The sequence below is a fragment of the Epinephelus fuscoguttatus genome, linkage group LG24 (assembly GCF_011397635.1).
Source record: "Epinephelus fuscoguttatus linkage group LG24, E.fuscoguttatus.final_Chr_v1".
Classification (NCBI taxonomy): domain Eukaryota; kingdom Metazoa; phylum Chordata; class Actinopteri; order Perciformes; family Serranidae; genus Epinephelus; species Epinephelus fuscoguttatus.
In genome coordinates, this window is record NC_064775.1 from 6,481,025 (window position 1) to 6,605,486 (window position 124,462).

Below are 124,462 nucleotides of genomic sequence, written 5' to 3' on the forward strand. Positions count from 1 at the left end.
ATTACTTCAACATGCAGACCGGAGTCATGGATCGAACCTACGATCTTCCAATTACTGGACAATCTGCTCTACCACATGGGCATCCGGCACCCCGCTGCTGCAACCGAGGACATCTGCATCTGATGCCGCCCCCAACCCCCACACTTGTTTACATGTGCCTGACATTCTATACATAGGTCACAAGATGACAACTGAACCATCTCCATGACAACTGACCGAACTCCATCTGCTGAGGAAAGCCACACAATAATACAGCTGAAGAGTCCTGAACATTTCCAAGAAGTGGAACTTTTCTAAGAAAAATCTACGAAGAAAGAAATGCATTGAGGTCAACAGAGGACGGTATCACTCAGCGATGCTTGTGTCTGAACATTACTGTCTGAAATAAAAATGTAAATGTTGCCCGTAGAAGCCTTAACCTATTTAGGTGTGTGTTGCCACAGCAATGAAACACAATGTGATGCTGATTTCTTGCAGTTCTTTGAGCGGCTGCTTGTGGACAGTTGTTCCCAGGAAAACATCTCTGATTAGCTCTGTCAGGGTCTGATTCTGCTGTTGGATGATCAAAGAAGTACTGCGGGGAGCAGTCATAATCTGTGAATCACAGAATTGAAGACTAAAGTCAGAGTAGCCTCAGTGATGGGGAGGACTGCGGGCAAACGCGGCCTCGTCACATCCCATCTTCAGCTCTTCCCATTAACTTTTAATCTGGAGTGGTGTGAAAATTCATCACGCTGTAATGCTGCATGTTCTGTGCTCTGCTTCTCGCACTGTGATTACAGCACGTAGTCCGTCAGGAATAATTCAGCACAATACAAGCTTTCTGTGCTGCATTTACCTCTGATGAATCATATTTTCAACGAGCTGCATGGTCCTTTATACACAATCCATCAGCACTCAGATGACTGAGGCGGTCTAAGGGGACCGGTGCTTACAGACCAGTCCTGTGGGCAAATAACAGTCCGCATAAAGGTGATGTCAGTGATTTTGAGGAAAGATTGTATTTGAATTTGAACAGCTGAACAAATACACCCCTCCCATCAGTGCTAATCAGAAGCTTGGATTTCTCTTTTGTTATTAACTTTTCATAGTGTTGTGTAGCTCAGTCCCAGCAGCTTTGTTGGTTTCCCATTTACGGAGCCATAGCTCACAAGATGTTTTTTCAGCACATACGTACACTAGCTTTGGGTACGTATGAGGGCAGTGGCATTTACAACTTTTGAAATGGACGTATTTTTGTTATTTTTGTACCAAAAGGGAGTATAAAGCCTGGATTTTGTTTTTCAAATTTGGCACAAACATCCACTTACAGATGAACTGATTAGAATCTGGTGGTCCATGAGTAAAGGTCAAGGCCACTATGACCTTGCACCTGCCTCATTCTTGTGAACCCAATACCTCAAGAACACTTTGAGTGAGTTTCTTCAAATTTGGCACAAACCTCCACTTTTGGATGAACTCATTAGAATTTGGTGGTCAAAGGTTAAGATCAAGGTTACTGTGATCTTTCACCTCTCATTCATGTGAACCCAATATCTCAAAAAACAACTTGAGGGAATTTCTTCAAATTTGGCACAATCGTCCACTTATGGATGAACTGATTAGAATTTGGTGGTCCATGAGTAAAGGTCAAGGCCACTATGACCTTGCACCTGTCTCATTCTTGTGAACCCAATACCTCAAGAACACCTTGAGGGAGTTCTTCAAATTTGGCACCAACGTCCACTTATGGATGAACTCATTAAAATTTTGTGGTCCACGAGTAAAGGTCAAGGCCACTATGACCTTGCACCTGTCTAATTTCTGTGAACCCAATATCTCAAGAACACCTTGAGGGAGTTTCTTCATATTTGGCACAAATGTCTAATTATGGATGAACTGATTAGAATCTGGTGGTCCATGAGTAATGGTCAAGGCCACTGTGACCTTGCACCTATCTCATTCTTGTGAACCAAATATCTCAAAAACACCTTGAGGGAATTTCTTCAAATTTGGCACCAACGTCCACTTATGGATGAACTCATTAGAATTTGGTGGTCCATGAGTAAAGGTCAAGGCCACTATGACCTTGCACCTGTCTAATTTCTGTGAACCCAATATCTCAAGAACACCTTGAGGGAGTTTCTTCATATTTGGCACAAATGTCTAATTATAGATGAACTGATTAGAATCTGGTGGTCCATGAGTAATGGTCAAGGCCACTGTGACCTTGCACCTATCTCATTCTTGTGAACCAAATATCTCAAAAACACCTTGAGGGAATTTCTTCAAATTTGGCACCAACGTCCACTTATGGATGAACTGATTAGAATTTGGTGGTCCATGAGTAAAGGTCAAGGCCACTATGACCTTGCACCTGTCTCATTCTTGTGAACCTAATACCTCAAGAACACCTTGAGTGAGTTTCTTCAAATTTGGCACAAACTTCCACTTTTGGATGAACCCATTAGAATTTGGTGGTCAAAAGTTAAGATCAAGGTTACTGTGACCTTTCACCTGTCTTATTCATGTGAACCCAATATGTCAAAAAACAACTTGAGGGAATTTCTTTAAACTTGGCACAAACGTCCACTTATGGATGAACTCATTAGAATCTGGTGGTCAGTGGTTAAAGGTCAAGGCCACTATGACCTTGCACCTGTCTCATTCTTGTGAACCCAATATCTCAAAAACACCTTGAGGGAATTTCTTCAAATTTGGCACAAACATCCACTTATGGATGAACTGATTAGAATTTGGTGGTCCATGAGTAAAGGTCAAGGTCACTGTGACCTTGTACCTGTCTCATTCTTGTGAACCCAATATCTCAAGAACACCTTGAGGGAGTTTCTTCAAATTTGGCACCAACCTCCACTCATGGATGAACTCATTAGAATTTGGTGGTCAAAGGTTAAGGTTATTGTGACCTTTCACCTGTCTCAATCATGTGAACCCAATATGTCAAGAACAACTTGAGGAAATTTCTTTAAATTTGACACAAACGTCCACTTATGGATGAACTGATTAGAAGCTGGTGGTCAAAGGGTAAAGGTCAAGGTCACTGTGGCTTTGCATCTGTCTCATTCGTTCATGTGATATCTCCAGAACAACTTTCTTCAGATTTGGCACAAATATCTACTCGGATTCGAGGATGAAGTGATAAGAATTTAGTGGTCAAAGGTCAAGGTCACTGTGACCTTGCACCTGTCTAATTTTTGTGAATGTGATATCTCCAGAATAACTTTCTTCAGATTTGGCACAAATATCCACTTGAAATCAAGGATGAAGTGATAAGAATTTGGTGGTCAAAGGTCAAGGTCAAGATCACTGTGACCCCTGCTGAATTTGACACAAAGTGTATTGGATTAGAGCACTGTCCGTACAATGACCTGTGATTATGGCAGGGCACTAAAATTTGGAAAGGCTTTGCTGACATGTTGAAGATCTGAGATATGACGTGTAATACCACTGCAGAAGGCAACATTCTTCCTCTATTAAAACCACTCTGCTGCCAAAGACGTAACTTAAAATATTCACATCTAGATGTAGACCACTTGAAAAAAGCAAGCAATCAAGCACTCATTAACCTCTCAACACTTCCTGCAGGTACACCTTGCCGCCAGCGGAGCACTTTTGATGCAGTTTACTTTGTATTAACAGCAAATAAAAGAAAAAAACCACTTCATTACAAACTCAATAGCATGAAAAAGAGAGCAGACACAGAAAGGCTGAGACCAGAACACTGGGTTTTTATTTTGTATTCAGTTAACTGTTAAATTGCATCTTCTGAAAATTGACCCAATGTTGTACTCCACAAACACTCACTCACTATTAGTAATGTCATGACTTCAGCTGCATATATTGTGATTATCGCCATAATGTGATAAATTAGATCCACAAGTCCAGTTAAAAGCACGACGAACGTCACTGCAGCCCGTCAGTCTGAGCCCACTCCTGCTTTAGATAACAGCGGCGAAGGCGAGTGCGTGTTGTGACTCAGTGTCTTTGATGATGACAGCTGTCTAATTCCTCGTCAGATAGACTGGCAGCTCAGGGTTAAACACTGGAAAGTGAAAAATTAGGGCAGAATCTTCTCGCTGTTCCCCTGCAAACTCTGAATATACAAGCCGGTCGGAGCTTATCGCGCGCTCCCTCTAAATATTTCTGCAGGCTCTCCCAGACACTCGGGCGTTTTTATCAGAAATCCTCTTCCTTTTATGTAATATATGTGATTTTAAGGCCATGCAGCAGAAACTTTAAAGTGCTTTGTTCAACGCCTGAATTGCACCTTAAGTAAGGGAAAGCATTTCTTTAAAACAACCTCACTACAGTGGCGAAACTCATTTAGACATTTTATATTTAATGAGCCATATTTACTGTACGCCATTGTGCTTCCAAATACATTAATAAATAGACTCCCCGTGCTCCTGGCACAGATTATGAGGACTGTTCCTCCTGCTTTCTGTTTCTAAACGCCCCGTGAAAATTAGAATTCCGGAGATATGGAATCCATAATTCAGCTCCAGCTGCTAATTACAATCTGTGTAATGACTTCCTGCAGCCTCTCTCACTTCAGCGCTGCCATTTCCACAGAGCTGCAGTGTCCAAGGAAGCTTTGTCCTAGATTCTCCAAATCAAAGTCAGTGGCAGCAGCAGTGTGATGACAGTGAGAACACTGTGGGGGGAAGCCTCAGAACCATTAGAGGCCGGACCGGTCTAAACACTGTTAAATATAAAGGCAGGTGAATTATGACCTGTAGAGTCTTCACAGAAACCTTTGTCACAAATATAATGCATTCATGTAACTCTACATTTTGGAGTGCAAATATCATTTAAAGCCTTGTCACCGCCCATCGCGCCATCTACTGGTGGCCAGCTGGTGCACAACTTTTTTGAGCTCCTCCTGTTTTTGGCAAGGTGGATATAAATGTGTGGTTTTAACCATTTGGTCTCTGGTGCTTCGTTGGGGTGATTGCTCGTCATTCAACGCATTTCATCGCCTTTCGTCTGACTGGGCAACTTGAACAACGTCTTTTCTTCCAAAGCAGTCAAGGACCCTCCACTGCAAGCAAGCAGGGTACTGTAGGCTAGGTACTCGTGTGGGTATAGGTAACGTGAATGATGATACATGGAGCGAATATTTGTCTGTAAAAGACTGTACACTGTTTTGTTCTGGCGTCTGCTTGCACCTTGATCAGCCTAGTGTTCCTGACACCTTATGTGTCCAAGTGGATCAGTGCCAAAGGTATTGACATATATCGTACTGAGGAGGATCTTTTATTAGACCATCAAATGATTTTATTTTTCTTAGTGTTTGTAAAGATAGGGAAAATGTAGCCCCTTTTACACTGCCAGATTTGCCGCGAATGTTGGGCTGATTTGCCGCCAAGCTGCGAGCGTTTAGACACACAGAGCCGGATTGGCCAGTTGATCCGAGGTGCCCAATTTTCCGCCTCGTAGGGTAGACATATTGGTGGAACCCTTTCAGTTTAAACAGACCGAGGTGCCCTTCCGCAACAGGAGGGGCTGTTGATGACTTGTGGGAGGAGCTGTTGATGACGCCGCACGTGCGAGCCACTGGCGGTGGATAAACAGGAAACAGCTTATAGCAGGAATTAGCGAGCAGCTAGTAGCAAGAGGGAAACACAAACCTGACAGACACTGTAAAGATGAGCAACTGGGGAGGCAAGGAATTGTGCGCCCTCCTTGTCCTCGCAAACGAAGAGGCCATTAACCGTCAGATGACGGGGACGGTGAAGAACCGGCCAACTTATGAGAGAATCACCGAAGGACTGACCAGCCGCAGCTTCCCTCCCATGTCACTGTTTACGTCACACGCTGAGCTACACGTTTTGTTACTTGCTCACGCCCCCCATTGCCCCGAAAAAGGCGCATTCTGTATAACAAAAGTAGGTAGGCGGCATTTTGCCGCACTCCCCGATTTTGTTTTTATACTGCCAATGCTGAAAGAAGACTGATTGGGCTTTCCTGCAAATTTGCACAACTCCTATCTAAAAAGGGCTAGTGATAGCAGCCAGAGGTCATGAAGAATGGAGTTCACGCCTGTACCCTCTCACTCGAAGTCAAGAATATGACTCATGGTTTGAAAGGATTTTCTTCATCCAGTGGTGCGACTGGCGGTCTCTGCAAAATATGTTTAGCGAATTTGACGATGCTATCAAAAGAGACAGAAAGAGTGTTAGAACACGTCTTGTTTTCGTCGAGACATTGTCCGGTCTGCAAACTGGCCCGTGTCCTTCCCTGAAAATCATCAGGCATGTCAATTTCTAATAACAAATTGTGGGCAGAATAACTGTTTATCATATCCTATGAATAAATTATAATGCATGACTTGACAACTGGTCTTTAGGTCCAATGGGACATTTTTTGGACTACTAGGGCTTTGGGATTATGACCCATTGGACAGATTGTCATGTACTGTTCATATGTTTTCCCACAAAAAGTAAAGCAACAAATTCAAACATTGCCGATGCAATCAAGACTTATTAGCAGTAATTTGTGTATAACCTGTGTATTTTGGAATGTTGCGATCATGTGACCAAAGTGCTGACAGTAGGGGTTAGAAGGTATATCAAGGCAGTGGATGGGTCACAACACACAGGACTTTCACCAGGAAACATGGAACCATATGAACTTTGGATGAACTTCGAGTCATTTTAAGGTACATCCTCACCATGTTTCTTTTCCTAAACCTAACCTCAGTAACTTAAATTAATTATATGACAGGGTCAGTGTTATGGGAGTTGTTCTGCATGCGTTATCATCCTTTGATGCATGCTTTATATATTTTTGTCTGCTTGTTTTTGGAGTGTTTTATTGTGACTTACCATTTAAGTGTTTTTATTTGGATTGCTTTTACTCATACAGCAGCACACAGTGACAACTCTCAGGCTGCAATCAACGAACAAACAACAGGTGTGAGACAATAACAGTGTAGGTGGGTGAAAAGGACGATATCAGACAATGGCAACAGTCATCGCACGGCAGCAAAATACAGCAGTGAAACCTCAGAGCCAGAACGTTCCAGAGACGAGTCACCAGAGCCTGAAGCACAGCAGCCAGGATCAGTTAGGTTTGAATAGTCCAGCCTGGGTGAGTAGCAGCAGTCTGCTCACCCCTGGTTTCATGAGAACCGAGTCCTAGGGCTCCTTTAACTCTAGGTGAAGCATCTTTCATGTTTATATTTTGGTTCTGTAATCCAAGCTACTGACTTTTATTGGGCCGGCCTCAATCACGTAACTTTACATTAAAGATGTAACGTCATTCCGAGGGTGGTAATTTGTTGGATACTGGACGAACCGTTGTATGCAGATACGTTGTCAAACAATGGCATGGCGGTGATGTCATTTGAGTCAGTGTTGGATCAGGCTGAAGACTCAAAGTTTGAAAGTAGTTTGCAAAAATTATTTGAGCGAATCCAAGGATGCAGCTGATGCAGAAGACGAGATGTGCAAGGCCACATTTGGTACTACTGGCATCAAGAGATAATAAAACTGGATGGTGCTACACAACTAATAGGCCACTGTTTTGAATAGCCTGTTTGTGTGTTTGATTTTCAAATAACTCTTCAAACAAGCTCATCTGTGATTAAAACAGCTTCTTATAAAAATTTTCACGTCAACAAGAACGCAACTGAGCATCCAGATATAACGACAGACTTTAGATAGAGATCATCAACAGTGAGGGGAAAGACCAATGAGTGAGTCTCTGAATGGCATGTCATAGCTGAGGTGAGCAGTACTTTGCCAACAGTGGAGGACCACTTACCTCTGGTGTACACATCGTTAACAGCTGCCCTGGAATAGTTTGGTCAGTGTTGAACATCACGAAGCCGCGGCAGCTAATTTCCAGAGCTGCAGCAGAGATTGCTGTGGTTGAGACAGGTCATTCCATCTGCAGTACTTTATCATTCAAAGTGGTTCAATGGAGAGAGAGGCATTTTAGAAAAGACCCAGGCTGCTCAAATGAAACGAGAACCCGGTGTCAAGTTTAAGTGGGCCAGTTTAAAGTTAAGGTTGATGCAGCACATTGCAAAATTACCTTCTCTCTCCACAGACAGCACACACTGCTATGTCACTCACAAGTTAGTGAGAGGAGAAGCTGCTCCAAGATCTCCCTCGGTCTGGGTAATAACGGGTCGTGACATTCAGCACTTCCAAGGCCAGGAGCGCATGAGAGCTCTTTCACTAAAGTGGAAGACAGATTGAATGCCTGGACAGCCAAAGAGAGAGAGAGTCAAGTCAGTCATGGAGGACTACTGGGAGAGAAGATTGTATTGATTTTATCTTCCTTCCCACATGACTGAAACAAACCACAAAAAAACGCAGCTGTATGTCAGTGTCAGTTCAGTACTTAAAGAACTGTACGTATTATCATCAGGACGAGGTCAGCTGGCGCCCCTTTGAATGTCATTACTGGAAATAATGGGCATTATTAGTGGTAATTAGCCTCATAGACATGGGTTGGAAGGGGCATGCTACGCCTACTAATAGGTTTAGAGGGCCGTTATCAGCCAACTTTGTGAAACAGAAAAGATTCTTTTGGTTTCACTTTCAGCTTCGTGAGGTGTAGGCGCCAAAACCATGTGGTTAGGTTAAGGAAAGGTTGTTGTTTGGGTTCTAAAAAGTATTGTGGCGTGTCATGACCAACTTACGTACGTCAGTTAAAATAATTCAGCGTTGAGGTTTGGTTTTGCAGGGAACACAAACAGCAATCTTGGCAGTGAAAGTCCAATGTTTGTTTGACCCATCCACCATCTGGACTCCCTATGCAACACATCCTCACTCTGACCCCATCACATATCTGTGTTTGGTCATGGACTTTCCATGTCCACATACGATGTGTAAGGTACCCTGGGTGCATTGGGTATTGAAGTTACGGGACGCCGCGTGAAGTTCTGCCTATTACGGCGTTGTCTTTTTCAAAATACACTTCCATTTTCATAGGAAATGTACAATTTGCACATAGGCTCTTTCAAAATAAATGCACTATGTTGGTACAACACTGCCAATTGAGGTTTTTAGTTTTCCTTCAAAAACATATTTCCCCCGATGCCACGTATCATGCCGATGTCAACGACAGCTTTTTTCATTGGTGCCGTAAGTCACTGCTCAAGTGCGAGATTTAGACGGAAGTTTATAGGTTCATAGGTTTTCCTACACAGAGTTTGTGGCACCTAATACTAGCGATGTCCAAATGAAGCTTCATGAACCACCAGCTGTATTTGCTGAACCCAATAGATGGCGCTCTTTGTTCAACAAAGTGTTGAAACCAAACTGCATTGCCATCCCTTGAACCTTTTTCATTACACCAAGAGCGCCATCTAGAGGGTTCAGCAAATGCAACTGGTGCTTCATGAAGCTTCATTTGGCCATCACTACCTAATACTACGCCCCCTGACTTCCATCTTTGCTCCTGTCATAATTACTACAGCCACTAGAGGGTGCTGCTGAACAATGAAAGGGCCATACTATCTCGAATCTATGCTCTCAATGACAACTGATAATTAGTGATGTCCAAATGAAGCTTCATGAACCACCAGTTGTATTTGCTGAACCCACTAGATGGCGCTCTTGGTGTAATGAAAAAGGCTCAAGGGATGGCAATGCAGTTTGGTTTGGGTTCTGCAAATACAACTGATGGTTCATGAAGCTTCATTTGGACATCACTACTGATAACCACTGATAACAACCATTAAATTGAGTGATAGCATTTAAAACTGGTGGCTATATGCTCTTTTATTATGGGACTATGAGGTGGGGACCTTAATGCACTATTTACCTTTAAACATTTCTGAAAAGCAATGGTACAAGGAAGAAGACATTTTCGGAAATCACCAGTATGCAAGATTTGTCTTCAAAACCTTCATTCTTCGGTCTTGTCACAATCCGATTTCACTAGAGAAACTTGACATTTTGCACTAACCTGGGGGAAGTTTCTTTTCCATTTGTTTTCGTTCAATATACACTTGTGGCAACTAAAGCAAGTCTCAAACATACCAAAACATGGATTTTCGAGTAAATGCCTCAGCTATTGTATTGTGAATTCTCATGTGCATGGAAATACATTCAGAAATTCAACAACTGCTTCCACTTTCCAGAAAACAAAGGACTGATACTACACACACAAAAAAAAATAAACAAAATATTGAAAGTGCATGTTGAATTAGGCCGGAATTTAGTTTAAATATAGGCAATAGAATTATCAAGGGGTTTCTGCCTTCGCTAATACATTTACTAAAGGCAGATATGTTTCTAAAAGTTTGCTTGAAAATGTTGTCATGAGATATTCATGAGAAAATGGAAAAACCTTAAGGGACGAAACTGCAGTTTGAACAAAAAATGTATTGTGAGATTGATTTGTCTTTGTTATGTAAAGAAAAGCTTTTGGTGAAAATGGAATTATCTAAAATTGACGATGATAGTGTTGACACTCCTTGAGGATTAAGATCTACTCTGGTTGTAGATTGTGTCAGATGTCTTCAGTTCATGCATGAATATACTGTGTATTGAGTGTGCACACATGTAGTATGTTCATTTCTGGTTGAAAGCTCCACAAAACAAACACGACTAATGCAGTTGCTCTGTTGTAAATTGGTGGCCTTATAAACAGCGTTTGTATGGACCTAGTTTCTCACTAAATAAAACAACAGACCAGTAGCAGACTGAACTACTGGACTGATGCCAGTTAGAAGCAGTGCTGTAACAGCACCACTGTTGTGCATGATGCAGCATCTCTCTATCCATGGGGTCCATCCCAATACTTACACTTCCCCTCAAAATTGGCCCTAGCCCTTGTTTTTGCACATTCCCACGAAGGGCTAGGGTGTCCTGAACTTTAGGGAAGTGCTTCTCAGCCCTTAAAATCCCCACTTAATTTGAAGGGCTGTGCGATGCACACTTCCGAACCCATCTCAACTGAGGGGAAGATTGGATTTCCTGGGATGCATTGCGAAACTATCCAGCCAGGCGAGTTTTCCAGGAAGATGGCAGCCTCCATGAGAAAGCCATTGCACAATTGTAAGTACTGTTTTCACAAATAAGCAGGCAAAAATTCCAATATAAACGCTTGAAAATCCCTAATTCACGATGTAGCCGACATGAATATCTACAGAGTTCTCCGTGCAAGAAGCCTACGTCAATGATACACGTGACATAGGTGAACACGTCTGTTACGCTAATTTGCATGAAGTGGCGTCCCAGTTCGTAGGTAAAATTCCCTACCCCTCAACACTACCCCTTCGTCATTGAGGGGAATCAACTATCTGGCGAGTGCACTTGAAACCAAGGGGGAAGGTAAAGGGAAGAGACCGGCCACTTGCTCCGCTGCCGTTCAGCAGCTAACAAGTGGAGCGAGCTGCTAACAGCCACCGCTGCAACAAGCAAACTCAGTTACAGAACTGTCACCAGCATCATTCGGTGATTTACCAGCATTAATTAGTGACTTACGACACTGACAGTGAATACTCAACAATCTTATGTGCCTCAAATCTCAGTGTGAAAGCTTTGGTTAAGCCACTATGCAACAGCTTTTCAGCATTTTCCTGTTTATTGCCTTATGTGACAGCGTGTTTCTTCCCCCCAAAAGGTCTGAGCAATTGTTATGAACATATTTTAAACAACAGCCAAAAAAAAAATGGATATTTAAAACCTTTTCAAAACCGTGACTGTGGGAACCCTGGCAACAACGGTATTCTGACAACAAAAGCTCATGGTCAAGACCATAAGATCCAGTTTGAAAGCTAAAAGGAGGACCTTGATTTTTTTTTTTCTTTGTCAAACTACAAAGTGACCAAATCTTTGAACTAGACTGAGTAAAACTATTTGAACCTCTCATGTCAGCGCAATATCCAGAGTGATATATGCCAGCCACCATGTGAGATTGTGGCAGTGGTGCTGAAACTGTCACAGTATGAGCCCTACGTAAAAGCATCAAGCCTAAAGTCAGCCTGCTTTCTTTTGCTGCCAGTCTACAGCAAACATCAGTAAAAATACGGAGAGAAATCCATTAGAGACCGAGAGCTATGACCTCAATCAACAGGAATGCAACACAGTTTGAGTTATAACTTGGGTGTCAGAATCATTCTGAACAACAACAGCGAGAGACGAAGCCGTTCGGGAGAAAGTCGGTTAACGACATCACATCATCACAAAACCTTGAATGCACTGAACATCACAAATTGATGTTATGTAACAGCGAGAAGTATCTGAAGGTGGATTTTTCCTTTAATATCTACTTATGTTCCGAGGCTTTTTACTGTGTCTGACGTGTTCTTTTGTGCCGTGTCCCAGTAGTGCCTTTAAAAGGCCTTTCAGAGCTGTTTCATTTCAGATCAGTGCCAGGAGAGACGATGTCTGAATTATAAAAACTGAAATTTGTCATGGTCAGGCTTAACTATTGAATTAACAAATAGATTTGTTTAAAGGTCCAGTGTGTAGGATTTGGGGGCATCTCTAGGCAGAAATGTGATATAATATTCAGAGTTATGTTTTCATTAGTGTGTAATTAAATAAAATTATGAGGCACAAAACGACACAAAATAATTAAAAAAGAAATTGGCAAAATAACCAAAAAGAGGAACAGCATGACTACAGAGACACAAAATAATTTTAAGAAATTGGCAAAATAACCAAAAAGAGGAACAACATGACTACAGAGACACAAAATAATTTAAAAAAATTGGCAAAATGACCACAGAGAGACACAACACAGCCACAAGGATTCATAAAATGACTACTAAAGACCAGAAAAATGAACAAAAATCACTGAAAGAGATGTTAAATTACTGTAGTAAGACACCAAATTATTATTAAAAATATTTAAAGAGACATAATAGGACAAAAAAAAGACGAAATAACCACAAAGCGACACAAAACTACAAAAAGATCCTAAACGACTACACAGAGATACAAAGCAACCACAAAGTCTTTCTGTCTTGCTCCTATGGAGGAAAAATCCGGTGGGGTGCTTTTCATTTCTGTGCCCAGGGACCTATCATCTCATAATGCACAGTATCTGCTGTTGCAGTACAATATCAGCTTAGATATCATTTTGGCACCTGCAAGATCTTTTCTAACAGTTCTGAACTTGCTGTACATTTGACACTGTGCTATATTTACAGCAAGTATCTAAGATAAGCTGCTGTGTGTGCCAACAGGAAATGTACTCTGATGTACTCAGATTTCAGAACACTACCATCAGTTGTTAGGTTTGAAACTTCACTTGACTTTAACAATCTGGCAACTATTTCCAAGAATGTGTTACTTATTGTTTTACCAGTTATCCCAGGAGCCATTCACCTACCAATTAGTTTTACTGTCTGTCAGTATTATGCCATTTCATCATATATCCACTGTGAAGGTGATGTATTCAATTCTCAAGGCAGCATTACTCACACCTGATCACCCCACTCCTCTCACCTGCCTCCACAGCTGCAGCTCGCCAGCCAATCAGCCTGGTATAAAAGCCTCTCCAGCACACACTCTTTGCCAGATCATTCTTCACCCACATGCAAGACTTTCCAGCACTCCTTACCTGCCTGATATTGTCATCAGCTCAAGTTCCTGTTTATTCTGTGTATAAATAAAGGTAATGACCAATCAGTCATTGGTGAAGTTAGTGTGCTGCATCATTTCAAACTCCCTCACCCGTCCGCTGAACACCCCACATACGCTGCTTCATGTTGGCTGTTGGCTGTTTTCAGTGTGTTCTTTCTTTTGTTCAGTTCCTCTAAAAGTATGAATTTTCCTTCCTTCATCCACTTTGGTTTCGTGTCTTTGTATCTTCTGCCATTTTTAATTCTATCCGGCCAACTTTGTGAGAGGATACTTAGGTGCAACAACAGGTAGCCTGGACTATCGCAAGCGCACATTCAAGCAAACAAATGGTCTCCATGGAAACAGTATACTTTTACTGCTGTAAAATCTTGTTCAGTGCAGTAAATGCCTTAATATCTTCCCTTGACTAAGGAAACCTTTTAAGAGTAATTTCCTTAGCCAAAGACAAACTAAATCTTAAGTGTCGTACTTAAGGAGCAAACTTTTGGTGTTTTGCACAACCGGCCCCAAAGTCGTCAGCCATCAGAATCTTCTTCTGTGGCGCCATCTTCTGATTACAATCTGGGAGGCAGACACCATCTCCTCCTTTAGGAGTCAGCTTGAGACGTTCATCTTTGATAGAGCTTATAGTCAGGGCTGGCTCAGGCTTGCCTTGAACCAGCCCCTAGTCAGACTGATTTAAGTCTACAATGAGACCTCCTATGGTACACTGAGCTCCATCTCTACTTCTCTTTCTCTGCATTTGCAAATATTCAAGGCCAGTTAATGCATGTCGCTAACTCAGCGTCTCTCCGGAAGCTTTTGTGCTTTCTCGTCTTGCAGGTTTGCACAGATCGGGGTTGCGCCTGGATCGTGGGTCGTGGTTGAGTCAGATCTCCAAGGACAGAGGGATGATGTTGTAAATGTGATGTTGTAAAGCCCTCTGATGCAAACTGTGATTTCTGTGAATTGTATCATAACAAAGCATAACCGTAAACAGGCTGGATTAAGAAAATCTTCTGGCGAGACAGAAGTGATGGAGACAGTAGGGGGTTGAACACTGGGCCCCATGTCTGTGGGTTCTTTAGCTGCCAGCACAGAGGCATCTGATCCCCATGACTAGTTGACTCTGCCTGCTCTGTTTCACCTTGTTTACTGCACAAGAAAAGCATTTTGTCTGCCAAGCCCAGACTGATGCCATCATATTTACACAATCTCTGTTTTCCTATTTCAGCGCAGCATGTCACATGCCAGCTCTGGCTTTCAGTGTCAGTAGAGTGACATGGAGGGAAAAAGCGCCAGTGGTTATAGAATTTCCTATTGAGGACGAGACAGCAAGTGTTCTGGGTGGGACGAATAAACCCAATCAAAAGCCAGTATATGCATAAAAGATGATGGCGATTTGTGTATTTATGTTTGTGCAAAGAGCTTAAATTTCTGTTGTCGCACATGAAGGCAAATGCTGTTGTTGCAGTACACTGATGGAGGGGACAGTGAATCTGCCTCGGTCCGTCTGTCCATCCCTCTGTCACATGTAAAATCTCTCATGCTGCTTGGGAACTTCAGGGGATGGTGGTAGTCTCTGACTGCTCAGCTCCACCAAAATCAAATGTGAATTAACTTTGTTCACACTTCATGATTTAATCATTTCTGCACACAAACACACACATACATATACAAGTACTTAAATATTTTACTTTAGGAAAAGTAGCAAAACCACAGTGTGGAAATACTTAACAGGTATAACACCTTCATTCAAAATTTTAATCAAAAGTACAAAAGTATTTGCCTCAAATTATACCAAAACTGCCAAAAATAAAAATACTAATTTTGCAAAATGGCCCATTTCAGAAAAATTATAAAAATCGCTGTCTGACATAAAGATAAAACACTCTCAATATAATATACACTTAAACTGATACTGACATTTTTAGGTGGTAAACATTTTGTTGCTGGCCCCCATCCACAGCAGTACATTGCTGACCTTTCTTGTTGGACTCCAGCCTGCTTCTCCAAACTGGGGTTGTGCTGACTGACATCTGCTGTGTGTAATATATTGACAGTGGATAAGTACTCCATAAAACCCCTCTTCAAAACATCCAAACTGTCCCTTGTGGAAACTTGTGGAATTTTTTTTCTGTTTTACTTGTGGTGACCTTGTTGTGACACGGTGGTGCAGTGGTTAGCATTGTCACCTCACAGCAAGAGGGTTCCTGGTTCGAAGCCCCACTGTGTGGAGTTTGCATGTTCTTCCCATGTCAGCGTGGGTTTTCTCTGGGTACTCCAGCTTCCTCCCACAGTCCAAAGACATGCAGGTTAATTGGTGACTCTAAATTGAATTGAATGTGAGTGTGAATGGTTGTCTGTCTCTATAGGCCCGTTTCCACTGAAGAAGTTCCTGGTACTATTTGGGGGGCAGGAACTACTACAGGAACGTCCTCTCGCTCGGCCCTCTCAACCGCCGTGTCTCCACTGAGAGAGCGGAGTAGAAGGAAGGCCATTAGCGGTGTCTGTTATAACTCCGGTCACAGTCCATGAATTTATTTATTTATTTTTTTTTTTCAGCGGATGTCTTAGTTACAACATGATTGAGCTAACTGGAGTAGTTTCATGTCGTATCCGACAACGGGAGGCTTTTAACAGATGACGTCCTGATGTTAGCTTTGCTGCTGCTGTTAGCTGATGCTTTCTAGACATTTCCCAAAACTGAATAAATACCACACATAGCAACACGAAACTGCTTTGCTAGCTCAATCATGTTGTAACTAAGATATCCGCTGGAAAAAATATTTTTTCACGGACCCTTTATTGAGTTATTACAGACACCGCTAACAGCTAACGATTAGCCCAGCTAGTCTATGATAACCATGTTATTAATTACAGTCACATCCCGCCTTGAGTATATCCAATCAGCACCAAGTAATCCCCAAGCCCCAGCCAGGAGTTTCTCGGGGCCATTCTGAGTACCTACTCCGAGGCAGGGACTAGTTTAGCCCCTGTAAAAGTTCCAAAACTCTGTCCTTCGGGGTGGTTCCTGCGGTGGAGACACGCACCAACGGTCCCAGCCCCGTAAAATTACCCTGAAGTTCCTGCGGTAGAAATGGGCCTAGTGTGTCAGCCCTGTGATAGTCTGGCGACCTGTCCAGGGTGCACCCTGCCTCATCAGCCCCCCCTCATGTCAGAATTATCTTGTGAATACACTTGTGTGTGACACCAGAACTCTCTGACCAAGCGTCGGTATTCATCGACTTTGGAGTGAGACCTGGTTGCGACAACCAGGTTCCACAAAAAAAAAAATGGATTTCCTGGATCCAGTAACCAACAAAAGTTATCAGTCATAAATGCATTAGCTAATCTGGTATGACATTGTTAGTGTGTATGTAATCAGTGCTAAGGCATCACATTTCTAAACGCTGCTTACTCATGTATTCGTGAGCTCCTGATAGGAAAGCTACAATGCATAAAGTCATGTTGTGTCATATGTTTATTACACATCATGTGATGTGATGTGTTTGATTTCAGTAAATCTCTACATATACTGTGGATAGGAAACAAAACAGAGAAGCATATCAGCCAGAAGAACAATGCAACTTCCACAGGAAACAGAGAGACAAATTCCCTTCAAGCATGCTTCCCTTCGTCTATAATCCTGAACATACCATAAAAATCCTCATCCTACATATTGGGTTTTTTTTGTGTGTGTTCCAGCTTTTGTCAAATGCCATGTGGCGAGAGAAACATAGTGGATTGTAAGCCCTGGTATCCCATGTGAATCCTGAGGCATCATGCAAGCCACGCAGAGGGTACCGGCATCCATGCATCCCCACCCCTGAACGAATCCCTCTGAGACGGAGCCCGAACATGTGAGAGCTGAGGCTCATTCCTCATTATTGATATGTATAAGGCCCTGCAGGCCTCTGTGCACACCGCCCTGTGATTCCTCTCTGTCTGTTTTAGTTTATGTCTGCTATTTGCGCGATACTCCGGGGATATTAGCCCAGGAGGGGGAAAACACGAGCGTCGTACTCGTCTTCTGCTGCTGGAGTAACACGCTCCGTGTCTGTGCACACATTAGTGTTAGCGTAACAATGAGCACAAAATGATAACACGGCAAATAGAAGCACGCTGACTGTTGATATTAGGGTAATTAAGAAAGGCCATTTGCCTAGTTTGCATAAATTAGCGCTTCAGTCATTGCTCATTGGGACTTGCTGGCGTTCGACGGCAGGGAAGAAAAAACTTCCTCGCCAGCGTTTTTTGACAAAGCTCAAAATCAAAGCACAGCAGTGATTACTAAAACATCAATAATAGTTTAAAGAGCACATTCCCGTCCCTAATTAGCATGCCGGTGTCACCTTTTCTCCGACTCAATAATGTGACTGTGTGCATACAGATCATGTGTGGGTATGAAGCTCTCTCTGCTAATGAGAGCATTCGGCACTGCAATTAGAAGCTCCAGATCTGTTCAGAGGCCCAGTCCATACATATTTGTATATCATAATAACCCACGGCTGATTAAAACTGTGACTGTGGTACTTAATGTGTCTTTATGGAGCACACAGTTGAACCGTATAGTGCTGACTGTGACCTTGCTGACCAGTCAAGCACCATGTGAAGATAATGTGAAGCTAATTGAATAAGGTTAATAGGTAAAGTGTCCGTAGGTGTTGGAAGTGAGGTGCTGACGGTGCCCCCTGCTGGCTCACAGACCAGCAACTCCCTAATTATTGCAGCAACCTTTTAATATCTAAAGATTCATTTTGAAAAATCTGTCTGGAGCTGCAATACATATCTGTTCCTTATAATAAATGTAAAACAGGGTGTTTCTCAAAGTCAAGAAAGGATCCTCAAACGGCCGAATTTGAAGAACGCTACGTCATCGACCTCCGCCGAAGGACTGTTCCAGTGTCAAGGATCCTTCCAGATTTCACCGAGGATTGAGTCCTTCATCCAGTACTCCACTTACTCTTAAATACGATCCAGAAGTGGATTTGTATTTTGAATCCGTAGCTAGCCTTGCAAGGAAGAATCAAAACTAGCCATCGCTATTGAGGTGCCAGGAAAAGATGCCAGGCTGCTGACGTATAAAACACATTTTAGTGACGACATGTTAAAACATAGAACAAGAAAGTCATGACAGGTGTCTCTATTCCAGCACAGGAAAAAAAATGCAAGAACTTTTCAATTTTCAACACACTTTGTGGCCATTCAATTATATATTTAAGCATTTAAGCACCCCAAAGTACCTGTCAGTGCCCACATGCTTCACTGTACCAAGCGATGTCGACACGCAATCAGTTTTTACATGGCAATGGCTTGACCACGGCTCTCTGAAGCGTAGGTGGACTGACCCCAGAACTAAACACAGATTGTATAAAATAACTGTATGTAGCCAGCCTGACCAGTCACGTCTAAGTCATTACTGGTGCTGATGGTAATACAGTGGTTCTCAGCAGTCTGTTAAGGAGGCAGGTTGGGGTGGTGGATGGGTCACAAAACACTGGACTTTCCCCAGGAGACCTCACCATTTCCTCACCATTTCCTCTTAGTAAGTTCACTTGCTACAATATAACAAAAGTATGTGACACTTTATGATCCCCAAATTGGTGGTATGACACAATTATGTGACACTTTCTGATTGTTATATTGATGATAAGACAAAACTATGTGGCACTGTTTTTTTTCTTTCTCTCCATACTGGTGATAAAATAAAACTTTGACACTTGTAATTCTCCAAATTGGGATATAACAAAGCTATGTGGCACAATCTTTTTGTTCTTCATTTTGTGACGATATTACCTAACTAAAAGACACTTTTCCCTCTCCATATTGATGATATAATCAACTATGTGACACTTTTTGTTCTTCATATTAATGATATAACAAAACTATGTGGCGCTATCTTTTTGTTCTCCATACTGATGACAAAACAAACTATGTGACACTTTTTGTTCTCCATATCGGCAATAGAACAAAACTATGTGACACTTTTTGTTCTTCATATGTGACGATATAACGGACTTTATGACACTTTTTGTTCTTCATTTAGACAATATAACAAACTATATGACACTTTTTGTTCTTCATATTGGCAATAAAACAAACTACGTGACACTTTTTGTTCTTCATATGGACGATATAACAAACTATATGACACTTTTTGTTCTCCACACTGGCAATATAACAAAACTATGTGACACTTTTTGTTCTCCATATTGGCCATAAAACAAACTATGTGACACTTTTTGTTCTCCATAGACAATGTAACAAACTATGAGACACCTTTTGTTCTCCATATCGGCAATATAACAAACTATGTGACACTTTTTGTTCTCCATACTGGCAATAAACAAACTATGTGACACTTTTTGTTCTCCTTACCGGCAATAAACAAACTATGTGACACTTTTTGTTCTCCTTACCGGCAATATAACAAAACTGTGTGACACTTTTTGTTCTCCTTACTGGCAATAGAACAAACTATGTGACACTTTTTGTTCTCTATACCGGTAATAAACAAACTATGTGACACTTTTTGTTCTCCATATTGGCCATAAAACAAACTATGTGACACTTTTTGTTCTCTATACCGGTAATAAACAAACTATGTGACACTTTTTGTTCTCCATATTGGCCATAAAACAAACTATGTGACACTTTTTGTTCTCTATACTGGTAATAAACAAACTATGTGACACTTTTTGTTCTCCATATTGGCCATAAAACAAACTATGTGACACTTTTTGTTCTCTATACTGGTAATAAAGAAACTATGTGACACTTTTTGTTCTCCTTACTGGCAATAGAACAAACTATGTGACACTTTTTGTTCTCCATATTGGCCATAAAACAAACTATGTGACACTTTTTGTTCTCCTTACTGGCAATAGAACAAACTATGTGACACTTTTTGTTCTCCATATTGGCCATAAAACAAACTATGTGACACTTTTTGTTCTCCATACTGGCAATAAACAAACTATGTGAAACTTTTTGTTCTCCATATTGGCCATAAAACAAACTATGTGAAACTTTTTGTTCTCCATACTGGCAATAAACAAACTATGTGACACTTTTTGTTCTCCATGTATAACTGTAACTGTTGGGGGAATGACTGTGATGTCAGTTAAATGTCAAGGCCACAATCTTTCTCCAACCCTAACCAAGTGTTGTGAGTGCCTAAACATGACCTGACACACACATTTTCCAACTTGAAAAATTTTTACCAAAGACCCTCTCCAGACTTGTTTAAAGACACATAAAAATACTCTGCATGGAATGTTAACTGTCTGAGCCACCTAGAATTTAAAGGTGCCCTGCAGAGTTTTCTTGTAAACATCCAACGTTTGCTTTTTTACATTTAGTGTTTCTCACTAAAACACATTGTGTGTATCCTTGAGGTCTGAGAAATGTGGAATGCAGACCTCAAAAAAAACATTTGCAGAGCAAGTTTGACACCTGCATTGTTTACATCCATGTTGGCAGCTTGCGGTCTGGCTCTGCTCTATTTCCTGGCACACCTGTATGTATGTATGTATGTATGTATGTATGTATGTATATATATATATATATATATTTGCATCCTTCTGAGACATTGCTCAGCAGCATCACTAATGGTCACAACTTAGGGTACCTTTTTTTTTTTAGAAATTACGCACACACAAACACACACACACCTTCCAATCAGAGAGCCTCGGGCTTTATCTTGCTTTATCTTGCATCTGAGATCGACAGCTCAACACCTCTCCTCCTCGAAGAGATAGAAATCTAAAACTCTCCTCGTCCGTATGTTTTATCTGCTGCCGCGTTTAATGTGCCTCATTACTCCCACGGACTGGCTTTTAGCCGGGGGTAGAAAGATGGAGGACACCTTCACATCCTCCCCACCTCACACTAGCCTGCAGCGCGCATCTCCGCTTCCCCATTTGGAGAATGTCAGCAGAGGTGTGTGTTTGCAGTGCTGAGCTTGCTGCTGTTTTCCAGCTATTTCCTGCTCTCTCACACACACTCCTGCACATCAACACCTGGGAGCTGACTTTAAGGGCATCACTCAAGAGCTCACGGATGGGAAGTGCTGACGGAAGCAGCAGCGTTACTCATCACCTTCTCCACCCACGCGTTTCTCAAGCCGCTGCTGCGATGCACATCTCCGATGTTTGTAATCAACCCTGTGTACGAAATATTACCTTTGAATATGACTAAACTGTTTTCATAATATCAGTAGGCTGTAGTGTGAACGTAACTGCTGCCTTGATTATATTCAGAGACATCTGTGAGATGATTAAACACTACATTGATACCACGTTGGATTCTCAGGGAGGCGGTTGGGATGGATGGGGGACATTCAGAGTGCAGGACACATCCATACTCCTGTCTGTGGGTACGTAATAATAAAAAATTATCCATCAAAAACATGTCTGCTGTTTCAAATTTGTTATATATAAATGAATGAAAAAACTAATTTCTGGGAGACAGGGCTGTTCTAATTGGTCTTCTACCGGTCTCGTTCTGAAGTCGTCAAATACCAGTGTTTAGTCAGGGACTTCCGGCGACACCAACAAAAGAGGCCAGTCTTCACTTCCTGTAAGACTGTAATGCCAATTCCTGAACCCAACCGTGTGTTTGCGTTGGCTAAACGTAACCATATGCATTTGTTGTTAAAGGAAAAAAACGCTCATTTCAGGTGTTGCCAAAGTTGACACGGCGTCCCAGAATGCCAACAACCAACGCACCCAGGGTACCTTGCGAGTTATATGTTCACGTGGAAAGTCCATGACCAAACATCGATGTGTGATGAGGTCGGAGTGAGAATGTGTTGAGTTGGCCTGCAGCAGAAACAAAGCAAAGGTTAACAAAGACAAGGAAAAAGAACACTGCAATGTTTAATACGAAGTTTAATTATTGTCGGTAATGAGCATTTTATCTCTGAAGTTTTGTTCATAAAATGTCAGAGATTATTGGGGAAGTAAATCCAAATTTGCCAGAGTCCAAGATGACTCTTCCAGTGTCTCATTTCGCCAACAGCAAACTGTCTCTGTGAGGTAATTTTGTGTCTTTTCTTTTTTGGGGAGCCAATTTTTTTGCAGTTCCCTTTCATTGCTTTGTGATATTTTTGTGTCTCTTTCTGGTTTTCCGTCTCTTCCTCACTGGTACATGTAAATTTGAGAGATGTTTTGTGGTGATGGCCAAATGAAGCTTCATGAAGCACCAGTTGTATTTGTTGAACCCACTAGATGGTGCTCTTGGTGACCAACCCTTTGTTGAACAAAGAGTGCCAGAGTGGACCCAAAGAATAAAGAGAATGGTTCTTGAAGCTTCATTTGGCCATCACTAAAGTTTTGCAGATGAAAGCCGTTGGGCCCCCTAACAATTTGGGCCCCTGAGCCTGTGCCTGGTCGGCTCATTCAGTAATAAATAGTGGGAAGAGGTGGGGTTCACACACCTTGTGACCATACATGGCTGTTATGTCAGGTGATGTTTTTCATCACTGTTGAACTGCACATTTTAGGATATATTTTTTAGGAAATTAAGAGTTTCAAATGTCAGAAAAACCAAAGCGATTTGTCATTTTACCAGTTGGTTCAATTATTTTTTATTTTATTTTTGTTTTTTTTTGCATTTGATCAATTAAATAATTTGATGCTGAAAACATTTTTTTATCTTTATTTTCTTAATTAATTAATTTGTTTTATTTCATTTAATTTAGTTATATTTTTTAACTCTTGTTTATTTATCAGTTTTTATTTTATGTTTTTGATGGAATTAAAATCCATTGAAGGATTACTTCTGTTAACAGGATATAAGTCATATGTCCTGGTACATTAGCAAAATTCTTGCAGTAACAGATTCCTTGTCAATGAAACCACATGTTCTCTACAGACACTCATGTGCTCCCACATCATTCAGGTGGTGTTTTTGCCACAGTATGAACTGACAGGACAAAAACCCTCAAATGGTTTCATTCACCAAATGCTTGAAAAGTAATTGAAAAAGTGGCAAAATGACAAAAATGCTTTGGTCTAAGAGAGATTCTAAAAGAGAGTCTGACAGTAAATAAAATATGTCAACATCAGCAAAGCGTTTGAGAGATGGATACAAAACGTTGCTAATAGTTTAGCTTGATTTCTGTTTCATCTAACCACACTATGTTCTCCCAGTACTCAACAAGCTTTTCCCAATCTTGTGTAGCAAACTTCTTAGTGTGATTCAGAGGGAGAAACATCATGGCATGGGGCTGTTTCTCTTCACTTGGCACCAGCAGGATCCATATTATTAAAGGGAAGATGAATGGAGCCATGTACCTTTTTTCGTTCTTGAGGAGAATCTGTTGTCGTCCACCTGGATGATGAGGATGAGATGAGGGGCGACAACAATCTAAAACATGCTGCAAAGGAGACTGTCTGTTGGTTCCAGAGGAAGAAAATACAAGTTTTAGAATGACCCAGTCAGTCATCAGACTTAAAGAACATTTGTGGAAGAAGCTGAAGATCAAGATTCACCGGCTTCAAAATTTAAAGACTGTCTGTGTGGAAGAATGGGCAAAAAAAACCAATATAAAGTCTTCAGGCTGCTGTGAAATGGCGGCTACTTGGGGCAACAAAGTAGCAACAAACCAAACTGCATTGCCATCCCTTGAGGCTTTTTCATTACACCAAGAGCGCCATCTAGTGGGTTCAAATACAACTGGTGGCTCATGAAGCTTCATTTGGCCGTCACTAGCCCACAGTGCGCCACAGAAAACACTTTTCTCTGACATGTCAAGCCAAGTATTTGAATCTTCCAACTCTCGTCTGTATTTTTGTGCCCTGTTTTGACTCTGATGGTCTTATGTTGTGTTCACGAGTGATGTCCAAATGAAGCTTCATGAACCACCAGTTGTATTTGCTGAACCCACTAGATGGCGCTCTTGGTGTAATGAAAAAGCCTCAAGGGATGGCGATGCAGTTTGGTTTTGCATGTGAGTCGTGCGAGTTTAAAGGCAAGAATATTTTGTCTTGACTCGCTTCATGCATGTGAATCACCGGAGACATACTGTACGCACATGAAATCGTTGAATTAACAAGTGAACTTCTGCTGGTACATCGTCGGTGTCATACGTCCCCGGCGGATCTCAATGCTGATTGGCTATCGCAGCAAAAATTAGTGGCTGAAGTTCAGATTTCTCAACTCTCACGAATAAGTCAATGATGCGAAATCGCGCCACTCGCTTCTTTCGTGCTGCCTAATTGGCATATTTTACGTGTCATGTCATTCGTGTTGTATACATCACATCCATGGCATCCGCCGTGCCGCCCATCATGCCGCCCGCCATAGACCCCTCCCCCCTTCCCCCACCCACTCCTTATGCCTAAAACTAACCAACCAAACCAACGATGGCAATGACATCAGGGGCAGAGTAGGACGAGTCTTCACAAAATGCACGTGGGATGATGCTGCATTCAAGGCAACTTGGAAATACAGGACAAACCCCATCCCATATTGATTCAAAACAGGACGCACCATTAAGTTCTTAAATACGGGACTATTCTGTATTTTAAGCGTAGCATCAATATATCTCTCAGAAATACATGCCCTGATAAATCAGTCGTCTTTGAGCACCCCACTCTCCCTCCTGCGGCCTGAGGTTCCTTCCATCTCCCGTACATTTCCAGGGGGACATTTAAAATGGAGAAGGGCATTACTCCTGAAGGTGTAAAAGCTTGTTTCACACCACAGTGCACAACAAATAGGCACTCTGGCAGTGGTGAGTTGTACGCCTGAAGTGATTGCTAACCAGAAAGCGCTCGCCACTCCAGCCCAGCAGCAAACGGCTGGAATTCAATTTTTATCACGACGTGCTGAGCTTCCCACCTTTACACTTTACAATACATTATGCTTCATCACTCATAATGGAGACCTCTGGGAATATAAACACCCTAAAATAAGGAATTGGTTGCTTTACCCCGGGAGGAAGTGTTATTACTTTTGCTGAGTCATGAATAATGGATAAAGTTGCTGTATAATCCCTGGGTGATAACTACCCCGATCAGTGTGGAGGGGAAGGCTGAAAATAGAGGCAGAAAACAAAAAAGAAAGATGACCTCCTTTACAGGATCATAAGCACGATGCAGCAGCAGCCTTTCTCTCCTGATAACCCCCAACCTTCCCTCCACTCACTGTGACATAACCGCCTTTTTACGCTCTCAACAGCCTTTTTTTCCTTGTTGTTGTTTGCAAATCCATCCACCTTGACAAAGTATGCTTTGGCAGCAAGCAGGGGTCCGGCTAGAGATGTGGACAATCGCTATAGCAACAGCGACTAAGGGTTGTTTTATGTCGTTTGCAAAATCCGCCCCCTATCCACTGCATAGATGGATATCGGTAACATCTCTTGGGTAAGTGATTGTATTACAGCGGCTGACGGGACTAAAGCACATCTTTTTCAGAGCAAGGTTCTTTGGATTGTGTTAGAGAGCTGAATAAAAAGCAGATCCAGGAGCAGCACACAGCGGCAGCTGCAGAGCGACTGCTCCCCCACATGACGGCAGGCGGTACTGCATACCTACTGCCTCCCAGCTCCCCCCCTGAAGAACTGCTCGGCTGTCTCAGAGGACACACCTACGCATCAGATGTAATTCGGCGTGCTCACACACTCTGCACTGCGTGCCCCCACAGAGACACACTCAGAGACACAGCTAACCTGCTCATACACAAACACTCCCCCACACAGACAAATGTATGCATCTTACTCATGGCCACATCAATACTAAAAAAAAAAAGACAAAACTGCCTATTGTCTGGCTCCCCTGAAGGATGGAGCCTTTCTCAGTAAACTGCGGCTGGTTGAAAGATGTTAATAGCATGGCTTTTAGCTGTGTTCAAATCTTCTTTTCAAGCTTAAATAAATGTTGAGACAATATCCTCAGAGCTGCTGCACTGAAGGAAATATCCACATAGATAAGTGAGGTTGCCTTTAATGGTGTCCTGCAGTTAGATTTATTTAGAATCAGCCAATGTCCCTCACTTATATGCCTTAAAGGGATAGTTTGGACAGCCCCAGTTTGGAGGAAAAGGTTGGAGTCTGCAGTGTGGATGGGGGCCGGCAACAAAACATATTTAAGCCCACCTCAAGAATCAATATCAGTTTAAATTCACACTACAAACAGAGTCATTTTGCTGCTTTATCTTTCCCCCAGGCAGCGATTTCTTTAACACTGCTGAACACAGGAGCTGCTGGTTTACCGCAACCTTGATCTTTTCTTTTTGTGCGTGTCTGTGTGTGTGTCACTTTGGCATTTAAAAGTGTTAGTTCAGATTCACTGAAGTCACACAGCAACTCAAACAAACCAACTGATTGAAGCAGCAGTAGACCAGCAGCTCCTGTGTTCACCAAGCTAAAATAACTGCTTTTGTCAATGGAGTCTGGTGGCTTTGATGAGAGCGTAAGGCAGGGACAATACTCTTAATAGCTGTTATAGATTTTTCAACACATTCTCATTCCAACCTCATCACGTATTGACGTTTGGACATGGACGTTCCATGTCGAAATATGATGTGCAAGGTACCCTGGGTGTGTTGGCTGTTGACATTCTGGGGTGCCATATCAGTTTTCTAGCTCCACGTTTTAGTACCAGATGTGTGTTCTAGGTTCTCCAACAGAGAGGTGATCAAAAATGGGGACGCTAAGGAACGGTTCCATCGGTACCATCCACAACTTTTCACAGTGGAAAAGGAAAAAAGGCGTACCGTACTGTACTGCTCGGTGGAATCGGGGCTTAAATCAGCACACCTGGGTTAAGCCTTATGATCTTAAGTACGAACGCATACTGTTGGTCTTAGGGTGCCCATAAAACCAGAATAGAATAGAAAACACCACTGTTAGTGTGTTTAGTCTGCTTTTATTCTAAGGACATTAGAAGTTTATTTGTGCTTCTGAAAGTGTGCTTTTTTTTTTTTTTTTAGAGGAAAGAACAAGTTGAAAGAGTGTGTACCTCCCTCCACATCTGCTATACCATCCATGAGTGAAGATGCTGCCACCACCTTTCTGCAGAGAACAAAAAAAGATGACCATGCATGAAAAGTTAGCCAGAGAATATATTCAGTATTTATTGCATAAAATGAAATATCTGAAGGAAGAACGTGAAATGAAAACAAGTTCTACTATACAGGTTGAATTGGATATAAAGTAGGAGGAGAGTTACGATCCAAAAAAGATGCAGTGATGAGACAATTGTGTATATGTGATGGTGAAAAGGCCTGGAAATATTTGACCCTTACGGTATGGTAGAAGTCAAAGAGCAGAGCGACCTGGCAAACATTGTGATGGTGAAACATTGTGATGGGGACATAGATGTCGTTAAAATGACCTGCAAAGGCTCATTTTTCAACAAATACCAGCTACAATGAACATGATTTGTCACAAATAAAAGTTTTGTCCTATTGATATTGACGAGTGTGAGTATTTTAATCACCAGACATGGTTTAGTCACTAATACAATTTGCTGCACGCTATCTAAACTTTGCCCTGCTTTAACAGAACCAAAGCAAAAATAAGCCGTAATGAATATATTCCATCTAAATGCATCTCATCTATTTGAAGTGCTGCGATGTGAAAGCATCATCATCACAGTAATTCCATGGATTAGCCCTATCGACAAGTGCTCATCTGACTGGCCTCTCTATTGCATGCTGGTCTTTATTTAGATATTCTAAGTAGTCTATGCTCTGTCACAAACAATTTAAGCAGAAGTTAAACCTGCCTCTTTGTAGGATCACTTAAATTTCAATTTAGTCCAAGAGTAGCTCTGATCTTCCCTCTCTACAATCTACAACAATTCTAAGATGTTAAGTGAGCACTTTAGTCTGGCATTAGGCTTAAGCCTTGTCTGTAAAAGCAGCCCTTATGTTCTAAATCTCTTAAGATGTCCAAAATGTACTTGGTAACAGGGCAACATACACCGATCAGCCAAAACATTAAACCCACTGACAGGTGAAGTGATTAACATTGATCATCTTGTTACCGTGTAACGTTCTGCTGGGAAACTTTTGGCTCCTGGCTTTCATGTGGATACCACCCATCCAAACACCGCAGTGGACCTAGTACACCTCCCCCAATGGCAACATTCACCTTGATGGCAGTGGCCCCCCAAGCAGAGCAATGCGCCATGCCTCACAGCAAAAACTGTTCAGGAGTGGCCCTAAGAACGTGACAGAAAGCTCAATGCCTCCGAATTCCCCAGATCCCAATCTTATTGAGTGTTCTTGGGATGTGCCAATACGGCAGAGGTACCCCCAATCACAGTGGGGCCTTTTTGGATCGGACTTGGCTCTGACATGTCAAGGCATGGGCATGTGACCTCTGGGGGTGTGCTTTGGAGTCTGGCACTGGGATGTTGGGGTGGATCCTGTCGGTTGTGAGGTCAGGGACTGGCACGTCCCATGGATGCTTGATCAAAGTGGGATCTGGGGAACCTGGAGGCCAGGTTGATGCCTTGCATTCTTTGTCATGTTCCTTGGACAGTTTCTGAGCATTTTTTGTAGTGAGGCATGCTGGGGGGGGGGGGGGGGCACTGCCATCGAGGAGTGTTATTGCCACAAGAGGGGGTATAGTGATGTCCAAATGAAGCTTCATGAAGCACCAGTTGTATTTGCTGAACCCACTAGATGGCGCTCTTGGTGTAATGAAAAAGGCTCAAGGGATGGCAATGCAGTTTGGTTTCAACCCAAAAAATCGACCCAAAAAATAAAGAAAATGGTTCATGAAGCTTCATTTGGCCATTGCTAGTTGAAACCAAACTGCACTGCCATCCCTTGAGCCTTTTTCATTACAATAAGAGCGCCATCTAGTGGGTTCAGCAAATACAACCTGTGGTTCATGAAGCTTCATTTGGCCATCACTAGAGGGGTACTTGGTGGCATCCACATGAATGCCAGGACCAAAGGTTCCCCAGCAGAGCATGGCATTGTAAGGAGATGGTCAGTATCGTTCATGTCATCGGTCAGTGGTTTTAATGCTTTGGCTGATCGGGGTAAATACAAAATGTCTCAACACGTCAAATGCACGTTAAGACGTTAGATTTTTACCTGTTAAGACGAACAAATCTGACAATTAGTATGAACGTCAACATAGATGTTTAGAGCCATTCCATGTTCCATAAACGCCTGCTGTGTGTGCTCACTTTTTCTCAGCAGGATGTTACTTTTGTCGAAGTGTTTCTGCCTCTAGAAAGTAGACAATCGTTAGATCAGTAATCCCTAATTTTGTGACCCTTCTTTTGGCCTCTCTTACTGTGTTTATGTTATGCACAAATATACCAACGCATATTCCTTGTATGTGGAAACCTTCATAGCAATTACCCAGATTCTGATTCTGCCACTAACAGTAGGGTTCCAGGTCAGGGTGGAGGAAAAACTTTGTTTTACATTGTTAAACCAACCCCACTGACACACACACACACACACACACACACACAAACACTGTGTCTGCTGTGTAGAAATGGTAGTATATAAACTCCCCGAGTAAGAAAAAAAAAAATAAAAAATTATGTCAAGCCAAAATGTCAATTTTTAAAGAAAACTACAATGCTGAGCGGCGGCTTGACTTTTACGGGAAAGTGGCCTAACCTTTTCAGGTCAGATCCACAGGGGAATAGAAATAAGTGAGAGAAAGGGCATCTGCATTCTGGTGAGTGTGCCGCAGAGAAGCTGCTCTGTTCTGACACAGCAATGTCAAAACTCAGGGATGAATCTTACAGCTCATTTGAAAATACACTCATTTAGACGTAGAATAATAAACAAGAGGTATCTGCGCTCATACCTGACGTCTGGAACCAATGTTTTGTCACATTGTCACAGCTGCAAGCAAACAGGTGCAGTTGGTAACTTTTATGGAAATAACTTTTTGTCGTATTTGCTGAAACTGTCATCACCAGCCTGATCTCACAGAAATATGTGACATGACCACGACCTCTTAACACCGCATTCTGTGGTGGCAGCACGTATTAAACGGCAAATATATTCCTCTGTTATAATTTCCCACCAGTAATGTTAAAAATAATAATATGATAGTTCGGCTGTTACAATACAATTAATTCTGTCCATATTTTACCATATCTGACAGCACCCCCAGTTGTTGACTACACTCACATGGTAGTTGAGGTCAAGAGCTCTCTATAACAGTTGGTCCCATGTCTGTACCTCCTTTCGTTGCTGAGTTATAAGCCCTCAAACATGCACTGAGGTCAAGGTTCAAAGGTGAATGGCTGAAAGCAGGAGCCATGTAGAATGTTCATACTGACATATGTTACTCTCCAGGTTGAGACCTTTCCAATGGCGCTGGCTTGGGGTCCGCTCTGGCTGGCTTGGAGTGGAGGGTGGCCGGGTTGCCGGGGACGGACGGCTCCATGTGATGATGTTTCCTCTCTGGTTCTTCCGGGCTCAGCCTTATTTTTCTCTTCTTATTTATTTTTTTATTAGTGGCGTTTGGATTTGGTTACGGCAGACTGACGGCAATCTGAAATGGAATGAAGCCCACAGACGGCAGACAGTAGCTACAAAACAGTAGTGGAACGTGCCCCATCCGCCCACAGCACAATGCTCTTAAAGCCCTACGCTGTCAAAAGCTGGCAAAATACATTTAATTTATTTTATGGCCTTGACATTAACCATAACCATTAGTCATATTGTTGAGTTATCAAGAACACTTCCGTGTTTTTGTGTGCATACAGGAATGTTAAAGATATCATTGAGGAAAACGAGGTTGACGTGACGTTGTTGAATCAGGGAATTTGTGTGTCCACCACGACAGTGGATCCTAATTGACTTTACATTGGCATTGTTTCCGTGGTACCGGCACGTAATTTCAACCCATTACGTGCCGGTACCACGGAATGCGGTGTTAAGAGGTCGCGGTCATTTCACGTATTTCCGTGAGATCAGGTTGGTCATCACATATTCCATGAGACACTCTAAAAAAAATGTTAGTCCACCATCTTGTTATGCCTCCAATGGCATGCAGCTGAGGTAAAACAGCCGATCAGACGAGGGACAACCAATCACAGCCAGCAGATACCTTTCCCTTCTTCTGTAAATATCAGTCTCATATCATAAATATAAAAAAGTTGATCATGTCAGTGCTGCCAGAGCTTTACGTCTGTCCCACGGACGATACATCCACACACAACCAGCTCCTGGAAGAACATCAGCTCTGCACTTTCAGGTAAAAAGGCTGTAATACAGTGCTTATTAAGGTTGCTTAGCAACCTCAAATGCATCCTGCCGGCGCACTCTTGAGAGCTGGCACAGAAAAGGTACAAGAGTGGCACCCAGCACCGACCTTGTGTTTTCCAAGTGGTTAAAAACATGTGTACGGCCCCTTGAGGAACTGCATACTGATATACTGTTTTATTATTTTACTTATTATACAAGTAATAAAACGGCTATCAGAAATACTTAATATTTATTTAAAATAACTATTAATTATGTTAAGTAATATGATTTAATCTACATTTAATCACCTCTTAGGGCAGCATTAAGGAGACAAAATACAGACAATTAATTAAGTCAGTATTTTAAAATGCACTAAACTATCAATTTGGAACTCTGGTAAATAATTAAAATAATAACTATAACCAAAATGACCATATTATCAGACAGATTAAAGAATTTAAGAGGTTTTTTTTTTTAACATAGCAGAGGAACAGAGGAGCAGGTATGATTCCAAAGGTAATTTATTCACAATTACGCACAGGGGGAAATTTAAAAAAAAAAAAATCAAAAATCTAAATAAACCTAACTAAAGACTTAAACACAAAGGTGTGTGTGTGTGTGCAGGTGTGAGTGTGACTACACTAACACAAAATGTCTGACAACAGAGATAACAACAAGGAAGTTGGCTAAATCAACGATGGACACTCAGAGCGTGGTCAGGCAGGACAGAGGACTGATTAAAAAGTGTAATGTGGGGACTCTGAGTTCCCTCTCTGAGTGTAGTGTAGTGGGGTGAGTCTTTAAGTTGTTGAAGTAATTAACAACAAATAGTTTAATTTAGTTAGTCAGTTAAAATATATTTCAATTGTGCAGTTTTTTATTTCAAGTATCTTCTAAATTTAAAACAACTTACAAATTTGAAATTGATTCGCGGCTGGTTAAATGGCTATATTTTAAAGCAGTAGAGCATTGTCTTGCACATCATAGGCGTGTCTCGAGTCGAGACTAAATTGACGTTGCGCCAACAACAACAATCACCTTTAGGTAGACAACTGGCAATTGATTTTAATTGCGGAGATATTCGAAATCAGAAAACTTGTTCATTTCTGTTGTCATTTTCAGCTGTTACTGTAACATGTAAAGATATATATTTAAACACAGTGGTCCGAAATATCTATTGTTTCTGCTGTAATTATTCTATGATGAACTAAATCTACCCCCATTGCTTTTGGATCATTGTAGAAAATAAGTTCTGTGGCAAATAAAGGTTTCTGGTGCTTTTAGGTTGTGTTACAGGCAGCTAAAAACACACACACTTCCGCCTGTCGTGGCACTGCTCAGTATCAGACTAAGTACCCCCCTTCATGGCATCAGTACTCCCCAATGGCAGTGGCCCCCAGCAGGATAATGCACCATGCCACACTGCAAACACCACTCAGGAATGGCCCAAGGAATGTGACAGAGATTTCAAAGTGACAGCTTGGCCTCCAAATTCCCCAGATCCCAATCTGAATGAGCATCTGTGGCACGTGCCATTAACCCACCTCACAACCCACTGGACTAAATGGACATGCCGCCAATGCACTGGTGCCGGACACAGCAGGACACTCCCAGAGATCCTGTGTCAAGGGTCAAGCCTGATCCAAGGAGGCCCCACCTTGGATTAGGGGTACATCTGGGGTACACTTTGAGGTCTTTGTCACATTCCTTGGGCCATTCCTGAGCGATGATTGCAGTGTGGCATGGTGCATTATCCTGCTGGGGGGCCACTGCCATTGGGGTGTGCTGAGTAGTACCAGATGGAAAAGGAGCCTTACTGGACATAAAGTTAGTTAACCGTCTCTGTAAGTTAGAATTACACAACTGAGGACAAGAATAGTAAAACACTGTCCCTTTATAAATCCAGATTTGTAGGCTGACTTATCATCAGGGGTAAACTTACTCTTCATTCTAATATTCCCCACAGAACAGGCATAGAATGTCCCTTCTCCCACTGATAAAATTACAAACATCAAATAGAAACGGTCATGAATTATTGCTACTTGCCTTGAAGCTAGTTACAAGGCTGTGTCCTCACACTGTGGGTTTTTCAGGCTGATTAAATATTTATCATTTGTTCCAAAAATAAAGCTGAAAATCCATCTCTGAATAGCGGGGAGAAGACAGCAGGGGCTTTTGTATCGTTATTAGCCCCGAAACGTTTTCTCATCTTGCCTTTGTTCCATGACGTGACGTTCCACTAAAGCACGGCTCCTCTTGCAAATCTAATCGATGACTAAACTCGAGCTACAAATCGCCTTCATGTGAGGCGTTTCTATTTTTCACTCACACCTGGTCTTGGAGAACTACACCTGCTATTCGGTGTCTTGAAAAGCATTAGTGTGACACTGGCGTAGAGAGCAAGAGGCTGACCTTGGATCTGTGTGAAACCCACTCTTGTGGGTACAAGATGTGGAATTGGTTTATTGATCAGTAAACCAATCTGACATCTTACTTTCTTGAGAAAAGCTTCGAAAATTTAGATCAACATTCCAATATGCTATATTGCATTGTGTGTACCTGGATTGCTGTTTGTTCCCGCACCTGTCAGAAGTTAAAGGGGCACTTCATCATATTAGTATTTTCATAAAGCTGTGGGACCTAAGAGCATCTTCGCATCAGACTTTCACTGCCCACAACTTTATTTAAGTTTGTAATTTAAAGCTCCAGTGTGTAGGATTTAGGAGGATATGATGATCTACCTATAGGAAGTAGGTCCTCATCCACAGAGATTGTCATGTAGCACCGCCTTGTTTCTACAGTAGCCCAGAATCGACAAGCCAAACACTGGCTCTGGATAGGGCTATTTGTGTTTTCATGTCAGCTACTGTAGTTAGAAGCCCCTCCGCAATAAGCGGCATCATAAAAACACTGATTTGTAACATAATACGGCTTCATTCAGTGTTTTTACCGGTTTAAATTGCCTGATCTGTTTGTTTATGAGTGGAGGAGACCTCTGTGGATAATTCAGATCGCAGTAAAAACCTCCTGAACGTCTTGGACCAAGTTTTCTCCTAAAGTAATAATAAATAATAATAAATTTTATTTGAAGGCGCCTTTCTTGGCACTCAAGGACACCGTACAGATACACAAAATGACATTAAAAAGACATTAAAAAAAACCCAAAACAATAGAAAGTGACAGAGCAATTGGCATCAGATGGAAAAGGCAGTTTTAAACAAATGTGTTGTGAGTTGTGATTTGAATTGAGGGAATGAATCAATGTTTCTGAGTTGGGGTGGTAATGAAATCCAGAGACGGGGAGCAGAGCAGCTGAATGCTCTGCTACGGGCAGCTGAGTTCTGGACCAGTTGAAGTTTATGGAGGGATTTGTGAGGGAGGCCATAGAGGAGAGAGTTACAATAATCAAGACGGGAAGTGACGAGGCTGTGGACAAGGATGGCGGCAGTGTGGGGGGTAAGGGAGGGGCGGAGACGATTGATGTTTCGTAGGTGCAAGCAGGCAGACCGGGTAATGTTATTAATGTGGGACTGAAAGGATAGTGTGCTGTCAAGGATGACACCCAGACTCTTAATCTGGGGGGAGGGTGAAACGGAGGAGTTATCAATAGTGAGAGAAAAGCTGTCGGTTTTGGATAAGGTGGATTTGGTGCCAATGAGGAGAACCTCGGTTTTGTTACTGTTTAATTTAAGGAAGTTTAGGGTGAACCAGGTTTTTATTTCAGTGATGCAATCAGTGAGGGAGGTGGGCGGGAGAGTGGACGAGGGTTTAGTGGTGAGGTAGAGCTGGGTGTCATCAGCGTAACAGTGGAAGTGAATGTTAAATTTGCGGAAGATATTGCCGAGGGGAAGGAGGTAGATGATGAAGAGGAGGGGCCCCAGGACAGAGCCCTGGGGTACACCTGAAGTGATGGAGGAAGGGATGGATTTAAAGGACTTGAGTTGAATGAACTGAGTGCGGCCAGAGAGGTAAGACGTGAACCAGTCTAACGGAGTGTGGGTGATGCCAATGGGGGATAGCCTGTTGAGGAGACAAAGCATGACACTTAAGGCTTGATTTCTCCTTAGCTGACTGGACCTACACAGTTGCTCAGAATCCCTTAAAAGGATTCCTTCGTTAAGGAAAAACACTAACTCATTTAAGTTGAAAGAGATTGTGTTTGTTTGCTTGTGATGCCTGTTATCATCTCACAAAGTTGGCTTAAGTTAGATAATGAAAAGAAAAAGATAGAAGAAAAGAAGACAAGAACCATAATGGTCAGAGGAGGAAACTTTCCCGTAATCTGTCGTGTAAAATCAGAAGTGTATCCATTGGGTTCTCCTGGGCGCAGAACACTCCTCTCGGGGTGTGTTTGGCTTTTTTTTGTCTGTTTGTTTTTTTCATTCATTTATCAACATAAATTCAGTCATATTGCAGTTAAGATGGAGTCAGAGGTCTTTCGGTTTTAATTTTACCATGCTTTAGTTGCAAAGTTCTTTTGTGCAATGGTCTAGGGATTCCTTAAGTATAACACAAAGACGATGATTAAACCATAAATACTTAGGTGAACATTTTAAGGAAACCTTAAGGAGAAGACACACTGATCAATGAAGTCCAGCAAAATGTTAGTTAAATGTGATAACAGAGATAATGTTTCCTTTAGGGGAACTGTTCCTTTAACCACAAGCAATCTTTCAGAATGCTTTGAGACCATCATAAGATCATTTTCAGTCTTGTTTTTGTATTTATATATCATGTTTACGTGATGTAGTATTTGCCTTACAAATATTCGCACACACTGATTCAAACAAACACGCTGATCCCTGACATCCAATAGTCATTTCAGGGCTGAGAGCTTTATCTCCTAAAAAAAATCTCACAGCCTTGTCATTTTCAAGATTGCCTTGCTCCAGGTGAGATTTTTTAACAGTTGTCACAGTGGCGTTATTTGTTCCCTGTCAGGGCGAAGCTGTTTGTCTGATCGGGCTGAATCTTATTTAAAATAAACCAGGGGAGTCAGACATGTTTTGTCTCCAATCAGCTGCTGTCACATTTCTCTGCTGTGTCTAATTTTCACTGGGAACCCCCTTTCCCCCTGCATTACACATAATGATTCATGCTTGTATGCTGCAGGGCAGGCAAGTCTCTAAGGAGACAGATGCCATGTCCTGACTAATTCGAACAACATACAAACTGATTATAAACAGAAGGCCGCGAGGCATTCTCTCTTTTCAATTTCAATGCTCAATCACAGCATGAGGGAGAGTAGCGAGTCCCCTTGGAGCAGTTTGTATAGAATGATCAATACCAAGAGAGACGTCCACCGACTGACATTAGCCATTCTAGTGTTTTGTTTGGGCCCCTGGTCAAAGTAGGACGTTGTGATAATTTTATTGATTGCAGCCTGCCTGAATGTGCTGAGCAGGGAAGCCTGCATAATTAGCTACAGCAGGCATTAGCAGTGGCCTTAAACACAGAGACCATGTGACAGACCTTAGAGCTTGCAGGGCTTATTTGAATGCATACATTATTCCACTGTTTCTCATACTGTGAGCCTGTTCTGTCTCTGTCTATGTTCATCTGTTTATTTATTCACAATGATGTAGTGTGTTGAGAACAAAATTACTGGTGGACAGTGGAAACCAAAATCAACAACCCACTGAGGGCTGGGTTCAAAATCACACTGAAAATCAAAGTACAAAAATGAAATCACAAACTGGTCCAACTCATAATGTGACTCAGTAGTGTGTATGGCCCCCATGTGCCTGTACACGCTCCTGACAATGTCTGGGCATGCTCCTGGTTGTGGATGGTGTCCTGTGGGATCTCCTCCCAGACCTTAATCAGGGCATCAGTGAGCTCCTGGACAGTCTGCTTTGGATGCACCGATACATAATGTCCCATAGGTGCTCAATTGGATTTAAAGGTAGGATCTGGAGGATTTTCAGACTAAACAAAATATAGACATATACAAATGAAATCCTGCTTAATCATCACCTATGGGCTTCTACTCATGTGTGGTGGTGACTCTGTTTGCAGAGCCCCTGCCCTTTAACTGTATTTTGATGTTTTTGTGAGCTCGGACCGCTTCTGGGCGGAGATTTCCCCAGCCAATGAGAGAGCGCAGGTGCCGTGCCCGAGCGTGTCCAAGCGTGCACCAGCGCAAGCCTTGCCTGAACCTCTTCTGTGAAGCCTTCTTCCGTACCTCCAGGCTCCGTACACCCGGGAGAGTTGAGCCTGATAGGAGGGGCCAAATTATAAACAGCAACTGGAAAATCCTCCAGACCCTACCTTTAAGTCAGGGGAACGAGAGGGCCAGTCAGTGGCATCAGTGCCTTTGTCATCAGGAACTGCCTTCACACTCTGGACACGAGGCCAGGCATTGTCCTGCACCAGGAGGAACCCAGGGTCCACTGCACCAGCGTAAGGTCCGACAATTAGTGATGGCCAAATGAAGCTTCATGAAGCACCAGTTGTATTTGCTGAACCCACTAGATGGCGCTCTTGGTGTAATGAAACAGGCTCAAGGGATGGCAATGCAGTTTGGTTTCAACCCTTTGCTGAACAAAGAGTGCCAGAGTGGACCCAAAAAATAAAGAAAATGGTTCATGAAGCTTCATTTGGCCATTGCTAGTTGAAACCAAACTGCATTGCCATCCCTTGAGCCTTTTTCATAACACCAAGAGCGCCATCTAGTGGGTTCAGCAAATACAACTGGTGCTTCATGAAGCTTCATTTGGCCATCACTACCAACAACCGCTCTGAGGATTTCACCCAGGTACCTAACAGAGTTATGATTCGTCAACATCGTGGAAGACTCGGATCTTAAAGATCTTAAACTTGCATTTATTTGATTTGCAATCAAGACACTCTGGTAAGAATTGCTTCATCTTGTTGATACGGACTCTAAAACTGTTTTGAAATGCAAAATAATGGAATTTTAAACATGCGATTAAATTGTGATAAATTGGGATTAACTACTGAAATTCAGAATAATCGTTCAGCAGCCATGATAAAAGCCTATTCCAGAGACAGGGCCGACCTGTCTGCAACACCCTAACAATACCAAAAGATTTAATTCAGTGTAAACCCTTCCAGTCTGCACTGACAAAGCTGCTTCTACACTGATCCTGGGGCTGTAATATAAGCAGACCCCTTCACAGCTTCTCCAGACACTGCCTGCTGTCAAACACCCCTAAATCTCATTATTTAGTAACTCAAAAATGACCATACCAAGTTGCTCAGTTATACAAGTTATACATATTTTAATTGTACTGCAGAATAAAGAGGGAACAGAGGGATTTCTTTTGGGTTCAAATGAGACACAACATTAGTATCACAGTATATCTGCCTGTTGGTGGATTCCCAAAGTGAGCTTCAGCAGCTTTGGTCTGCAGGACAGTTTTGCATCGGTGTCTCTACTGGGAAATAAGTGGTGGTTAGACTGTATTAGACCGCTGCCTCATATTGGGCTTTAATGGAAAAAAGGATATTGACCAATTAATGTTTTCCACCAACAAATGGGTGAGGGACCCTCGCTGAGGCCGGCTATTCTCTGAGCAGCTACAGAGATGTCACTATGAAAACCTCCAATAACAAGGAGCCTCAAAGATTTTCATTAACCTTGTTTACAGGGGAAGTTGGAGTGTCTGAATGCAGAGTTTTTTTCCCTCTGTGGGGGAAACACTGAGTACTTTCTTGACATAAAAGTTGTAAGTCTGGAGATATCAGTATTCAGTCAAACCTGTTCCAATCCTCAGTGCACATGGTGATGCTTCGTCAAAACACTTGGAATATAATTGTCAGGTTTGTTATTCTGTCACCAGTTCAAGTGACACAGAGGTGAGTCAGTCCACAGGACTCCCATATCATCAAAGGGAACATGCTCAGCTCATGTTTGTAATGCAGAGGAAAAGTAGTTAGCAAAGAATAATGGTAGCCACCGTAGCTAAACAGATATCAGACCTACCAACCTGTATGCATTTTTCATTTTGCAATCAGGCGAGACAGGTGATTGAAGTAAAGATAATTATTTAAAACAGATTCCAGGTGTACAGATCAATGGATGATGTGATGATTAAGATTTGATAGAAAATCTTTGGCACTTGGACTCAAACAAGAGATTTATATTAAAGGGGCATCTGAGTGCTGGCAAGATAAATCCCCCATGAAGTCCAGACACTGGTGGCGGTGGAGGATGATGACTCTGAAACTGATGGCTGATGAGGCTGATGACTCTGAAACTGACAGCTGATGAGGATGATGACTCCAAAACTGATGTCTGATGAGGCTGATGAATCTGAAACTAATGGCTGATGAGGATGATGACTCTGAAACTGATGGCTGATGAGGCTGATGAGGCTGATGACTCTGAAACTGATAGCTGACGAGGATGATGAGGATGATGACTCTGATACTGATGGCTGATGAGGATGATGACTCTGAAACTGATAGCTGACGAGGATGATGAGGATGATGACTCTGATACTGATAGCTGATGAGGATGATGACTCTGAAGCTGATAGCTGATGAGGCTGATGAGGCTGATGACTCTGAAACTGATGGCTGATGAGGATGATGACTCTGAAACTGACGGCTGATGAGGATGATCAGGATGATGACTCTGAAACTGATGGCTGATGAGGATGATGACTCTGAAACTGATAGCTGATGAGGCTGATGAGGCTGATGACTCTGAAACTGATGGCTGATGAGGATGATGACTCTGAAACTGATAGCTGATGAGGCTGATGACTCTGAAACTGATGACTAATGAGGATAATGACTCTGGCACTGATAGCTGATGAAGCTGATGAGGATGATGACTCTGAAACTTATAGCTGACGAAGCTGATGAGGCTGATAACTCTGACACTGGTGGCTGATGAGGCTGATGACTCTGAAACTGATGGCAGATGAGGATGATGAGGCTGATGACTCTGACACTGATGGCTGATGAGGATGATGAATCTGAAACTGATGGCTGATGAGGATGATGACTCTGAAACTGATAGCTGACGAGGCTGATGAAGATGATGACGCTGATGAATCTGCGAAGACTAGGTAGTGATGGGGAGATGGAGGGTGCAGAAAGAGACTTGTATTTAAAATGAAAAAGAGTAAGATAATAGGCTAGGAGAGAAGATGTTTCACTGTGCTATTGGCTAACTATGATCGGCTGATGTCTCGGATGACAGCCACCATAATGATGACAAGAAATTATGAGGGAGCATGTGTGCATGGGTTAAATGGCAAATGGTATAAGACAAATGAGCCACAGACCGAAGCGTGCAAAAGTATTGTCTTCTCTCTGACTGAAGTTTTGCTAGAGCTTCATTAGTTGTTCACAGGGAAAGGGAATGTAGTTCACACAGAGGCATACAAACAAAGCATAGGCTGTGTGTTGGTCATTTATTGTAAGTCCAAGTGGAAGCCAGGAGTTGGGATGCTGCAGTCTTGTAGTTGGATTTGAAGTTGTCCAATTACACCAAGGTCCCAAAACTTTTAGCCCTTTTCTTTCAAGTAAACTTGTCCCATTGCAGAAAGTGATTGAGTTTCGACGGAGCCTAAATGTGATACAGAGCACAGTTTTTTTCCCCCCTTCCTTCCCTGCCTGAGCATCCGCTCTAAGAATCACAATTACAGTTTTTCCTCCTTTCCCCTCCTGAAGGATATCCAATTTTCCCTTCCTTAAATAGTTTGTCCTCCATTTTCCTCAGGAGACACAGTAAGATTTCAGAAATTGCCCAAGATGACGGGCTACTGCTCACTCCTGTGATCGATGCAGTTGTGCTCTTTTTGCACATCTGCAGCCTCTGAATGTTAACACACGAGTCTGAAACTGTGCTGTCACTTCAGCCTGAACTCAATCTGTGCCCGGACGTAATTCAGTCAAGGCTGCTGTTGTGTGTGTTTGTGTGGGAAAGCAGCTCTCTTTGTTGTCTGTTAGTAACCGATCTTTAATTAGTCTCCCAGGATCTGCTTTGCAATGAAATGCCTCCAATCCTGACCTGACATGATGATGATTCACGTTCTGATGAGGTGAGTAATCCTTGTCTTCACACGCTGCACTATGCAGATCTGCAGTGATATGACAGGTACATGTTTACACTGTGTTGATGTGATTGTCCTAATGGCCTTTCAGCGAGCCTCTCTCATCTGTCACATCCAGCTTTGTCCTCACACCCACATACTATCCTTCCATCGCACACTCCGCCTCTCTGCTCCGCTTTCAATTTCACTTTGATTTCTCCCCTCTTGCCTCGGCTCCGCGTTTCGTTTTTTCGATCTACAGGAACTATTTGATCTTTTAACAGATTTACTTTATCTGTATGACCTTGTGATGTCTTTCCAACTTCACTTGTGCAGGGGTATGGATGGAGGAGGTGGTGGTGGGGAGTGAGGGGGTTGCTTTCTCCTCAATCTGCCCGCAAAAAAAAAAGCCTTAAGGACTTTATCAGCTTGCCCTGAGAAGTATAATTACCCCCCTCTCCCTGTTTCCAGGCGAACACAGCGACACACAGCCCACTCCTCACAGTGGATGTGACTCAGATAATGTTCCCTTCAGCATTTTTCCGAAAGTGCCTCTTAATTATAACTTTGCTCTGGATAATGAGTCTGATATCTGAAATTGGACTTTTTCATTTCTTTTATTCATGATTTTCATGGACTCTGGGCTGAGAGCATGTCCCACACGTGTGCTCGCACGCACAGCTAAGCCTCGTCGCCACTGGCTTTTCACTGAATAACAACCAGATCCTTTATCTGGAGGAATAATTAAATCACAGCTCAATGCTAAAGCATCATGAGTTTGACCTCTACTGGTACTTGAACACTGATTTAGAGTTCGGTTAACATTGCTGTGGTTATGTCTCACTTGGACGTTTGTTTCAGGGTATTCGTGAAAGCCTGGTGTAACCCCCAAAATCCTGTGTTGTGAGATCCTGTTGAGACATGGGGTTCATCCCTATATCCCTCCTCGACTCATCTATCCTCGATCACTTGACCCAGAAATCGATCGAGACTCGCCATCTCGTAGGACATCTCAATTTGTTAAATGCACTCGGAGGAGTTGAGGAGTCAAGGAGAGAGGAGGCTTTCAGAGGGGAAGGAAGGATACACAAGTGCAGCCTTCAGGGAAGTCTTTTACCAACCGACACACCCCCCCGACTAGTGATGAAATGACCAGAATTTAGGTGTCAAAGGTCAAGGTAACTCTGACTTTGCATCCATCTCATTCTCATGAATGCGATATCTTAAGAAGCCCTTACCTAACATTTGGCACAAACATCAACTTGGACTCAAGGATGAAGTCACTAGGTTTTGGTGTTCATAGGTCAAGTTGTGAGCTTGTCTGTCTCATTCTTATGAACACAATATCTCAACAATACTTTGAGAGAAGTTTTTCAAATTTGGCACAAATATCCACTTCGACTTAGCAATAAACTAATTTAGTAGTCAGAGGTCAAGGTAACTGTAACCTTATGTGTGTCTCATTCTCGTGAATGTAATACCTTAAGGCTTTGAGGGACTTTCCTCACATTTGGCACAAACGTCCACTTGGACTTTAGAATGAACTGATTAGAATTTGGTGGTTGAAAGTCAAAGGTCAAGGTAACTGTAACCTTGTGTGTAACTCATTCTCATGAATGTGATATCTTAAGAAGGCTTTGAGGGACTGACCTCACATTTGGCACAAACGTCCACTTGGACTTTAGAATGAACTGATTAGAATTTGGTGGTTGAAAGTCAAAGGTCAAGGTAACTGTAACCTTGTGTGTAACTCATTCTCATGAATGTGATATCTTAAGAAGGCTTTGAGGGACTGACCTCACATTTGACACAAACGTCCACTTGGATTTAAGAATGAACTGATTAGAATTTGGTGTTTTCTTTATCCAAAAGGTCAAAGGTCATCTTCACTGTGACATCACAATGTTCTGCAAAAACAATCTTCTGGCCATCATTCAGCGTCATATCTCTGGCAAATCAAAAGGTGAACGGATCTGATTTTATACTAACAGTGGCAGGTGTTTTTCTGATATGAAATCTTTTTTTTTTTCGTTTACTACAAACCTCTTTTCTTCCCCCATGAGTCTGCTGTATTTATTCTGGTCAGAGGTTACATTCCACCGCAGGGCAACATGCAGGAAGCCCATCCTCCTTCGCCACCTCAGCAGGACATGGATCTCTCTCTGGGGAAACCTCATCTCTGACTCATTGACTATCATCACCAGTTCCCTTGAAGGCTGTGTCCTGTCCCTTCAGCACCTCCAGTCACCAGTCTGTCAAGCTCCTGAAGTCCAGGGACGACACCACCTTGGTGGGGTTGAGTCTGCCTACAAGTGCGACATTGTCCACCTGGTGACCTGGTGTGGCAAAACAACTTGGAGCTCAACGGCAGTGGAAAAAATTGTGGATGTTAAAAAATATGATATTAGAGTTTAAACTGTGTGGTTTGCATCTGCTTATAATTAGAGTTTCACACAAGTATCCAACATCTTTATATGAACATTTTTATGCCTACAGATCTACATGCTGTTGTTCAGGGTGGAGAAGCCTTTAAAACAGCATGTAGACCATCATGGGACTCTATCTCTTCCGCCCAAACTCAAACTAATGAAAGTTTTTGGTAAGTCAGCAGCACCTGGAGGCAGAGTGAGGCAGGTTTTACAAACTGTGAAATAATCTCCTCTCACACTATACTGCAGGGTCCCTCTGCTCAAAAGACATATTATAAAAGCAATAACAAAACACTGACCGGGTGTGGACTGACAGAGGAGAAAGCATTTTTATAGATTTAGACTATGGAGCAGTATAGAAAAGGGTTTAAATTCACCCAGCCCAGCTGCAGCATTTTAAAGGGACAGTTTGGATTTTTGAAGTGGGGTTGTATGGGCTGCTTATCTATGGTCAGTGTATTACAACAGTAGATTAGAGTACGCTATATTGAGAGTATTCTCACCACTTTACCTTTCCTTTTAGCCCTTGCCAAGAGGGAATTTGTTTCCAACTTCGGTACTCCGTCTATGCTCTCCAAAGGCACCAGACTCTATTGACAAAAACAGTAATTATACCTCACTGAACACAGGAGCTGCTGGGCCAACACATTCTCACTCTGACCTCCTCACATATCGGAAACGCACGTGGTAGGGTTTAGGAAAAAGAACAGCGTTTGGCTTTCATTCTCGCTGCTGCAATGCGGAAATGCAGGATGGATTTGCGGAATATTTGCGCAGTGCTTTTCCATGTTTAAACCATACACACAGGCGCGGTACGGACGCATTGCGGAATTTTGCGTTGTTGTGTTCCAAGTCCGTGCAGTGTCAAGCAAACGTTACAGAGTACTCAGTAATGTTAGCTACCTTGATGCCTAGCTAACGTTAACTTAGCCAGCACTAGCTAGCTAGCTAGAAAGCTAACATTTAACAAGCGTTAACATCAACTTTCTTTAGCACTTACCACTCTCACCGCAGTCACCAAGCTGGACAATGGACCTCGCTGTGAAACGAGGTTTATCAACCTTTCTCCCGTACCGTCCTGCCTGACTGGATTTCGGACTCTCCCGTGTCTGCGCGACGTCACTATACACAAACAGTTCCACTGGCTCAGCTGTGTAGTTCCGCTGGCGAATTCCGCGGGGGTCAAAGTCTGGGCGGAAACTTTTTTCACTGCATGAAAGTTCCGCCCCGGTGTGCAAACGTCCATAAGAGCCCATGAAATGGACTTTTATATTTATATTTTTCCAAGAGAATAATCCGTGCGGATATTCGCCCTCATTGAGAATGGACTTTTAAGCTGAAAATGTTTTCACGACGTGTGCATGCCGAACTCAGCACACTGTATGCATCGTGCTACAGCTCGTCAACACACAACCACACAAAGTTATTACTACTATTACTCCAGAGCTATGACTCACAGGAAGTATCTATTTAGCCGTTGTCTTTATGATGACATGATTGTGGGTCATTTAGCTCGGGATTTCTCGACCTCAACGAGTCTCTCCTTATCCATTCCTCATCTACACATCTACAGACACAGCAACAGCTACAGAGTTCATTTTATGCATCAGTGGTGAGGAGAGGAGTCGAGCTGCTATAGGAGCAGAGAAAAAGAGCTGCTACAGGAGCTGGTATGGACAAGAGGAGTGCGAGTGGGGGGAAAATGCATTTAATTCCAGGGGTGGCAACACTCATCTTGCCGCCACTAGTGTGGGGTTTTGCATTAAACATCATAGAGGAGTATTTTTGACATGCAGTGTTCACTGCCGGTGTGTTTTGGTCTTTATGGGAAGCAAACACCTGCCTCGTGGTTGATTGTCGGTGGTTGTTGGATCCGTCCACCACCCCTTCCACCCACCCTACTCAGTAGTGATGTCCAAATGAAGCTTAATGAAACTGACCATCTCGTTACAATGCCTTGCTCTGCTGGGGAACCTTTGGTTCTGGCATTCATGTGGATGCCACCAAGTACCCCTCAAGTGATGGCCAAATGAAGCTTCATGAACCACCAGTTGTATTTGCTGAACCCACTAGATGGCGCTCTTGGTGTAATGAAAAAGGCTCAAGGGACAGCAATGCAGTTTGGTTTCAACTAGCAATGGCCAAATGAAGCTTCATGAACCATTTTCTTTTTGGGTCCACTCTGGCACTCTTTGCTCAACGAAGGGTTGAAACCAAACTGCATTGCCATCCCTTGAGCCTTTTTCATTACACAAAGAGCGCCATCTAGTGGGTTCAGCAAATACAACTGGTGGTTCATGAAGCTTCGTTTGGACATCACTACTACTCGGACTTCCAACCCCTTAACTTACATTGTTGTCTTGTCGCGTTTCCCCCTGACACCGCCAGACGCCATTAAACAATAACGTAACATTAAACAACCCCACTTTAAAAACTCAGAACTTTCCTTTTAAAGTTTTTACTATATTTTTACTTGAGTCAAATATAAAAGCAGTTCCTTTTTAGAATTTCCACTCAGTCATATCATCATCAAACTGAACATCAAGCAGGCTGATGATGTCGTGACTCATTCCAGACGGTGAGACCTTGCTGCTGCCCCCAAATTATCAACGACATCGCTGATAATCCTTCACCAAACAAAATGCATTATCCTCCCTCCATTATTTCCGCAGCCCACTGACACCATTGCCTCTCCTGATGGAGTTCAGCTCCGCTTTTTCTCCACAGTGTGTAACCCACCTAATCCACTTTAGTCTATACATAATCATAAGCAACACTAAAAGAGCGAGAAATTTTTTTGCTGATGTGCCAGGAAAGCAGGGCGAGAGCAAAACGCAGAGAATTCCGATGGCGGAGGGTCCATGGGAAATAAATGCTGACTGAAGTGGTAGCAGAGGAAGAATTGCACTCCAGGGACTCTGCTTCAGGCGAGAAAACGACAAAGCAGGGCTAATAATAAAAGTGCACTCTGGTTTGTTATTTGGGTTATTATACAGACATCATGTGGGAGGAGTTTCATCGCAACTTTTTGCCTTGCAAATACAGCTGCTTTGTAATTAGTATGTGTAACCAACTCCGCACACACAGCTTGTACAGAAGGTTTTAAAAGTAGCTGTGGGTGTGAGGTGTGTTTTGTTTCAACGGACCTGGAGTCGTACCTGGTACAAAGGCTGCCACAGCAACAGACAGTTAATTGGGCTCCATGTGGTTGTCAGGCTGCTACAGCTTCTGGACGGAACAAGATGTAATGTGTCGTAGAGTGGGCTCAGCAGACTTCATGGGTCTGACCTTTTAGTGGAGACAGAAACACAGTGCATTCTTGAAGGTGTGTGCTGAAGTTCCCATGTGAGTTTAAGAATGCAATGTTTCAAAAGTCAGAAATTAGCCCGTGACTAAATGTGTGTTAACAGCAGGAGACATTTAAGGTCCAGTGTGCCAGATTTAGGGGCATTTGGTGGTGTCTAGGTGACTAGGGTTGGGAACCGGAGGGTCATCTGTTCATGTCCCTTTCCAGACCAAACATGGAGTGTGGACTGGTGGCTAGAGAGGTTCCAGTTCACCTCCTGGGCACTGCAGAGGCGCCCCTAAGCAAGGCACTAAACCCCCAATTGCTCAGACGCCTGTCCAAGGCAGCCCCCTCACGCTGACATCTCTCCATTTAATGCATGTATAGATCCTGTGTGTGCATGTGTGTGTATTTCAGGCCTGTGTGTATATGACAACGGAGTGAATAAACTAAATCTCCCCTCAGGGATTAATAAAGTATATCTTGTTTATTCTTCTAAAGGCCGTTTGCCCAGAATGAGGTTTGTTTTTCTCACATCTGAGCCAAAAATGTCAACTGCAGTAACACTTACCATGCACCAGACATTCCAGTTTTATTCCCATCTATACTCTGAAGGTTTTTACCTTTTTACAGAGAGAGTGGTTCACAGACTGTATCATTCATAGCATGATTTATATCACATTTTATTCAGAAAAAAATGGCAAAAATGGACTACAGATTGCACAGAACTCATCTGCTAGGCTTTTAGCCGGAACCAAGACGCACAATCACATGACACTTTTAGTCCCTTATGAATGTCTGTGTAGTTTGAGGTCTTCTGCTTGTTCCAGAGTCCAGGCTAAAGACTAAAAGTGACAGAGCATTTGCAACCAGGCCCCAAGGCTGATTGATTTTAATTCCCATTTATTATCCTGATTTTAGTTTTGCCCTCTTTATTTTATCTTTTACTTTGGTTTCATTTCATGACATTTTGGTTTGTTTCATTCTCTGTGTGTTTTAAATGTGTTTAGTTTTATTGTACAGCACTTTGTGACCATGTTTTGAAAGGTTCTCTATAAATAACGTTTGTTATTGTTATATTATCATTATTCATTTATTTATTTATTTTATGGCTGTTGACAGTATTTACTTATTTATGAAGTGATTAAAAGAGATACCCAAAATTCCCCTACTTCCGGAAATGTATGCAAATTAGTGCATATTTAACTAGATGGTGCATCGTTTGCATATTTATATGAAGGGCTAAAATAAATAAATAGGGAAGAAATAAATAGGGAAATAAATGAATACAGAAATAAGTGTAAAAAAAAAAATAAATGCAAACATAAAAGAATAAATGAGCAAATAAATAAAAAGGGAAATAAATGAAAACAGAAATAAATAAATAGGGAAATAAATGAAAACAGAAATAAATGTAAAAATAGATAAATGCAAACATAAAAGAATAAATGAGCAAATAAATAAATAGGGAAATAAATAAATAAATAAATAGGGAAATAAATAAATGGGGAAATAAATGAAAACAGATGTAAATAAATAGGGAAATAAATAAATAGGGAAGAAATAAATAGGGAAATAAATGAATACAGAAATAAATGTAAAAATAAATAAATGCAAACATAAAAGAATAAATGAGCAAATAAATAAATAGGGAAATAAATGAAAACAGAAATAAATAAAAAGGGAAATAAATGAAAACAGAAATAAATAAATAAGGAAATAAATGAAAACAGAAATAAATGTAAAAATAAATAAATGCAAACATAAAAGAATAAAGGAGCAAATAAATAAATAGGGAAATAAATAAATAAATAAATAAATAAATAAATGGGGAAATAAATGAAAACAGATGTAAATAAATAGGGAAGAAATAAATAGGGAAATAAATGAATACAGAAATAAATGTAAAAATAAATAAACGCAAACATAAAAGAATAAATGTAAAAATAAATAAATAGGGAAATAAATGAATACAGAAATAAATGTAAAAATAAATAAACGCAAACATAAAAGAATAAATGTAAAAATAAATAAATAGGGAAATAAATGAAAACAGAAATAAATAAAAAGGGAAATAAATGAAAACAGAAATAAATGTAAATATAAATAAATGCAAACATAAAAGAATAAATGAGCAAAAAAATAAATATTAAAATAATTGAATACGGAAAATAAGTAATTTGTCATAAATAAATAAATAAATAAATTCTATTTATTTATTTTTATATTTCTGTGCATATTTATTTATTTTCAAATGAACCTGCACATTTATTTGATAATTGTGCATTTTATTTCTACATTTCTGTCTTTATGATTTCATTTGTTTATTTATTATTTATTTCATATATTTAAACATAAAATTTCGGAAAACTTGTAAACTAAATTAAAAATAAGTTGTCTTACTGTAAGTAGTCAACTGTGGTGAATTCTATTAGTTAAAATATTTAGTGTATTCCGGTGGGGGTTTTATTTTGAAAACTATGACCGGAAACAGTGTTGTTTTCCATTTCCGGTTGTCTTCCGAAATAGTGCTACCGTGCAGCCGGTCGTTCACTTTCATAACAGCTGTAACGTTACGTGTTTACACGCAGCAGTAACGAGTTGTTTTGCCTCTGTAGCTTCTGTCGTAAATGAAACACGTGAGAATGAGTCGACTCTGAAAGTTTCGTCTTAACACACGGTAAATATCGGTCCTTTTCTTCTCAGTCACGTTAGCTCGCTTTGTTTTACTCTAACACACGTTTTAAATCTCAACTATTCTGATATGTACATGTATATATTTGTGTCATAAAGTGACATGTATTCAGAAATCTTAGGATCTATGCTGAAGTCTGTGACGATATATATAATGAAAATTGACCTTTTTTTATGGTCTAATATGTTTCTTTGTGTTATTATTTAATTATGAAATCACACTAAAGTCTCAATTATAATGGGAGGCCTGATACTTAATGACTTTTCCTAATTTTACAAGAATATACAATTGCCATTTCCAGCTGATGACATGTTTATGAGAAGTCCACAACCAAAAAAATAAATAAAATAAAATGTGAAAAAAATCCAAATAATTAAATCAGATGACTGGTCTTGTTTCTGTGCAGGTGCTGAGGATGACAGTCCTGAACTTGTCCTTTGCTGCGTGTGGTTTCGTGGGGATCTACCACCTGGGTGCTGCGGGGGCCTTTCTCCGCCATGGTGACAAGCTGCTTGGCTCCCTCAGGGCCTGTGCGGGGGCCTCGGCCGGGGCCCTGGTGGCTGCCGTGATGATCACAGCTCCTGACAAGTTAGAGGTAGAGTGTTTGCCTCCTCATTGGGGTGGGGGGAACCTTCTTGTGGTCGCATGCCTCCGTTAACCAGTCAGTTTGCAGTTGCAGTTTAAATCCATGTCTGTCCAAAGTCATATGTTGCCATGGCAGCCGTTTTAACACATGGATGCATCACACACTTCTTTAACCCGACAGCAAAGAAGATCTGCTCAGTATCTGACCAAATGTCTCCCCTTCTGTTCCTGAGTGATGACACTGTCACAGTGAAGTTGACTTTTGGATCATTCATTCATTCAATTGGATTCATTGTTGAGTCCAAGTGGACATTTGTGCCAAATTTGAAGAAATCCTCATTAAATGTAAGAATGTAAGAAATCATGTTCACAATACCACGGATGAGATCACACTGACCTTGACATTTAAATCAGTGACCACAAAATCTAATGAGTTGATCACTGAGTCTAAGTGGATGTTTGTGCCAAAATTGAAGAAATCCTATTAAGATGTTTTTGAGAAATCATGTTCACAAGAATAAGATGGATAACAGTGACCTTGACATTTTAACCAGTGACCATCAAAATCAGAGTCCAAGTGGACATTTGTGCCAAATTTGAAGAAATCCTCATTAGATGTTTGTGAGAAATAATTTTCACAAGAATAAGATGGATAACAGTGACCTTGACATTTAAACCAGTGACCACTAAATCTAATGAGTTGATCACTGTGTCCAAGTGGATGTTTGTGCCAAGTTTGAAGAAATCCTCATAAGGTGTTTTTGAGAAATCATGCTCACAAGAATAAGATGGATGAGATAACAGTGACCTTGACATTTAAACTAGTGACCATCAAAATGAGAGTCCAAGTGGACGTTTGTGCCAAATTTGAAGAAATCCTAGTTAGCTGTTTTTGAGAAATCATATTTCCAATACGACGGATGAGATCACACTGACCTTGACATTTAAACCAGTGACCACAAAATCTAATAAGTTGATCACTGAGTCCAAGTGGATGTTTGTGCCAAGTTTGAAGAAATCTGGCATTCTGGAGATATTGCCTTCAAGAGAATGAGAGCTGTCATGGAGGCATAAAAATGCTGAAACATAATAACATATAAGTAACATATAATCATAAGATTCACTTTCACTGTCCTCTTCTGTAATGCCGACAGTTTTTCAAATTGCAAGTGTGGATTTAAAGATTTTTGGCACAAACATCCACTTGGACTCAGTGATGAACTGGTAGGAATTTTATGGTGAAAGGTCAAGGTCATTGTGACGTCTTTTGTCTCATTCTTGTAAACGTGATATCTCAAGAACAACTTGAAAGGAACTTCCTCAGATTTGGCTCAAACGTTCACGTGGAGTAGATGATAAACTGATTAGATTTTCAGCGGGACATTTTGAATAACCCTTTATTAACCAAGTTAAACTGAATGAGGTATGATTTCATCGCAGCGTTTGTTTCCTTCTTTTCCAGAATTGTAAAGACTTCACATACAGGTTTGCTGACAGCGTGAGACAACAGCGGTTTGGAGCCGTCACACCAGGATACGACTTCATGCTCACACTGAGGTAATTACTCAGCACTGGTGTGGGGCTGGGGTACAATGACACAATGAGATATCACCAAGCTTTTAAAAACCTTTGATGAGCATGGTCCAGTAATGAGCCACAGAAAATTTGGTAGTAATCCAACCTTCGCTTAGGGAGGTGAGGTCAAAAATAAAATATGTTGCTGTAAAACGTCCAGTGTTTATGATGATGTTTATGATATTACTGTGATGTCTGTGTGTGGATCCTCCCCAGGGAGGGGATAGAGGAGATCCTGCCCAGTGAGGCTCATAGTCTGGCCACTGACCGCCTCCACATCTCAATAACACACTCTAAAAGCGGCAAGAACCACATCATATCCAGGTTTACCTCCAGGGAGGAGCTCATAAAGGTACACACCCCCACACTCTGGACATAACGCTGAGCTGTGCAGTTTAAAAAGCAGTCATAAATGTTTATGACTGTTATGTGCCCTTGTTTTCTTCCCTTCTTCTTTCCTGTTACATTTACAAGTAAATGTTATATGTTAGATGTAACCAAGATGTTCAGTGTAACTCACCCTTGTTTGTGCATTCCAGGCTCTGCTGGCCAGCAGCTTTGTGCCTGTTTATGCTGGACTCCAACCAGTGGAATTCAGAGGACAGGTAATGGGAATTTTGTTCAAAGTAAAAGTGGTTTCATTTGTAGAATTTAAGGTTCTATAAAAGTACACTGATCGAGACTCTGGTTTTGTTTCCTTAGAAATGGATTGATGGAGGGTTCACCGACAGCCTCCCGATTCTGCCCGTGGGACGAACCATCACTGTGTCTCCCTTTGCTGGAAAACAGGATGTGTGTCCCGTCCACAGGGGGCGCTTCGACACTCAGCTCAGGCTGGCCAACATGAACGTCATGGTGAGTGCTGGATCATTTGATCAGATTAGTCTGAAAGGGGGAATCCGACGAATGTAAAGGTTCTGGCGATTGAGGGTTCAAGGAAGCTTATAGATGAGATGGTGTATCATCGCTATGCAACAACTCTCTGTACTTCTGTTCTGATTTGCAGCTTTCCAGACTAATTTTGCGGCTGAATATAATTTGTAGCTTCTTAAGATATGAATGAGGATAGTGATAGTGAGATACTGACTACAGCTCCATTTTTAGTAGTGATGAAACGGCGAAAACCAGAAACAAAAGTGAGCACACCATCTGCGGTTATTTTGGCTGTCAAAACGGGACAAACTTTATGTTCTAAAACCCCCCGCCAGCAATTTGACCGGCTGAGTTGCAGGTGACACCATCGGCCAGCTTGAGACGAGCTCAGACGGGCAGTTCACACCGCTGCAACCTTCTAAAACTTTCATCTTGTTGCGAATCTTTGGTCCGAACTGGTCTTTAGATGTTGATATTTGGTTACATGACCAAAATTCAATGTCAGAACAACGTCTAATGCCAAAGTCAATATGACAAAGACTGCCAGCAACAGAAGATGTTGATATTTTGTCGGTTTTAAGTTGTATTGCTAAGTAGCAAATTCCAAGGTCTTCTAAATGTCTCATACCAACGTCATCCCAGCGTAGAATAATGGCATACACTCGTAAGGTATGGAAAACTAAACCCAAGCATAACACAACGTCATAATGTCGAACCTTTGTCCAGTAATGATCCACCGAAAATTTGGTACAAATCAGGCAAAGCTTGGGCAGCATTTGAACACTTGAACGCCCAAAAAATAATGACACTCTTTAGTTTTGGATCAGAGTCAGGTTCCTGCATTGATAGTTATCACTGATTGATAGTTGTCTCAGGGTGGAGGTGGAAACACTGCCAGTTGAAGAAGTGACGCATGATAACTGCCTCTGTCTTCTTAATGAGCCCCACACAGCCTGGGGGGCATTCACTGACATCATTTAGCGTTGTTTCTCCGGCTGAACAGCGTGGAACATTTTTAGCAGAGTTATTTGTTCTGTTGGCAACAAATCCTCATGAAAAGGACCCGAACCAACAATACCTATATCTTAAGACTTTCTGACTTCCCTGCCCTGTCTGTGGCTCTAAACCACCAGCCCATTGTTTCCTACTGAAGATGGAAATCTTGAAAAATGACTTACAAGTATGTTGCAGGAAGCATTTCTATGTCTGCGTTTATTTGTCTTTAATAATAAATACTGTAATTTTCAGCTGAAGCAATGTCTTTCAGTCACAGTTCACTTCCTGTCAGTCATTTTCTTGATTTGACATAACTGTAGTGTTTTCTTGGTTCCCACAGTTCTCCATGGAGAACATCAAACGGCTGAACCAGGCTCTGTTCCCTCCATCCACCAGCAGCATGCAGTCTTTTTGTGAAGAAGGTTTTAATGATGCTGTGAGGTTCCTGAGGAGAGAGGCCTGGATGAGCTGACAGTCGGATGTGATGGAAAGAACTGAAAACCCAAATATTTTTTACAGAATTAATTTTATGGATTTTACAGTATTTATTTCCTGTGATTTTAATTTTTCTTAATGAAATAAAATCAAAATGGTAGGTACGTTTGTCTGGCAAAATCAATTAAGACGCCTTCGTTTCTTATTTTAAGCCAAACCACATGTTTTTTTTCTAAACCGAACCACAGACTTTTATTGCTTAAACTCCAGGAAGTAAATCTAGAAACTGTCTTACCTTTGTTGTAAGTGTATTTTGAAAAGCAGTTTGTGCATCTAGTGAGAAGAAAATGGACATTTCCTTGTGAAAAAGGAAGTCGTACATCGAAAAGACACAATGCGTAAATTGACACGCCATCCGTGAACGTCTGAAACAGACGCAGGAAGATTCGTAGAGTGTCATGTTAATGAGAATGTGTTGGACTCACTCACTTATTACCCACTAATAATGTTTGCACTTGAACACTGTTGTGTTAGCTCTTGCGCACTAGGCAGACATTGAACTGACGGTCCTCCATCACTCCGTCTAATCTGTGTAACAGCAGCAACAGAAAGTTTGCAAGAAATAAATATGATCCACATGATTGAGGGTATTAAACCTGCAGATGGAGCAGATACCTGCTGCTTGAAGATGGCTGCAAAGAGAGTCACCAACTGTCATGACAAACAGAGCTTTATGATGCATAGCTGACATAATGTTTGGTTGAAAAAGCATGGTGTGGAATAAAATTATTGTTGCTGGAATTGGTATCGGAGTAAGCGGCAATTTGTGGCAATTACTAAGACCAGGGTGTTAACACATTTTCAAAGACAAAATTTCAAGATTTTTCCATGGCTTTTCAAGGACCCATAATACAATTTTCATGACTATTGACAACATGTAGCGCAAACAGAATTGTATGTAACTGTACATTAAAAGGCAGTTTGCAGACACGGAGCAGTCAGACAGTTTGGTTGGTTGTTTTTTCACGATAAAGAACACTTTGCACCTTCGAACTATGCTCTACTTTCGGAGCTAAAAGGATTAGTGGTTCAAAGGCATGGAAACTTTGGATTCGTGACCCTACGTGGTAAATCACACTGTCATAACATATATATATATATATATATATATATATATATTTTATTTTTGTCAAACAGATTCAAAATCTTTTAAAACATAATTCCTGCTAGTACGCATATATGGAGGGAGAGACGAACTGTGGGGGTAAATGAAGAAACGTAAGTGATCCTAGTGAGCATTTTTCCATTAAAAAAGACGTTTTAAATGGCCTCTATAGTGTGCAAGTAATAGTCTATCATTCATTCATTCATGTCATTTTGGAGCCTAATCACATCCTCATTTCTCAGTTCGAAGTCAATTTTGCCGGTGAAATATGGTCTAAAGGTAACTGTTCAATCAACGTCTTCAAATAGTCTGTGAAAATTGCAATTTTAATCGCCTTTTCAAACCTCAAAATGCTCACTGTAATATTTAACTGTACAAGTGGTTCTGGCTTTAGAATGACAATTGAAGCAGCAGCTGAATAAATTATCAAAATAATTATACAAATTTGTAATTTTGGCACGTTATACATCTTTTATACATATTTTATGTATATTTTAATACCTCTGTGTTGTTGTTGATGAGGGGAAATGTGGTTGTTGTTTTTTGTCTGTTATGTAGTGATGGCCAAACGAAGCTTCATGAGCCACCAGTTGTATTTGCTGAACTCACTAGATGGCGCTCTTGGTGTGATGAAAAAGGCTCAAGGGATGGCAGTGCAGTTTGGTTTCAACCCTTTGTTGAACAAAGAGTGCCAGAGTGGACCCAAAAAATAAAGACAATGGTTCATGAAGCTTCATTTGGCCATTGCTAGTTGAAACCAAACTGCATTGCCATCCCTTGAGCCTTTTTCATTACACCAAGAGCGCCATCTAGTGGGTTCAGCAAATACAACTGGTGGTTCATGAAGCTTCATTTGGCCATCACTGCTGTTACAAGCTGCTGCACAGCTGAATTTACCTTCAGAGATTAATAAAGTTCTTTCTTTTTCCATTCTGTTTTCTATTTCTTGATGTTGTAGCCGCATTTTAGCTGGTTGAAAACAGGGTAAAAAGAGTTCGTAGACGTTCAGACTGAACATCAACCAGTTTTCAACATTAGAATTCCGGATGTTACATCTACAGAAAACAAGTTTGCTGTTATGTTACGTTACATTGAATCTATGGATTACTGGAACAATTAATTTCATTGCACACAACACAATTCCATGACTTTTCCCAAACTTTAAGGGGTTTTACTAATGTCGTGACATTTCCAGAACCTTGTAAGACTCTTGATTGTTGACGAAACGGAGACACCGTGTGTTGAGTTGAGCTGCAGGCCGCGCCCCTCTCTGCCTGAGTGCATCAGGTGGAGATGATTTGGTGATCAGGGGAGTTTGAAGGCACTCACTCACAGGATGGTGAGAGAAACAGTGTGTGAGAGAAATGTTTGATACTGGACTTGGGAAAAGAGGCTGCAGGATTAAAGCTTGTTTCAAACAAAGAAGGAGCCGGCGAGCTTTCATTTGTGTCATGTGTTTTGTAATTTTCATTGTGAACTGTGGACGGCTGTAGACTTGAGCATTTGGAAAATCTCATGTGATCATGCTTTAGAATGTATTTAATTTATTTTGGATGCTTAAGTGCTGGTATTTTCTACTTATTTTCAAGGTTAATTTCTAGTAGGTTTAAATTAATTTCTAGTAGGTTAAAATTTAAGTATTTAAGTTTGGTTCTTGGGTTACATTTTCTTAAAGTTCTTTTTGTGTTTGTATTTAAGGTTTTTCACCTGTTATTGGCCTCGTCAACTTTCAAAAGAAAAGAAAGAAAGCTGAATCTTGGTCACTGAGTGAATTCCTGTCCAATCTTCTGAAGCAAGCTGCCTTTTCAAGTGGGGGAAGCTGCAGGTTAAACCTCACAAGAGTGAGGGTCACTTGACACCGTGTGACACCAATGTCGTTATGCTGTTGGTTCACAAGCCTTGTTAGAAGCACCGACCAAACTTCAGACATCTTACAGAGGTAAACAAAACATTCATTCTGAACACAATTATTAATATATACACAAATAAATATCAACATCTAAATTAGCTTTCAAGCAGAACTCAGACACACACAGATGCACCCCTCAGTGTTTCTCCAATGGTATTATGTAGGCCCACCTGCTGGTTCTGGTAATGAGCCTCAATTAAGGCTTCCCTTAAATTACAGTTTCCACCGGGGGCGAAAGATTCCCCAGCGAGTGTTTTTTATACATTTTGTTTCAGCCTATCTTGTTGGAAAATTCAGCCACAGTAATGAAACACTGAAGAGCCGCGCTGGCTGGAAACTGGCCAGCTAAAGCAGCCCATTTATTAGTGTAATTATTCAGCTGCTGACGCCACTAGAAAGTACACACCTGCAGTATGTTACTGCTATCACAGGTATGTCGAAATCCACTGAAGAGCAGATGATATCATCTTGTAGAAGTGAACATAGTCTGAACTGTCACCCTGTACATTTTGTATTTTAAATGGGGGTACATGTACCCCTCAGTAGTAATGTCCAAATGAAGCTTCATGAAGCACCAGTTGTATTTGCTGAAACCACTAGATGGCGCTCTTGCTGTAATGAATCAAGAGCATGTCGTGCCTGACTTGTTTGCCGTTTGGATCTTTTATTTAGATCCATGTTTGCTGGCATTTACATTTCTTAGTGCTCTTATATCAGCAGGGCAATGAATCACTTTGTCCACATGGGTGCATGTGTGTCCTTCTGCATTTAATGAGAAGGCCGGCTCCATGGACATACTCAGACATGAGACTGATACCAATGTTGTTATCTCACTCTTGGAAAGAACGCCACTTAAACTGAAGACTGTAAGATGTGCTGTTTGAAAATTGTGAAAAGCCCTTTTGAAAAGATCAGTGACAATCACCCCTACTCTCATCAGTGGTTTCCTTCATCTCCATGGTTATATTTTCTGCTTGGCCTCTTATGGAAATTACTCATTTTTATAATGGACAACCATATGGATATACATTTGTCTCAATATTATTTCTGTGAACACGTTGACAAAATGTGTGTTAATGTGTAATCTGTTCATATAAATCACCTTCCAAAAATACAAACGTAAACTCACAAAACTGTTTTGCAAATTTAAAACCGATATATAAATACACAAATTTCACATTAAAAAAAAAACAAAAAAATCTATTAATATGTTAAATTAGCTTCCAAATAAATGAAGCAGATTTTTGAATATCTACCTAACATTTACAACTATTGAAGAAATATTTGTGAATCCACTTTTCATTTGTGAATCTCAGTTCTACATTTGTGGATTTTTTTTGTTTTAATATGTGGAATTTGTGTATTTGCAGATCTGTTTTATAAAACTGCAAAACCTTTGAAACATCCATGCTGCTATTACAAAAAAAACCAGATAACTAGATTTTTTTCCTGTAAGATTTGTTTTTAGACCTCTGTGAGGGGAAGTCTGAGGAGTCACGTATGGAGTGCGGCGATAACAGATGTGCCTAGTTCACTGTCACTGTTAATCATTGAACTGATCCACTGTTGTAGCCTCCATAACTCACAATTGCTCCTGCTGGCACTGACAGAGCTGTTTGAGTGTGGAGCAACGGGGCTGCAACCAGGGTTTCCACATCATGCTCCCTGACCATTTCTGGCTCTCTGCAGGCCTCACCAACCTCTGATGCGTCTCAGTGGCCTCCTCCATCACAGCCAAGAAGGCTGACTCGGTTTCAGGAATGAGCGGCATGGTCTCTGATGGGTCCCTCAAGGGATCAAAGAGCAGCAGAGGAACATGGTCCTGCATGCAGAAGCAGATATGTGTGTGGACACAGGCTGTCTGGTGGTCTGGGTTGGAGTTTGGTGTGAAGTTAAAAGCTTTCCACGCTGAGCTACCTGAAGAAATGTAAATACCAGAATTACCGTCTTGCAACTGAATACCTCGGCAGCACGGAAGATCTATACAATCAGCACAGTTTCAAGGTGGACACCCAAGATTAGTGTCACCAGTTTAGTTCCTGAGATATGAAGATGAGTAATGGCCAGAAAACTGTGTGTGCAAAACATTATGATGTCACGGTGAATGTGACCTGAGGCCTTTTGGATATAAAATGTCATGAATTCATTATTTTATCCTATTAGACATTTGCGTCAAATTTTGTCATAATTAAGGTATCAGTTATTGAGTTATGGCCAAAATCTTTTTTTTGTAAGATCACAGTGATCTTGACCTTGACCTTCACCCCCTAAATTGTAATCAGTCCATTCTTGTGTCCAAGCGGACGTTTGTGCCACATTTGAGGACATCCCCTCCAGGCATACTTTAGATATCCCATTCACGAGAAAGACAACGACACAAGGTCACATTAACTTTGACCCTTTGACCACGTTATGCCAATCCTTCATCCTTGACTCAAAGTAAACGTTTGTGCCAAATTTAAAGAAATTCACTGAAGATGTTCTTGAGATATCATGTTCACGAGAATGAAACAGACACAGGGTAACAGCAACCTTTACCTTTCACTGCTAAAGTCTAATCAGTTCATATGTCCAAGCGGACGTTTGTGCCAAATTTGAAAAAAATGTCATTAAGGTGATCTTAAGACATTACGTTCACAAAAATGAGACTGATGACATCACAGTGACCTTGACCTTTGACCACCAAAATCTAATTAGTATGTCTGTGAGTCCAGGTGGATGTTATTGCCAAATTTGAAGACAGTACCTTCAGGCATTCTTGAAATATGGATGGATGGATGGATGGATGGATGGACAATCAGAAAACATAATACCTCCGGCCATGGCTGTCACTGACGCAGAGGTATAAAAAACACAGAATTAAGAGTTTGTCATGAAGAAGAGCCACTGATTTGTCACCCCTACAACAGCCACCGCTTTTGGCCCAAGTCTTTTTGGGGTCAATCGCATCAGAAAATGGACCCTGGAAATTGGAAATACCACTACAAAAATTGGCTTCAAAGGACGGTGCACCTCCTGGGGCCCTGACCCAGATCTGTATGAACATGATGTCCCCTTGTACTTTAAAATACTGTTTTCTTGCTGCCAAAGCCAAATATTTTCTGTTGCAATAATCCCCGAAGACTAAAAGCAGAATGATTGATAACATAAAAAAGAGAGACTGTCCATAGTATTCTGAAATTCAAAAAGTGAATTAAATGTTGTTTTACTCTTTTCTTAGTGAGTGAAAATAATATTTGTTCAGTTGATTTAAGTTTACACACAGGATGTTGCATCTGATTGGGTGACTGTTTGGACTTACTGTTTTGGGAATGCTGTCTGACTGCGTTCAAGTGGGCCACTCGGTCATGACCATCCATCTCCCTGCAGACCAGAAGACAGGAAGTCAACAGAAGATCATCTCCCTTGACACAAACACATTCAATTGCTCATTACTGTGAATCACAATGATTCAGAAACCCTCGGATCAAAGCCTCTGGATTACCTTAATATCCTCCCTATACATGTTTCCTCTGCGCACATCCTGGGTCTCCCCCACTGTGAGCTCAGAGAATCTCTCAGGCTCCCCCTGCCTCTCTCGTCTTTAAATGTGACCTAGATTTTAGGCCGCACTTGTTTTGACTGACTGCTGTCTCACTGCTGTGCAGCCTCACCACTCCTCTGGGACTGAAGCTTCGCTCAGCTGCACCACTGTAGTAAACAAGTCCATGTTGCCGGTGGGTTTGTCTACCCGTTTGCCGCTGGGGATGTTCCCTGGCTGACTCAGAGGTCCCAGGACCCAAATCCCTTCCTCCCAATTTGTGGACTTCCCTGCTGTTCGGAGGAAAGAAAAGAACACAGTCATGAAAGCAGCTTCCATAACTCAGCATGTGTAGCCTCGATCCAGCTCGGGGTTGATAGCTAAAGAAACTACGTGCAGGGATAAAAAAGCAGCAGACAGTGGCTGCCTTACAGAACTCTCACCGCTCTTTGAATCAGGTCTGCAGAGTCCAAACAATAAGATCACAAATCTGAATCCACACTGAAGTCAGTCTTGAATCACTGACATGAGTTTGTTGCTGACTCTCTTAGGACAAACCAGTTCACCATAAGTCTCACATGTGAAAAAAAGATCTAATACAATCCACCTAGGTAGGCTCTGTGTAGGGAATCTATCTTATAGATGAGTTTGTCTAAGTTTTGTCTCACTAAAAATTACTAAGCTCTCATGCTGTTTAGGTGTAAGTCAGTCATCACATTCTCACTCCCAGTTCATGTATCAGTTTACCACTGTTACATGCATTGTGTCTTTTCAAAATACACCTTTGTGAATAAAAGTAAAACGAAACAAATTTAAAATAAACAAAAGCACCTGGTTAGGTTAAAGCAACAAAATCGCATGGTTATATGGAGGCAACACAAGTACATGGTTAGGTTTAGGCAACAAAAGCACCTGGTTAGGTTAAAGCAACAAAAGCATGTGGTTAGGTTAAAGCAACAAAAGCACCTGGTTAGGTTAAAGCAACAAAATCCCATGGTTAGGTTTAGGAAACAAAAACATGTGGTTAGGTTTAGGAAACAAAAGCACGTGGTTAGGTTTAGGCAACAAAAGCATTTGGTTCAATTTAGGCAACAAAAGTACATCGTTAGGTTTAGGCAATAAAAACGTGGTTAGGTTTAGGAAACAAAGGCACATTGTTAGATTTAGGCAACAAAAGCATGTGGTTAGTTTTAGGCAACAAAAGCTCGTGGTTAGGTTTAGGCAACAAAAGCATGTGGTTAGTTTTAGGCAACAAAAGCGCATGGTTAGATTTAGGTAACAAAAGCATGTGGTTAGTTTTAGGCAACAAAAGCATGTGGTTAGTTTTAGGCAACAAAAGCGCATGGTTAGATTTAGGCAACAAAAGCATGTGGTTAGTTTTAGGCAACAAAAGCGCATGGTTAGATTTAGGCAACAAAAGCATGTGGTTAGTTTTAGGCAACAAAAGCTTGTGGTTAGGTTTAGGCAACAAAAGCGCATGGTTAGGTCTAGGCAACAAAAGCATGTAGTTAGTTTTAGGCAACAAAAGCACGTGGTTAGATTTTGGCAACAAAAGCATGTAGTTAGTTTTAGGCAACAAAAGCACGTGGTTAGATTTTGGCAACAATAGCATGTGGTTAGTTTTAGACAACAAAAGCGCATGGTTAGGTCTAGGCAACAAAAGCACGTGGTTAGTTTTAGGCAACAAAAGCATGTGGTTAGTTTTAGGCAACAAAAGCATGTGGTTAGGTTTTCGCAATAAAAACATGTGGTTAGGTTTAGGCAACAAAGCACATGGTTAGGTCTAGGCAACAAAAGCACATGGTTGGATTTAGGCAACAAAAGCACATGGTTAGGTCTAGGCAACAAAAGCACGTTGTTAGATTTAGGCAACAAAAGCACATAGCTAGATTTTGGCAACAAAAGTACCTGGTTAGATTTCGGCAAAAAAAAAAAAAACCAGGTGGTTAGTTTTTTTAGAGGTCTTAAAATTCTCTTCTTGCTTGCAATAATTCTACATTAGAAAACAAACAACACTATGGAGGACAAACAACTCAAAATGGTCAAAACACATACATTTCGAAGCACTGATGAGTAGTTGATCATATAGCAGAGGTGTGGCTCCAAGTCACATGACCTGGACTTGAGTAAGTTTTGATGACTTTAGACTCAACTTGAAAAAATCAAAAGAAACTTACTATTCATCTTGAACTTTAAAACCAATGACTCATGACTTCGCTGATGCTTTTGACCTGAAAATTTGATACCTTGCCCAAAGTCAAAGATTTTAAAGTATATTAATTAAAAAGTGTTCCACAAATCAGTTAATTTCCCTACATTTCCCGAATCAACTAACGTTAATGTTATTTATTCCCACTTAATGAGACTTCATTCTCCAGATCCACTTTGTTTAAACCAATCCGACAGCATCCAATTCAAGGTGCAGGAGAGAACTAGGGCGGCTATGGAGAAGGTCTTTCACCCCTGGTCTGCTGCTTGGTCCTGAGTGGTGGAGTCAGGAGGTTGGCATCAGAGGAGCGGAGATATCTAAGATATCTGGGCTTTTGACTGAAAACAGCTGCCTGCTGCTGCTGCTGGAAACCAGACTGACGGAGACCTTGAACGAAAGTTGTGGGGCATAAAACAAAAATAAGGTGGCTAAGAGGCGAAGGCTGAAGGGAGCAAAATAACACAGAATTCTTCTGAAGTAGTCATAACTCTGGATGATGGCTCCAGATCGAAAGAAAAAAGAGCAAGTAAAACGTATTCTCCTGTTCAGAAAGCAAAACACAAAGCAATTATTGCCGTCCGTCTTTGTGCTTACAAAATAAAGAACTGGGTACACATTTATCAGGAAAACAGCCCCCATATTCAGTCTATTGTGGGTGCTTGCAGCGTCGTCCTTGAGACTGAACAGCAGGTCAGAGCAGCTAAAGCAGAGCCAGGTTCAACTTTTTTTGCCGGGCAACCTTGACTTTTTTGCTGCAGCCCTCTGCATCTCTAGGGTCAACCAGTCCTCACTCCCAAATACTGACATCCTGTCAATGGCCCTCAGCATCAGTTACAGGTGCACTGAGTCACCCTTTAGTGTCTGTATGCCGTGCACGTGGCCGCATCCTTATTCGATACTCTTGGCAACAGATGTAGTATGAAGAGCGAGAAACTCTGAGTAGGGTGGGAGGGAGTTGTGTAGAATGGGTTGATGCTCTCTCAGCTTTCCCACATGTACTGTACGTATAAATGCAATTGAAAAGCTTTAACAAAGTTGCCCTCGGCAGCAAGAGTAACACTTACCAAAATGTGAAATTAAGGATAATTGCAGTGTACTAATAAGAGCCGTCTTACAGCCCTGTTGTTTGGCAATCTAAGCAAAGGTAACCTCTTGGCTGGGAAGACCTCCAGTTGCTGCATTAAATAAGAAGACAGTAGGTCTGCCATTACCAGCTATGCCTGTTGGAGAGGAAAGTGCCGGAAAAAAAATATTTCAAACCACAAAACACTTCAGGGCTGTCACTTCTTATTACTGAGTGAATGTGGGGGGAAAAAGATGTGTCATAACGTGTTTGATCTGAGTTTGAATACAGTGAACTGTACTGTATGAGGACTGACCTCAACAAAATACTTCCTGTTAAACAATTCAGTCCCTGAAGAGATGGACTTATTGTAGGAAGTAAATTTAACAGTGCTGAACAGTCTGTGGACATAGCCAGTACTGTAGCAGTCTGTATTCAGCATGAAGCACATGTCTTAGTGTGCTTTATGGCTGAGATCTTACTCAACAGCATGGGTGGATTACTGAACACGCCCAGCAGCCCAAAGTGTCAGGGGGCCCCCTGGCCTTCACTTGCAGAATGTCAGTAAAATTAATATGTACTGACCAGGAGCAGACTGTTAATGACCTCAAAGAGACACAAAAAGACTATAAAGAGATGCAAAGGAACTAGAAAGAGACACAAAATAAACACAAAAACAGGAGAAACAACCACAAAATTAACACAAAAGAGAAACTAAACTACCACACAGAGTGACAAAATGACTAAAAAATACACAAAACATTTAAAAGGAGAAAAAAATGACTCAAAAAACAACACAAAGTGACCTAAATAGACGAACGACTACAAATGGAAACAAAATGACTCGGAAATCACACAAAACAACCACAAAGAGACACAAAATGAGTACATAGAGAAACAAAAAGTGACAAAATGACTTTAAAATGACACAAAACGGCCAAAATAATTTCAAAGAGACACAAAACGATGACAAAGAGACACAAAAGAACTTCAAAGAGACACAAAACGATTACAAAGAGACACAAAACAATGACAAACAATGACAAAGAGACACAAAACAACTTCAAAGAGACACAAAACAATGACCAAGAGACATAAAACGACAACCAACAGACACAAAACAACCACAAAGAGACACAAAACAACTACCAAGAGACACAAATGATGACCAACAGACACAAAACTACCAACAGACACAAAACGACGACCAAGAGACACAAAACGACCACAAAGAGACACAAAACAACGACCAAGAGACACAAAACAACCACAAAGAAACACAAAACGACGACCAAGAGACACAAAACAAGCACAAAGGTGACAAAATGACTTTAAAGAGCCACAAAATGGCCAAAAAAGACACAAATGTTTTCAATGACCCACCAAATTACCTCAAAGAACCACAAAACAACCACAAAGAGACACAAAACAACTATTAAGGGACACAAAATGACCTCAAAGTGACACAAAATGAGTACAGAGAGACACAAAACAACCACAAAAATGACAAAATGAATTTAAAGTGACACAAAATGGCCACAATTATTTCAAAGACCCACAAAATTACTTCATAAGACACAAAATTACTTCAGAGACCTAAACAAACAGCTACAAAGCGACATAAAACAACCACAAAGAGACACAAAACGACGACCAAGAGACACAAAGCAAGCACAAAGGTGACAAAATGACTTTAAAGAGCCACGAAATGGCCAAAAAAGACACAAATGTTTTCAATGACCCACCAAATTACCTCAAAGAACCACAAAACAACCACAAAGAGACACAAAACAACTATTAAGGGACACAAAATGACCTCAAAGTGACACAAAATGAGTACAGAGAGACACAAAACAACCACAAAAATGACAAAATGAATTTAAAGTGACACAAAATGGCCACAATTATTTCAAAGACCCACAAAATTACTTCATAAGACACAAAATTACTTCAGAGACCTAAACAAACAACTACAAAGCGACATAAAACAACCACAAAGAAACACAAAACAACCACAAAAGACACAAAAAGGTGGAAACGACTACAAAAAGATGCAAAACCATCACGACCACCTGTGTTTTGCTCCTGAATGGGAGAGGTGGTGGGGCCCTTTGCATACCTGTGCCCAGGGGCCCATCGTCAGAGACACTAGAGGAGGAATCACACTAATTGTTGATAAGGCTTGAAGACACACCCACTGACTTTCTTACAGCAGCCAATAGCATCTGCATATCCCAGAACTTCCTCCTGCTCACTGTTGGTGTTTGCAGGTCAACACAGCCGGGCAGGTGGATTGTGTTATTACAGATACAAGCAGCAACTGTTGACAGTGACATTAACGTCTAGTGTTGTTGAATGGCTGAGAAACAGTCAAAGATGGGGGCCAGTGTGTATCAGCAAATGACTGGACTCAATCATTATTCTGGAGTACTTTACTAAACTATTCTCTTTTTCCATTTCTGTTCCACTACATCTCAAGGAGAAATACTGCACTCCACTCCATTTACTTCACAAATAAGCGACCGACCACAACATTAAAATGCAGCTTCGGCTGAACCGCCAATGCATAAATAATAGTGAACCATCAGCATAGTGTATAAACAAACACAGAGAGCGGCTACTGTGCACTGTAAATTCCTTTTGTTTGGAAAGGTACATTTTACTGTGAAGAATAGATTGTGCAGGACAGATATGTTTACTGGAATAAAAGCACAGAATGCTGAGCATTGTTCTCACAACTGTATTATGTGCAGACTCTCAGGTCATCCAGTGATATAAGCCTTCAAAGAGAATGCTGACATTAAGACTTAAAGAGTCATTGTTTTGTGGCTCTTTGTAGTTTTTTGTCTCTTTGTCATTGTTTTGTGTCTCTTTGTTGTCATTTTGTGTCTCTTTATGGTTGTTTTGTGTCTATTTATCATCGTTTTGCGGCTCTTTGTAGTTGTTTTTTTTCTCTTTGTTGTCATTTTGTGGCTCTTTGTATTTGTTTTGTGTCTCTTTGTGGTTGTTTTGTGTCTTTGTCGTCGTTTTGTGTCTCTTTGTAGTTTTGTGTCTTTTTGTCATCGTTTTGTCTCTTCTTAGTTGTTTGTGTCTCTTTGTAGTTGTTTTGTGTCTCTTTGTAGTTTTGTGTCTTTTTGTCATCGTTTTGTCTCTTCTTAGTTGTTTGTGTCTCTTTGTTGTCGTTTTGTGTCTCTTTGTCATCGTTTTGTCTTTTGTCGTTGTTTTGTGTCTCTTTGTAGTTGTTTTGTGTCTCTTTGTCATCGTTTTGTCTTTTGTCGTTGTTTGTGTCTCTTTGTTGTCGTTTTGTGTCTATTTATCATCATTTTGCGGCTCTTTGTAGTTGTTTTTTTTCTCTTTGTTGTCATTTTGTGGCTCTTTCTAGTTGTTTTGCGGCTCTTTGTCATTGTTTTGTGTCTCTTTGTCATCATTTGTGTCTCTTTGTCGTTGTTTTGTGTCTCTTTGTCATCATTTGTGTCTCTTTGTCATCGTTTTGTGTCTCTTTGTAGTTGTTTTGTGTCTTTTTGTCGTTGTTTTGTGTCTCTTCGTAGTTGTTTGTGTCTCTTTGTTGTCGTTTTGTGTCTCTTTGTAGTTGTTTTGTGTCTCTCTGCAATCGTTTTGTCTTTTGTCGTCATTTTGTGTCTCTTTGTCATCATTTTGTCTTTTGTCGTCATTTTGTGTCTCTTTGTCGTCGTTTTGTGTCTCTTTGTAGTTGTTTTGTGTCTCTTTGTCATCGTTTTGTCTTTTGTCGTCGTTTTCTGTCTCGTCATCATTTTGTGTCTCTTTGTAGTTGTTTTGTGTCTCTTTGTCATCGTTTTGTCTTTTGTCATTGTTTGTGTCTCTTTGTAGTTTTGTGTGTCTTTGTAGTTGTTATTTGTTTCTTTGTAGTTGTTTTATGTTTCTTTGTGGTCTTTTTGAGTCTCTTCCTTGTTGGTAAGTGTATCATCGAGTGACATTTTGCAGGAGAAGGCCCAGGGGGGCCCCTGTGCCTGTTTGGTAGTCCATCAATGGCCACATCTCAACTGAGAGCTGGGCCCAGCTAACCCTGCCCTCTTAGCACTGAACCTCAGGTGTGTGTCTGTACATGGACAGACATTTCTGTGGCCATAAAAGTGCGAGGTTTATATTTTATTGTTTATATTTTATAGAAACACGGTGTAACCTTGAACTTCTCCTGCCATCTTTACACCAAATAAGGCTTTACAGTCTGCAAAAGAGCTGTCAGACGCTGATCAGATCCACAGTGGAAGGACCCTGATGCCTCGTGACACTACGGGGGAAATAATCTATAAATGTGTGTAGATAATTATTTTTACAGAGCCTTGAAAAGTGCAGCTCTTTGTGATGTTCAGCTGAGGGGTCACCATTTAACTTTACACAAGGAATACAAAAGCGTGATCACACTTTGACACACAATGCTGCTCGAGCTTTCCGACAACTGAACAGCAGCCTGTATGGTCAGGTAATATTATCTGAGTTTCACAAAGAGCAGACACTATTAAATATTATATGATTAAGTTATTCCAAACAGCTTGTAAAGCAGAAACATGCATTCTTTGGACAAATGCAAACCTGGGGCATGCAGACATACATGTATTTGTATTATATTACACTAAACATCTCTTGGTTTTATGTCTTTGTAAACTTTTATTTTGTGATAGTAGAAGTAGAGCAGTTCCGGGTCATTACAAAAAGAGTGTGAAATAAAAAGAAATGTAATCCTCATGATGATAGGGGGATGCTATGCAACATTACCTTCCACTTTGCACTGATATATATTTGAAAGTGACTCTTTGCACATCATCTTTGTCTCACTATGACTTCACTTCAGTAAATTGCAGCAAAGGTGTTATGTATTGAAATAGTCGCTTGCATGTATTCATATGGTTTTGAATCTCTGTCGCTGGTTCACCGTTTTGTGTCTTTGTAGTCGTTTTGTGTCTTTGTAGTTTCTTTGTGTCTCTTTGTAGTTGTTTTGTGTCTCTTTGTCATCGTTTTGTGTCTCTTTGTAGTTGTTTTATGTCTCTGTCATCGTTTTGTGTCTTTGTAGTCGTTTTGTGTCTTTGTAGTTGCTTTGTGTCTCTTTGTAGTTGTTTTATGTCTCTTTGTCATCGTTTTGTGTCTTTGTAGTTGCTTTGTGTCTCTTTGTAGTTGTTTTATGTCTCTGTCATCGTTTTGTGTCTTTGTAGTCGTTTTGTGTCTTTGTAGTTGTTTTGTGTCTCTTGTGTTGTGTTGTGTCTCTTTGTCATTGTTTTGTGTCTCTTTGTCGTTGCTTATTTGTGTCTCTTTGTAGTTGTTTTGTGTCTCTTTGTCGTTTTTTGTGTCTTTTGTAGTTGCTTATTTGTGTCTCTTTGTAGTTGTTTTGTATCTTTTTGATGTTGTTTTGCGGCTCTTTGTAGTTGTTTTGTGTCTGTCATTTCGTGTATCTTTGTAGTTGTTTTGTGTCTCTTTGTAGTTGCTTTGTGTCTTTTTGTCGTCATTTTGAGGCTCTTTGTAGTCGTTTTGTGTCTCTGTCATCGTTTTGTGTCTCTTTGTAGTTGTTTTGTGTCTGTCATCGTTTTGTGTCTCTGTCGTTTTGTGTCTCTTTGTAGTTGCTTTGTGTCTCTTTGTCATTGTTTTGTGTCTCTTGTAGTTGTTGTGTCTCTTTGTCATCATTTTGCAGCTCTTGGTCATTGTTTGTGTCTCTTTGTCGTAGCTTATTTGTGTCTCTTTGTAGTTGCTTTGTGTCTCTGTCATCGTTTTGTCTCTTTATAGTTGTTTTGTGTCTGTCATCGTTTTGTGTCTCTGTCATTTTGTGTCTCTGTCATTGTTTTGTGTCTCTTTGTAGTTGCTTTGTGTCTCTTTGTCATTGTTTTGTGTCTCTTGTGTTGTGTTGTGTCTCTTTGTCATTGTTTTGTGTCTTTTGTAGTTGCTTATTTGTGTCTCTTTGTAGTTGTTTTGTATCTTTTTGATGTTGTTTTGCAGCTCTTGGTCATTGTTTTGTGTCTCTGTTGTCGTTTCGTGTCTCTTGTTATGCCTTTTTATCCTTTTTTTGTTATATAATAAAGTAGAGCAGTTCCGGGTCATTACAAAAAGAGTGTGAAATAAAAAGAAATGTAATCCTCATGATGATAGGGGGATGCTATGCAACATTACCTTCCACTTTGCACTGATATATATTTGAAAGTGACTCTTTGCACACCATCTTTGTCTCACTATGACTTCACTTCAGTAAATTGCAGCAAAGGTGTTATGTATTGAAATAGTCACTTGCATGTATCATATGTTGTTGTGTTTTTTTCCCTCTCCAACTCATGCACCCACTGCAGGTTTTCAAACTTACTTGCTAATTCATGGCCACAGTCATACAAAGCATCAGCATGTTTTCAATCCACACAAATGTGAGATGTCCTTGCTATTCAAACCTATTCTGTGCCTTTTTATTTCCCAGCACCTGGTGTGTTCTGATGAATAAAAGGGAAGCAGTGGAAGCGTGGAGAAATACTGGCATCTGTTGTCGGAGTCCCGCACTGCAGAGCCGACATCTGAGGAGTGAATCTCAAAAGCTGGGCTCGGCTCCAGGGTCTCTCAGCGGGCCTTAAAGGGGTTCGAGGAAAATGAGGAATTTAATTTCAACAAGATTTGAAATCAGTGGGGATTATCCCAACTACAAACGATTCAACACTAAATCCACAACAATATATTCCAGTGTGGGTCCCTGGGATTAAATCTCATCCAGCAGAGGTTTAGAGGAAGTATCTGTGAGGGTCCTCTGATTGATTTACTAAGGGCAGTGACATGTTTGTTTTCAAGAAAATCCTGTTAGTGCACATTTCAGTCCATGGACAATTAAGCTCTGATGGAAAAGAGGACCTTTGGTGTTTGTTTTAACTGTAATCGCAAAAACATTCATGAAAGGTTAATCATTTTTCCTGCGCTGTTCTCCAGTGGGTAGGATTACATCTGTGTGAAAACGACATTGCTAACAAGCAGTTTGGAGCTGTTTTGCACCAGCTGGGGGTTTGTCACTCCTTGTTAACCATTGCTTAGCGCCACCTTTGACCTCTCAGGAGACACTTTGTGATTCAAATCCCAGAGTAGAGTTACAACAAAAATGTTGCTCTGTTATAAGTCTGATATCATGCCAACAAAATCCAAACCAAGCAAATTTCAACATCGTTCTGAAGGTGTCTGATTTTTTACTTCCTGTCATGATCCTGTTTTTCATTTATAGGGGTTTGGGGTTTGACAGATATGTGATTTCAAATTCAAACCACACCGCAACATCTGTCCAATGTTGGAAATTGATGTTTTGACATCGACCTGATTCTCAATTCCAACCAAAATCCAGCGTCTGTCCAATGCCGGAAGATTGGCGTCAACCTAGAGTCAGGCTTTGATGGCTATCGGATTTTAAATTCCAACCATCCAGTACTGGAGGTTGATGTCGAGCCAGTGTGGAGCTTTGACATTACTTGGTTTTTATTTCCAATCAAAATTTAACATCTGTCCAACGTTAGAGTCCCAGTGTGCAATAGAAGTGCAATAGACCACCGCTCAAACATTTCTGACCTTACTTTGATGTTCAGTGCCAGCAGGTAAGCAGATGGGCTGCTACCTCGAGTTCCTTGAGTTTTCCAGTCCGCGGTGTCCATTCCTGGCCCACATGTGACTGCAGCTAAAGCAGCTGTGGAAGAAACCACTTTCACAGGTGTTACCCTGTGTGTGAACACCAGACTTGGACGAATACATATCAGTCAGTATTCGTCCAAGTCTGAGACACCAAATGACTTGTACAACTCCTTCCCATGTCAGCATCAGAGAAAATGCAACATGTGACCATAACTAGAAAGCTAACGCATAAGATGAAAGCTCTCAACCTGAAAAAGGAGTTAGATATATAGTACAGGGATGCTGAAGTACTACGCTTGTGTGAAGTGCTCAAAATGGAGAGAAGAGTTTTCACAGGTTTCATGAATACAAGGATATGAAAGCATTCTATACACCCGCCACTTCAGAGCCTTTACTAAAAGCTGTTTAGACTAATGCTGTTTCCACAAGTGAGCGCGAGTTACTGCACAAAGGAAATGTACTTTCTGTAACCTGACTTTTCAATTTATGTATTTATTTTTGAAGTGCACCGCTCCACATCCATATGCGAGGGCGTGCCTTTAAAGGGACACAAGTGCGGACGAAAAAGCATGTAAAGCTCTAGGTTGTGACGCGGCTGTACCCAAGATGTTCCTGAACCTTTTTTAGGAGTGTTAGTGTGTGAAGGTTATAGTATGATAATAAAAATCTGGCATCCTTGAGCACTGTTCGAAAGTAATACAACCAAATTCATTCATGTCCAATGTAATCATGAGCCAGTACTTTGTGTGTAACCCATGTATGTTGGAGTCCATGTCATTGGTTCGACATCCCATTAGTCCGACTGTCCGCGGTGCTGAACAGCTCGCAGCGGGCGTATGGTGCGCCGCGACCGGCTTGAGGCAGAGCAGGCTCACGGCTTATGAGTTTGTCACTTTCTTTTTCATTTTAACCCACACCATGATCTTTTCCTGACCCTAACCAAGTGTTTTTTGTGCCTAAACCTAACCAGACCTTAACCACAGGGCATCATGATGATTTCGGAACGGACTTCGGAACAATGAGTTTGATATGGTCAGAAAAATGGGCTGTCGAACCAATGGGCAGTTCCCGTATATTGGAGGGCTGTGGTTACGTGACCAATGTGCTGATGGGAGTAAAGAAGGAAGCGTTAATTACTCAACCTTAAAGGGGAAGTTCCGTTTTTTACAACTTGGACCTTATTTCTGGCATTAAATACGGTTGTTTACTCACCCAGATAAGTTTGGTGTCATTTGGAGTCCTTCGGAAGATATTTGGACCTACTAACCTCTGCAAAAAAAAAAAAAAAAAACAGAGGCAATTCATAAAGACAATCTGCTTTACCACCGAAGCGTTCACCTTTCTGTTTCTCACTTTTTGTCACTGAGCACTATGTAATAATAAATTCACGTTTTGCATAAGAAGTGCCTCTGCTTTTTGTGCAGTGTGCGGGCCGTTCTACACAAGCGATGAGAAGAAACTAAAGAAATGTAAATTCTCATAGTTATTTAATTATCAAGCAAACAAATTCAAGGAAAATAAACAATTCATGCATGTGTGTAGGCTACTTACTCAATCGAAAGTTGCCCTTCAGTCCTGCAGGCTTTGACTGGGTCTTCCAGTTTACTTTCAGGACACGAAAAAAAACAGCCCGGTTGATCATAGAAGTGAAATCCTCTGTAGCTGTGAGACAGTCATTTCTGGAGACATCCAGACGTCTATCTCCTGGCCACAAATCCCACTCGGAGCAACAAAGGCATTCCTCCTCTGTTGGCACAGTGGAACATTGTTCACAAGAACACCACCAATTAGCATCTATTCTCAGACGTGCAGCAGTGTGTTGTTCTCTGGCCGGCTGTTCCTCTCTCTGCCTCCACATCCTCCTTTCACAGAGCTCCTCATCCGTATACTCTGGCTCAAAACAGTAAGGACGTCCATCATATTCAAAGTCGTCGTCCACAACCTCAAAATCTGACAAATATTCAGCCATGTTTCAAAAAACTAACAGTAGCAAATTCCAGCTGTAAACAGAGCCGTGCTGCGGGTGTGCGGTAGCGTGCGCACCTGGATGACATCATCCAGGTCAGAGGTTAGTAGGTCAGTATAAATGACCCAGATGATGATGACAAGCAACTCTAGTGATTCATAAAAACATATTGGTGAAATGAACGAGTTTTGCGGCAGGTAATATGTTATTTAGAGCTTCATTGTCGGTGCCCCATCATTCCCACTATATGGATGTACGTGGCTCTCGCGGATCTAAATATCTTCCGAAGGACTCCAAATGACACCAAACTTATCTGGGTGAGTAAACAACCGTGTTTAATGCCAGAAATAAGGTCCAGGTTGTAAAAAACGGAACTTTCTCTTTAAGTTAAGGATATAATATAATTCGTGGGGTGGTAATTCATAGGATATCATACGAACTGTTTTGTGAGGATACGTTGCAATCGTTTGAATGTCTAAGAAAGTATGACAATGAGACATTGAAGGCCCACATTCTTCAAGGCCTGAGCCAATACAACAATGTATATAAGCGTACTATTCTCATGATTTCTCTTTTCTCCCTTCATGTTCTTTCACGTTATGTAAAGCAATGGAGAAATGTTGATTTACCAGATTTGATACACTGTACTTGACGGAGACAGCTGATGTGACTGCGTCATTGGAGCTGAATACTAAATGCAGTCTTGCTCATAAATTATGGACTTGCCTTTGGTGTTCCTCTTCATTGTCCATTTTAATCCCCAGGCTTTTCGTGATCCGCATTGGACGTTGTGGCGTGTAGCTGCGAGACACTCATTGGGATGAGGACATCAACTCACCGGTTTAAAAACTCTACCCCTGCTACTTCTGCTAGCTAGCCAGGTCGATTTTCAAACACAACATCAAGGAAAGATGGAGAGGATGGGCACCAGCCAAACTACCATCCTGCTAGCCATTGTACAGACGATGGAAGTTAACTGGACGATCTCACGCTGGATTGGTTTTCAACGGGATATCAGGAACTGCAATATCCTTTAATTCGCCGAAATGTGGCTAAATCCTGGAGAGCGCCCTTCAACCAGCGGGCTCTCAATCAGACTGTGGTGAGAGAAGGAAAAGAGGCATGTGCTTTACAGTGAATGTGAGCTGCTGTCCTGTTCCTGCTGTGGATCGCTGTTGTACACCATTCAGAGCCGGCTGCAGAGCAGAGTCGCTGCGCATGTTCCGAAGGAGCTACCACGCAGCCATCTTGTTGGGGTCAGGGTGTGTGGACAGGTAAATCATTCCACTACCAGAAATCATGGACTACCAGAACCATCTGGAAATATGGACGATTATAAAGCAGCAGCCAAACAATGTGAGAAGGCATAAAAAGGACTAGATTACAGTGTTTGAGTTGCACCCTAATGTTGAAGTGGCCCCACTGTAGACCACTGAGATCCACACTGACCTCTGACTCTCTGAGATCCAAGACCTGAAGGTCAACAAAGCTTCCTGGGATTGAAAAAGCCCTCGTAACGCATAAATGTGTGTCTGCATCCGTTTCTTGAATGAGGGCCGACCACTTGATAGCTTGCAGCACACGTAATAGACCGTCCGCACTTGCCATTAGGCATCATCATGAGCAGTCAAGTCACATCCCTGCAGGACTCTACAGGTCCCGCTGGACAAGGCTCTTAAAAATACTGCTCTCTTGTCCGTACTATTTGATGCATTAAAGCCTTTTTCTTCTTTTGGCCTCTTCAAAGACGGCTTCATTGTTAGCCTTCTATAACACAAAGGCTGGAGAACACAGCACAGGCCTCCTGCAGGTTAGGTAGCTTTAACACCTAAGGACCTGAGAAAGGACTCTGGCATCACACGCATGCTGATGTTGTGAAGCACTTTGAATTAAAACAGCACTACGGGCAACAGGGCAAGTCGGTGGACAGTCAGTACAGTATATGAGGTGATGTCAGTGAAGTGCACTCACTGGGCAGAGAACATGGGACATCATACAACGAAGACACACAGGCACACCCTCTCCCCTTTTAATTTAAGAAATGGGAACCACCATCTCATCTTATTAGTTCTTGAATATTTAATTACTTAGAATTATAATCCACATGTTTCTCATTTTAATGAACAAGCTAAAATCATTATTTTTCAAAGAACAAATTGCTAATTTTTGGATTTAAATTGTAGTCTTTTAAATGACTCATTGATTCAGTAATTGGCCGACAAAGTGTTACATCACTAACAAAAGTATAGTCGTCCATTTTTTTATCTCCGATGGTTTCTTTGTGGTTTATCCAGTGATGTAAAACCAGCACACACTCACATTTACTGTGTGAGACTTTAAACTGAGCTGGGTGGGACAAAAGCACCTGGATGATCTTTACACTTGTATAAGTGTAAGAGTTCACATGCTGCATACCATAACTCCAATACAAGCTAAAGTTAAAGGAGAAAGAGAACCTGGGTTGCAGCACGGTCTCAAACAAGTGAGACTCAAATAGGCCACTCCCACGCTTGAATAACCTTCCTCTTTGTGGATTTTCTCCTGAGAGGACTGATTGGTGGATCTCTCCACCTGATCTCAAGGAGTCATGTACCCTGCTTAGTAGGTATGGCAGCGTATTGCATTCACTTGACATATAAAAAATAATCTGTTTTATTGAGTAATTATTTCTGTTTTTCGGAGTAATTTTTTATTTTTTGTTGTAATTTTTTTCCTGTTTTTCTCTGTAATTTTGTTTGTGTTTTTTGTGGGGGTTTTTTTTGTTTGTTTTTCTGAGTATTTTTTTCTGAGTTTTTCTGAGCTCAATATAATGGAAGCAAACATGACCCGCTTGTTTAGTTTAATCCAGTTTTACTTTGTTTTGGGTTTGAGACACTGGGAGGTACTCTTGTCTTTAAGTCATATAGATGGTGTTATCATTAGTTTGTCGACTTTGCGCAGGCACCGGTCACTTGCAGGTGCCAGGTGGGAGCTTCTCGCGAGATTTTGAAGTATCTTGTCTCCTCGTTCAGGAAAAAAAAAAAACACCACAAAAAACAGAAAAAAATACCACGAAAAACAGGGAAAGAATAAAGAATAAATGCGGCTTTTTTATTTATTTTTTTTATAAGTAGGGACCTACTAAGGCCCCCAACTGACATTATTCCTTCTCATCCAAATGCACTGACTAGATCTAGCTGCTCCATCTGACATTTCCTTCACTGTCCTCCTAAAACTCTGTCCCCGCACTCCGAGAACAGGAACAGTCAAAACATGCATTTCTGATATATTTTATTACATTTTGACTAGTAAAACCAAATTTTGTATTTGCACAACAATATTCAGACACTGAAGGGAAAAAAGCAGGTTTATACTTTATTACACACTTGTGACTATTAAAAATAAATCCAATTTTCCAAATGACTTCCTGTTTAAAGACGATGCTTAGTTTGGTATACCTCTCGGGTCCTGCGTATCCCAAATAGCGAGGAGAAATTAAAAGCCCATGCCAAACAAAAGCCAGTGTCTCAGGAGGCTAACTTAAGCATCCAGCTTCAGAAAAATAAAATTATTATTTATACTGTGATGCTGTTTACATCAACATTAATAGTAGTTCTCTTGTAAAATGGACACAGCTTAAACTATGAGCACCTCCAGCATATATTGAGCTCTTCTCATACTCTTGGATGGTGCACAATTCAAACCTCGTATATTCTCTTCAGAATATTTTAAGCGACTTGATAGCTTGAGGGAAAATGTTCATTTATCTGATTAACCTATGATATAACACATAAATCTACACTGCACCCATTTATTAAACTGAGGATTTTTTTTTTCCAGTGTCATATCTCTTTAACCTTTAATCCCCTTTCCTTCTAACATCCTCGTTCTTCCTATATTGATTTTACATTTTTTAATACTTTAGATGCTGTTTTATCTTTCTTTAATCTTCACAGATCAAACTTACTTAGTTAAGAACTCGATTAAGTACTTACTTGCTAAGTTAAGAGCTTTTTTTACAGGTACAAGATGATTCATACACTGAATAATGACAAGAGTTTTACTTAAATTATCTTCAGTGTTATCAATATTAGAATGAATTGAAATCTTTCAACTGATGGACTTAACTTTGCAGTTAGGTGGCTGAACTCTTGTCTAAAGGTGAAGAGAGAGGAGGAGCACACACCAGGGTTGGAGAGGTGCTGACCATTGACAAAAAAATACAAATTTAAACACCACTTAAAGTGGAAAAGAACAGAATACCCCTGTTTTTTGAACAATGAATTCCTGTAGGAGGGGGAGACTGCAAAACAACTGAACTGAACTCTTGTCTAAAACATCCACCGTAAGTCAAAGCTCTTCTGGACATTCTTACAATCCTGTACTCCCAAATTTTTGGTTTGAAATCTGCCTCTGGATGATTTTCTTTGTTTGAAAATTTGCAATTGCAGCATTGTTGGATTAAATTTTCTCTTTAAACTTCATTTTGAAGGGTGAATACTAATTTTTCAGTTAGTTTCTGTCAGTTCGGCATCAGTGTCTTATTCCATGTGTGCGTCCCCATTTCCTTCTCTAATTTCTCCCTCTCATCACAAGTGCTAAAATGTAACAAGTGTAATCCAGTTATGCAATCAAGATATAAGTGTTAGAGATGCAGTCATAGTGCAGATGCTGAGTTGTGTTAACAGTAATAAGGTGCTTCATCTTGGGAGGTAAATGTGAGGGTGCTTCAGTGTCACCACCAGGGAGCAGTGTTGTTAAGCAATCCCAAAGGGCACAGAGCATTAGTCAGAGGGTCAGGAAGTGGTAACTCAGTGTTGAGCGGCACTGCAGGAGCAGATAGAGATGATAGTGAGCAAAGTATAACGTGTTGTTTGTAGGGTTAGTAGGCAGCTTGCATTAAGAAGTAAAATATGACCAGGGTGAAGGTCATATATATATCAGAGTCAGCTGTTTGGTTCCTATACGTGGATACAAACACCTGCTGAGTATGAAAGCCTAACCCCTGCGGACGCCACTACAGCAGCAACGTTACAGATAAACTTTACATACACACTATAATGCAAATTTGAGTTCAATAACACCCAGAATGCACTGTGTTTTATTGATAGCCAAGCACAGCTGGATACAAAAACAACGTCTAAAAACAGGTTGTGATCTTTTTACTCTTACCACAATGAGGAAACAACACTTTTTCAATGCTGCTGACACTTTTATTATTATTTTAAAAACTCGATACATTCATTTGCTGTTGTATTTTGACTTTGATTTCCCTCACAGCTGTATCAAACACTCTATAAAACCCAACTGGAATCACGAAACAGCATCCCAGTTGAGATTGTGGTATGAGAGCTATGTCGCTGGGAAGTTGTCTTGATGTATATTTCATGAGAAGCTCTTAATTTCAGGGTGATAGCTGAGGCCATGCTTTGTTTCTTGCTTCATTATTGCTGAACTGAGAGCTCACACACACATTCTCGTACTTCTGTCTTTGTGGGGACCCTCATTGACGTAATGCATTCCCTCGCCCCTTACTCTGATCACTACTAAATGCCTCACCCGAACCCTAATACTAACCTCAACCTTATTGCCAATTCTTTACCTCCAAACAGGTCTTTAAAGAAGTGAGAATTGGCCAAAATGTCCTCACTTTCCAAAAATGTCCTCACTTTTTTAGTAAAAAATAAAAATGTGTTATGGTCCTCACTTTGTAGCATGTACAAGTACGCTCACACACACGCTCTCCAGGTCAGAGCCATGAAAGACATCTGCAGCTCGCGGCGGTGTTGGGAGAGCTCGCATGTGCCCGCGTCTGACAGCAGAATTAGGGCAGAGCGTGCAGATGACAGCGGGGAGATGTAGATGTACGTGCATGTGAGTCAATACAGCACTGCAGCAACACGAAAACAAAACAAAGACGGGAAAGCAGACTTGATCAAAACTCCTGGCCCCTCTGGGTATACAGTCATGCAGAGAGAAACAGTTTGAATTCTGTCTTACAAAGGAACTTCACTGTGAAGCGAAGATTGAATAAGACTGAAAATATCGTCCTTTGGATTCAGGAATAAAGTCGATCTTCACTATAGTTTGTTTCCTCTGACCACGCTTATACAGTAGCATGCTTATTTTAATTGAATTGAATTCTGTATCCATGTATGTATTTGTTGATTGCAGAGATTGCAAGAGACAGAAACAGATGGTCCCAATACGCTCAAGGATTCTTGTGATGTGCCAGTACCCCAGATGTACCCCTAATCCAAGGTGGGGCCTCCTTGGATGGGACTTGGCGCTGACCTGACACAGGATCTCTGGGAGTGTCCTGCTTCACCCACATTTATCTATACATCCCAGTGGTTTCTGCTCTTTCCCAATAATTTTTCTGGTCACGTTCAGTCTATTTTTGTTCTCAGCCCCCAGGTGCCATGTACATATCTTAAAAGCTGCTTTTTAAAAATGTGTTCTCCGTCGGCTGTAAAACTTAAACTTCGATCAAAGAAAGGTTCCTAAATGTTTTCTGTAAGATTCCGCAGCCTTCATGCTGACAGTCGGGCTTTCCCACCTCAAAGCTTTTGCTGGATGTAAAACAAATCTCACACCTCTGTCTTGCAGACAGAGAAAAGGAGGGTGCTGTTTATCTCAGTGTTTACTTGTCCAGCGGCCACACTGTGTGCACAGACGTGTAAATGGATGTGGAGAAAAATCCCTTCAGTTCTGATTCAGCTGCACTCTGTGAGACGTGCTGAGTGTGTTCCTACGAGAGGCGAGCACCAAAAAGGGGGGAAGTGTGTATAACTGGTGTGTGAGTAAAATGCAGCCTGAGGAGAGGATCAGAGCATATTAGCACCTAATGGTGGGAAAAAACTTCATTATTTCACTTGAGCAGTGAAGGTGTGAAGGGATGGCTTTGCAGTTGCCGCGTCGCAGTTTCAGTTCACGCCATGTAAACTGTAAATAACTGATGTTGCACCTAAACATTATTATGACAGCCTTGATTCCATCTCACACAACAGTTCTTTTTTCTTTTTCTTTTTTGCTCAGCACGGATACCATTACGTTTCAAACATCTAACAGCCAGCTCGTGTTCAATCACAGGTTGTCAAACACCAATGCTTTGTCATGCCCCTTGTGTCACATAGGAACGCATGGGGGCGATATTTTTTCTATGTGGCGCACAGCAGAAAGACAATGAGTGCATTTACATGGACAGTTTGATTCCCTTTTCATTCGGAATGAAAGTTCATTCCTATTAAAAGTGATCTTGTAAACACCTAATTCAGAATGAAAGTGGCCAATGCGATTGAAAATTCAATCCGATGTAAGGGGCTGGAATATTCCATTTCTAATTCCGAATGCAAGAATTTCTTGCACTTGTATACACTCATTCCTCTTTTAAGTTCATTCTGGTCTTTCTGCGCATGCTCGTTTCCTTGCCCTTCTGGCATGATGACGTCGGACTCGTTGCACTAACCAGTTTCCATACGCCACAGCACGGTCTTCTACCTCCCTTCTCCTCATCAACAGACGAAGCATTAGCAGAACAAGGTTGTTGTCGTCCTGCTGCTTCAAGAATATAAGCAAAACAAGCCCGAAAAAGGCACTAAGAACGGCATCGTCAAGCATCTTGTTATCTGGAGCGAGGACTAGTGTTTGCTTCCGGTAAACGTAAACACGTAACATCAGCCCCGCCCCCTATCCAATCAGAAACCTTCCCTGCCCCAAACCTTGCGCGGACCCAAATAAAGCCAATTAAACGGATCTCCCGTTTAAACCCTCATTCGGAATAAATATTTCTCATGTAAACTACCTGGAAAAACTTTAACTCCGAATGAATGAATGATTTCAAAATCATGGTTTGGCTCTACATACATACGGGAAGAGAACACCAGGTTCCCAGGTGAAAGTCTGGGGTTTGTTTGACCCATCCGCCACCCCTTGCACCTGACCTATAAGGACTTTCCAGCTCCTTATATTACGTCTTTACCGGCAGCATTTCAGTTCGACACCATCCAGAGGTGTATACTGCTACGTCAGGTGCTGTCTGGCTTTGGTTTTTGTGACAGGTGTCTGACGCCAAAATTGCGAACAAAGTGGTGGTGTTCAAAGACTCCAGAGCAAGAACAGGCTAATTTCACATGGGACACAAACGGCGGACTTCTGAATGAAAGTCCAGTGTGGTGGGACCCATTCACCTACTACATGGACTCTCTTGCCCTTCATAGAGTGGTACAAGGATGACGTTTATTTGTAGGCCAACACGGAAGTTAGGTTGGTCTTGGCTTCCTTGACAAAAGGTCTATGGAATTTTTTCATCGTATTTTGGATTATTGCAGAAAATTAGCTCTGTGAACTAGCCTGGAAATCCAGACTCAAATCTAGAAAGATTCTGAGTCTGGCCCTCACGGATACACCCTTCCTACCCAAGGGGCGACACTAACTGCGGCATTTCAAATGCCACCGCACACAATTGGATAGCACGATGGCCAATCAGAGCAAACAACAAGCTGACGTATTCATTGCAGTAAGCCGCATTGGTTTGCCGACCAGTGGGGCTAACTGATATATTATGCTTTTGCCGTATTCCGTCAGTAAACCGGCAAAAACATCCTTCCTGGAAGCGAAGGCTTCTAGGGCAGTCTTCTGTTCCTCTCTCAAGGAAAAAGATAAGTGTAGTTGGCTTAGCGTTTCTTCCAAAGCTAAATTGAATGGACGCGGTCCTTCAGCAGCTGCCATCTTGGCTGTTAACTTTTCGACTCCTACGGCGCAGTGCTGTCCTCATCATGTTACACCCGCCCAGAGCCTGCCTCTGTCAGATAGACGGAACTGATTGGTCCGACAGGCGATTCAGCAGGCTCTGCTCGTCGGGGCCAGATCCCCGTGCAGTGCGAATTAGAATTTCCTAGGGGCGGGGCATCTGGATTTCCAGGTTATCTGTGAACATCACTTTCATGATTCCTGAAGCAGAAATGCAATCATCAGGAGTAAAAAGCTAACGCAGTCGCATTACTTCAACATTGCCACCACGAAGAGGCTTCAAAGCTGCGTTCAGCGTGATGACGCTCTGTGGTCTCATTTAACAACGTGTCTTTTTTAATGCACATAAAAGCGGGCATACTGCAATAATATGAGCAAGAAAGTGTATGGAGGGTGGCAGGGGAGGTGTATGGGTCGAACAAACTCTCATATTTAGACATGTAATTCCACTGGCAAAGTGGTGGTATTTGAGTTGAGATGTTGAGGCCTCAGCTGTTTCTGTTTGGGACTGATGCTAAATACCAAATGTCAGCATGTTAACCAGTTAACCTGAGATGGTGAGCCTTTGAGCCTGTGCCTCACAAAGCTGTTAGCATAGTTTAAAACACACTGCTTTGGCTGAACTGAAATCATCATTGCATTTGACTGACTGTCAGACTCTGAACAGATCTGTGTTGACTGGTGAATGTTGCTTCATTCCGACCATCAGTTCCAATACTGCATAGCTGGAAGTGAATTATGGTTTTGCCAATAAAATCTGCAGCTAATCATTAAGCACAGAGGGTATGTCACAAATCAATAAACACTCATGCAAGGAGAACTGATGTATGGTGCGAGCAATGTGTCAGAAATATCAATAACTCCTAATCATCCCCCATCAGCAGCATGTGGAGCAGCCAGCCAGCTTTTATCACTGACTACGAGACAACAATAACATGGTTTGCTATGTTTGGCTTTTTAGATTTGATGGAAATTACATTAGTCATCATGAGAGCTGATGAAATCTGCACCGCCGTGATGTGAGCCAGCTCCGACACTCTAATCCCACCAATACAGCCGGGGTAAGACTAAATGAAGCAGACAGTTTGTAATTCACAGACCTACAGGAGAACACAGAATTAACATTTTGAGAGAGGGAACCTGGGAAATGAGGGTAGCTGTCTCTTCCTCGACACCTCTGATGCGTTCACAACTGACACAAGACTGTCTGTGTTGTATCATTGAAGAGGCCTGCGTGCAAACACGTGTAGATGCAGTATTTGGCTGAGTGTGACAGCTTGGCAGGTCACTGCTTTGTCTGCATGAATGGATTTGATTTCCGTAGGAAAGAAAGTTCACTTTATTCATTATCTTTTCAATACATGAAATGTTATTTTCATCCAGTTTGACATCAAAGGCACATGTAATAGAATCAAAGCATTTCAACTCAATCAATCAATTATTTATTTGTCACATGGAATACATGGAATACAAGATACAACTGCTGCTTGATAATTGTCTATATTTCCAGACGGTTAGAGTAATCCATGGTTTCTGGTTGTGGAATGATGTCATTGTCTACACATCCTGACCTTAACAAAGTGGACACATGGTCGCACCCCCTGAACACAGGCAGCGCCGCTCTGCAGCCGCTTCTAAAAGGTGTATAGCAGTGATCCACAGCAGGAACAGGACAACACCTCACATTCCCATCATCATTGTAAAGCACGTGCCTCCTCTCCTTCTCTCCCAGAGTTGTCTGCTCTGTTAGATCAGCATATAGAAAAAGAGTCATCTGATTGAACAGCCCTGTTGAGGATTTAGCCAAGTTTCAGTGAATCAAACAATATCACAGTTCCTCATTTCCTTTTGGAAAGTGATGTGCCACAGAGGTCGCTCAGTTTATTTTCCAACACCTGTACAATGGCTAGGATGCTAGTTCAGCTAGTGCCCGTCTTCTCCATCTACCCTTGATGTTTATTGATGTTTACATTTGAAAACCTTGACCTGGTAAGCTAGCAACTAGCTAGCTAGAAGTCAACAGAAGGAGAGTTTACAGACTGGTGAGTTGATGTCCTCATCCCAGTGAGTGACTCACAGCCACACGCCTCCATCATCCAAAGCCAAATATAACGAGTTTTGTATCATGTTTTGTATCATGGAGGATTAGTGCCACATTGAAAAATAAAAGATCAAAGTTTTCAAGAATAAAGTCATAATATTATGAGAAAAAAGGCACAATTTCAAAACAAAATAAAGTATTATTTTGAGAATAAGTGGTAATGTAATGAGAATAAAGTCACACTATTCTGGGACAAAAACGTTGTAATATTACAACAATAAAGTTGTCAATTTATGAGAAAAAAACGTACGCTAGAAAGTCAGGTGAAATAGTAGAAAGAGTGACAAAGCTCATACTCTAAAGAGATGTGGTGGACTTTCACCCTGGAGGCCTGCGTTTGTGTCCTGAGTGAGATCATTTCATTGTATAAATTTTGGACTCATGTGGCTTATTATTTTCAAATTTTTGGATGTATAACGCTGCTAATGTGAACTTCATATTCCAACTTACTCCCAGCAGATTGACCAGAGCCACCTCAAATTTGCTTAATAAAGTCTCGTGCTTTCTGATGAAGATTACGAGCTTTCGTCAAATGGCATTGCTGTGGTGTGGCAGCCATTTTGCATGTTTTGCCATAAACAAGGAAGTTGCTGTAACTTGAGCATACATTGTCCAATCTGCCCCATGTTTCATAAGAGTCCCGGCCTCATGCTATCTACATGCAAAAATTAAGTTATCACCATAGCGCCGCCTACTGGCAACAGGAAATTAAACGTTTCGTACTTGACACACTCCTCCTAGAGGGGTGACTATCAGTGATGTCCAAATGAAGCTTCATGAAGCTTCAACCCTTTGTTGAACAAAGAGTGCCAGAGTGGACCCAAAAAATAAAGACAATGCTTCATGAAGCTTCATTTGACCATTGCTAGTTGAAACCAAACTGCATTGCCATCCCTTGAGCCTTTTTCATTACACCAAGAGCGCCATCTAGTGGCTTCAGCAAATACAACTGGTGGTTCATGAAGCTTCATTTGGACATCACTAGTGACTATATCCACCTCAAATTTGGTCGGCATAGTCGCGAGACCTTGATGATGCTTACTTGTGATGATTGTGAGTTTACATCAAACGATGTTGCCATGGCGACGCCTTATTAGCCATGAAACAGGAAGCTGTTCTAACTTGCATATACCTTGTCCAATCTGCCTCAGATTTCAGCAGTTTTATAAGGCTCCAGGCCTGAAGACATGGAATTTACATGTGTGTTCTCCAGCTCCACATAGTGGACAAAGGAAGTGGCATACAATGTGAAACAGGTCATTTCAGCACCCATGCTCTCGAGGATATACCATCTCCCTCCTCTGGATTCACCCAGTCAGTGAAAAAGAACAAATGGTGCTGGCCTCCCTGTAACACTGTAGTACTTTGAAGCATTATCAGAGGGAGATGACTGCAGTTGAAATCAGCCTGAGAAGGATCAATTTCTCCTTTGTGAGGCCTCTTCCCTGTTTCCTACAGCCCAATAGTGATTCTGTGGACCCCAGAGGACCTGAAGCCGTGTTGGATCAGCCACAGAACACAAATCAGCATTAGGAAAAACTGCCAGACAGCGCTTCTTCAAACACTCTATCATTTGGATCTTAGAGGGGGGGATTACTGCATGCAACTGTGGCGTGTTTTTCTGTGTGTGTGTGTGTGTGTGTGGGCGCTTATACATGCACATTTGCACATGCATTTGAGTGCACTCTTCTTTGTATGTGCTCAAGCTATTTTTTCATAGTCCATCTGCTTAACACTTGAGCCGGTGTGGAGGAAGCAGCTGGTGAGGAGGATGGGAAATAAGGGACTGAGTGTTAACATTTGTTTAAGTTAGCGTCTCTTCAGAGCTTTGGATTTCTATGTGCCATGATAGCGAGCTGGAGAGGGACACGAAACTTTAATTTTGCACTAAGTGCATAATTTGATATCAATACAAGGGCGACTAAATAGGGCATATTTGTATTACATATCTGTAATTGTGTAGTATGCCGTCTCCCCGGCAAGGAGACGCAGTAATGCAGAGGAATCAATAGCTATCACCTAATGAATAGACTTCAGCAACACTGGCCTGTGTTTACGTGAGGAGAAATGCAAAGATCAATGAACCCAAGGTTGTTATCAGTGTTGTGGCTCACTCTGCTGGCCAAGGACTCACACAATGGCCGGCGGCTGCTCGGACTGAGGCGTGCAAAGCTCTTTGTTCCGGCTCTGAACAAAAGCTGTTCCCCCCTGTGTGTCACCTGGAGGACATGCAGATGATGAGGAGAGGCATTCAGTTCTCTGTGGGTTTTCCACAGCGGTGATATATTGATAGGAGTTGAATGCAGACTGACCAAGGTCAACATTCATTCAGAGCACAACCACTGTGCTGCCAATGAACTTTGGTGATTTGCTCCCCCTGTACTGGAACATCCAGACAGTTAGAAACTTACTGTACTATCACAAACTACACACATAATGTTGCACTAATAAATGTTTTAAGAACTGTGGATCAACTCATTGTGTTTGAATGATGCTTTCAGCTAAACGCTAATGTCCACATGCTAACATTTGCTGCACCTTGTATTTCATTCTGCGTAACTGAAACCTGTTGTCCTCGTTCGTGGACACTTATGCGCCATCTAGTGGTAGCAAAAGCATAAAACTGGTTATTGTTAGTAAAGGATCATGCTTTGGCTTAAAATTCCCAGTGTGGGTGGCAAAATACTGTCAGGAAATGCACCACTGTCGAAGTGAAAAAACAACCCGTCCCTGGTGGAAACACAGTGACAGGTCAACACATTCTCACATATCAACGTTTGGTCTTGGACTTTCCACATTGAGGTATGATGTGCAAGGTACCCTGGGTGCGTTGGTTGTTGACGTTCTGGGATGCCGTGTCAGTTTCCACCTGTTAAATGCATTGGTTGTTTTTAAAATAGACTTCTGTTTTTACAGGAAGTGTACAGTTGGCAAACAGTCTATTTCAAAATAATCACACTACGTTGGTACAACACTGGGAATTGAGATTTTTTTTCAATAACACTTCATAAGACAGCCCATGTTTTAGAGTGTACCTCTTGCCCACTTTCCCGGGAGTTAGCGTATAACTCCCAGGAACTTACATGTACTTTCCCAGGAGTTAGAGTATAATGACACGGTCACTTGGCATATACTTCCCCGGGAGTTAGAGTATAACTCATGGTCACTTTGCATATTCTTTCCCGGGAGTTAGAGCATAATTCCTCCCGGTCACTTACCACATACTTTCCCAGGAGTTAGGGTATAACTCCCGGGAAATATGTCCTAAGTGACCACGAGTTATACGCTAACTCCCGGGTAAGTATGTGGTAAGTGACCGGGAGGAGTTATACCCTAACTCCCTGGGAAGTATATGCCAAGTGACCACGTCGTTATACTCTAACTCCCAGGAAAGTACATGTAAGTTCCCGGGAGTTATGTGCTAACTCCCGGGAAAGTGGGAGAGAGGTACACTCTAAAATGCGGGCTGTCTTATGAAGTGTTACCTTTTTTCCTTCAACAACAAATGCACGTGGTTGGGTTTCGGATAAAAGAACAGGGTTTGGCTTTACAATCTTACAGCAAGCAAACAGCAGCCTCCTAGGTGAAAGTCGATGGTTGGTGGACCCGTCCACCACCAGTCCCGTCTACGCTACCCGGACTTCCTCCGCCTGAACCTTTATTGTTGTCCTGCCTTGTCTCTCCCTGACACTGCTGGGCCGATGCCAACTGGCTACATATCATGCCAGTGTGACAGGATGACTTTTTTCGTTGTTGTCTAACGCTGGGTATCACTGACCAAGCGTTGGTTTTCAATGACTTCGGAATCAGACTGGGATTGACAGGCTAAAAGGCCACGGAAAATGCAGGAACTTGCTAAAAAACCAACCAGTTTTGTTGTTTGTAGGTCTGAAACAATGGTCTGCAGCTTGGCAAGAGTCTTGTCTAGGTAGCACACTATCATCCATCCACCATCCTCTCCACCTTCCAGTGACAAAGTCAGCTCATATACTACATCCCTTTAGAAATGTTGATGTGACACCATGACAGGTACAAATGTACCATGCCAACATTTTCTTCTGGGGACCGAGATATTTGGTCGTACACCAAAGTATTGACCAAAGCATAATTTCAACCTGCTGTTTCTGCTAGAGGAATTCCCATAATAATTAGCATTAATTCTCAGCGGAACATGAATGTCTGTCCCAAAGTTCATGATAAAGCATCCAGTAGTCGTTAAAATATTTTTGTCTGGAGCAAAGTAATGGACCAATCGACCAAAACTGTGACCACAAGAGCCAAGCCAAGTTTATTATTCATCCAAAAATGTGTTTTTTGTTCAATTAGAACAAAATACACATGAAATTTGTATCTTCTCAGAATTCTTTTTATATTTTCTTGTATCTCTTCAATCAAAGATATGTTATTGTGCTGTGGTAAACATAGTTAATGAATAATTCCATACCAGTGGGAGCAAAGTGGGAGATACAACTTGGCAGCTGTTGAACATTTTAATAACCAGAAATCAATCCTAGCTGTGCAGAACTGCATATAACAGTGTCTTTAATACGGTGGTTTTGATGTTTATGTCTTATTTACTGTCTGATTGTTCTTATTTACTATTTAAGTCACGTATAGCTTCACAAGTATATACTGTAAATCAGCCAAGGTATTGTCAATGTTTGCAGAGAGACAAAGAAACCGATAAACAGCATTGAAGAGGACTTCATAGGGCAGGACACATTCCATCAAACTAAATGGGAGATTCTGTCTCCATTTCAAGGTCTTGTTGCTCATTAGGAGCCAGAAATTCATTATCAAATCTATTTGTCCTGCTTTGTCCTTGTAAACTGTTCACACCACTACTGAATAAGTAAAGACAGACACAGGACATCGGCGCCAAGGTGTCATGTAATCAATAAATTCATGATGTGTGGAGCACTAAAATATCCCGCCGAGATTTATACCATAGAGCCCCGCCATTTTGGATATTGTTATCATTAATTAAGGTTGTCCACATGGTCACAAAACACTAAGTCAATGCCTATAAGAGAAAGTAGGGGTGTGAGTGTCTTACACAGGTGTGTGCCATGAGATTAAAGCGCATACAAATCAAAACTGCAATTAACACCTTGTACATCTGTTTTGTGAAAGTTTGTCATAATACACGTATGAATTCTTTTGTTATGGCCAAAAACATGTTTTGTGAGATCACTGTGACCTTTGAGCTTCAACCACCAAATTCTAATCGGCTCATTCTTAAATTAAAGTGGATGTTTTTGCCAAATCTGAAGAAATTCCCTCAAGGTGTTCTTGAGATACTATGCTCATGAGAAGGCAACAGGTGAGATCACAGTGACCTTGACCTTTCACCTTGACCACAAAAATGTAATGAGCTCATCCTTGAGTCAAAGTGGGCATTTGTGCCAAAAAAAAGTCCCTCATGACCATGTTGTGATATCACATTTGAAAGAATAAGATAGACAAGGTCACAGTGACCTTGACCTTTCACCTTGACCACAAAAATCTAATGACCCCATCCTCGACTCAAAGAGGACATTTTTACCAACGAAAATCCCTCAAGATGTTCTTGTGACATCACGTTTGAAAGAATAAAACAGACAAGGTCACAGTGACCTTGAGTAGTGACCTTTGAACATCAAAATCTAATCAGTTCATCATTAAGTACCTGTTGAAAATATGCTAGGCAGATGGACGTACAGACAACCCTAAAACAGTTCGGCTATCACTCGTGCAGAGGCATAGTAATGCATTTCTTAAAAAACATATTTGCACACAGTGGGTCACCATCTCGTTTCACAAGATCTATTTCAAGGACCGTAATCTTTGATGTTTAACACATCAAAAGACCTTTTTTTTCCTCCTACACAAGTCCTTTTGACCAAGGCCAACTTCTATGAGTGTTCAGGGAAGTATAATCAGTCAAATATGGTGTTCACATACTGGAGATTTTACTAAAAGGAGAACAGTCTAAGGGGACAGACTTTTAAATCTCCCTGACCCCAGATCAGCCCTCCCTTTTGAGATTTCTGGGGTAAAAGATCAAATGGTTCCATCAAAATAGTTTCCCGTCAAGACTGCCTTTGTGTGCACCATGGGTCGTAAAAGTTTGTTATGCAGAGGACAACAGTCTTAAGCATCATGGTTGTATTTATCCCACACGGTCACAATCTGCTTGTTTGCTCCACCCTAGTTTTCCCCTCCACACCCTTATTTTTAGCCTTTCCCCATTTCCCTCCCTTGCCTGTGTCCACCCACTCCAGCTGTGTCTTGTTTTTGTGCTTAGTTTTCTGTGTCTATCCACCTGTGTGTTTCTCTTTGTTCCTTGCCAGTTCATTGAACATCCCTGGTTTGTTTCAGTGTAGTTTGTGTTCTCCTTTCTTTTGGACTTCGTGTTTCCTTGCCTGCTTGTTTGGAGGATTTTTTTTTTTACCAGTATTAAAGCTTGCTTTTTGTTTAAACCTTCAACCTGCCTACTGCTTTGCATTTGGGTCCCTTCTGAACTGAAACGTGTCTGAGAGTAGGTGTTTCTGTGGTGATCTGGAGACTTCAAGGATGAGGCCGATCACCGAGTGCTTTCTTAATGCACGTTTAATTATGAGCTCGGATCAGAAGCTATGTGATGATTGTGAACACAGAAGAGAGACACAGCTTATATAGGATGGTGGCACGTATACTATTACCTAAAATGGTGCTCTGACACATTTAACTTGACCTTGGGCCAACTAAAATTAGTCTAACTTGTCCATTCATCAGTAAGCCTAGCACTTCTGACACCATGACATGATCCCCAGGGGTCTTGACCAAGTATCCATTGGTCAGTGGAGATGTAAAAATACATACTAACACATGTCATAAGGGAATTTCTTCAAATATGGCACAAATGTCACATTAAAATATTCTGCAAAAACATTTTGGCATTTATTCACTATCATAACTCAGTATGCGGCAGCATGCGTTTAGGTTGTCTGTCCATATGTCCATCCATCCCACCCTTGTAAACGCAATATCTCAAGAACCCCTGAGGGGAATTTCTTCAAATTTGGCACAAACGTCCACTTCGACTCAGTGATGAACCCTTTAGATTTTGGTGGTCAAAGTCAAAGTCACTATGAGCTTGCATCCACCTCATTCTCATGAGCTTGATATCTCAAGAACACCTTGAGGGAATGTCTTCAAATTTGGCACAAACGTCCACATGGAAGAATGACCTGAACTTGGTGATCGAAGGTCAAGGTCACTGTGACCTTACAAAACATGTTGGGTTTTTTTTGGTCATAACTCAAGAATTCTGCTAACATTCACGTCCTACTACTGCATGTCATGAACTCGGCTTCTTCTCCGGAGTCTTTGTGCTCTATTGTCTCGCAGGTTCCCTCGAATTGCTGTGACGCCTCAATCATGGGTCGTGATTACGTTGCTGTAGTGGTCCTGCCTGATGCCTCAAACAACATAATCATACTCTGTTATTTGCTAGACTGTATAAATATATTTGTTTTAACCAGCTAAATAGTGCTTAACATAACTGTATAAGTGGTCTTCAATTGCAAAATCTGTGAATTGCTGATTTGAGAAAAAGACTCCACGCTCTCCTCAGAGTGACTTTATTGTAATAAAGAATCTCGATTCTGGGTTTGTTTTTTTTTTGCAGATCAGTCCTCCTCTTTCAATCCCTCCCCTCAGTATGGTAAACATATTTAAGCTGGATGGGGAAAACCCTTGAAATAGTCATAAATCCTGGGTAAAGATGTTTTTATGCGCTCTAGGCTGAGCCATTCCTTATCCAAATGGACTCCATGCACAAAGTGTCTGTATGCGGGCTCCTCCAGCCGAACCTCCATCCTCTGTCACGGTGCAGGCAAGTGTTTCAGATGATACTCCATCATAGAGATGCACCACATCCGAGCCTCATTAACATACACAGAGCATTAAGGAGACCAGACATAGCTTCTCTTAACATACTGATATGTGGAGCTGAGTGCAACAACAGCAAGGGACTTATACTCTTTATGTCTGTGGAGGGAGCACAGAAAATGTTTGTCGAAAGTATGTCAGGAGTATTCAGTCTAGCACAAACACATCAGTGTGTGGATGTGCACATGGATTACTGAAAGGGCCAATTGGGCACAGGTGCAGGCTCAAATTAACACATATCAACTGAAAAGACACTTAAAATGGTCACAAATAGATGCAAAGGAACAACTAGGGGACACATAATGACTACAAAAAGACACAAACGACCAAAAAAGTCATAAATATAAGGTTTCAGTTCAGATGAAGACCCAAACGCAGATTCAACAGGTAGGTATGCAGTCTTTAACAGAAGACGAGCTTTAATATACAGTGGCTGGTCAAGGATTCCAAAAAAGGCAGGCAACTCAAAATCCAACTGGGAGCAGAAACAAAAATCCAAATTTAAAAAAACAACAAGGGTGGAGAAGACAAGACTGATACAGAACAGGTGTGAAGGGAAGACGGGAACAGGGAAGGACTAACGATACAGGGGTGGCAGAAAACAGGCGGGAAAACACACAAAGACAGGAAGTAAAACCAGACACGACACATGAGGAGAGAACAGGAAGCAGATTAAATATGAGCTAAACAACATGAAATAAGGAACACAAACAGAAAACTGAGAGACCAAGTCCACAGTTTAACAGAATATAAAACCAAAACCCAGGATCATGTCACGAATGAGATACGAAATGACTTCAAAGAGATGCAAATGAACTACAAAGAGAAACAAAACAACCAAAAAATATGCAAATATACCCCTAAAGGATACAAATGACTTCAGAGACACAAAACAACTTCAAAGAGATTCAAAGGAACTACTAATAGACACATGACACCTCCAAAGAGACACAAATATACCTCAATAAGATGCAAAATGACTTCAAAGAGAAACAAAACAACCAAGAAAAGATGCGAATATACCACTAAGAGACATTAACTGACTTAAAACAGACACAAAATGACTACAAAGAGATGCAAAGGAACCACAGAGATGCAAATATACCCCTAAAGGACACAAATGACTTCAAAGACACAAAACAACTACAAAGAGATTCAAAGGAACTACTAATAGACACATGATGACTACAAAGAGACACAAAACAACCAAAGAAGATGCAAATATACCTTAAGAGACATCAAATGACTACAAAGAGACACAAAACAAAACAAAGAGAAACAAACAACCAACAAAGATGCAAATGTACCTCTAAAGGACACAAATGACTTCAGAGACAAAAAAACGACTACAAAAAGATTCAAAGGAACTACTAAAAGACACATGACGACTACAAAGAGACACAAAACAACCAAAGAAGATGCATATATACCCCTAAGAGTCACCAAATGACTTCAAAGAGACACAAAACAACCAAAGAAGATGCATATATACCCCTAAGAGTCACCAAATGACTTCAAAGAGACACAAAACAACCAAAGAAGATGCATATATACTCTAAAGGACACAAATGACTTCAGAGACACAAAACGACTACAAAAGATTCAAAGGAACTACTAAAAGACACATGACGACTACAAAGAGAAACAAACAACCAACGAAGATGCAAATATACCCCTAAGAGTCACCAAATGACTTCAAAGAGACACAAAACAACCAAAGAAGATGCATATATACCCCTAAGAGACACCAAATGACTTCAAAGAGACACAAAACAAAACAAAGAGAAACAAACAACCAACGAAGATGCAAATATACCCTAAGAGTCATAAAGGAACTACAGAGAGATGCAAAACAACTACAAGGAGAGGTAAAACCATCACAAGGTCTACGTGTCTTGCTCCTGTGTTGAGAGGTGGTGGGGCCCTTTGCATGCCTATGCCCAGGGGCCCATTGTACCATCATACTGTATCCCTGGTCCCCAGGTCTTTGTTTCTCATGGCTTCGCTTCCCCACACAGGAATACGGCCTCATTTAAACCATCATTAGAAATTCAGCCGACGGACAAAGGTCACTGCTGGGTGCCAAAAAAGAAACGCTGATGAGGGAGCAGAAACACAAAAGATCAAATATTATTCAATTAAAAACAGCACACGTGCAAAGTGACAAGGAAGTTATCTTTAGTTGGAAAACAACTTTGTACAGGTTCGAGAGGTTACAGATGTTCAGACACAGATACATACCACAACTAATAAATACAGACACACGGTATATACAGCATTTACAGAGGACAGGAGAGCTACATGTGGTTTACAAAAATGTCATCAGACGTCAAGATTCCACTTGATGACATCACTGTAAAGATTTGGGTATTTGCATGCACTTCCATCAAGAGGACTTCGAAATGGTGTCATAGGGAGTTAGTTCTGGGTATAAAACCTACTTCTTTAGTAGAGAGTAAACTGTGTTTGCAGAATAGAGGACTGAGCAGCCACACTGGCACCGAATGCTTAATTATTCTTTAATGAGACTGAAATGAATTAGTTACGTCTTATGGGTAAGGAACGTCCTTAAGTTTGTCGAACTGAAAAGAATCAGGAGCATGATGACGAACTCCTGGAGGAAATGTTGCTTGAAAGCTAGACTTTCCGAGTTTTCCCGAATGATTGATTGTGTATTCTAGGGATAGTAAATCATAAAGTGGGAGGCAGCTGTCTGACAAACAGCCATTATATTATGTTTTACTATTATTACACACATATCTACATATCTTTATATTCTAATATCATAACTACTGTTGTTCTTTGTCTTGTTCTGGGTACTGATTTGGTTTGTCCAGTCCTGTCTTGGTTTTGTATTGTTCTTATGTTACCTTCTGTTCTATTTGAAACTATGAAAAATTTCCAATAAACAGTGTTTTCTATGTTGTGTATTAATTATATCTAAATGACATATTCACTGGGATACCCCTGCATTGCTAGTGTAAATCAGTGCGACCATGGTCAATGATTGGGACCTGGGAGTAGAGGTATTGCTACTGTAATCTGTGTTCCAGTTTAGTACTAGTATAAATACTAATTCAAAGTCTATGGATTGGTTTTATCAAGGGATACAACAGCCAGTAATGGTCTCTGTGATATGTGAATGCTACAGTAGTCCACTTGGTGAGGGAGTTAAATGGTTGCTAGTTGTTGTGGAGAATTCATCTCGATCTTGAAGCTGGTGATTTTGCAATTGTCACGACTGATCACTCTTCTGTGGATTCCTGATCAGTTTGGGAGACTTTGTTCATGCAGGCTGATTGGCCGTCTGGGCCCAGTGCCTCTGAATGATTGGCTGTTTATAGGGATTCTTCCTCGGCCTGGGTCCTGGATGACGGGAAGACAAGGCATTTGTTAGCAAATCTTAGCTAAAATTAAATCTAAAATCAAAGTACTGCTCAAGTGTTAATCCCAGTCGAGGCGATAATGTTGGTAGTGCTGGTTGTGACGCACACAGAAAGATTGCTAGCCAAGGTTAGCTAGCTCGCTAATAAACATCTCTTGTTATTGGTACATTTTCAGTTTTCTTACATTCCATGAATGTCTCCCAACTCACTGCCAGCCAGGCAGAATCTCTCATGTGGGGCACTTTGTATATTTCATGTCCAATATCACACAATATCGGCTAGTTAAAAACAGCAACAATCAAATCAAGTCGAATCATAAAAAAAGTCTCCTTTCTTAACCAATTTTCCTTGACTTTGATGAAAAATATCACGAGGACAAGGAAAGATGTGAAGGAGACTTCGTAAGTACAAGCCTGCTGCTAAGAGAATCTGATTGCACTTACACTTGGCTCCGTAATAATGTGACTGCGGATGTTACTGATGATATTCAATCCAAACTTTGCCTGTGCATTCTTGATTTGTTGTTTCATATACACTTTATAAAACTGGACTACCTGCTGAAAAATATTACAGCTTTCTTACTGTATTTCAGAGTGCTCTGGTGTCCAGGAGTCTGAAAGGTTCGGCTGGTTGCAGGACCTTCGCCCTCTGCTGTGATGGCCTGGACCTCCAGCCTGTACAGACTGGCAGGGTGCAGGCCGGGCACTATCAGAATGTTACCATCCTGGAAGAGGAGACAGGACAAACACAGTGAGAGGAGAGGAGTTGGAAGCAGAAAAATAATCATTTCATATTGGTCAAGGAGGGTATGACTGTAGAGAAGCAACAGACTGAAGTGTTTGTCTGCTCAGTGGACCCTGGTTATCTGTAGCAGAAAGGTAACCAGTGTCAGAACTGTCATGTGGTACTAAATATATGGGAAAATGGTGTTTCCTTGTATTTAAAATCTCCCTCTAAACCTGAGTATATGTGAAGGTATTATTGGAAACTTGATTCTATTGTATGCTTGCCACTATTTTACATGTGTAGCTGAATTCCAGTGTAATGTCTTAAAGACTGTCTTGCTAAAATGAGCAATTATTTGGGATGAACTGATCAGAATTGGTCCAGTTGCTAACTGTATTTTCCCCAAAATGGCTGCCAGACTTTCTGAAAAAACCAGAGTCAATTTGGCAGTTGCCTGCCTCCACAAACCAGTCAAGTTGCAGTTACAGTTGCAGTTTACAGTTTTATCTGTGATAACATGGACGTTTGTGCCAAATTTGAGGCAGTTCCCTCAAAGCCTTCTAAAGACATTTGTTTGCACTAGATGGAGATGACTGCAAGGTCACAGTGATCTTGACATTTGACCACTAAAATCTAATCAGTTCATTATTGAATCCAAGTAAATGTTTGTGCCAAAATTTGTAGACATCCCCTAAAGCTGCTCTTGAGATATCACAGTCACGAGAATGAGACAAATGAGGCCAAAGTGACCTTAACCCTTGACATTTGACCACCAAAATCTAATCAATTAATTGTTGAGTCCAAGTAAATGTTTGTGCCAAATTTGTAGAAATCCCCCTGAGCTGTTCTTGAGATATCACATTCACGAGAATGAGACAAACGAGGCCAAAGTGACCTTGACCCTTGACATATGACCACCAAAATCTAATCAGTTAATTGTTGAGTCCACGTAAACGTTTGTGCCAAAATTTGTAGAAATCCCCCGGGCAGTTCTTGAGATATCACATTCACGAGAATGAGACAAATGAGGCCGAAGTGACCTTGACCCTTGACATATGACCACCAAACTCTAATCAGGTGTTCTTGAGATATTGCATTCATGAGAAAGGGACGTTTGTATGGACCACCTGAAAGCAAAATGCCTCCGGCTACTGCTGTCCCCAGCACAGAGACATAATTATTAGGTACTTACCTACCTGCAAATTAAGTGTTACTTACTCCCTCAAAATGTGCAAATTCCAAGAAAAACATACAAAGGACACGGCCTTAATAGTAGATGGCCTCTAATTTATGCATAACATACACAGGCAGATTCAAGGTTCACAGTTTATACCGGGACTGACCGGGGGCAGGATCTGGGACTGGGATATGAGGCTGTGAGGCAGCTTGTTGATGTTGTGCCGGTGGGTGGGGATGACCTCTGCCCAGGTCACCTGGTAACCAGTTAGCTGCTGGAGGGGCGGGGTTGGGGACAAATCCCAGCTAAAGATAGCTGTCACATTGCCGCCCCAGACCTCAAAGGATGCTGTCAGGTTGGCCACCTTCACCAGGACCTTCTGAGGGGACACTGCTGAAGAAGGCACAGCCAGAGGAAAGCAGTCTGAAAGCAGCACTAGAAAAGAGATGTCGCTCCAGGTTTTTTTTTCAGGTTTAAACATTTTAGAGTGTCAAATTGTAATTTTATGTGGAGGGAACAAAGGTTATGATAATGTAACCCTAGTTCAACTAGCAAAGGGGGAGCCTCCTACTGGACTCTGTGGGTAGCCGGCTTATCAGGACGTGACTTGAATATGTGTGGAGTCTACAGTATATATATATGACACATATAATGGTCTCAGTATGTGGCAACAGGGCCCCTAGGTAGAGGGCTCCACCTGTGCTAATAGAACTAAGGTTACAATATCATAACCTCTATTCGGAGATGGAACCCGATGAATGAAACAGCGAACAAAACAGAATTTGAGGGTTTTATTCAAATGTGAAACTACTATGTGAACTGTTTAAAAAAGGCAGGCCATCAGGGTACCTAGGAAATCCATCCATCACCCTCTCATGTATTTTCAAGACCTGAAGTTCCAGTTGTCTTACCTGTTTCTCCAGGACAGGTGATGGGTTTGGGACTCCTGGCCTGGATGGTAGCACATGCGGGAGTGAAGAAGCTGGTGCTTTCTGACAGAGGGCGACTCCTCTTGCTGACCGGCTGCAGAACAACTTTATACTTACAGGAGAAGAGCAAGCCCCGCAGGTTGACAAAGGTCTCCTAGATCAGACAAAGACAGAGGTTATCATAAGAACTGCTCTCTATGTGCATTATGTCGTCTGTCAACCTGTCGCTCTTCAAATTTGCATTTAGTCAATGGTGACATGGTTTTCTGTCCAGAAAATCGGCAGGTACAGTTGATATGGCAGGTGGCATCATATGCTCATCATTTATTTGACGTCCTTGTTCACAGTGACAATGCTGTTTCATCTTGATAGGTTACCTGTGTGGTGGTCTTCTCCATGGGTCTAGTCTGGTTGTGTCCACAACGCTCTGGTCCCCACTGGATTCTGTAGAGATCAGCTGAGGGATCTAAACAAACAGCTAAAATTACCACCTCACAGTTGTATGCCTCTGTGGCACAACATTATGATGTCACTGTGAAGTTGACCTTTCACTTTTTACATAAAAAAGTCATCACTTCATTATCTTAATCCTATTAGACATTTCTGTGAAATTTTGTCATAGTAAGCATATATATCATTAAGTTATGGCCAAACATATTTTTAAGGTCACAGTGACCTTGACCTTTGGCCACTAAATTCTAATGAGTTCATGCTTGACTCAAAGTGGATGTTTGTGCCAAATTTGAAGTAAGTTCCTCATGGCTTTCTCCAGATATCGCGTTCAAAAGATATCTCAGATGCAATGATACAAATGCAAGGTCACAGTGACCTTAACCTTTGATCACCAAAGTCAAATCTGTTCATTGTTGACTTTGTTGACTTAGGGCCGTTTCATTGTCGACGCAAAGGCACACAGACGCGAACGCATTGGGACGCATTGGCCGCCATGATGTGTGCTTGCGTCTCAAAATGTGTTGTCCATTTTTTTGATAGGCGACGCATCGGCTTGTGTAATACCATGCGTTGCCAGCAGGGGTGATAATGCAAGCGACATATTTGAAATCAACCACTTTTTGTTATTCACAGAAGAAGCAGGTATGAAATATTGCGAACTCGTATGGGCACACCCCCATTTATATGACCGTTCTAGTGCCCTGCACTCTAATAAAATAGCAGTACTAGCTAGCCGGAATGTATCCGTGACTCTGCTACCCCCTGTTGCGCGAGTGATGTATTGCATTTCAAGTGTCGCCTGCGTCGCTTGCGTTCAGTGTGTTGACTATGAAAGGAAGTGCGTTGCTCATGTCACTTGCTGGTGTTGCGTCCGTCGACTATGAAACGGCCCTTAGACTCAAGAATGAACTCACTGGAATTTGGTGGTTGAAGGTCAAAGGTCACTGTGACCTCACAAACATGTTTGTGAGGTCAAGGTCAAGGTCATGTTTTTGGCCATAACTCAAGAATTCATTTGTTGTTCATGACAAAAGTTCACACAAATGTCTAAAAGGGTAAAATGATGAAGTGATGATTTTATATATCCAAAGGGTCAAAGGTCTGCTTCACTATCACATTACTCAACTCAATTTATCCTGATGGCAGAAACTCACATCAGCTCATGTACAAACTGCACATACCCTTGCTGCTCTGCCAGTACACATGAACCTGGAGCTGTCCATCCTGGTAGAATGGTGTCCCCACATCCAGATTGTCACCTGTCGGGTTTCTAGGAGCAGTACTGCTGGCTTCAAAACAAAGGAAATATATGTAAACTGGCCTGGCCCAACACATGACTATAAGCTTCAATATATTTTCAAAAGCTTTTTCTGCTCTATCACAGTGAGAAGACTGTGAGTATAAAATGTTAAGGTGGTGGAGTGAAGCTCTGAGATACGAAGGATCAAAGATGTAACATCCCCGCGGGAGAAAGTCTTTCAGATACCTAAACCCCGAAACTAATTTTTCAAAAAGCACCATAAAAGTGTAAAATTAAATTCAGCACCAATGGAAACATTTACTGAAGGTTTGAGAAAAAAGTATTAAGCCTTGCAGCAGGCATGTCAGACTGTGCTTTTCTTGCATATTATGACAATGTTATCAGGCTGATAATGCCAACGTCTGCTTTTGGATTGTGTGTAAAGACGTACTGCGCTGTGTGGTGAAATGGAGGACAGCTCGAGGTCCTCTGAGCTGAGTTTGTCCCCAGTAGGACACAGCCTGGACCTCCACACTGTAGCTCCTGTTGGACCGCATGCTGTCCAGCTCCACCTGGCTCTGGACACACAACGGGAAGATGACACAAAACAAAATACAGAATTTGAGGGAATGTTGTCATATAACGCAGTCCTTCTACAGGAGAAGACAGTTGGAATAAGATGAACAATGGCAGGGACAAGTAACCTGAGGGCATTTTCATGGCACTGTAGTACCTGTCAGTCCTCACCTCTCTGACTGTCTTCCTCCTCTTGGTCAGGGATGAAGCAGACGGTTGTCCGACTGCTGTCCAGCTCCAGCTGACCTTGAAGTGGTGCACGGGAACATCCAGGTCAGCAGGCATGCTCCACTGGAGCCTGCCCGACACCGTCCTGCCACTGCCAAAGCTCATATTGGCCACTCTGAGCTCAGTGGGAGCTGGAGGATTGGCAGGATCTGAGAGTGAGGGGATGGTGTTAATATTCGTCCATGGTCAATCGCAGAGGAAGATTAAATGCTAACCATAACCCAACCTAACTCCAAACACAGAGGACACACAACCAAAGGTGTTATTACAGTGACACAAGAACAAACTCTCTTTATCACATAGACACACATAGAGTCGATCCGTCTGACCTCTGCTGGAGTGGATGTGTCTGCTGGGCGTGGTGAAACCCCTGGTCCCGCGGGTGTTGACAGCTGCCACCCTGAATTGGTACCAGCGACCTGGCCGGATGTCAGAGAGCCTCGCTCCCTGCTCTGTGGTCTGTGATGAATCAGATGGAGTGTTGGGTTAAAGAAAACAGAGAGCAAGACAAGACACGAACCCACTGATGTTTAAGGAAAAAAACAGTGTGGGTCCAAATAATGCTGTCTTTCTTCTTCTTGTGTGGCCAAAACCAAAGTGAACAGAGTTCTATCTAACACAGACTCTTTGGGTAATACTCTCCTCCAATTACAAGTACTCAATTGCCCACTGAAATATGCATAAACATTGCTGGCCAATCAGGATGTGCCTACCATATGTGCGAACCCAACAGTATATAACGCAGCGCCATAATTCTGTCAGCCATCCTCGTCTCTTCACCGATGGCAACTTGCCTACTGACCGGCGTTCTTCACAGATGGTGTTGCGGCTTCAGGAATCTCATCAGTGCCTTGCCGCTGCCAAGAGCTGCCCAAAATTAGACGCCAGCAGCAGTGGGATTACTTTAGACGCTTCGACATGATGCTTTGCTGCCATTAGAGTGAGCAGGAGTTCAATGATGTCAAGAAGCGGTTCTTGCAGAGGGTCAGGAAACAAGACCTGCCATTGGTGCTTGAGGCACTGGTGAAGGATTGATTTGAGCCTCTGGAGCACTTCTTTCTGAAGATGTCAATCAATACAGCTTTGCTGCTTGTGCTGACCTCAGCTGAGAGAGTGTGTGAAGTAACTATGCAATCGGTTATATATCGGCATATCAGATATCGGCAAAAATCCCGATATCGTGCATCCCTTGAGAAAATGCTGACTCACTGTGAGCAGAAGGCCGAAATGAAAAGATGTCTTTTTAAATGGAGCTGTCTTAGTGTAAATGCCTCTAAAGCACAGGGCTCAGGCAATGCAGGATACAGGAATTATGGGTTCAACCTGACATTTGGCAGCACTGTCAGAGTTACTGTGTCTTCAATCCAAAGCCATCTGTGTTTTGATAGCTGGAAAACGGACTTTCATCTCTTAATGGGGCAATTATTTGGTCATTTCTCACATCTAAAACAAACCTCAACTGGTATTCCAGTGGTGTGCATGAAAAAATGAGCTCACGAAAGGTTGACTTTTTAGAGATACGTGATCAGATCTACTATCATACTGTCTAAAGAAAGCGAAACAGTTTGAGGATTCATCTTCACTATCTGCTTGATCAGCAGAAATCTTTTCCAAAGACCTGATCAAGCAAAAGCAAGGAAACTCCAAGACCTTTGTTCAATTATTTATGGACTTACCTTCCGTTTCTCACAGACAACTTGAGGAATAATGACAATAATTCAGTTCAAAGGTGTCCATAATTCGTTGGGTGCAGTGAGTGAACTAACCTGTGCAACCACCTGCCAGGGGGTGGCAGTGTCCTCGCTCGGCTGGATGCCAAAGTTCCACCTCCTCTGCAGGATGTAGACAACCGGCTCAGCTGAGATGTTGAAGCGGGAGGACCAACGCACCTCCAGCTGACCAGATGGGAGTTCTTTGAAGCCCAGCTCCTTCCTCGGCTTCAGAGGAGCACCTGAGAGACAAATCCTGTTACCGAGCCTTAAAACACACGTCCACCAAAATACATACATAAACTTTTTCATGCTGACGTGATGCTGCTACCATCTTCTGTAATTCTCAGCACATATTGGCCGTGTCCTAGCAGAGACGACATCAAGCTGTCAGTCTGGTCGGGGTCTCCCAGGACTGTGGGGATTTACGGCTCAACTCAATGCCACAATGTGAGAAGACAAAATAACTGTACTGTTGTCATCATAAAAACAGCAGGAATGATGTGTTCAAGTTTCGCTCTCTGATTTGACAGTGCGGCTGTGTGTAATTCTATGCAGATGATGATAATCAATTTCTGTTTAACAAATAAGACTTTGCTCCTAATTTTACCCAAACCTCAACCATAGAGGTAGCGGTGGAAGGAATATTCAGATCCTTTACAGAGGTAAAAGTTATGATACCACACTGTTATAGTACTTCAGTGCAAGTAAAAGTTTTTACCATTGTACAGGTCTTTGGGAGACTGACAGGTGTGACCACACCCGTTGGAGCAGCATTTCTTCTGAGCAGGACATTCTCGGTCATGATCGCAACTCTCCACGCAGGCTGCTGCGAAGCCGCTGGCTCTCTCCGGAGGTGGACAGCTGCCCTGTTTCACCGCCAGGACGGACTGGAGGAACTCACAGCTGGTCACACACTCCCAGTGCTTCTTGGGAAACACCCGCTGAATGGGTTGGAGGAAGACTAGTAAGCATCACAGAGCGGGTCACTTATTTTGTGCTTCATAGTTGGGCTGTGACTGTCTGAACATACATGTGTGCTATTTTTGCTCTCAGGGCTTCAACTGTTAAATATTCCTCAAATTCACTGAGGGGGGGTACTTGGTCTGCAATGGATCGTAGTGAATGCCAGAACCAAAGGTTTCCCAGCAGAACAATCAAAGTTATTTACTTCACCTGTCAGTGGTTTTAAAGGGAAATTTCAGTTTATTTCAACCTATCTCCTATCGTCCTAAATTTGTTTCAAGTGACTAGTGACATAGAAATAATAGTTAGCATGTTAGCCGTTAGCCTAGATACAGCCGGGGTGCATAGTAGCGTCAGACCTGTTAAAACGTAAGTGAACGGGCAACCTTCAAGTGCAAAGTTAGTCCACTAAACAAGCTTTTTTTCCACAAAGACCGCCTCATATTGTTAGGATAAATGTCAGAGAACATATAGAAAACCACATGTAAACGTGTTGTCTTACCTTACCGGTGTGCTGCCATGTTTGTTTACCATTTAGCTCTGCTTTCCAAAGCGCGGCTGAAATATCGCTAGAACAAGCAGCGATCTCATACCATGCCTGAAATCTTGCGAGAACAAGTAGCAACAGCTGGAAGGCAGAACCGGACAGTAGCCTGAAAAGTTCATTCATTTATTTTATGAAAGATTTATAGAATAATGGCTGACTTTTTGCCAGACTTCGACTTTGTGGAGGAGGAATTTGATTTTGCAGAGTCTGATGGCCGCCCTTATTTATTTGAGCCAGAATAAACTGACGAAGAGCTTCATTAAATTGAAGAACGGAGGAGGAGAGAGAGAGGCACAACAGGTAGAGGACGAGAGAGGAAGAATGGCTGCATCAAGGCTGCGTAGCTCTGGAGATTGGTGGTGTACCTGTGAATGCTGTGCCCCAGTGCCCACAGAAGAGGAATGCCTCTGTTGCAAGGAATGGGACCGGTTGCAGCCTTATTTTCAAGGTCTGGATGTGACCGAGGACGAGACACCTCCACCTGGAGTAGTATCCAGCTGGGCTTTATCTAGAGCTCGTGAGATATATTTCGGCCGCGCTTTGGAAAGCAGAGCTAAATGGTAAACAAACATGGCAGCACACCAGTAAGGTAAGACAACACGTTTACATGTCGTTTTCTATATTCTCTGACATTTATCCTAATGATATGAGGCAGTCTTTGTGGAAAAAATGCTTGTTTAGTGGACTAACTTTGCACTTGAAGGTTGCCCGTTCACTTACGTTTTAACAGGTCTGACGCTACTATGCGCCCTGGCTGTATGTAGGCTAACGGCTAACAGGCTAACTATTATTTTTATGTCACTAGTCACTTGAAACAAATTTAGGACGATAGGAGACAGATTGAAATAAACCGAAATTTCCCTTTTGTGTTTTGGCTGATCCGTGTATACAAATGTGAAAATATTTAATCTCCTGAGACCCCGTGTTCTCATATGAGGACATTATATTTTGGGTTTCCTGCATATTATACTTCATTTTGCTTCATTTAGACCCATTGTCCTCATTTGTGGACACTTTTTGCGCCATCTTGTGGTAGCTAAAGCAAAATACACTAATCCATGTGAAAACAAGATGGCAGCCATCTCTGCCAAGTCTGTCGAAAACCGATCTGAACACAAAAGTGGACAAGGTCCATAATCTGATCAAGTTTTATGGTTGAAAGGGATCCAAAAATCTGAACTACTAACAGTACATAAATGAGAGTGTGATTGCTGATGCAGAGTGTCTCACCGAAAACTCTACTGATTCATTAATGTTGAGGTGTTTGCATTGGACCTCCATCACCTGTACACTTCTGATTTGGATGTGTTTTGTGAAAATAATGTTTAACAGATTTTCTGGAGTTAAATCAATAGTTCCACATAATCATGCAAGGCTGTTTCTTAGCCCATAATACTCCCACTCCCAGTGCACAGAGAGCATGCAGGGCTGCATATACCTCACACATCTCTCTGCAATTGCTTTTCCTCTTCATCTCCCAGGAGTCTTTGCAGGGCTCCAGGCACTGTGGACGTGAAAGCAACGGGAGTGAGCGGTGATACAAATTACAGTCAGATATAAATAAGGAGATTCTGAGGTGAATCTGTCTCTATAGATTAATTAAAGGGTAAAATGTTTTACCGGCAGAAAGCTTCTCTTCGCACAGAATGCTGAAGTGAGTCAGTGAGAGATCATTTCATCCAGTGAAAGAGCTCTATTACAGGTAACAATAACTCAACCACTCAACGTGTGACTTTTATTATTAAAGCTGTAAAATGAGAAGTTTGCTTTTGTAAAATAACCTATAGTGCATCACCTTGTGAATCGGCCAGTATTGGATGTAACTACCTTGACGTCACCCCACTGGTTCGTGGACTCATGCTTTGAAGCCTCAAGTCTGGCATTTTGCCATTGCCATCTTGGATTTTTGGTTCCATAAGTGACTATACATTGTTTTTTAATCTTCCCCTGAATATTTTCATGAGAACAGATGCTGCAGTTGACTAAGACTGGGACTTAACAGCTGGAAAACACAATTGGGCCATATTATGAAGCCTTGCATAATCCAAATTCAAAGTCGATCACAATATTACAGAAAATACAGAAAAACATTTTCTTTGGGTGGTTTTCAGAACCTTACTCTATGTAAAAGACTTCTGGTACCTTCTAGTAACCTTTCATGCCTCCATCTGATGGTGAGCCATAACGATAGGAGTATAAATGTATAATATGATGTTAATTCCACTACAGAAGAGACTTGATGATCACTAAAATTAGGTGGGGATAAAATAGATATGCCAACATCGGTTATTGGCCAAATAAGTTGTTATATATTGGATATTGTCAAATAATCCAATATTGTGCATCCCTACTGTGGAGATCCATTTCCAGAATTAAAACTCAACCCACCTGAGAAATGTTTGTCTATCTACTAGAGATGTTCAAATGAAGCTTCATGAACCACCAGTTGTATTTGCTGAACCCACTAGATGGCACTCTTGGTGTAATGAAAAAGGCTCAAGGGAATGCAATGCAGCACCATCTAGTGGGTTCAGCAAATACAACTGGTGGTTCATTAAACTTCATTTGGATATCACTACTATCTACCATGAAACTCTAGAGAATTGAGAATTGGTGTGTGATCATAGAATGTAAACTTCTCCTTAAATCATTAAATCCTCAAAATTCCTAACAAAATTGCCTGGAACATGTCCTTGGTGTTTTGATGTTTTCAATAGTAGCTTTTAAGGTGTAAGCATCTAGCGTGTGTGAGTTCTGTCTCAGAATGAAACACTTCTTAAACTGGAAAAATATTGCCAGAGAACGTAATCCAAGTTGTGATTACATTTACTCCAAACTAAATCTAACAAAGAAATAGTGGTAGATTTTAGTCGTACTTTGTGGGAGATATCTACGGAAGTGTTTTGCATTCACTTGACAAATACAAAAAAAAAATTGTTTTATTGAGTAATTTTGTTTCTGTTTTTTGTGGTAATTTTGTTTCTGCTTTTTGTGGTTATTTTTTCGTTTTTTCTGAGTATTTTTTCTGAGTTAAGAGAGTAAACAAAACAAAGTAAAACGGGATTATACTAAACAAGCAGGTCATGTTTGCTTCCATTATATTGAGCTCTCAAGAAAGGAATGAAAGCATCTGTTGTTCTATTGCTCTCTTAACTCAGAAAAAAATACCCCGAAAAAAAAGTACCACCAAAAACAGAAAAAAAATTACCACGAAAAACAGAAAAATAAAAAATTACTCTGAAAAACAGATTTTTTTTTTTATTTGTCAAGTGAATGCAATACGCTCAATATCAACCTGGTCTCGCTCCGAAGTCTTAGAAAACCAGCATCAGTAACTTCCAGCATCCGATACTGACGAACAAAGCCGTCCTTTTACGTCGGCATGATACGCTGCCAGTCGACGTTATTGTTTAACGGTACCCAGCAGCGTCAAAGGGAAATGCGACAGGACAACAACGAAAATTAGGCAGCTGAAGTCCAAGTAGGGCAGGTGGGAGGGGTGGTGGATAGGTCCAGCAACCACCGACTTTCCCCCACGAGGCGGGTGCTCATTTCACACAGGCTTGTAAAGCCAAACCCTTTTCTTTTTTCTTAACCCAACCACTTGCTTTTGTTGCCTAATTGCAACCATATGCATGTGTAGGCAAAACGTAACATTCGTAATGTGCAGTGTTGTACTGACATAGTTTGCACTGTATGCAAACTGTACATTTTTTTGTGAGAATGGAAGTGTATTTTGAAAACAGACAATGCATGTAACAGGCTGAAGTTGACACACCATCCCAGAATGTCAACATCCAACGCACCCAGAGTACCTTGCACGTCATATTTCGATTTGGAAAGTTCCATGACCAAATGTTGATATGTGAAGAGGTCGGAGTGAGAATGTGTTGGAGATAGGGTTTAATGTATTGTTCAGCAAACAGTCTGATATTTTGCTGCCTCGTGTTGTTTCCTATATTATCTTGTGTAAATAACAGTAGTGTAATGTCATCTCAGATGGCTGTTGCTACATCATAAGTAAGCACTCACTAAAAGGTGAGGGAAAGCTAATGACTGTTGTCCTGCGTTCTCAGGCTGTTTCTGGAGCATCAATTAACAGCATCGCCCTCTACAGCTACCATAAAGCTGAATCCTGCACCAGTAAGCAGAGGCATCCCAGGGGAGGGAATGTACGCTGATTGTAATTTCATGCTGCACTGAGAAACAGTGGGGAGGAGAGCAATGTACAGCAGCGTCACAAGGACGCGGCAAGTTGTCAGAAAGTTAGAGGAGTATGTCAGCTCTAAACAAACTTGTGTTTATTCAGGTCTGAAGAGAATATGTCTCAGGAGTTTGGGTACTCATATTTGTTGTCTTACACAGGAAAAGTAGGCACCACGCTGCCATGGCACCATCTCAGGGGATGAAAAGCTGTTTTTGCCATCAGTGTTTCTTATTAACAGAGAGCAACTATAATCTTTGCTTATGTACAGCATGGCAAACTATACAATGATTATGGTTAACCCGTTTAACATGTAACCAGACCAAGGTCACAGTGACCTTTGATCACCAAAAAGTAATCAGTGCATTGTTGAATCCATGTGGACGTTTGTGCCAAATTTGAGGAAAGGAAAGGAAAAGGAAGTTCTTCTTGAGATATCTTCATGATAATGGGACAGACAAGGTCACAGTGAATATTACCTCTGACCACGACAATATAATCAGCTTGCTGTTGAGTCCAAGTGGACGTTTGTGCCAAATTTGAAGAAATTCCTTTTCAGCATGCTTGAGATATCCCGTTCACGAGAATGGGACACAACCGAAAATATAATGCTTCTGGCCATGGCTATTACCGACGTGTAGACAAAAATAAATGGAAGTCACATTTGACATCCATGGCTGGATTACGTTTTCAGGGTGTCTGGTTGTACGTCTTTATATTCATTCATTTAAAATTTGGCACAAACATCCACTTGGACTCAACGATTAACTGATTAGATTTTGGTAGTCAAAGGTCAAGGACACTGTAACCTTACATCCATCTCATACTCCTGAATGCAATATCTCAAATGTAGAATGTAGTGTGCTTGGTGTATTTTGGTTTTTGTCTATACGTGCCTTTCCTTCCCTTCCTCACTCTGTCATTCTCCTGCTCTCAGCACACCGGTCCTCCAATCAAGCCACTCCTCTCCACAACAAATACTCAGTGCCTGCATCCAGTCCCCACCGGATTGTAGTGACGAGTCACACATGTAGCTCTTATTCAGTTTTCTTGCCACTATGTTTAAGATATTAGTTAGTTTGCTTGCCTACCTCGAAGACTTACACCTGTTCTCTTTCTACCAGAGACGCCAGTTGGCCAACCACCTCACGAAAACCTCACCTGCCCAGATCTTCCACTCCGAACAAGACCCCAACACCCCCACTCTCTTGGAACCCCCTTAACCATTGACCTTTTTTCATTGAAAGATTTGTGTCAAATCATCTTATCTGTCTGCATTTGGGTTCAGCTTTAACCAACGTAACATGTTTAGATTTGATAGTCCAAGGTCAAGGTCACTGTTACCCTGTCTGTTGAATTCTCGTGAACATGATACCTCAAGAACGCCTTGAGGGACTTTCTTCAAATTTGGCACAAACATCAACTTGAACTTAACAGTGAACTCATTGTTATTACTGTGACCAGCCTAATTATTTTAATGTTTAAATGTTATTGTCACATTGTCTAAAATGCTGCTGCATCACTACAGGGTAAGAGCGCAGAGGAGGGGGGAAGTTGCTGCCAAATCGACTACATAGTGCACATGCAGTTCGGCTATTCCTGCTATGCAATGAAGACTCCTTGAAGCATGTCTGATAGCCCTGTGCCAGTCCTGCCATCTCCCATCTTCCCTCCCTGGTCTCCACAGGACGACTTGTCCACTAATCCAGACTGACGTTCCCATTCTCGTGCCCAGCGTCGGTTAGTTTTCCACCCCATTTCAAGCTTATATCGAGCATTCCATTCTACTGTGCCGCAAAGAGTGATGACTGGGGGGAATTACGTGGTGTGGTTAAAAGAGATTTCAGAAAGCACCTAAGTCTCCAAAGGTATAAATATTTTTGTCTCTGCTGCAGAATTTAGACTCAAATTGGAATTGGTGAAGGATCCAAGCTGTTCTTTTAGGTTACAGAACATGACTTATGTTTATTTGGCTGCAGTGTAAAGCTGTGTATCTGTGTGTGTGTGTGTTTTGGCAGTGGATACACACCACTCCTCCATGACCAACCGGAGATAATCGAGCGAACTACTTCTCTGCTGACCGTGCAAAATGCTGTTCTTTCGGTGCTCGACACTGTTTGATTCGCTGCCCAGACAAACTCCTCGGAGAGGGAACAGGCGCTGTGTTTGTCTCTGGCTTCCTTTTTCAACAACTCACACTGTCTTTGAAAGTGTTCCAGACCTTTAAACATCCACAGACAAGACCTTGGTTTTTCCCAAGGGACAAACCTGCAAGCAAATGATTTCAAAAGTACTTTTATATGTTTGATAATATGACTTGCAAGGAGGAGTAAAAGAAGAGGCTGTCTGGCTCTCAGTCAAACAATCACAACAGGGCTGTAGGGAGCACTGAAATCCACTAATGGCTGCCAAGTGCTACTGAAAGAAGTCGTTACACCGCGCTCGATGCCAGTTGTCTAAGTTTTGAGCTAAGACACCAGTGTCAGTGAATACACACAATGTCTCCTCCACGGTTCCAATGCAGTGCCATCCTTAGCTTTTTTAAAGAGCTGAATGGAGCTGGACTGTGTGGGAGTGTGTCGCTAATCAACTCTGGCACTTGCAAATGGCTGTCTGCCTGGAGGAGATAGTGACAGAAGGATTAACAAGCACTCATTACCACCAGGGTCCGTGAGGACGACTTAGGGCCAAATGGTCACAAGCCAAAGCGATGCGCTGTCTCACAGCAACAAGCTTCAACAAGCTTCTCATCAGGCCTTTCTGATCTTAAGAGTTGGACACAGATACATCAGAGCTGGGACTGACACATTACTGAAAGTTTCAAGTCTTTAATAAAGCATTGACAGCATTTATCCTGATAGTGACAGATAGTGGCAGCAAAGTGTCCAGAAATGGAATTATACTTTTATATAAAAGGTAAGGATAACTAATGATATATACTACATAACATGTTATTGGAATTTTTGCCAATATCCAATATACCGATGTATAACAACTTACTTGGCCTATAACCAATACTGAGTAGGTAGTCATTTAGACCATACCTTCACATGGTGGTCTGTGGGCAATGTTCCCTGATGGGGCGGCTAAGTTGGTCTGTAATCACCCCACTTAACAAACGGACTGCTGGATGTCTGTGGCCGCAAGGCCACAGACAGGTTTCAGACTGTGGTGTGTATGGGGGCATGTCACCTATTTACATCCACCACTCATTTGACATGTGATTAGCCTGTATTTCTGTTTAGGCTGGAGCAGTTGATTCTCAAGTGAAGCCTGCAGTCACGCAAGGGTGTGGTTTGCTGTTGGGGCTCTGTCAGGCACCTGTGGCGGCATGTGGTGTCCTGTGCCATGACCAGCTGTAGAGGGAGGGTGCGGGTCCTCCAGGGTTAGCCGGTGTAGGCCTGGGACTTGGCGGTGTTTGGCATTGCACATCCCCGGCAAGCCCTCAGTGGCTGTAGGAATTTTTCTCACTGGGTTTTGCAATTGGATGGTGTTCCTGAGGTTGCGGACTGGGCTGGCCCTAACAGTCACCTAGTGCACATGGGCCATTAACTACACTGGGTGACTGTCTCGTAGTACCCATGGCATAATTAACAGTGGTTCCAAGACTTCCAAGGATCAAGAGTCGACTTGGGGGGTAGGGTGTTCTACCTGATTTCAGACACTACGTTCGGTGGACATACAACAGACAAGATGTCTTTGTTAGTCAGACCCAAGTGCACTGGCAAGCATGTGGGTATGTCACGCATTTGGTAAAGGTCCCGACTGTCCTTGAGTCTAAAGGGAAACACACTGAATGGAGGTACTCTACCTCATCACTCCCATTCTTCCTAATGAAGTTGCTACAGCAAGACCCACACCTGTAGCAGCGTAGTATCTTCGCAGTGCCTAGGGTTTCTACCTGTGGGGCGGACTGCATGTGAGGGCACTCTACTGGTTGGAATGACAGGCATTCGCGGAGTCTTGTGTGTAGGCCTCATCCAGACATGGCACAGATAAGCATGAGATAAGACAGCGTGAGTGACTATGATTCTCTTAAAGTAGCCAGATGCCTCACCATTAAAATAAGTGACACGCATGGAAGGATGAACAAGATTCTTACTGTCCCTACCTATGATCTAGTGAAACCACAGCCAAGGGAATGGGCTTAGCAGAAGCAGTGGGGGAACATGAATACATGAATGTTCCTTATCTCATGTGATTTTCACATTTATTTTCACCAAAAAGACTTTATTACTGAAAATTACAGTTTCGTTTTTTTACAAACTACAAACTACTTCCTGTTTCATGGTGAAACATGGAAATATTAATCCTATCCTGTTTAACACATAAATGGATGAAGCAGCTCTGGGTATGATGAACTAATTCATGCCGCCACGAAAGTATTTCCTCCCTGTGATCATTCATTAAAAAGGCCGGGATGTCTCATTGTAGAAGCTCCGAATAATGCAGCTGGGGAGATGTCCAAGGCGCTAACATGTCATCACAATTACTCATAGCTAGAAACGCACGGTTAACAAAGGAAGAGGATGCTGAGGCGTGTTAATATCATTGTTAAACAAGGAGACAATATTCCTCATGGGGGCTGTTAAATATCTAAAAAGCTAAGCAGTTGTGCAGTGGATGTGAAATAAAATTATTTGAGCATATTATCATGAAAGTTACCAGGGGAAGTTTATTGTTTCGGACACAATATCATAGGGGGGAGCTCGCCAAGTATGTATTCCATCTGTCTGCCTCATTTATAAGCATTTAAGTATCAGCTGGGAAACTGGATGGTTGTATAGGATGACACAGAAAAAGTCAAGTGTGGTGATGAATGCTGGAGCTGAGAAATAAGTAATAACCATCACAGCACATCAGCATGCACACACACAGGGCACAATGTCACTGGTTTGCACTGGGGGGTGATTTATTGCTGCACAAACAAGCACTAAAGGTACACATGTGCCTGCAAACATGCATCCAGGCAGGTACAAAAACAATGTGAGGTGAGTGATTTATTACACCCAGTGTCCCACATGACTTCCATCTTTCTACTGACTAGCTGAGGGAAAGACTTAAAATACAAATTGTGTTGCAGATGTAGAGAAGTGAAGTGTAGTGTATGGTAGTGGTGTACAAAGTGCAGCAGCAGGGGCGGAAATCCCGGGGGGGACAGGGGGGACATGACTCCCCCTTCAGTAAAGCTGTACCTAGAATAATTTGAGACACAATTAATAATTTTTTAACAATGCAGTAGTATTTATTAAAAGCACAATGTCAGCGGTGCTCATTATAAAAGCGCAATAATGTGCTATTTAAACTTTAAAAGATTTAGTCCCCCCCTCCCATTCTTAGTAGTGGTATATCCCACACTCTTTCCAACGGGCGGGGCTAGCAGCCGTTAGTACTTGGCAGCAGTTGCAGCGTGTGGCTGGACCCCGCTGCCCACATCACGCGGGGTAAGATGTTCACTCACACAGATACAGTTTATACTTACACAAGTTACAACACATCCCATTTACTGTTACAACAAGCCCCAGGCCCAGGCTGATCATATAAACTGTCTGCAACATTTCTCCTCCATTGTTCAAAACAGAGTTTAGTGATAGTCAGAGAGGACAGGAGAGAAAGAAGAGGGAGAGGACAGGACAATCAGTGACGGAGCGGCTCGTAGTTAATATCTGTAGGCTGTCACCTGTCAGTGAGACAAACATGACAGACGTGCAGTTTAACTGACGAGGAGCGGCCATTACACGCGATTATTACGCACGGTTTTGAGGTGCGCAGCGGCACATCTCAGAGCACACTGTTTATAAACCATTTACCAGTTTAATTGCAGGAAATCTTTATCTCGCTGCCGGTAAAAAAAAACAAAAAACAAAACGGTTTGCTCCTGCAACCAGCCAGAGACGACAGATCCATTCCACACACCTGAGCCAGATGAAAAAGAGGGAGAGAAGGAGAGAGATCGAGTTTCGGTCTTTGATGAATGAAGCCTTATTGTTTTGCTGCTATTAAACAATGAGAGACATGTTTTCTTCGTTTACTTAATAGCATAAATATTCACACTACTCCGCACGGGGAGACAGAGACCTGCTCTGCTCCAGACACACTCAGCACCTTGGACAACACGACACACCTGACTGTTGTTGTTGTGTACATGTTAATTTGATTTCAGTCATTTTGTTTTAAATCTGGACATGCGCAGGTGGACTCAGCCAGTGCTGAGAAAGGTCCTATGCCTGCCTGTTGGAGAGATAGAGAGAAGATTAAAGCGTCAAATTGCGGTAAAAGATGCTGTATAAAAGACAGACTACAACTTTTTTTCCATTTCCCCCCATGGAATTATTCTCTAAAATTTTACTGTTTATTGTCCCCCCCCCAACTATGAAATGGGATTTTCGCCCCTGTGCAACAGAACCTGGTGTGCCACATTTATTCCAGTTTTATTGTACGTTTTAATATTGTTTTCACAATATAATCGTGTGTATAATAATGTGCATTTACACTGACCACATTTTTGTATTGCATTCCCAAAGTTATAAAAGCAGAAGTAATAGCTATGAATATCAAAGTCACCTTATTGTTATTATTATCATTATTATTATCTTCATTTTGTCATTATTAGCATATAAATTCTTGAGTTATGGACAACAACATCTTTTGTGAGGTCACATGGACCAGATGAAAATCAGATGAATGCAAGGTCAAGGTGACCTTGGCCTTTGACCACAAAATTCTATTTAGTTTATCCTTCAATCGAAGTGGACACTTATTCTACATTTAAAGAAATTCCCTCAGCACATTCTTGAGATATTGTGTTCACGAGAATGGAACAAATGCAAGGTCACAGTGACCTTGACCTTTTATCGTCAAAATCTAATGAGTTCATCATTAAGTCCAAGAGGACGTTGATACCAAATTTGAGGAAATTCCCTCAATTCCCTCATTCTTGAGATATCACGTTCAGAAGAATGAGAAGTTCAAGGTCACAGTGATCTTGATCTTGATCTTTGACCTTCGACAACCAAACTCAAATTAGTTCCCCCATTGAGCCCAAGTGGCCATTTGTGCCAAATGAGACATTTTTCTTAAATTTTGTCATTATTAGCATATAAATTATTGAGTTATGGCCAACAACATGTTTTATGAGGGTGAATGGACCTTGACCTATGACCACCAAATCTAATCAGTTAAGCGTTGAGTCCAAGTGGACGTTCATGCCAAATTTCAGGAAATTCCCTCAAGGCCTTTTTGAGATATCATGTTCATGAGAATCCACTGGCCACTGACCACCAAAATGTATTTAGTTTATCCTTCAGTCCAAGTGGACACTTATGCTAAATTTAAAGAAATTCCCTCAGGGCATTCTTGATATTCTTGATGTTCACGAGAATGGAACAAATGCAAGGTCACAGTGACCTTGATCTTTGACCACCAAAATCTAATGATATTATCATCAAGTTCATGCCAAATTTCAGAAATTCCCTCAATACCTTTCTTGAGATATCATGTTCATGAGAATCCACAGTGGCTTGATCTTTGACCACCAAAATGTCAAATTTAGTTTATCCCCTTGAGTCCCAAGTGGACACTTATGCCAAATTTAAAGAAATTCCCTCATTGCATTCTTGAGATATCACGTTCACAAGAATGAGAAGGTCAAGGTCACAGTGATTTTGATCTTTGAGCCCAAATGATATTATCATCAAGTTCAAGTGGACGTTTATTCCAGATTTCCCTCAATACATTCTTGAGATGTCGCATTCACAAGAATGAGAAGGTCAAGTCACAGTGATCTTGATCTTTGAACTTCGACAACCAAACTCAAATTAGTTTCCCCTTGAGCCCAAGTGGACGTTTGTGCCAAAGCTGAAGTAATGCCCTCAGTGCATTCTTGAGATATCACGTTCACAAGAATGAGAAGTTCAAAGTCACAGTGATCTTGATCTTTGACCTTTGACAAGCAAATTAGTTCCCCCTTGAGCCCAAATAGATGTTTGTGCCAAAGTTGAAGTAATGCCCTCGTTGCATTTTTGAGAAATCATGTTCACAAGAATGAGAAGGTCAAGGTCACAGTGATCTTGATCTTTGACCTTTGACAACCAAACTCAAATTAGTTCCCCCTTGAGCCCAAGTGGACATTTGTGCCAAAGTTGAAGTAATGCCCTCATTGCATTCTTGAGGTATCGCATTAACAAAATGGGATGTGCCGACAGACGGACAACCAGAGACCATAATGCCTCTGGCCACAGCTGTACCTGTCTCGGGGGCATAATAAACTCATGAGGAAGACATTACCTACCTTTGAGCACTGTTTATGAGTGTGACACCAGCCCAATGATCCATTATTCTGAGGAGGACACAGAGAGGAGCACAAATCTGTAATTGTTTCATTGGATAATGTGCAGGAAAATACATTTTAATGCCCAAATTATAGGTTACAGCACAGGTAATAAAATGGCAGTTTGTCAAGAGAACATCGCTCCAGAGTTCACACTGTATATCACAACTGTTATTTTTCTGTATGAAGACAAATGACTGTTTTTCCTCTCCGGTTTGTGGGACTTGATGTCCTTCATGGCTCCATACTGTGAGCCTGAGGCCACTGCTGGAAAATAATGAGCGCAAATCCAGGATCACTGGTCAAGTCACATAAAACAGTCATGATGTAGGCTCGTTTTTTTTCCAGTGTGACTTGAGAGGCGAACTGATGTCTAAAAAGCACTCCTGTTGTCTGATCTCTTGGATTCATTAAGGTATGAAAGGAATCATTCACCTGCAAAATGGCCATTTGTATATCAGGGACAAGTGAACATCTACAGCGCCCCTGTCCTATCAGTCAGAGGGTTGGAAGGATGATTCCAGATCAATGTGACTGTGTTTCACACTCCAGCAGCCAATGATTGACTCGATCGGCCTGATTGCTGGGTACAGCTAGACTGAGAATGGAGAGGAATGCTTTAGATGCATCTAAGATACAGTTTGGAGGCTTTTGGAGGTCCTTATGGAAGTTTAGCTGTTGTTTTTGGTCGAGCTAAAAAAGGAAAAGAACATCAAGATAGCAGCAGGGATTCGCAATTTAGTCAGATTTCTCCTTTATGTGGACTGAACCATCATACAGTGCGGTTATCATCGCTCTAAGTGAGTGTACAGGAATGCTGACCCCATCACTCTGAAGCCTGGAGCGAAAAGGGGACTCGTTGTATTATCTATGCGTGTGTGTGTGTGTGTGTGTGTGTGTGTGTGTGTGTGTGTATTTGGAGCAAGACATAGTTACTGACAGAGGAGGGATGAATTAATATAATCAGGATAACAAGCCTTATTGTTTGCTCTGGTCCCTATTATTCAAAAAGTTTATGTTTATGTGTTCAAAAATTAAATCAGTTATTCGATTAAAGGACATGGATATTTGGTGACATTTATACAACAGTTAGTTCTCACCAAGCATTTTGATTGGACAGGAGGCACTCCATGCACGCTGATATACAGTATAACAGCACTGGGACTTTAACGATGTACAGTACAGGCCAAAAGTTTGGACACACCTTCTCATTCAATGCGTTTTCTTTATTTTCATGACTATTTACATTGTAGATTCTCACTGAAGGCATCAAAACTATGAATGAACACATGTGGAGTTATGTACTCAACAAAAAAAGGTGAAATAACTGAAAACATGTTTTATATTCTAGTTTCTTCAAAATAGCCACCCTTTGCTCTGATTACTGCTTTGCACACTCTTGGCATTCTCTCCATGAGCTTCAAGAGGTAGTCACCTGAAATGGTTTTCCAACAGTCTTGAAGGAGTTCCCAGAGGTGACTGTGGAGGCCAGGTCATCTGCCGCAGCACTCCATCACTCTCCTTCTTGGTCAAATAGCCCTTACACAGCCTGGAGGTGTGTTTGGGGTCATTGTCCTGTTGAAAAATAAATGATCGTCCAACTAAACGCAAACCGGATGGGATGGCATGTCGCTGCAGGATGCTGTGGTAGCCATGCTGGTTCAGTGTGCCTTCAATTTTGAATAAATCCCCAACAGTGTCACCAGCAAAACACCCCACACCATCACACCTCCTCCTCCATGCTTCACAGTGGGAACCAGGCATGTGGAATCCATCCGCTCACCTTTTCTGCGCCTCACAAAGACACGGCGGTTGGAACCAAAGATCTCAAATTTGGACTCATCAGACCAAAGCACAGATTTCCACTGGTCTAATGTCCATTCCTTGTGTTTCTTGGCCCAAACAAATCTCTTCTGCTTGTTGCCTCTCCTTAGCAGTGGTTTCCTAGCAGCTATTTGACCATGAAGGCCTGATTCACGCAGTCTCCTCTTAACAGTTGTTCTAGAGATGGGTCTGCTGCTAGAACTCTGTGTGGCATTCATCTGGTCTCTGATCTGAGCTGCTGTTAACTTGCGATTTCTGAGGCTGGTGACTCGGATGAACTTATCCTCAGAAGCAGAGGTGACTCTTGGTCTTCCTTTCCTGGGTCGGTCCTCATGTGTGCCAGTTTCGTTGTAGCGCTTGATGGTTTTTGCGACTCCACTTGGGGACACATTGAAAGTTTTTGCAATTTTCCCGACTGACTGACCTTCATTTCTTAAAGTAATGATGGCCACTCGTTTTTCTTTAGTTAGCTGATTGGTTCTTGCCATAATATGAATTTTAACAGTTGTCCAATAGGGCTGTCGGCTGTGTATTAACCTGACTTCTGCACAACACAACTGATGGTCCCAACCCCATTGATAAAGCAAGAAATTCCACTAATTAACCCTGATAAGGCACACCTGTGAAGTGGAAACCATTTCAGGTGACTACCTCTTGAAGCTCATGGAGAGAATGCCAAGAGTGTGCAAAGCAGTAATCAGAGCAAAGGGTGGCTATTTTGAAGAAACTAGAATATAAAACATGTTTTCAGTTATTTTACCTTTTTTTGTTAAGTACATAACTCCACATGTGTTCATTCATAGTTTTGATGCCTTCAGTGAGAATCTACAATGTAAATAGTCATGAAAATAAAGAAAACGCATTGAATGAGAAGGTGTGTCCAAACTTTTGGCCTGTACTGTATATGTCACTCCACTTTCAGCCCAGTTCAGACCAAAGATTCACGAAGACGCGACAAACCCACAGGTTTTTAATGCGTTGCAGAACAACGTATTGCAGAGCAGTTGTTCTGGGCCGTCAATTATGTTAATCGCTAATTAGCTGATATTAAGGGTTGTCATAATAAACAAGGAACATATTTCCACAAATAAAGTTAAATGGGTTATGAGAAAGGGAGGGAGTGATGGAAAGACGCCTGAATACTTTAGCTGCTTACTTATCGGCGTCACATGTATGCCACCGAAGCAGCTGTCCACAGAGTCTAATTTCACTGGTCGAAGGTACGTTCTTACCATGTTTCTTTTCCTAAACCTAACCTCCGCAACTTTACGTTAATTACGTAATTGTACTTTAAGGATGTAACGTCATTTGTGGGGTGCAAACTCGTTGGATATCATTCTATCAGAAGACAGTCATGAAAGCAATATCACACTCGAGGTCGTGCTGGCGTATTGACTATCGGCACAGCTGTGATTCGGTCATAGGCACAAGTCCACACATAGGCACTCCCTCTCATGTGATATTGCTTCATAGTGTTGTTGAGACAGCAAAGTCAATACGGATGATGGCCAGCGACAAAGTGACCATACAAGGTGCTCACACACACGGCCCAGCGATCAGGAACAATTTAAGGTTCAGTATCTAGCCCAAGGGTAATTCAATATCTGGACCGGGGAAGTAAGGGATCGAACTGCCAACCTTAGGATAAGGGGACGACCTGCGCTATGCCTCCTTAGCCTCAGCTGTCCTGCCTATCCAGAGAGATTCAGAGATCTGATACTGATTCCCTTTCGATCAGCTAGGGGTGATGTATACTATCACCCCACCCTTCCAGATGGCCTTCGCCCAGGAGGCTCCACCCGGGCCTGCAACCCTAGGCCTCTGTACTCTCTTCAGCCCTTGCAGCTCCTGTTGCTGGCAAATGCCAGGTACAGGCGCAACAAAGCAGAGCCATCCATTTTCAGGGCTAAATGATTCAGTGGAATCCGATTTCCAGGGCAGCACTTTTCCTGGAGTATGTCAAACATTGGCATTAGGTGCCTTAAACTGGCGTTCGGTTCATCCTGCAGCACAGCTCTGAGCCCACTAGGCGTCTTGCAATCCACACCCGGCTCCAAGCCAGCGAACTGAACTTTGTACCCATTTAAAGTTTGAGAATAGGTTGAGATATGTGAAATATGTCCCTATCAGAACTGTATTTCTGGCAGTGTGGAGTAAGTGCGCTCGTAAATCACCCCTTAAACCTGTGATATGCAAAATATCTTGATGAAATTTTTATACAAACTAATTTCTGATACATGAATTATCCTAACTGGATTAATTTAAAGATTTTAAGATTAAAATTTGTTTCATTTGTCTCTCAAAATAAATTCCTAGAATCATGCATTTAATGCTAAAAACAGTAAATCACTCTGACTGATGAACTTTTTGCTCACACACACACTTCTCTCCTCCTCCTACCTGCAGTGGCGTCGAGAGTGCAGCCACACTGTGCAAACTGAGGCACCGCGACACACACGTCGCCCTGGAAACACTCTCCGACCAGGACTCCTCATCATCAGGATCATCGCGCTGCCTCCGCGCGCCCACACCCGAGCTGGAGAGGAAAATAATCCACAGGGACAGGCTGGTAATGACGCCGCTGCTTGTGGCCAGCATCTTCCCCTGGATGCAGTGAGGAGTAATCTGATGGAGATCCACTTTAACTGAAGTTATATAGCCAAGGGAGGGGCTATGGGAGCTAGGCGGACACAGTTTGGGTCAGGATGCTGAGAGGGAGCTGTCAGTGAGCACACAGCCTCAGCCACAGCACGTGCAAGAGAGGGGTTGGAATATATATCGGTTTATTATGATATTGTCAGTCACTGACAGCTATTTTAGATTTAGTCTTAGTCTTGAGATGAAAATACTGTTTAGTTTTAGTCACATTTTAGTTCTTCATTTTTATCCTTTATCCATATTTACAAGCACACACTTAGTGATCATCAAATCAATCAGGAAAGACTGTTTAGGAGAGAAAAGAATGTATTTACATGTGCACATAAGTACGAGAAATGTGAAAAGTCTTTGGCAATTACACCCCATTGTAAAGACTCCCCCTATGGAGTCTTGACACTGGTGATGTAATGGTGGTGATGAGATGAGATGAAGAGGGAGCTGAGGATCTGGATGTGAAGAGGACTGGGCTTTTGATAAGGTGACTGGAGGTGAATGGAGCGAAGGAGGGCACGACGATTCCGCCTTAAGTGACAGCTGACAGGAGCAGATAGGAAGACAGATTTAAAGTTTGGCAGCAGCAACACAAATGACCGAAGGAGATTGGGGTAAAGTTTGATTGGGTAGACGAGACGTGAGTCTTCGGACCCGAACATTTCAGTCTGACAGCAGGCACTACTATTTTCTCCTATCGGCCATTTTGGTGGCAAAACAATTATTTAATAAACAGTTTAAAGAAAAAGTCTTCGCACGTCGGCTGTCTTTCTTGAGTTTTAATAAGCATTCGCAAATGGAGTCGCACACAATACGACCGCATGAACAGTCAGTCAGTGAGTGAGTGAACTAGATGTTCACCAGCCTTACACGAAAACGATCCACTGAAAACAGAATCGTTTGTCATTTTCGTTTTGAAATAAGTTCCGCGTTTAGACGACAGCGTTTTGATAGCAATCGCTGTGCACACGGATCCGCAAAAATACGCTTCCTTCTACAGAGCGGCAATGTATAAACAAACAAAATGGCAACCGCACGAACGTTTGTCTGGACAGACAATGAGGTGGAGTTGCCACAGTAAATCTACACTACGATGGGGAAGCGATGATAAATTCAACAGGGTGAGCAGCACAAACAGAGCTCGGGAGTCCGCCATTGTTGTTGTGATGGTCGACTTTCTCGCGCATGCCTAGTGACTGGAAGCGTAATGTGCAAAAGTCTCCGTTTTCAGAGGAACTGCATATTGCAAGTTTACATGTCAACGGAGACGGTGCCGTTTCCAAAAAATTGCACTCTGGAACCCGTTTTCAAAACGTTGCGTTTTCAGGCACCCAAAACGCCGCTGTCGTGTAAACGATCAGCAAAAACGCAACTAAAGTTTACCGTTTTCAGTTGAAATCATGGTCGTATAAACAGGACCTACTTTTATTTTGAAATATTACACAAAGCCACAACAACATAACTACATAGCAAAGCCTACTAAATAATAGAGAGGGTTACTTTTGCTACTTTTATTCCTTTGTTTATCCAAAAATGTCCATTAGGGATTCATAGGAACCCATAACTGAGCCAAAACCCATCATTGCAAAAGCACTCAGGGGTGCTGACACCTACAGTAAGGCCAGATGTTGTAGCATAAACCTCCCCACACCTCTTGCTGTTCTATTAATGCAGTGGAAACATTTATGTCGGTGCATCTGTGATTTTAAACACACGTGAGAGTGAGAGTGTTTTCTCCGCATCGCAACCAAAGTCAGGGGGTCACAGGCGATGTGTTTTCCAGGGAATCCCATCTGTAATGTTCAGTGGTAGCTGCAAAACAACAACATTTTTATGGACTCGTCTATTAAAGTAATGATAAACATATCTCTCATAACCAGGCAGGGTACTGCTGGATTCCTCGCCCCAGGGAAGGAGAAAGCATGACGTGTGGGAAACTCTGAAGAGATGCACCTTGGGTTGGAGGTTCTCTCATGCCTGGCACGGGGGGCCCCGCTCGCTCTGCTGGAGCATCCTGCGGTGTTTAACGAGATGCCTGCAAACACACTGATTCTGTGGTGTGCACGCTCAGGTTTTATAGTATGTGTCTTTGGCCTAACGAGCCTTTGCAACTGAGAGTTTTTACCTCTCTGATTCAGAGAGAGTCAGGTTTATTACACCTCTGCACATACAGTCTCATAGACTAGAAGGCAATCGACTGAATCCTTCTTTAAAAAAAAAAAAATGACACTAAGCACACAACTGTGAAGTGCTCTCTGTCTCTCGGGGCGTTCCTAAAATAAGGTGCTAATTAAGTGAGTGACTCCAGATCTGTTTGTAGCTGTTGCTCTGGTGGTCCACCCACAACAGGCAGGAGAAAATCCCTGTGAGCTCCCTGCTGAGGGCTTGACTTCACGTTTCACAAATAAAAACAACGCACTATGACAGTGTAATTGACTCATTGTGTGTGCAGTTTGGTGTGCCAGTTTGCCGGGGCAAATGGTGGTCTTTTATCAACGTGTCAAACACAGTTCAAGGCCGGGGCTTGGCAGTGGTGGAGGGGTGAGGCGGTATCGACTGCAGAGAAAGACAAAATGAGTTGGGAGAGGAACATCCTTCTCATCTGGAGCATTTAGGATTAGCAGAGGATGGTTTCGATCCATCGACCTCTGGGTTATGGGCTCAGCACGCTTCCGCTGCGCCACTCTGCTCAATGCTTATGGGAAGTTTTTGTCAGACTAACATGGTAA

The 124,462-nt window shown here is 41.7% G+C and overlaps 3 protein-coding genes across 4 annotated transcripts; 1 reads left to right on the forward strand and 2 right to left on the reverse strand.

Annotated features, from left to right (window-relative positions):
• The first annotated feature begins 49,969 nt into the window (after positions 1–49,969).
• Positions 49,970–54,789, forward strand: pnpla4 (patatin-like phospholipase domain containing 4). 2 transcript variants are annotated; one of them, XM_049570517.1, is made up of 7 exons: positions 49,970–50,126; positions 50,548–50,736; positions 52,189–52,283; positions 52,518–52,653; positions 52,841–52,906; positions 53,004–53,156; positions 54,511–54,789. In XM_049570517.1, exons 2-7 carry the CDS (start codon positions 50,557–50,559, stop codon positions 54,640–54,642), a joined length of 762 nt encoding a protein of 253 aa, XP_049426474.1. In that variant the 5' UTR covers positions 49,970–50,126; positions 50,548–50,556; the 3' UTR covers positions 54,643–54,789. The 2 variants fall into 2 exon arrangements, with proteins under 2 accessions (XP_049426474.1, XP_049426473.1); XM_049570516.1 differs by lacking the exon at positions 49,970–50,126 and having other exon boundaries at positions 50,524–50,736.
• A 4,472-nt stretch (positions 54,790–59,261) lies between these two features.
• On the reverse strand, positions 59,262–72,852 carry sts (steroid sulfatase (microsomal), isozyme S). The gene is given in 5 exon segments (XM_049570809.1): positions 59,262–59,596; positions 60,981–61,042; positions 61,333–61,492; positions 64,506–64,628; positions 72,744–72,852. Coding segments are annotated over 5 exon segments (789 nt in total).
• A 23,110-nt stretch (positions 72,853–95,962) lies between these two features.
• anos1a (anosmin 1a) lies at positions 95,963–121,682 on the reverse strand. The gene is made up of 14 exons (XM_049570514.1): positions 121,485–121,682; positions 117,222–117,269; positions 106,166–106,231; positions 103,936–104,158; positions 103,272–103,456; positions 101,835–101,964; positions 101,449–101,654; positions 101,153–101,279; positions 100,643–100,750; positions 99,386–99,474; positions 98,991–99,162; positions 98,246–98,472; positions 96,759–96,900; positions 95,963–96,156 (listed from the first exon to the last, which is right to left on the reverse strand). Exons 1-14 carry the CDS (start codon positions 121,680–121,682, stop codon positions 96,077–96,079), a joined length of 2,001 nt encoding a protein of 666 aa, XP_049426471.1. The 3' UTR covers positions 95,963–96,076.
• Between the last annotated feature and the right edge of the window lie 2,780 nt (positions 121,683–124,462).

Excerpts from the sequence above, each read along its gene's own strand:
- anos1a (XM_049570514.1), bottom strand. The coding sequence starts at position 121,682 with ATGCTGGCCACAAGCAGCGGCGTCATTACCAGCCTGTCCCTGTGGATT. Across the intron at positions 101,965-103,271 it reads CCTGGCAGGTGGTTGCACAG|ACCACAGAGCAGGGAGCGAG; the intron begins GTTAGTTCACTC and ends GATTCATCACAG. Across the intron at positions 100,751-101,152 it reads CCATTTCACCACACAGCGCA|CCAGCAGTACTGCTCCTAGA; the intron begins GTACGTCTTTAC and ends TTTGTTTTGAAG.
- pnpla4 (XM_049570516.1), top strand. The coding sequence starts at position 50,524 with ATGACTGGTCTTGTTTCTGTGCAGGTGCTGAGGATGACAGTCCTGAAC. Across the intron at positions 52,907-53,003 it reads CAGTGGAATTCAGAGGACAG|AAATGGATTGATGGAGGGTT; the intron begins GTAATGGGAATT and ends TTGTTTCCTTAG. Across the intron at positions 53,157-54,510 it reads TGGCCAACATGAACGTCATG|TTCTCCATGGAGAACATCAA; the intron begins GTGAGTGCTGGA and ends TGGTTCCCACAG.